Below are 127,500 nucleotides of genomic sequence, written 5' to 3' on the forward strand. Positions count from 1 at the left end.
TGTGTTTTCTATGCTCACGGTCGGTTTACCCTGTGATGTTTCTCTTGTATCCTTTGAAAGCTGCACAAAGCTCCATGGTCCCTATACATCTACTCTGGTCACTTTTCTGTGGCTTCACTTTTCAACAAACATTTGGCTTATGTTCCTTTGCAGTTCTGTGGGCTTCAGAGCTGAAATCTCTCAGCATCCTTTATTGATTGCTATTCTTTCCAGCGCAGCAGCAAATTAAATGTATCCCTTAGCACAGGGCCGGGGAACCTTTGGACATCCAGTTGTTGCAAAACTACAATTCCCATCAGGCCTGGACAGCCAAAGCTTGGCCTGATGGGAATTGAAGTTTTGCAACAGCTGGAGGGCAGAAGGTTCCCCATCTCTGCTTTAGGTAAAGCCTTCATTATCTTCTACAAGAGATAGGGGACATACATGTTAAAGGGGTACTCCAGTGGGGCGGGGGGGGGGAATAAATGAACTGGTGTCAGAAAGTGCCAGACATTTGTAATTTAGTTCTATTAAAAAATTTCCAGTCTTCCAGTACTTATCAGCTGCTGTTGGTCCTGCAGGAAGTGATGTATTCTTCCCAGTCTTACACAGTGCTCTCTGCTGCCACCTTTGTCCATGTCAGGAACTATCCAGAGCAGGAGAGGTTTTCTATGGGGATTTGCTACTGCTCTAGACAGTTCCTGACATGGACAGAGGTGGCAGCAGAAAGCACTGTGTCAGACTTGAAAAAATACACCACTTCCTGCAGGACATACAGCAGCTGATAAGTAATGAAAGACTGGAGATTTGTAATAGAAGTAAATTACAAATCTCTGGCACTGGCACTGGAGTACCCCTCTAACAATGGCATCTATGTTAAGATTCTATTTGGATGGGGCCCTGGTGCTGGAGGAGGCCCACAGACCTCTCTGTCATATATTAAGAGCCCAGTATTATACATGGCACATGGTAAGGTGGGGGGTTCTTATAAACGTAGCATCATGGTATATCTCCAGCTGCCATAATACACTATACCCCTAATATCACCAGCATAAAGCCCAGCGTGAAGCTACAACCACAATACATGTTTGTTTTGCGTAATTCTGGGTCCACGAAGAGCATATAATAGGTCACATTCAGTGCGAGGGTTTGGACGACTTCCCTTATTAATCATTATAGATGTCAATAGGAGAAACACTTCCCCATCTGTATACTGGTTATAATGGCTCTGTGTTCTGCACCGCTCCGCCGTTCCATCTTAATGAGCCGCGATGAATGAACTGACACTATTATACCAATACTGGAACATGAAGCAGAAGTTCATACAATCAACTAATGTTAATATTCATTGGAGATAATAATAGAGGACGCCTATGGGATAGCGCCTGTCCGTGTTACTTAAAGGGGTATTCCCATTTTCCATATTGATGGCTGATAGCTGGCGGTCACAGCTTTGGGGTCTCACCTACTGCACGAACAGAGTCCTATGAACCTCATTTTCCATACAAAGCCAGCCAATCTGCCCATCAGAGTAAATGGAAAGGTGGCGCTCAGTATATAAACAATTACCAGTCTCTATTCACTTCTATAAGGAAATGATCTTGTCTCAGTCAGTGTAATGAGACGCTACCACCATTAGGTGGCACTGAAGAGCAGGTTCTTTAGCTATGTTGCATACCTTTTTCCCATGGAGCATTGCATGGCTTGTAAGGCTCCATATACCAGTTTGGCGGTCTCCTCAAGGAGACACAGTATTCCCCTAGTCTTATTTTGAAAGCCTATCAATAACTGCCCAACCCTTCTTTTCCTACTGTAAATTAAAGGGGTACTCTGGTAAAAAAAAAAAAAAAAAAAAACAACAACATTTCTTTCAAATCAACTGGTGTCAGAAAGTTATATAAATTTGTAATTTACTTCTATTTAAAAATCTCCAGTCTTCCAGTACTTATCAGCTACTATATGTAGTGGTGTATTCTCTCCAGTCTGACACAGTTCTCTCTGCTGCCACCTCTGTCCATGTCAGGAACTGTCCAGAGCAGCAGCAAATCCCCATAGAAAACCTCTCCTGCTCTGGACAGTTCCTGACATGGACAGAGGTGGCAGCAGAGAGCACTGTGTCAGACTGGAAAGAATAAAAGAATACACCACTTCCTGCAGGGCATACAGCCAAATTTCACCGGGGTACCCATTTAACTACTTTGCATACTATATTTCCCATGGAGCATTGCATGACTTATCAGGTTCCATATGCTAGTTTGTCTCTTTCCTCGAGAACACAGGGACCCCATTGAGGGTGCAGGGTTGTACTCATACTCAATAAGCATTTATAGTGTATAGATGTAGAAGACAAAAATACCCCTTTAATTCTTGATAATTAGAAGTAAATATAATATATTGTACATAATATAATACTTGTATACAATATAATATATTGTACATAATATAATACACCTATATAATATAATATATTGTACATAATATAATACACCTATATAATATAATATATTGTACATAATATACTATATTGTACATAATATACTATATTGTACATAATACACCTACATAATATAATACATTGTATTTGGGTATGTTACATTTTATTCTACATCAGTGAGAAAACCTTCAGCAAATCCAGTTGCTCCTACATGTCAAGTAACGTAGCAGTGGATTAGGGGATCCCCAGAGGCGGGGGGAACCCCGGAGAATCTGGAAGGTAAACAGCTGTTGGAAACCCCCTGTACAGGTGATTTATGGGATAAGAAATACCCAGGCCCTCTTGTCTATAGTCAGACGTCATTCGATAATTATGGCCGCAAATACTGATTCAAATCATGATTCAAGAAGACGGCCGGAAAATGACGTTGTGTGAACACAGCCTTGATTGGATATTTTTTAATGACTTTTATATTTTAAATTGAGTGGTGGCCGCCTCTGGTGATGTAATCCTCCCCATAGTATCCATGGCATAGTATACATAGTACTCTATGGAGCTATATGGGAGATATGTTTTCACGGGGATTGGTGTGGAAAGCACCGAGAATGACACAAAGCACATGACTGTTCATGAATAAAGTGCATTTTCAGTTCTTTGTCCTTTATGGTAAAATAAAAGAACTGAGGAAGTGATTTTTATATTAAAAAAATTCAGTCCATAAAACCCATTTTATATAATGTATTCTACATCTGTTCAGGATCTTCAAATTACAAAGAGCATCTCTCCTCCGGGAGGACCTGTACTGTCCTGCATTACACAGATAACACACTCATAGGAATGTACATGGTGTAATACTTCATTTCTCCTGTGGGGGAGCTGTAGGGAAGCTAAACACTTGCAGCCAGGTTATCCCACCGATTACAGATGATCCCTGGGGATCCCAGCAAAAGGAGGGGACTTTGGGATAAGGATACTGAGTAAGGGGCCTTTTTCACGGAGCAATAATCGGCCAAATTCGGCCGATTATTGCTCGGTGGAATAAAGAAAACGATAAGCCGATAATGGTGCCATCTGCTGATCGTTTATTTAGGGCCAGCCCTAAAATCACTACGGATTCCGTGCGTATGACCCGTCATGGATTTTGTCGCTCATACCCGCTCACGCCAGTTCGACACAGGGCTGCGAGTTTAAAAGTTGTTTTTAAGGACGATACCTACATCACCTGCCGAACTGACCCCAGGACAGATCTTGGATTAAAAGCAGCTATCCGAAGGTACAAGTGGTTTGGGGGGGGGGGGGGGACAGATTGTGGGTACAGGTTCACTTTAAGGATGATTGGTGCCTTTCCGCATCATCACCACTTGGTGTCTCACTCTCCCTTATTTGTCTGTATGCACAGCTGAGGGTAAAGGGTTAATTGTTACTTTGTTCTGTTCACTGGTGCAGGTACCTCACACACAGCCCACCAACTACACTTCTCCTATCTCTAGTTTGTGTCCCACCAATAGGAGGATAGACTCGGTTTCCCGTATAAAGGTCAGTTAGTTCCTGGTGGGAGGCTCTTGTTTGTAGTCTTGTTCTGTGGATGGTGGAAAGAGCAAGCCACACAGAGAGTGACTGCTGAAGCCTTGTCAGGGACCATAACTACAGATTTCTTTTATGAGAGACTTATAAGATACACTGCTAAACTCAAAGGTGGGGTCACTGTCACCGGGGTTAAAGTCAAGGGACTGATACTTAATAGGACAAAGGGCCTAAGCCGGAGTATCCTATTGGTAACTGCTCAACTTCCTTGGGTAATCTTGAGGAGTTAGCTCTGCCCAGTTGTGCAAGCCTAGGACTCGTTCTACCAAACCTAACAGTCTCTGGGCTGGTATGGCAAAAGGCGGTCTTCTATCCACTTCTTTATCTTCTAACAGTGAGTACAAGGATTCTCTACACCATCCCGGCAGAGTTTTGTACTAATTAGGCAAGGTCCCCAAGACAGTCCCTAAACTTGTCCAAAGTCAAGCTACACTTCCTCTCCTGTTACCTTCTTATTTAAAGGGAAACTCTAGATAAGGAAAACTTGTTTTCTATTAAAATTACATTAAAAGTTATACTGTAGATCTTTCTATACAATGTATTACCATATCTGTGGTAGCTGATTGACATCCAGGAAGTAAAGAAAAAGGTCCTCTGTGCCAATCCACATTGTCTCATGTTCCCTCTGCTCTCTCACCTTAGGAGACAAATCTTCCATGCCTCTGTCTCACATTGTGTGTGTTTGCTGAGCACAGGCTGATGAAGCAGATAGGGAGCAGGGCGTGATATTACAGGAGGCTTGGCTGGATCCCCCAATCCCCTGTGTGATTTACCATCTCTGACCAGCCAGAAGCAGCTGCTGCACTGATTTCACTGATTGTGCAAAACTCTGCAGTGAAATGGGCTGTGTTCACACATGTTGGAGTTTCATTCCAGTACATGCAGCGTATTCACAAAAATGATGCAGTAACACAATTAAATGATGCTAAACGGCAGAGAGGATCAGAGCTGGCCCTGCCAATCCCACCTGGGGAAAAAACAAGGCATAAACAGTATATCCCATGTCCTCATTCTGGGGCTCAACTTCAAAGATAAAAGATGCTCAATCATAAGTGCGTGGAGATGAAAAGAAAAAAAATTAAATTCAGTTCTTTACTTTATTCCAATATCGGCATTACAGGTAGAGAATACAGGGTGCTGTGTGGTGTTAAAGGTACAGAATACAGCGTGCTGTGTGGTGTTACAGGTAGAGAATACAGTGTGCTGTGTGGTGTTACAGGTAGAGAATACAGCGTGCTGTGTGATGTTAGGTAGAGAATAGAGTGTGCTGTGTGGTGTTACAGGTACAGAATACAGCGTGCTGTGTGGTGTTACAGGTAGAGAATACAGTGTGCTGTGTGGTGTTACAGGTAGAGAATACAGTGTGCTGTGTGGTGTTACAGGTAGAGAATACAGCGTGCTGTGTGGTGTTACAGGTAGAGAATACAGTGTGCTGTGTGGTGTTACAGGTAGAGAATACAGTGTGCTGTGTGGTGTTACAGGTAGAGAATACAGTGTGCTGTGTGGTGTTACAGGTAGAGAATACAGGGTGCTGTGTGATGTTACAGGTAGAGAATACAGCGTGCTGTGTGGTGTTAGGTAGAGAATACAGTGTGCTGTGTGGTGTTACAGGTAGAGAATACAGGGTGCTGTGTGATGTTACAGGTAGAGAATACAGCGTGCTGTGTGGTGTTAGGTAGAGAATACAGTGTGCTGTGTGGTGTTACAGGTAAAGAATACAGCGTGCTGTGTGGTGTTACAGGTAGAGAATACAGTGTGCTGTGTGGTGTTACAGGTAGAGAATACAGTGTGCTGTGTGGTGTTACAGGTAGAGAATACAGCGAGCTGTGTGGTGTTACAGGTAGAGAATACAGGGTGCTGTGTGGTGTTACAGGCAGAGAATACAGCGTGCTGTGTGGTGTTACAGGTAGAGAATACAGTGTGCTGTGTGGTGTTACAGGTAGAGAATACAGTGTGCTGTGTGGTGTTACAGGTAGAGAATACAGTGTGCTGTGTGGTGTTACAGGTAGAGAATACAGCGTGCTGTGTGGTGTTACAGGTAGCGAATACAGTGTGCTGTGTGGTGTTACAGGTAGAGAATACAGTGTGCTGTGTGGTGTTACAGGTAGAGAATACAGCGTGCTGTGGGTGTTACAGGTAGAGAATACAGTGTGCTGTGTGGTGTTACAGGTACAGAATACAGCAAGCTGTGTGGTGTTACAGGTAGAGAATACAGTGTGCTGTGTGGTGTTACAGGTAAAGAATACAGCGTGCTGTGTGGTGTTACAGGTAGAGAATACAGCGTGCTGTGTGGTGTTACAGGTAGAGAATACAGCGCTGTGTGGTGTTACAGGTAGAGAATACAGCGCTGTGTGGTGTTACAGGTAGAGAATACAGTGTGCTGTGTGGTGTTACAGGTAGAGCTATCTTCCATATCCTTCTTATCAAAATTCCCAGTATGAACTGCCTATAAGTCCTTATACATCTTCATGACGCTCTGCTCAAGAAGGAGAAACATAGCGTAACCCTATGGATCACACAAAGCCCTGGTGACCAAGTGGGCCATAAAACCAATGTGCCACTTATGAAGACTCCAGTACTATAAGGTGCACTTGGTAGGAGGGAGGCCCTGTAGGGATCATTGTATATGACCCTCTAGGGATGTACCCCATATATAATCATAGGGTGTCCACCATCCTGCACAGATCGCCTTCTTCCAGAGCCGAGCACTTAGCCCCAGTTACATGGCGGCACCTTCTCCCGCACCCGTGACCTTTCATCTTCTTTATGCCCTCGGAAACCATTTTCCATGTCCCTAATTGGGAAATTTACTTCTCCACAGAAACTTGTTACAAGAAAACATCTTGGCTCGGAGGATTAACATTCTCAGCCAAGATTCCCTGTAAGGAATTGTTGAATCAGCCAAGAATAATGCAAAAGTACAAAAAAAAAAATCCTGCAACCCCTCTGCTGGTATTAGCCGTACAGACTGGTATGATGTATATTGGGTATAAAGCTGTTATTAGACAGACACAGCAACCACCTATTCAGCGGATACAGAATATACTCCGGCTGCTGCTACTTTATGCATCACGGAGCAATGAGGTGAACGTTCTGTCACCGATCCGTGTAAAGATGCAATTACCACCTCTCTATAATTAAAGGGAGAACGCTAAGTAAGGAATTAAAGTACATAAACATTAAAGGGGTTCTCCGCTTGGACAATCTCTTCTTCTGATTGTCCAGTGATCAGCTGTAATCCCTGTGGAGAATCCTGTTCAGTTTTCCTGCAGCTCTACCACAGGGGAAATGAAGAATTAGACCTCTGCTATTTTAGTTGCTGGGAGAGTATAGGAAGTTGCTACATGTTGTGTTAAAGGGAACCTGTCACCCCCCGTGCCGGGGTGAAGGCCGCCCGACCCCCCGCTAAAGCCCCTTATACTTACCCCATCTCGCCAAGTCCCTTTCCTGGAGTCGGTCTCGGGACGGAGTCCAACGCCCATAGAGAATGACGGGTGGCCTTCACCCTGGCACGGGGGGTTACAGGTTCCCTTTAATATTGAGTTCAACACTAGGCTGATGATTTACACATTACGGTACTAGATGGCATGTGAGGGGGAGAAGGGGTTATTGATGCACTGGGTGGAAAGGAAAGAAACAGCAGCAGCAGGATCACAGCAAGGAAAGGGTTACACTAAACACTTAGCACATTTTTGTAATCTTGCATGGTTTCGATAGATTAACCCTTCAGGGTGACAAGGTGATGTTAGAGCTGTCACTGAGCCCCCAGTCCCCTCCATGATGCACAGCACTTTCTTATCCTGTATATTTCATATAGAGGTACCAGAGACTTTTTTCCCCTAACTTTTGTGCCCAGTCAACACATATACTCCTCTCTGCTATGTCAGTGCTGAAGAACCTGGACTGCACTGTACTGAAACTGATAATTTACACAGTACAGTAGTATATGGCATGTGGGGCTGGAGAAGAGGTTACAGATGCACTGGGATCTGCAAGGTACAACGTGAACAGAAAGGAAAGAAACAGCAGCAGTTGAACTGAGATGTTACTGTTAAAGGGAGGTGGAGATTACAGTGCTGCATTGTGTACATACACCAGTAGATACATTGATCAGGGCCGGCCCAGTCCAGTATGCTACTACACTTTTTGTTTTTTTGTTTTTATTTTCTGTCTGCCTCCCACCGCTCCAGCCCAAAGGGCTGAAATATCCCAGTCTGACACAGTGCTCTCTGCTGCCACCTCTGTCCATGTCAGGAATTGTCCAGAGCAGCAGCAAATCCTCATAGAAAACTGGATAACCCCTTTAGGGACAGCTGGGTTATTATAATGGGAACGGTAAACTACTTCGTATGACCTGTGGTGGCGCTACAGATGGCGCAATTGATGATTTGCTGACTAAAAACTTATTGTTGGGTAATCTTTAGAACAAGAAGGAATTATTTTAAGCAGAATTTAAATGTTGGCGTACTGTAGATCGGGGTAGGGAACCTTGTCTCTCCAGCTGTTGCAAAACTACAACTCCCATCATGCCTGGACAGCCAAAGCTAAAGCTTTGGCTGTCCGGGCATGATGGGAGTTGTAGTTTTGCAACAGCTGAAGCGGGCCGAAGGTTCCCTACCCCTGATCTAGATAGCTGTTGGCTGAACACTTGCTTGGTCCTCATACATACTCGGCTCAACTAAGCAAGCATGTGTTCCCTATGGAGAGAAATAGGAATATGGGGGGAGATTTATCAAACATGGCGTACAGTAAAAGTGGCTCAGTTGCCCCTAGCAACCAATCAGATCCACCTTTCATTTTCCAAACAGTCTGTGAGGAATGAAAGGTGGAATATGATTGGTTGCTAGGGGCAACTGGGCCTGTTTCACTGTACGCCATGTTTGATAAATCTCACCTCATGGTTTATTACCTATTAGAGGTAAAGGATTGGGCTTGGTGAGATTTAACACGTTTCCCCTACACCCCCCATACAGATGAGATGGTCAGGTGGTCCGGCTGCCATTCACCTTTCCTCTGACAGCAGGATATACTAGTTCTGTGGGACAGGTGGGCGGTGGAGTGATTGACAGGGCGACCTGTAGGACGAGTTCTGAGATTCTGCTAGAATCCTCGACTGACTTCCTACAGCAATAATGGGAGCATTGTCAGGAGCGGCCGAGCTGTTTATACGCTGCATTCCTTCCTGCTGCTGCAGCACCTCATCCACTTTGTTTATCACTGATTCCCAGGTGTAAGGCGGCCTGGGGCCACAGTCACAGGGGTGTTACATGGCGCCCATCCAAAATCCTTCTCCACTTAGGGTCCTATTACACTTAACGATTTTTTAACGATTAACGACTAACGATAAACGATCGCAAACGAGATTTTCTTATCGTTAACCTGAAATCGTTCACCATATTACACAGAACGATAATCGTTAGTTACGATCGTTACTATGATCGTTTATTCAATGGACAATGTGCAATTACACTGAACGATTAGTGAAAAAACGCGGAACTTGAGCGAACGTGGAATTACAGCGAACGATTAGCGAACCATTAACGATAATTTTAGGTTCAGATCTAAATAAACGATTAACGACATACAAACGATTTTTTTGATCGTTGCCTGCAATTACACAGAACGATTATTGTTTAAATTCAAACGATTTAACGATTTTTTACACGATAATCGTCCCATGTAATAGGGCCCTTAGGCCATCGGTTTTACTAAAGGGGGGGGATTGTACACCGAAAATAGTCTTCCATAGGCTTTTTAGGAATAACAAACAGGGATATGATAAAGGGGTACTCTTTTTTTTCCTTAAATCAACTGGTTTCAGAAAGTTATATGGATTTGTAATTTACTTCTATTTTAAAATCTCCAGTCTTCCAGTACTTATCAGCTGCTGTATGTCCTGCAAGATGTGGAGAATTATTTCCAGTTTGGAGAGCAGGAGAGGTTTTCTATGGGGATTTGCTACTGCTCTGGACAGTTCCTGACGTGGACAGAGGAGGCAGCAGAGAGCACTGTGTCAGACTGGGAAGAATACACCATTTCCAGCAGGACATACAGCAGCTGATAAGTAATGGACGGCTGGAAAATAGAAGTAATTTACTAATCAATACAACTTTCTAAAACCAGCTAAAAATAGCTGGAGTGCCTCTTCAACTTTCACTTGTACTCTGTTCCTATTCAGCATGCACCACCACCCTGCAACTTTGTTAAAACACATTGTGCCATGAACTACTCATGACCACGGGTGCAGCAACATATATACAAATATATACAGGCATATACACCTGTATACGATCATGAAGAGACATTAGGGATCTATTTTCAAAAACAAGGAAGTGATACTGTGCAATTGAAGTGATAATAGAATAACAGAAGTGAGAATTCACATAGAACCATAATAGACCCATCCACCTGCGCAAAACAGGAGAGAAATAGAAGTGGTACTGGGCAACCATCAATCAAGTCCGCCTATTACTGTACACAGAGGGAAGTTGTACTGTGCTGGCAATAGACAGCATGTTAAGAGTTCACATTAGATGTGAAGCAAGAGCGGATATACTGGGCTCTAGGAAAATAATGGATCCAAGAATGAAGGCGGCACAGAAAGCAATGGAAGTAGCACTGTGTAGGCCAACATTTAAAGGGGTACTCTTTTTCTTTCAAATCAACTGGTGTCAGAAAGTTATATGGATTTGTAATTGACTTCTATTTAAAAATCTCCAGTCTTCCAGTACTTATCAGCTGCTGTATGTCGTGCAGGAAGTGGTGTATTCTTTCCAGTCTGACACAGTGCTCTCTGCTGCCACCTCTGTCCATGTCAGGAACTGTCCAGAGCAGGAGCAAATCCCCATAGAAAACCTCTCCTGCTGTGGACAGAGGTAGCAGCAGAGAGCACTGTGTCAGACTAGAGTACCCCTTTAAGGAACTATTTTCAAAAACAAGGAAGTGATACTGGGCAATTGAAGTGATACTGTGTACAGCGTATGTTTTGATTTGTAATCAACATTTCACAAAAATAGTTCTGCATAGAATCACATTGAGACTAAGAATCACTGCAAGAAAAGGGGTAGTGGTACAGGAAGTGATGTATTCTTTCCAGTCTGACACAGTGCTCTCTGCTGCCACCTCTGTCCATGTCAGGAACTGTCCAGAGCAGGAGAGGTTTTCTATGGGGATTGGCTGCTGCTCTGGACAGTTCCTGACATGGACAGAGGTGGCAGCAGAGAGCACTGTGTCAGACTGGAAATAATACACCACTTCCTGCAGGACATACAGCAGCGGATAAGTACTGGAAGACTGGAGATTTTTAAATAGAAGTTACAAATCAATATAACTTTCTGAAATCAGTTCATCTAAAAGAAAAAAAATCGCTGGGGTACACCTTTAATAAAGAAGAACTGCAGAAACTGATGCACCTTAATGTAACAGAAGTCTTACTGGGCAATAATCCATGCCAAGAAGAAGAGTGATACTGTGTAACACAATGTATACCTGTAAGTTAGAGGAGAGAATCGCCCATAACAGGTTGCATTGCAGGAGATAGATACAATGGAACTTCCATGTAAGCAGTGTGTAGAGACAATAGTGCAGAACACAGGGGCAGTACCTCGGGACCTCCAGCAGGTGGCGCCCGTGCGGGTCCCATTATCCAGACGGAAGGGGAAGAGCCAGGCAGTGCATAGCTTGACAGAGAAGGTTTTGTGTTGCAGCTGCAGGTCTCCTACCACAGATCCCAGCTCCATCTACTCTCATTCAGTCCCTGACTAATCCACTGGATCTACTGGATCTCTGCACTATGTTCTGCAATGGATCCTGCACTGGGGGGTGATCCTGAGCCTGTGAGCTGCTGCCTGCAGAGGGGGTTGTAGTGGGGGGTTTGCACAGCCCATCCCTTTCCTTGGCTTCTCTTCTGCTGTGAATACAAGGATTGCAAATAGGAGAATCTCATCCTACAAGGGGGGATCTGCTGCTGAGATAGAGGGGCACCCTGACTGCTGCTGCTGCTGATCCTGCTGGATTTCTCTTGCTCTCTGGATTGATCCCATATAGTGAAGATGGAGGCAGTGATAGAGAAGGAGTGCAGTGCCCTGGGAGGTCTCTTCCAGACCATTATCAGTGACATGAAGGTAAGAGGATGAACAGAGCTGGGGGGTTAACTCTGTACATGCCAGATCCTCAAGCCGGCTATAGACCTGCTAAATATCTGACCATTCCCACTGATCAGTGATCAGCACCCTATCCGATCTGCCATCAACACTTTATGATAAGTGATTGTCACCCTATGTGATCAGCACTATAGGATCAATGATTGTCACCCTATATGATCAGCTCTATAGGATCAGTGATTGTCACCCTATATGATCAGTGATTGTCACCCTATGTGATCACCACTATAGGATCAGTGATCAGCACCCTATCCGATCTGCCATCAACACTTTATGATAAGTGATTGGCACCCTATATGATCAGCACTATAGGATCAGTGATTGTCACCCTATATGATCAGCACTATAGGATGAGTGATTGTCACTCTATATGATCAGCACTATGGGATCAGTGATTGTCACCCTGTATGATCAGTGATTGTCACCCTATATGATCAGCACTATAGGATCAGTGATTGTCACCCTATGTGATCACCACTATATGATCAGTGATCAGCACCCTATCCGATCTGCCATTAACACTTTATGATCAGTGATTGCCACCCTATATAATCAGCACTATATGATCAGTACCTTATATGATCAGCACTATTTGATCAGCGATTCTATGTGATCGGTGATTGGCACCCTTTTCCAATCTGTGATCAACACTATTTGATAATTTCTCGGCTCCCTATCCAACCAATAATCTCACCATATCTGATCATATTCTATATGATCAGCGATCAGTCCTATATGATCAGTAATCGGCGTCTTATCAGTGACCAACATCCTATGTGACCGATGATTCACAACCTATATAATCAATAATCTAATATATATAGTCAGCACCATATCTGATCAATGATTGGTGCCCAGTCTATGATCAGTGCCCAATGATGTCGCCTTATGTGACCGATGATTGGTGTCATTTGTGATCGATCAGGGTCCTATGTGACCAATGGCCAATAATCAGCGCCCAGTGTGACCCATGATTGTCACCCTATCTGACCAGTGATCAGCGCCCTATCTGACCAGTGATCGGCGCCCTATCTGACCAGTGATCGGCGCCCTATCTTACCAGTGATCGGCGCCCTATCTGACCAGTGATCGGCGCCCATATAGCATAATTAATTCTTTACTTAGTTCCCTATGGAAAAAAAAATCCCAATTCTGTAAATCCCCATAGATCTGCTGATCGCCAGTTTGGGGGTAAATCTTTCCGTATGTGACCACTGATCTGGCACAGGAGTACAATCCCCTCCAGTCACCGGTATAACATGGGTCCTATGTGCTGGCTTGGCACTGGGCACAACTGTTTCTGTTATCTAGCTCCCTTGGCATATGGGCATGCTGGCATGAGTGTTGTTATTATAAGGTGTGTGTATTACGGTATTACGTGGGGGGGGGGGGCAGGCTGTGTTTATGGTGAGAGCCGTCCCATTGTGTCTGTGCTGCAAGCGACATGCTAACAGCTGATCAGATTCTTCCCTGGGGGGCGGTAAAGGAAACAGGTGTCAAGACTGGAGGTCTGTACAGGACCTGGGGGGTCCTTATCATCATTGGGGTCATCATTATTTCCTCCGCCATATAGTTACCTATATTATGCGGCGTCACGTAGACTTTGACTCCTGGTCACCATATGTATTGTATATCTGTGGGTTAACCCTATCAGTGCTGCACTGTAGCCCTGTATCTAGGCAAGAAGCTGACACCTGACCGTCAGTCGCTGTTTATTATGGAACCAGCAGCCGGTTTGTCAGCGTCCCCCCCCTTCCCCCCATGTGACTTCACGTATAGGGGCAGGACTGGATTCATGTTGCTATGGTGTGAGGAATTTGCAGCAGTGTTGTTGAAGAGCCCGCCACTGTATGACAATACTATTTTATACATTATATAGTAGATGTTATTTTTTTTATATACTTTTTTTATAGTTGTTTTGATCGGTGAATCCTATACGTGTGTGTATACAGCACGCAGGTGTTCTTTGTATGTCAGCGGGGTGCACCGTCGCCATAGGTCACGCTTGAGAACCTGTCATCAAACTATGCGCCGTGGATATGACAGTACTGGATATTCTACTCTCTGGTTGTAGTTCTTCATTGTCTCCCCGGTCTTGTTCACACTCGTCTTTTCTGGTCACTTTTCGCTGATCGGAATTGTGTATTATGTGGCGGTATTATTAACAGTAATAAAAAAAAAGTCAGATTCCAATATTCCAAAACTGGTCACAGCGGATGTCAGACCCATCACGGATCCCATAAAAACAGAGGTTGACACTAATTTGGGCAAAGTATAAGGCACCGTTCACACTTGTATTTTCAGTTTAGTTTTTCTGTTTCGTCATATGATGGCGTGCTGGATCCGTGGCGGCACCCCTCAGACCTCGTTGACTTATCGTTTGGTCAGCTGGGTCTGTTGGATTCTGCAATCGAGGCCGTGGTCATATTCAGGGATGTTTCATATCCTTTTAGGAGTTTGAAGCATTCTTTTTACATGAAAAATATACCAAGTTGTCCCCCAAACAGCGCCACCCCTGTCTTCAGGTTGTGTGGGGTATTATTACCAGCTTCCATTAATTTTAATGGAAGTGAGCTGCAATACCAAACACCGACTGAGGACATGAATGGCGCTGTTTCTGGTAGAATGCAGCTATGTTTTACTCAGGTAAACCCTGAACGGGGTCTGTCCTTTGCTGTACAAGTCCCTCATGGCGGCCATTTTAAACTGAAGCCACAATGATATGTTTTGGCACTGTAGGGGTAGATTCATGGCGCTTTCTAGTGTCCAATGGTGTCCAATCACTGCTGCCATTTTGACTGTGTAATAACACACCCCTTTGGCAAAGGGAACGCCCACTTGTCAGTTTCCTATCTATCTATCTCCTATCCATCCATCCATGCAGGCAGTAGAGGTGGTTGTAGTTCTCTATAGTAATTTCCCAGTACACTGTAAGGACCTGGATTAGGAGGGATTTTACTTCTCTCCGCTAAAAATTGGATTATGGGATAATAATCGTCCTGGATAATACGAGTCCTCGGTGACGTTCAGTATTTTTGCATTTTTAATGTTCTGAAGATTCTAAATTCGTAAAGTGTTCCACTTGTCTCCTCCTCGCGGATAATTGATTTATTGGTTATTGTCTCTGTTGTTACTTTTGCTTTATACGTCTCCCTGTATAACTGTCAGCATCTGATGTTCTTAAGGCAAAGGAAGGCATGGAAGGGACAGGGGAGGGACATGAGGGGACAAGAGAGGGACATGATGGAACTGAGAGACGGCACAGGAGAGGGACATGAGGGGACAAGAGAGGGACATGAGGGGACTGAGAGACGGGACATGAGGGGACAGAAGAGGGACATGAGGGGACTGAGAGATGGGACAAGAGAGGGACATGAGGGGACTGAGAGATGGGACAAGAGAGGGACATGAGGGGACTGAGAGACGGGACATGAGGGGACAGAAGAGGGACATGAAGGGACTGAGAGACGGGACTGGAGCGGGATATAAGGGAACATGAGGGGACTGAGTGACAGGGACAAGAGAGGGACATGAGGGGACCAAGAGACGGGACAGGAGAGGGACATGAGGGGACCAAGAGACGGGACAGGAGAGGGACATGAGGGGACCAAGAGACGGGACTGGAGCAGGATATGAGGGAACATAAGGGGACTAAGTGAAAGGGACATGAGGGGACTAAAAGATGGGGACAGAAGAAGGACATGAGGGGACCAAGAGACGGGACAGGAGAGGGACATGAGGGAACTGAGAGATGGGACAGGAGAGGGACATGAGGGGACAGAGAGATGGGGACAGGAGAGGGACATAAGGGGATTAGGAGACGGGGACATGAGGATATGAGGACTGGAGCAGGATATGAGGGGACTAAGAGGCATGGGCATAAGAGGATAGGAGAGCACTAAGAGATGGCGACATGAGGGGACTGAAAGACAGAGACAGAAGAGGGACATGAGGGGACTGAGAGATGGGACAGGAGAGAGACATTAGGGGACCGAGAGACGGGACAGGAGAGGGACATGAGGGGACCAAGCGACAGGACAGGAGAGGGACATGAGCGGACCGAGCGACGGGACAGGAGAGAGACATTAGGGGACCGAGAGACGGGACAGGAGAGGGACATGAGGGGACCAAGCGACAGGAGAGGGACATGAGCGGACCGAGCGACGGGACAGGAGAAGGACATGAGGGGACTGAGAGATGGGACAGGAGAAGGACATGAGGGGACTGAGAGATGGGACAGGAGAGGGACATGAGGGGACTGGAGCGGGATATGAGGGGACTGAGTGACAGGGACAAGAGAGGGACATAAGGGGACTGAGAGATGGGGACAGGAGAGGGACATGAGGGGACCAAGAGACGGGACAGGAGAGGGACATAAAGGGACTGAGAGATGGGGACAGGAGAGGGACGGGGATATTGGGGGACTGGAGCAGGAAATGAGGGGACTAAGAGGCATGGGCATAAGGGGATAGGAGAGCACTAAAAGATGGGGACATAAACACAGGGAGAGAAGAGGGACATGAGGGGACTGAGAGACAGGACATGAGGGGACTGAGAGATGGGACAGGAGAGGGACTTAAAGACAGGGACAGAAGAGGGACATAAAGGGACTGAGACGGGGACAGAAAGTGACATGGAGGGACATAGGGGACTGAGGAACAGGGGAACTCAGAAAAGGGGACAGGAGAGGGACATGCTGTAACCATACTGGCATGTAGGCTGAGGAGGGGACTGGGAGATCTACAGGAGTCTATAGCCTTAGGTATTACACTCACCTCTAGGTGTTGGTTGCATCTCTTTGGCCTCTTTTGCCCCAGAGAAGTGGAGGTACCACATTAGTCTGTAGAGGGCCCAGACTACATATGGTGGTATATAGACAGTCCGATGATGAATACATTTTTCAGTGTCTATCAGATCTTTGTGTGTGTCACCGGCCAGCAGAATCTTTAGGACAAAGACTTTTATGCTGAATTGCTTCTTACAGTAAATTTTGATTTTTTTTTTTCTACTCCAGCCATTAAGTTCCTTAAAGTGTCTATAAGGTCTGTCAGCTGTAGGAGGGGGTGGGAGGTGTTTCCATTAAGGCCGTGCGTTTTTCTTGCCACACCGGGATGACATTTTCACATTCTGCACTTTTGTGTAAGTTTTTTTAGTGAATTATTGATGGTATCCTCCGTCTTCCGCTGTCTCTGTGAGTCACGCTGAAGCAGGATCATTCAAGATGCATGAAGAAAAAAGGCCTCACGTAGATGGCGGAGCAGGTTATGTACTATGGGACAGTAGGTAGTCTGTGTGCTGCCATATTGTGCATATGTATAAAACCGCACTACTGTGATAGTCTCCCGTAAATGGGACGAATACTATTCCCCTATAGCATGTATACACAACTACTGCAGTATATGTAGTTCTGCATGGTAACAGTGCCGTTCTGAGTAGACCGAATACTGTTTTGCATGTCCATTACCCACAAGCCCTTGCGGTAGTAAATGTCCTCCTTCTGTTATATGGTCGTTAGGCTGCAAATGTAAATGCGCTAATAATCTCCATTAAATGAGCGCTGGTTGGTTTCTCCGCTTTGCACGCTCATTTACATATTTACCGCAGCGGTATGTAACATTATTTTTGGTTGATGGTGACTTAGCTCCGGCGGGGGTTAACAAAAATTTAAGTGATCTCAAATTATGTTCGTTATTATTACTCAAAAAGTGGAAAATACTGAAGATTTATCGCCATCTGCATATTATCCGGTTGTTTTTCAACTTTTTAGGGGGGGGGAAGAGAAGTGACAACCTGTTGGACTTTATGTTTTACTCAGATGATTGCTTTTAAAGCGGTTAGGTGGTTCCAGGGGAAGACAAGTTAGCTTAGGGAGATTTATAGGCCAGGCAATGCACTCTGGGAAAAATATGCTAATTATCTCTACTTTAAACAAGAAAAAAAAAAGTTCTATTGTGCCACCTATTGGAGGCAGCTTCCCTATAAGTCAGTTTTTCACCCCTGATGAGGCTCGGTGTACCCACCAAACCTATTAGCTCCCCGCGCCAGTGCATGTAATAGCGCCGGCAGCAAGCGGGAAATGAGGAGCAAGAGAAGTCCACGCTCATTTGCTCCTTTGCATCGCCCCATGTACTTGGGGCTTTAGGGAGATTTATAGGCCAGGCAGTGCCCTCTGGGAAAATTATGCAAATTTTCTATACTCCACAAGGAACAGAGCTGGTTCTCTAGTGCCACCTATTGAAGGCAGCTTCTCTAAATGTCAGTGTTCAACCCCTGAACAGTTTGGAGCTGACCCTAACCAGTTGGGCATTTATCCATTGGGTGCTGCAGAGGAACTGTAGTATTGTAGTATATGGCACCCATTCAGATGAATCGATGGACTTCTAAACTCATGTGTCAGGGGGTTACTCACCTAAGACGATCCCTTTTACCATAATCTGTCATAAATTATTGTTCAGAAGTGAAGCTTTTCTTTAAAGCGACTCTGTACCCACAATCTAACCCCCCCCCCCCCCCAAACCGCTTGTACCGTCAGATAGCTGCTTTTAATCCAAGATCTGTCCTGGGGTCTGTTTGGCAGGTGATGCAGTTATTGTCCTAAAAAACTACTTTTAAACTGGCAGCCCCGTGCCCTATGGGAGTGGCCTACATTGTGTATGCATTAGGCTGGCATAACCCCTCTGTCCCTCCTCCCCACCCTCCTCATCATTAGGAATGCTCCAGGCAGATTGCCTCCTATTCGTCAGCTGTGTCAGCACGGCACATGGGCTCGATCGTTAAGACACCTATGCAAATGTTCAGCATGGAGAAAATGTTCCAGTGGCATTCCTGGTGCAAAGTTAGGGCACAGATATCCTAAGCCACGCTCGTAGGGCACGGGGCTGTAAGTTTTTAAGAGTTGTTTTTAGGACATCCGAAGGTACAAGTGGTTTGGGGGGTCAGATTGTGGGTACAGAGTCTCTTTAAGAGATTGAGCATAGAGAATTTTCTGGAGTGTTTTTCCGCAGGATTTTGCCTTCCCTGATGCAACGTTTGCTTTGTGCGAGATGTTTACGTCTGCGATCTGCGGGCCCATCTGTATTTGCTTTTGGCCACATGTATACACAGCATTAGTGGAAGAAAAACAGGTGTCTGTCTGGAGTGTAATAACGTAAGCCGCTGTCAGTTGTGGTCTAACCTTATGGACATTCCCCGCTTACAAGGGCGCCATTACAAAATGTGAACCCTTCAGGGCGATGACCGGCTACGTCAACTTCTACAGCTTTCCATATTCCATTGTTAATGCTTGCGTATCAATAGTCACTCGTGTAGCTTTCTATTGCCTTGATGGTGGACAGTTTTCTATGCAAACTTTTTAGCAGGTTAAAAAAGTAGAATTTTTAGGGTTTGAAATACAAACGCGCTTTACGAGTTTTCTGTTTGTAATTTACATTTTTTTTATTATTATATTTTTATGTATTAAAATTAAAAAATTATTGCTAGCTTTTATTGCCACAGACTGACACTAAAAATGTCTATATATATATATATATATATGGTCTGGGAGAAAGACTCTTGTTTTGGTGATGGTAAGACTGGCAAATTCCGAGAGAACACGTGATGGATTATGGTCTTAAAATAATAAGTAAATAAAACATGTAAGCAGATCTGCCCTTTAAGGGCGGCACCGGGTTCTAACATAAACAGAGGCCATGTACTGCTGGTGAGGAGACTTTGAAGTCGACACCACTGCAGAATAGTGAGTCCTGCCTGAAAGCAGAGGACGCAATTAAAGGGCACCATTATTGTTTGTGGGTCACAGAGGTCACCCTTGTTATTTCAAGGTCCCCTGCTAAAGATCTGCTGAAATCCAAGCCCCTTGTGTTGGGAGACCTGGACCTTCACTTGTTTATTTATGTTGTTTTATATATATCATATAAAATTTAGCTTTTTCATGGTCAAGAACTGGTATGTGGTTTCATACGTGTATTAGTCGCTCTTCTAAATAGCCCCAGTGGTGGCGCAATATTAATAAGAACAAATATTTATATTCCGCCTACGTATACCACAGATCGGTGCAATTGGAGAAGAACTAAACATACAAAATAATGAATAACACATTGGGATATTATGAAAGAGAGGAACCTGCCCATAAAAGCTTACAATCTGAAGGCCGTTAATGAGGGAAAATAATAAGGTGGTTCGTATTTCGTTTAAAAGACCTGGGGGGAGATTTATCAAACATAGAGTAAGGTGAAACTGGCTCAGTTGCCCGTAGCAACCAATCAGATTCCACCTTTCATTTTTCCAATGAGTCTGTGAGGAATGAAAGGTGGAATCTGATTGGTTGCTAGGGGCAACTGGGCCAGTTTCACTTTACACCATGTTTGATAAATCTCCCCCCTGGACTCTAAAGGGTATTATAAACATGTTCTGATAGCGGCTTCTTTCCCACAAGAACAAAGGATTGGATATGTTGTACTCCAACGTGTTTCTCCATACCTTACACATCTTTTCATCAGGGGACTTTCAGATATACAGCAGGGTTTAGCAAATCTTCTAATGTGTGATCAGTAGTGTTGAAAGGAGAAACCAAACTCTTTGGGCTCGGCAACATTCTCTGAACATTTGATTCCCCCGGGTGCAGAAGTTGGATGCCTCCCTAAGGAGTCCTATGGCTATGGCTGTATCCATGTTTTCCAGGACTCCCTAGGGCGCCATGGCAGCGGGAAGTCAAATGCATTTGTGTTCGGACAATGTTGCCAAACATGAACAGGTCGGCCTCTCTCTGCTCAGCACTAGTGATCAGCTTTAGTGCCTCATATTTCAAAATTCCATTAAGGTTCCTCAGACTCCTCAACCTAGAGGACCATGGGTTGTTTCGCCGCATGACTGAGCAGATTATTCACAACTCCCCTATGGTGTTCACTTCCGCTGTAATATCTCCAATACTTGTATGGTTAAACCGAGTAAACATGGTGCGGCACATAATAGATTGTAGTATTGTGCAGGAGGGCACATGACATGTCTCCGACAGTAGGGATGTCCACCGCAGTTACATGTTTTAGCCAGTCCATGGCATTCTTTATGGCCCTCATGCTTGCAGGTGCTCTGGTTTACATGAAACACATAGGGGTTTCATAAGGAGCTGACCCCATTCTCTGCATGCTTCATTGGATGCTATCTTCTTGGACATGTATGGTCCTGCTCCACATGGACGGCCAAGCCTCCATCCATGCATTCTTCACCTGAATATGGTGGCCGTCTTACCAAGCCCACCATGAGGAGAGACCTATAATTATCAGGCATATTCTATGGATTATCCAGAGTGGGAATACCCCGTATAAGGGCCATATAGATTTGAACAATAATCGTTTTGTGTAATAGCAGGCAACAATTAAACGACCAACGAGCAATCGTTGATCATTTAATAGGAATTGGACCTATTTTAATCGTTTGATCGTTCGCAAATCATTCGGTGGAATAAGAAGTCATAGCTGAAACGTAAGCAATAGCGACGACTAAACGACCGCAAGAACGATCATAAATAACGATCATCGTTCTGTGTAATTGGGTGAATGATTTTGGGTCGTTTGCCGTAGTGGTCGTTTAAGATCGTTTATCGTTAATCGTTAGTAGTCAAAAAATCGCTTGGTGTAATAGTACTCTAACCCTAGTAACGCCCGCAGAGTCAGGATGGGTTCTAGGCGCATGTGGCCCCTTAGGTGATAAGATGCATAGTGGGCCCCTGTCTAGTCTATCCATAGCTTGGCAAGCCTAGTGTATTACTACCCATATTCTGACCCTCTAAGCCCTGTGTATCCTGACATCTGCAGTTATGTGTCTATTGTTGGCGCCGGCCCAGATGGCACCATTTTGCCCTTGCCGTCTATTTTATAATGATATTTTCATACATTGTCGCTTTAATGGGTTCTGACAGGTTATGAGGTTGTGCAGTTCAGCAATCAGCGGGATTATTGACCTTTTCAATGTTAATGCATGGTAATTTTTGGCATGTGACAGATGATGATGTGGCTTGGGGCTTTTAAGGCCGAGTGCAGGGCAAATAACCCGGTAAAATTAATGGATACTTTTAATTTGTCTCTTTGTGTTTAAAGATGGTGCCCATACTGAAGGGATAGTGGTGGCGTTGGTTGTATTTCAGCTTTTCTGAAAAAAAGGATTTCGTTTTTAATATAATTTTTTTTCCATTGCCATTTTTTCGATCTGATATGAGCCTCAAAGATTGTTGTAGCTTTCATCATAACATATTTGGTGGTAAAAAATATATTTTCAACAGCAGGGGCAGTACTCACTTCTCCCTGATCTTCCACTGCTGCTGTCGCCATACACAGGAAATGAGGTCATCTCTGAGGTCAATGATTGGCTAAGCTGTTTTTGCTTTCACTTCCTGTGTGTTGGGAATGACTAGGAAGTTGAGATAAGCAAAGGGTAGCAGTGGGGAGGTGAGTAATATTTATTTTATTTTATTTTTTTCTTCGTTTACACAGTCAGCCCCTTTTAAAAATACAATGATCCCGTCAGACAAACCCTTTAAAAGGGGTTTTCTTGGACATAACAGAACTTAGACCCTTTCCTACAAGGACTAGGTGGACCCACTGACTATGAATATGTGACAACCTAAATGGAGGTGGTGACCATGCTCTCTCTACTTAAGTCCCTAAACAGTTTGTATATAGTCCTTGGTGTTAGGAGAGACTTAAAAAACATTTGCCCATGATGCTTTGCACTATAGGGCAAACAGGAAAAAGAGAAGTGACAACCGATAGTCTTCTACAATAAGAATCAGCATGGTTATCACTATGTATTCACTTCTGCAGTACTGTACAGAGATTGTCCCTGTTTCCAGTAGTACACGAGGCAATTATCGACCAACCAGACTGACATCGCTATATGTAATAGGGTTAGCGATCAGCCAATGGATTAGCAAACGCTCATTTGGCAGGTGATTGGGTGGTTCTGACACACCACAAAATAAATGGCTGTCAGCCACACATCTCCCCTTGTAGTAGGGGATGCTGTGCAGCTGACAGCTAATTACCAGACAGGGCCACCCAGTTGATCGGGTCTTGTGACGGCTTTGTAAATAAATGACGATCACAGAGATCCGGTGACCCCAGACAGATTAGGGTCAATTTCCGAGGAAGTCATTGGACCGATCTGTATTTTTGGAGGAAGCCCACATACACACAGAACATACAAATTCCAGGACTCCAGTGCTGTAAGGTAACCATCAACTACAGAGGCACCTTACAGCTCTTTTCCTGGATCGTTCTGAATTATCTTATACTTCAGAGCTGCGATCAGGTCTAATACTTAATACCGCACAAACTATTTACTTATACTTTGCAGAGGTTCGGATGGGTTTAAGCAAATACCATCTATTAAAGGGCCAGCACGGCATTATATTCTCAGATTAGACGCCTGTTCTGTTTTCATTCCAAGTTTCTTCTTCTTTTGTCAGCTTAATAATAAACCCTAAAGATGGGCTGATTAAATACAGCCGGCAAACAAGAGCCACTCGTCTCAGGCTGCACGCAGAGCGTATGCCAACACAAATCTGATAGTGGGAGGGTAAGGCGGGGGTCACGTCAGGCCTTTTCTTACATCTGCTGGATTGTTTACTTAGCCCCCCTCCTCCATGTCTATTAATTGTGACGGATTTAATTATGACTCTAAAAGGGGAGGGAGGGAGGCTGATCCGCACGCTCATTCCAACCCAGGGACCTTCACTGACAAGTAGCGTCTTGAAAGACTTTGGAGTCTTTCAGGTGCGTTTTTAGTTATGCCAGATGGGAGCCAGGTGACTACCAAACCGCTTTCCATAGGAATCTATGAATTTGTGTTGTGTTGTTGAAGAACCATTTTCCTTTGCGGCCTCAAAAGTTTGACCTTGGAACACCTCTACGGCAATAGTCACCCAACAAGTATATAAAAAACCTGTACGACCACCGATACACCAGATAGGAATGCAAACACTACCGGCTGTCAACACGTTTCAGGCCCTTTCTCATAAGCAGCTCAAAATGCATTGAATAATTCTGCTTTATTTTATGGTACTGCCATCAATAATTTTGGATTTTGATTGGCTATAGTAGTTATGTTCTTGTATATCGAGGCAGTATTATAGTAGTTATATTCTTGTATATAGGAGCAGTATTATAGTGGTTATATTCTTGTATATAGGGGGCAGTATTATAGTAGTTATATTCTTGTATATAGGAGCAGTATTATAGTAGTTATATTCCTGTATAGAGGAGCAGTATTATAGTAGTTATGTTCTTGTATATAGGGGCAGTATTATAGTAGTTATATTCCTGTATATAGGAGCAGTATTATAGTAGTTATATTCTTGTATATAGGAGCAGTAATATAGTAGTTATATTCTTGTATATAGGAGCAGTATTATAGTAGTTATATTCCTGTATATAGGAGCAGTATTATAGTAGTTATATTCTTGTGTATAGGAGCAGTATTATAGTAGTTATATTCTTGTATATAGGAGCAGTATTATAGTAGTTATATTCTTGTATATAGGAGCAGTATTATAGTAGTTATATTCTTGTATATATGGGGCAGTATTATAGCAGTTATATTCTTGTATATAGGGCCAGTATTATAGTAGTTATATTCCTGTATATAGGGGGCAGTATTATAGTAGTTATATTCCTGTATATAGGAGCAGTAATATAGTAGTTATATTCTTGTATATAGGAGCAGTATTATAGTAGTTTTATTCTTGTATATAGGAGCAGTATTATAGTAGTTATGTTCTTGTAAATAGGAGCAGTAATATAGTAGTTATGTTCTTGTAAATAGGAGCAGTATTATAGTAGTTATATTCCTGTATATAGGAGGCAGTATTATAGTAGTTATATTCTTGTATATAGGGGGCAGTATTATAGTAGTTATATTCCTGTATATAGGAGCAGTATTATAGTAGTTATATTCCTGTATATAGGGAGCAGTATTATAGTAGGTATATTCTTGTACATAGGGGGTAGTATTATAGTAGTTCATGTACTTGAGGACAGTGGTATAGTAGTTATACTTTTTTAAAAAAAAAATTTTTACTGTCTAATCTGATGAATTATTGTCTGTGCCATTGACATCCACATCACTAATGTCTAGAATATTGTAATAAGTACTCCTATTTCCGTGATATCCATTAATAAAATCGTTGCCGCTCTCTGCATGAGAAAGAACAAAAAAAAAATTGTATGAACATTACTGACCTACAATCTCTTGTCGCTGACTCTAGTAAGGAGCGGTTCTATTCGTGTTCTCAAGTCAAGTTAAATATTTGTCAAGCTTCCCCACTTGCCCTGGATGTCTCTCAATTCCACGGCGGCATCGGCCTGTAGAACATTGAGCTGTAATCCGAATCTATTTGCACCAATTGTTCCGCTCTTGTTTTTTCATTTTTCATATTTTTGATTGTATAATAAATAACTGTAATATTGGAATATGTAGCAGTGTGGAATGGGTATAATAGGAGTCCCATCCGCCTATGTCTCTCTCCGAGCTCTCATTGTCCCATGACTGCCATGTTTACTATGCTAACTCAGCTGTGCAGAGAATTGTGTTCAGCAGGGCATGGCGCACATTGAGCAAATGTTTAAGGACAGGCAGTCATTGTAATTACTTGCCGGGACTGTCTGTAATATGGATGATCTGATTACATGCATTACAGAAATTTTGTGCAGTAGTAGAGAAGCATTGGTTTACCCCTTGGTCGGATGAGTTTTAGAAGTTTTAGAAATGATGTGAGTCATTTTGCTACCACACTACTAGCCACTTGGTTCTGGAGATGACATTATCCCGATGGATACGTCTACAGAGTTAACTCTACCAATATTTGGTAGAGTTGGAAGACAGTAAAGATGAACGCAAGATGAGCATTGCTTGAGTCCAGTCGTTCAGTATTTGGTTACCGGTGGCTGAAGAAGTTGGATGCAGCCTTAGGGAGTCCAGGAAAACATGGTTACAGCCTATGGCCTATGGTTGCGTCCATGTTTTCCAGGACTCTCTAGGGCTACATCCAACTTCTTCATTCAAATGCCAAATGGTCGGACTCAAGCAGGCTTGAGTTTCGCTCATCTCTGCAGATGTCCTTCAAACTAGATTGCATTGAGTTATCCTGATTACATATCACATAGGGTATTTTTTTTTTACTATTTATGGCTTAGCACCATCTTTTACGGTGGCTAAAAGATTATGTCCAAGGATTTGGAATTCTCAGATCCGATGATGCTTTTGGCCATGGTTATTGGTTCTTTTGACGTCTCGCTTAAACTTATATAAAAACGTGTCTTACGCGTCACATCCATCTAGAAATTAACTAAAAATATATTTTTGAAACTAGTTTAGATGTAGCTGTGATTCATGGCGTACAGGGCCTCCATGTGAATCCGTCACACCTAGGACACGCTGAGTTTGTTGCCACCAGCTAGGGTGTGTTTCTTTTTTCCTAGCGTGAAATGTCAGAGTCTTTTTCTTTGCTTTATTTAACATCGTAAATGACCCTCAGCGGTTGTTTTGCCGCCACCGGCTGCCTTCTTATAAACCAGAATTGTTTTCTAAATGTCTTCGTCTATAGGTTGCATAAATTGTTGTTTTAGTCTGTACCAAGAGTATTTTCATAAAAGAAGAAATGGGTAAAATATAATCCCAAACTTCCACAATTTTTGTCCATAGCTCAGCTGTTAGATCTTTCATAAACCTTGACGTCTATATAGGCACCATGACCATAGTCTAGTTTACAGATGAGCGTGACTTGAGCATTCTAGAGTCGGATTACTTGGCATTTGAATACTGGTGGCTGACAAAGTTAGATGCAGTCCTAGTGAGTCCTGGAAAACATGGATACAGCCTATGGCCTATGACTGTATCCATTTATTCCAGGACTCCCTAGGGCTGTATCTAACTTTGTCAGTCACGGGTAATCAAATGCTAATCACTTTCTTTGAAGGTGCCTGTTTTACAAACTTTACGATATGTGCTTAAAGGGGTTATCCAGCACTACAAAAACATGGCCACTTTCTTCCAGAGACAGCACCACTCTTGTCTCAAGTTTGGGTGCAGGTTTTGTAACTCTGTTTTGTTGAAGTGACTGGAGTTTAGTTGCACACCATACCTGACCTGAAGACAAGAGTGGTGCTGTCTCTGGAAGAAAGTGGCCATGTTTTTGTAGCACTGGATAACCCCTTTAAGGACTACTCTATTACATCCGGACAGAATGATGAGTTAAAAAAAAAAAGTGCGAAAATTGGCAACATCTTTGGTGACTTTTCTTGGGTTTATCGGCTTCCCATCTTACTTGCATGAAGTTTAGGAAGAACTTAGCTCTAGTCAAGTAGGAAGACCCTCTTAGACAAGGAGATAGTTGAATAAGAAAGTTTGCTGAATTGTATTATGGTTTTGAGTTTTGACTCTAAGACACTAGATCGGCGCTCGTTTACTGGACCTATTAAATGGCCCGATAATCTGCATGGACATTGTTAGCAATGTCCATGCAGCGCTTGCCTAAACACCTGATACCTTACCTCTCCTGGTCTTCTGTCCTGTGCTCCGCAGCTTCCCGGTCCTGTAATTAGATCAACGCCTGTTAGCTGACAGGCCGCTCAGGCGCTGCAGCAACCGGGACCTAGAAGCTGCGGAGCACAGGAGAGAAGGCTGGGAGCGGGGGAAGTTATCAGTCGTTTGGGCAATCGTCAGCCATCGTAGCAATTAGAAATGAGCGAACCTCCTGAGGTTCGGGTTCGTATGAACCTGAACTCTCGGCTTCTGATTCCTCTCCACGGAGGCTGCAGACAGCGGGAATCAGAAGCCGAGAGTTCAGGTTCATACGAACCCGAACCTCGGCAGGTTCGCTCATCTCTAGTAGCAATGCACGGCTGGCGCCTCGCAATTTTAGGTCCAAATCTAAACAAATGATCAGTCGATGATCGTTTCATCAGCTGATCGTTGTCTTTATTACACAGAACAATAAGTAGCCGAACTGGCCCGATTCGGCCGATTATCACTCTTTGTTATAGGGCCCTTACTGTTGATGTGCTGTGGAGATGGCATGTCAGTGTCGATACCTAACCTCATGTTGACCCAACAAAGAACAGGAGGTGGGTCACTGCCATGATGCCTTCCCATGTGTTCTCCACAGTTCATTGTGAAGAGACGAAGTTCATACCAGGGAGGCAAACTCTGCCCTGGCACAATGAGAGTTGTGTTTTTCCTACAGCTGGAGGGTCACAAGTCCCCTTCCCCAATTATCAGCTTTTGAATTGTAGAAAAGTTCCAGACTAGAAAAACTTTTTGAGTCCGCTGCTGGATTAACAAGATTTCATTGGATGACTACATTTTAGGTTGAATTGTTCTTTTAGTGTCTTTCAATGTCAAGTGGAAGTTCTGGCAACATAAATTCATCGTCTTCAGCAAAAATTCATTTTGGTGACTTGGAAGGTCTTTTTTTTCCTTTTCTTGTTAGAGAGAGTTCAGTTTATCTTTGTTAAAATGTCAGGGTGAAATGTATAATCCATGAGTGAACTGTCAGTCAGGGACGACCGGTTGCTGTCAGACAGAAAGCGGCCATTGTCCGGGGTTCACAGAACAATCTGTTATCGCGGAGAGAGGCTCGCTACAACCTTTGAATTAATCCTGGTAATTTTTTCCCTTGGTAATGAAAGAAGCTCAGGATTCACAAAGAGGCGACGTGAATTACTCCAATGATGAGGTGGATTATATTTCTCTTAATAGGCCGTAGAGTGGGAACGGTCTCGGAGGCCGATGACTGGTTCCCAGCTTTTCCTCTTTTTTTCCTTCCTATTTTAAGGGAAACAATAAATCTAGAATTACTAATATAAAACGATTACGCACAATGGTGTATGGAAAAGATTCCGAAGATGCAGCAATATAGTTTGATAGTCCGGTATACGATGGCTCAGCCTGATCCTGAGCCAACAGCCATTTTATAGCTGTCGGGCATCCCCCACAAAAATAAGTAGGAATAGTGGGTTTAGAATTGGATTCCAATAATTGAGGACCCAGTGGTCTTTTCCAACTTTTATGGTATCTTTACTTTTGTTAGTGCTGTGTATGTTATGTTTTGTTTGTTCTTAAAGAAGTTGTCACTCTGTCGTTCAATTTTTGGATTACCTATTATTACTGGTTGAGGTTTCCCAAGATTGTACCTGTTCCCTGCAAAAGCTGGGACTGTGCCAGGTCCTGAAAATGTAGAAGCCATCCTTGGTTAGTGGTTCTTTTGTGCTCATAGGGGCAGATCCTGACAGAAGGACCACCCACTGTTATGTCCATATGCTCTAATAGGGTATACAGACAGTGGTCGTCTAAATGAGACATCTCCCTTAAAGGCGAAGTCTGGCCCTGGCTAAAACTTGACAGGCATCAGGGGCGAACATAACAACCAATCCTTCTCCCCTTGGTGCTTACGTGGTCCCTACTTCTCCCCAGTGCTTGTGGTGCACTGTGTGACCAGGAATACCGCGGGAAGGCATTTTTTGTGTCATCACAACTCATCATGGCTGATGGGCAGCCCGCTCAGCCAATCAGTGACTGGAGTAGTGTCCCGCCCCAGTGACTGGCTGAGCGACCAGTCCATCAGCCAGGTCGTGACCTCTGGTCCGAAACCCAGTAGGGGTCCCAGATTGGTGATCAGATACTGGAGAGGCACAAGCACAGAGTTAGTATAGTTTTATGTTCCCCATGCCCCTGCACTTTGAAAAAAAAGTTTAAATGACCGGACTTGTCCGTTAAAGGGCTGTCTGGAGGCACCTAGGTTTCCTGGTGCATTAACTGGCAGGGGTAACATTATAGTTATCATAGGAAATTAGGAAAACATGGCTGCTTCCCACCAGAAATGGCACTACCTGTGCCCATGGACTATGTTAGTTTCTATCATCTGGCAACTAAATCTGCCCATAGCCGCTTGATAAGTGTCATACCGGCCTGCAGATATTGGTCAGATATTGTTCTTGATCAGATACATTATAGGATGTATAATAACTTTTATGTTTTGTTCCGTTTTCAGGGAAGTTACCCGGTGTGGGAAGATTTTATTAACAAAGCTGGAAAACTGCAGTCACAGCTCAGGTGAGTAATGCTGAAAAAGCAACAATAACTGTGTATTTATATGTCACATAGTTAGTATGGTTGAAAAATGACACATGCCCATCAAGTTTAACCAAGAGGGGATGTATGAAGGGAAGGGGATGGATGATGGCTAGATTCTATAGATATGCATTTAAGAAGTCCAGTGAAATTAAAAAAACAGCCGTCAGTCACCTGCACAGTGATCAGATGCCAGCACAGCCAATCAATGGCTGGGGTGAGACAGCTCCTTAGTCACTGACTGACTAAGCGGGCAATCACTCAGCCACGCCATGACGTTGCAGCTGGAAGAGCCAGACGGAAATCAACATGATGGGGAGCAGCACTACGGAGGTACAGGGACAGATGAGTTTACTTTGGATATTATTTTCCCGCACCCTCCGCCTTCCTCTTGTTTTTCAATTTCACAGGACTTCTCCTTTAAAGTGACTCTGTACCCACAATCTGACCCCCAAACCACTTGTACCTTCGGATAGCTGCTTTTAATCCAAGATCTGTCCTGGGGTCCGTTCGGCAGGTGATGCAGTTATTGTCATAAAAAACAACTTTTAAACTGGCAGCTCCGTGCCCTTTGGCCATGGCTTACATAGTGTATGCATTAGGCTGGCACAACCTCTCTGTCCCTCCTCCCCGCCCTCCTCATCATTAGGAATGCCCCAGGCAGATTGCCTCCTATTCATCAACTGTGTGAGCACGGCACATGGGCTGGATCGTTAATCACCTGTGTAGTTTTCACTGCAGAGGAATAGAAAAATGGTGAAGAGGGTGGGGAGGAGGGACGGAGAGGTTGTGCCAGCCTAATGCACACACAAACTAGGCCACGGCCAAAGGGCACGGGACTGCCAGTTTAAAAGTGTTTTTTTAGGACAATAACTGCATCACCTGCCAAACGGACCACAGGACAAATCTTGGATTAAAAGCAGCTATCCGAAGGTACAAGTGGTTTGGGGGGGAGGGGGGGTCAGATTGTGGGTACAGAGTCACTTAAATTGTATTTTGGTTTAGGCCTGTAGTGGAGCCTCTATTGTTTTTGCTGTGATCAGGTCCTGGGGTAGACTGTTCCACGGATTCACTGTTCTCATAGTGGAGACATCTTGCCACCTCTGGAATAGGGGGTGAACCTTTTTTCTCCAGGCGGAGGCAGTACCCCCTTGTGTTTAAGGGGGTTTTACCTGTAACCTCTTTTCCCCCAGATCCTTCTCTATCAGTAACTCTCCGAGTGTAACTCCCCTAGGACATATGATGTTGTAGGTTATTACTCCCCCTGGAACATATGGTGCTTCAGGTTATTACTTCCCCTGGGACATATGATGCATGTGGGTTATTACTCCCCCTAGGACATATGATGCTGCAGGTTATTACTCCCCCTAGGACATATGATGCTGCAGGTTATTACTCCCCCTAGGACATATGATGCATGTGGGTTATTACTCCCCCTAGGACATATGCTGCAGGTTATTACTCCCCCTAGGACATATGCTGCAGGTTATTACTCCACCTAGGACATATGATGCTGCAGGTTATTACTCCCCCTAGGACATATGATGCATGTGGGTTATTACTCCCCTAGGACAGGGGTACTCAACAACTTTTAGTGAAGGTCCACTTACCGGGGTCTATTGTCAGGTGAAGGCCCAAGCTGAACATCAGTAAGAAACGTGTTCTGTTACTTTTCACAAACGTTCAACTATTTACATACAGAATTGATGCTTATTACTGGGAAAACTGGCCCCCCTGTTGCTCCCCCAGTAGTATATAGCCTCCCTGTGAGCTCTCCCCCTGTAGTATATAGTCCCGTGCGCTCTCCCCCTGTAGTATATAGTCCCCCTGTAGTATATAGCCCCCCTGTGACCTCTCCCCCTGTAGTATATAGCCCCCTGTGCTCACCCCTGTAGTATATAGCCCCCCTGTGACCTCTCCTTCTGTAGTATATAGCCCCCCTGTGACCTCTCCCCCTGTAGTATATAGCCCCCTGTGAGCTCCCCCCAGTTATATATAGCCCCCGTGCACTCTCCCCCTGTAGTATATAGCCCCCTGTGAGCTCCCCCCAGTAGTATATAGCCCCCCTGTGACCTCTCCTCCTGTAGTATATAGCCCCCTCTGAGCTCCCCCCAGTAGTATATAGCCCCCCTGTGACCTCTTCCCCTGTAGTGTATAGCCCCCTGTGAGCTCCCCCCAGTAGTATATAGCCCCCTGTGAGCTCCCCCCAGTAGTATATAGCCCCCCTGTGAGCTCCCCCCAGTAGTATATAACCCCCCTGTGACCTCCCCCTGTAGTATATAGCCCCCTGTGACCTCTTCCCCTGTAGTATATAGCCCCCTGTGAGCTCCCCCCAGTAGTATATAGCCCCATGTGAGCTCCCCCCAGTAGTATATAGCCCCGAGACAAAAAAACAAACAAATCACAACTCACCTAGCACCTCGCTCCCCCGCCGCACCTGTCTTCTTTTCTCATGTCGGTCCGGCCCCCGGCTGATTCGCGCTCTCTGGGGATGTCCCGGGGATTCCCCAGCAGAGTGCACACCAGAGACCTCAGTGTACGCCGCTGGCCTGTACTTCTGGGAAGTTCAGGCCGGCGGCCTAGACTGAGCTCACAGGTGAGCGCTCTGCTGGGGAATCCCCGGGACATCCCCAGAGAGCGCGAATCAGCCGGGGGCCGGACCGACACTGCCTCCAGCCCCACAGGCGTACTGACATCTAAGGACAGTACACCTATGGGGCGGGAGGCAGTGCGGTGGGGAGAGGGACACATGGGAGCCAGGGCGGTTGGGAGGTCTGACCAGGGGTCCGGACAGCTGGCCTTTGCGGTCCGGGTTCGGACCGCGGTCCGCCAGTTGAGGAACCCTGCCCTAGGACATATGATGCTGCAGGTTATTAGTACCCAGGTGCATAACTTTACATTTATCCACAATGGTACTGAGTTGTAATACCGCACACAACCTGGGGACAGGGTGTTTAAATAACCCTCTTTAACATACTGTTACTTTGTTGTAGAGAGTAAAGACCCTAGAGATCGGACCCCCAAATGATCAGTAAGCTGTGGCTTATCCTATCTATTCTATACCACTATAGTGTAGTCCATACCACTATATTGTATAGTACATGACTACATGACGGTATAATGTGTGCACTATAGGTGGTGCTATTTAAACACTACTGTATATGGCATCACTATTTATGTACTATATAAGATTGGGATCAAGCCCCTCCTTCTTCATTTCACCCACACCCACTTGTCCATGTTATATTGGCTTTTCCAGGCTGACACCTCCAGTGTGAATGCGGTTATAGTGTACAGATACAGTTATAGTTTACATTGTAGTGCAGTGATTTAGCGCTATTACTTATAGCGACCCAATATCTGCGGGATGTGACTAACACCACTTATCCGTCACGCTTTATTTCCCTATTTAACCCCTTCCTTACCCCCTCCGTGTCCTGGCTACGAGATGTTGCCGGTCTGTGATGGCCGATAGGTGACCGGCATTAGATTGAGCTCTACTAGATGTGACAATTTGTCAATGAAAGTGCTAGTCTTGGCTTTCTGAATCTGGGTCGCTGTAGGGGGGGGGGGGAGGCAGCTGACGTCCTTTATGCGCAATCCTCTCTGCACAGCAACCCCAGCGCCTCTACAAAAGATAGTCAGATCTGTCTCCATAGTAACACAAGAGCCGGATACCTAGATGTCGCCTGGCAATACCGTGTCTTCTTACTACCATTGGCTAGTAGTATATAAAATAATAAAACCTCCATCTATGGCGGCAAGGCCCAGCGCTATTTTTTATTCATGCGATGCCTCGTAACAGGTTGGGGAGGCAACTGGGGACAAAGACAGCTCTGCTACATCTGTCTACATAGTGTATTGTAGGTGATCAATTTGCACATATATTTGGCTCCTGTTAAGCCATAAGGCGGCACTCTTAAACCCCATGTAGTATATTGTGTATATACCATAGATGAATACATTTGCCGTGACCTCTATTTCATTCCCGTCGGCTAAGCTCCATCTTGTAAATTCATTGGAGTTGTCTCCCGCTGTGTCTCCAACTGAGCGAAAGTGATCGTCATTTAATTAGACATATTGTTATATGGAAGCGTCATGAAAAGCCCGGGCCCGTTGTCGTCCATTAGGAGCTGCCGCTAATCTGATTGTCGTTTAGTCATTGCAGTAAAAAAAAAAAAATAATAATTTGCACACACACAAAAATTCAATTGGGTGACAACCTCCTCCTTTACTGCTCCTATCCATAGGGGTTGTCATGTATAGTAAGAGGTGCCTGTCCTTTATTGTAATTATAATGGTCATCATATCCCTACAGGACCACCGTAGTGGCGGCAGCAGCGTTCCTGGACGCCTTCCAGAAAGTAGCTGACATGGCAACCAACACTCGGGGTAAGTGGCCAATCCCATTCATTGGATGTTAAAGTGATACTGTTAAAGGGATACAGACATCACATGATAGGGCTGGTGATACAATTGATGATACAATTGAAATGCATAAAGTCGTAAATTTTTGGCATAGTTACATCTCATGATTCTTTATTTCTATTTGCCGTTTTTTATTTATTTATTTAAATCTTACTGGCTGTGGGTGGGGCTTAGTTGTCACATGACATTGGCCGACACCCATCTACAGCTGATGCACTTCCTGTTTTAGGGACAAATTGCTGCGTGAATGTAGAAACTGTACTGTAACCATAACTTTTAAAATGTACAAGTATTGAAGTATACTTGTAATCAAGTATTGATTTTTTTTTCGTGTTTCTACTGAATGTTACTTTAATTCTTGTAAATTTAAAAGAAATTTATAAATATTTATGTCCTGAAAAACCCGTTAACAGCTTTGTGGCATTCCCATAGTGCAGTTCAGCGGTCTGGATCTGCATCAGGCTTCCATGTATTTTGTGTGTGTGTGTGTTTGTGTGTGTGTGTGTGTGTATATATATATATATATATATATATAGCAGCAACCATAGCTGGTACAGTGTTAGACTGGAGAGAAAATGTACCACTTCCTGCAGGACATACAGCAGCTGATATGTACTGGAAGACTGGAGATTTTTAAATAGAAGTAGATTACAAACCTATATAACTGTCTGAAACCAGTTAATTTTTCACCGGAGTACCCCTTTAAGGCTACACATGATGTGCAGATAAAACAAGAAAAAAGACAGGTCCTGGTTAAGGCTTATGAAATGTAGACAAGCCCTTTAACTCTGACACATGGCTGCTGCTGTGTGACGTGGGTGGCGATATGTTGTGTTAATAATATAATATTTTTTAATTAGTACGCGGATAGCGATCGAGTTCCGTTCATTAGTGAAATAATAACCGGGGCTTAGCCTTGACCGCAGTATATTATCAGTTTTAGCAGCTGGATTATCCGTTCAATAACCACTTTTTTTTCCCTCTCTATCCAAAGAGCTTAACCTCCCTAAGCTTCACACTGAGTGGATGCAGCGAGCTGGCCGTGGCGGGCGGCTGTATGTTCTCCTCAGGCCTAACAGTCCGTTTTATAAGAGCGGTGACCTGCTGTCAGCACAGGGCCCATTGCATTTAATGTGCTTGTATCAGCAGCGTGCATAGGAGGAGAGTGTCAGGGTGTGAAAGGCAGAGGGTAACACTCTTTGTTCTCGCCTTTCGAGAGGGATCTGGGATTCACACATGGTTTATATGTTATCAGCATATACAGAGAGGCTTACAGTCTGTGCTGTTCAGGTCGGTATCACTTTCTAGATGGATATTCGCTAATTCTAGTTTGTGTCAGGGAAGCCTTTTTTTATGCTGCAAAGCTTCCCGGTCTTATGTAACTAAAGCTGGCGGTGCTAGATATACAGTAAAATACATCTGTAGGTCCCTGGGCAACAAACTAAGTAGGTTCCTGTATGACAAATTTTCACCAGAATAAAAAAAAAAAATTGCATGTAACAATGCATAAATAATACCACCAAACCATATGCAAATAATAGTACTATCATATAGTGCCCTGATAATACCACTATATATTACCCACACTGTAGTGCCTACAGCACTAAAATACTACTATACAGTATGCAAATAATATAGTATCCTAATAACACTATATAATATAGTAGTGCCTTCAGTGCTGAAATACTACTATACAGTATGCAAATATTCTAGTGTCCTAATAACACTATATAATATAGTAGTGCCTTCAGTGCTGAAATAATACTGCTGTACAGTTTGCAAATGATCTAGTGTCCTAATAACACTATATATTACAGTAGTGCCTTCTGTGCTGAAATATAACTACTATACAATATGCAAATAATAGTACTATCATATAATGCCCTGATAATTCCACTATATATTACTCACACTGTAGTGCCTACAGCGCTGAACTACCACCATACAGTATGCAAATATTCTAGTGTCCTAATAAGACTATATATTATATATTACCCACACTGTAGTGCCTTCAGTGTTGAAATAATACTACCATACAATATACAAATAATATAGTGTCCTAATAATATATCACAGTAGTGCCTTCAGTGCTAAAATAATACTGCTATACAGTATGCAAATAATATAGTGCCCTAATAACGCCACTATATATTACAGCAGTGCCTTCAGTGCAGAAATAATACTGCTATACAGTATGTAAATAATATAGTGTCCTAATAACACTATATAATACAGTAGTGCCTTCAGTGCTGAAATAATACTGCTATACAGTATGCAAATAATATAGTGTCCTAATAACACTATATAATACAGTAGTGCCTTCAGTGCTGAAATAATACTGCTATACGGTATGCAAATAAAATAGTGCCCTAATAATAATACTATATATTATCCATGCATCAGTGCCTTCAGTGCAGAAACAATACCGCCATACAGTACGCAAATAATATTTTGCTGTAATAACACCACTATATATTACAGTAGTTCCTTCAGTGCTAAAATAATACTGCCATACCGTATACAAGTAATAGTACTGCCATATAGTGCCCTAATAACGCCACTATATGTTGCCCTCATAGTACTGCCTTCAGTGCTGAAACACATACAGTATGCAAATAATTTAGCACCCTAATAATACCCAATATAATGTCCACACATTAGTGCCTTCAGAGCTAAAACAGATAGAACATAGATGGACCCCTGGTCAACAAACCAAGTAGGGCTGTATTTTATACCGCCGTACAGTATGCATATTATGTAGTACTCAAATAGCACCAACAATAACTGTATATTACAGTAGGGCCTTCAGCACTGCTATACAGTGTTCATATAATACCGCCTTACACTACTTAAATAATACTCCCATACAGTGCCCAAGTTTTAGTGCATATGCAAGCAAAACTACAATACCCATCATGCCTGGACAGCCTTTGGCTGTCCAGGCATGATGGGAATTGTAGTTTTGCAACAGCTGGCGGCCCATGGGTATGACATGGCTCCAGGGCCATGGCTCCCTGAATTGTGTCGGCAGTCTTTGTGGCGGGTTACTTGTCCTGCTTTTCTCTTCCTGCTTTGAAGGTCGGACTTTAGGCTTTTTTTATTTATTTATTTTTTTACATTCGTGTCAGACCTAAATTAGTGCTGCTTTGATGCTCTTCGCCAAGGGTTTCACTAGTGCGAGGGATGAAGCAGTTGCCGTGGCAACCGACTCTGGTTCACCGTCCAGTGCGGTAGCTGCCAGGCGATAGGACGCGGGGAGATCTCCTCTGCATCTTGCATGAAATTAACACTTTATGACAGAGCTGATGCTTAGCTGCGCTGTGTACGGGGCCCGCGGGGCCTGGATGTAGGGAAGCAGTCATCCTGCATCCTACAAGTTCCCATGATTTCTGCTACCTATAGGCGAACAGGCAGAAACTACGATACACATTCTGTGCATTGCGTGACCCTGACCTTAAAATGCTTCTGCCATTTCATGGGGTTTGGAATATTTTACTTTTTCCGTCTACATTTAAAGGGGAAAGCATCCATTTTGTTATACCTTGCTTGACCATAAAAATAAATTAAAAAATAAATATATATATGATATGGTCAGACAATAAGAGTTGTGGTACATTGATTTGGAAACTCCTCTGCCATATCAGGTATTGAGGTAATAAATCGATACGGTCAATGATCCAATGTGTATGGGGGGGCTGCATGATAGCCCCCCCAACTTCTGAGGGAGATGAGGGCTTGACTTAAGAAGATAACCCAAACCTTAGTAGTGATTTATTTCTATTGATTTGGTTTATTCATATTTAAAGGGATTGTCTACTTTAGAAAACCTACATTTAACATTAGACAATTCTGTTTTATTAGAGGAGCGTCTTTTGTTCAGGACCTTCATTTTTTTTTTTGCCGAATTCGAGAATGTCGGCTACAGAGAATGTCTCCAGCTGTGCAGGACCTGTCCTGTCCTATAATACACAGAAAACTTATTCGTTGGAATGGACACTGTGTAATGCCTTGTTTTCCCCTGTGGTGGCGCTGCAGAGAAACTGAACACTTACAGCCATGTTTCCTGTCAGGTCATAGGGGCGGTCCCACCAATTGGAAATCAGCTTATTTCCACCAGGCTATTTTACTAAATAAGAATCATCCAAAGTGGAGACTCCCTTTTAAAGGGATATCCAGGAATAGAAAAAATATAACTTGTATATAGTTTAGGTTTGGTATTGCAGCTTGGTTTGAATGAGAGATGAGCAGCATTTGATCAGTAGAAGTTGGATGCAGCCCTAAGGGGTCCTGGAAAACATGGAAAAAGTCATAGGCCATAGGCTGTGTCCATGGCATCCAACTTCTTCAGCCACCGCTAATAAATTACCTCACGCTCAGGTTTGGATTAACCTAAATGTGCTCGATATTCGCTCATTTCTAGCTCCAATGAAGAGAATGGAGTTGAATTGTAATACCACACACAGCCTGAGGACAGGTGTGGTGCTATTTTTTTCTAATCCTGGATAACCCCTTTAAAGCGATGTGTCTGGAGAATCCTACTTAAAAAAGTCAGTCCAAAAAATGTGTACTGTATATGTATTTGTAATGTACTTGTACTGGTGTTTTTACTTTCTTGCTAACCCCGGCCCTCCCCCGGCCCATTACCGACTTAAAGGGTTGACTGTGTACTTTTCACTGAATAGTCAGATGGGTGGAAACTTTAAACAGTCAAATGCTTCGGGTTTGGCAATGTTCTGCGAACCTGTACACTCCACATTTGATTCTCCATGGCGGCAGAAGTTGGATGCAGCGCTAGGGTGTCCTGGAAAACATGGATAGAGCCTATGGCTTATGGCTCTATCCATGTTTTCCAGGACTTCTCCAACTTCTGCAGCCACTGGTGGTCAATTGCCGAGTGAACGGGTTCGGAGAATGTTGACGGACCCCAACTGTTTGACTGGTCTATTCATACTACTTCTGGAAACATTATGTCCATCTTGTCGTTGATAGACCTAAGACCTAAGAACAATATGGCCGCTTTTAACAATTTTGGGCATTATGATCTTGCTATACATGGTTCCCAGCACACTCCATGTCTGCTCCGACACCGTCATTAAGGTATGTAGGTGGTTAATCTCCCTTGATAGCCTCCATGACTGAGCATAATTCTGCACATCCTCCCACCAGCACTGTCTACACACCGGCCCAGCAGTAGTCACCGAGCGGCAGATTCATCTTCGCTGCCACTTCCTGCAGCTACGGTAATGAACTTTCCTAAAAATAGCGCCTTCATTTGCCTTGTCCTATTTAGTTTACTTTTTTTTCCCCGAGCTGAAGGTTGTAAATGCTGACTGTCGGACGTACACAATGGTATGTGCTGCTCGGTTTGCATACTATACAGACATGGTTACGGTGTACGGTTACAGCCATCCTGTCCTTGTTTGGAGAGTTGAAAGAAAAGACATCAGGCGGTTTTATTTGTTGTTTTTGGTTTTTTTTTTAGAACCCCTAAATATATATACAGAAATATAAACAGGCGTTCTGTCTCTCCTGTAAATCCCTTGTTGAGGTCAAGGTCTAGGTCTCTTCTGTATAGTCAGTGCACCTGCATGGCTAGGGCATAGAAAGCTGGCCCTGCATGCATGGTCCTATTGCAGTCAGGGACCAAACCTTAACATAGTCTATATTGAAAAACTAGAGAGCCCCTTTAATAACTCCTCCTTCAAGACTCCTCCCATTAATATAATGCTTTGATACTGTGACACCAACGGCATTGGCCCAATACTATTTTAGTATTGGGCCATATGTTATTTAAAATATACCTGTCATGCTGGCCCCATGCCAGATCAGTAGCAAGTTTTTTTTAATAAACCGAAAGTTCGGATCTCTTTGAATATAAACAACCTGATGAGACCATAATGGCCACAAGATCATAGAGCTAATGTCATAGTATGTTGGTATCCAAGGAGACCCAAACCTCCAGTTTAGCAGAGGATCTTGTGACTGATCCAACAACGACAAGTTTGTGGAACATCTTGTAGCCATTGGCCATTGTCCGAGTCTGAGTACCCTGCCCAATCATGAGATTGAGAGCTACATGCTCTGTGTCAGTGAAAAAAGTCTGGCTTTCATTATGAGTCCGACTCATCATGTGACTTGGAGCGGGGAGCGGACCATGCTAAATGTTCAGACATGGACTGATAAAACTTTTGACATATCTATTTTTATAACAACAGTGACACTTTAATGTGTTGGAATATTGAATTTGTCTAATAGTTCAAATCAATTAGGATCTTCACTAACCACCACCCTTGGGCCCGTCTTGGCAAAGTCAACCCATATTATCAAGATGTATATAGGAAGTCTAAAGAAGTTATCAAACATTATCACAATGGGAACCTCAGGAATTGGCTATATCTAGAATCTCACAGCAAGTATTTCATTTCCCTACAGCACCTCCGCAGGACAAATTAAGCATTACACCATTTCTATTCAAATCAGTGGCTTGTCTGTGTAATGCAGGACAGATCAGGTCTTCTAAGAGATGGAGATCCGAAACAGATCAGTTGTTATAAACGACACAATTCCTTCAAGAACAGTGAAGTTTAGCCTTGTTCTTGTGCACCATTCTTGTAGGTCCACCACAAATTCACTTTCTCATGTTCTTCAGACTGAATTTCTGCATGGGTGGCGCACATTCCTGATTTTGGAGGACTCTTGTCCTGAGATGAAAGTCAGATTTTCCCCCATAACAGGAAGCAGCACTTCCATGAATAGACAGTCTCCATGCTGTGATCTCCAATAGAGCCACCTCCAGGTATATACCCACGACGTGATGGAGGGTGTCAAGTGAGCTGGGGTCGCTTCCTCGCTCTTCCTGTGCCAGCTTGTTTTTGATGAGCAGTTTTGAAAGCAGGAATGTCTAAATAGGGGCCCGGAGATTGTGCTCCGCTATTTCCAGACTTTTTGTGTCATTGCTTCCACAACTATGTGATGGTGAATGGATTTGTATAGAAAAAAAGGATTTATACCACCAGAAAGCATGCAATATTATATTACTATAATGCTTATGGGGCTTTTGTGCTTTTTGTGCTCTGCTTCATAAACTCAGAAGGCATGACAACTATAGGATGACTGATATGACATCTGTATGCTTCTCCGATTTTTGTGCATGTTTCCTCATGTTACACCGAAATACAGAGATCGGAAGCCCCAGTAGGGACAGAGACTGTTGCGGATAGGACTGCGTTCACACTAAAGAATAGTGCAAGAATAGTGTAGTCTGCGATGTATATATACAGGGGTATATATATATATATATATATATATATTAGTAAGATCTCCCACTTGAGACCCCTGTTTATGAGCCAAAACAAAGAGCTGCTCTGGAAGACCAAAATGTACAATAAAAAACAGAAAAACTTGCTGTACATTTTAGACCTTAGCTGATCCCTATGTACATGCACACTTGGCTTAGCTGAGCATGCCCATGTGCTGAGACCCTGTGGGGGACAAGTGGGATAGGAGAGCAGAGAAGCAGCTGTACAGTCTGAAGACTCTCTGGGCACATAAATCGCTGGATGCACAGGTCAGAAAGGTCACTGTTTATTACCCACATCCACCCCGTAGGCCCTGCCCATCTGTGACATCATCACTGTCTAGGCTCCGCCCCCCCAGTGGCCATTGGAATGGGCCAACCTAAAGAAGGTGGGGCCTAGACCTCTAGGCCAGCCCATTTCAATAGCCACCAGGGGTGGGGCCTACATAAAGATGTCATGAGGGGGGGTGAGGCCAACGGCGCTGATGTTGGCAGGGCAAAGTGGTGCAGTGACCGCGAAGCCCCGCCCAGGTGGCATAATAAAGTAAGGTATGAAAACTGCAGAATTTAGTATTTGTAGCTGTGTAGAGAAGTCCTCGTACAGAAAGGGGGTGACAGTATCACTTTAAGTTGTATTTTCTTCACTTAAACCTCTGCTTACTCTGTGCTTAGGAAACTAGGGGGCAGTCCTAATCCTAGACAGCTGTTCCTGTATTAGTATAAATACAGAAATAACCTGTCAATCACTAAATAGGACCGCCCACTGGACTTCTATGCCCAGAATAGGCAGAAGTGTAAGTGAAAATATTACAATTTATTCTGAATCTTTTCCTACACATCTATATATCATTCTCCTCAGCTCCTCCTAACCAGCAATTTAATGGAGACAATTTAATTTGTAAACTTTTATTTAGATTGCATGCTCGGTAAGTTTTTTTCTTTCCTCTTTCAGATCCTAAACATCTGTCTTCATTGAGGGTAAATAAGAGTTCTCAGGGTTGTCTGACAAGGGCGCACTTTTTCTCATGGTCTCTTTGACAGATGTAATGGTAAAAATTAAATAGGTAACAAGGAATGTTTTTAGCGCCAGACTCGGGACTCGTCCCTTGTTGAGTCACCAAGTAGACACAGGATTATATTTTCTTTTCGACTGTTTGCATGTAAGAGCCAACAAAAGACTAAACAAAAAAAAAGAGACAGCAGCTTTGTATACCCTGTGGACGGAAGTTTGGGATGTCTCTCACATTGGAAGGTTCATCTTTTGTGCTTTGGTTTCGGGACCACAGCTGGTGCTTTGTGCGGATGGATAAGTTGTCTTTGTCTCACTGTGTAGAATTGTCTTTGCTGAAAACGGCTTTTCTCCTTGTCAACATTGGTGTGTGTACTGTATATAGACAGCCTGTGGGCCCGTATCTCCTGTCCCTGTGGGAAGGTGTCTACCTCTTCACAAGCAATCACAGCAAATCCTGGCGCCACAGACATTGCAACTAGCTGTATAGATGTCCTAACTTAAAGGGACAGTTTAGTTTAGAAAACATATGTAACTGTACAGTTATAGGAAGAGTTAAAAGTGTAGAGGGGTGGGGGGGGGGGGTCCTCTGTTCAGGATTCAGACCTCTTGACCAGAATGGAGAACAGCGAGTGTCTATGTACAAGAATATAACTACTATAATACTGCCCCCTATATACAAGAATATAACTACTATAATACTGCCCCTATATAGAAGAATATAACCACTATAATACTGCTCCTATATACAAGAATATAACTACTATAATACTGCTCCTATATACAAGAATATAACCACTATAATCCTGCTCCTATATACAAGAATATAACTACTATAATACTGCTCCTATATACAAGAATATAACCACTATAATCCTGCTCCTATATACAAGAATATAACCACTATAATACTGCTCCTATATACAGGAATATAACTACTATAATACTGCTCCTATATACAAGAATATAACTACTATAATACTGCTCCCTATATACAAGAATATAACTACTATAATACTGCTCCTATATACAGGAATATAACTACTATAATACTGCCCCCTATATACAAGAATATAACTACTATAATACTGCTCCTATATACAGGAATATAACTACTATATTACTGCTCCTATATACAAGAATATAACTACTATAATACTGCTCCTATATACAAGAATATAACCACTATAATCCTGCTCCTATATACAAGAATATAAATGCTATATTACTGCCTTCTATATACAGGAATATAACTACTATTATGCACACACAGAGTTTCATGGGATCTGGTAAAATCTAATATATGGGGCAGCTCAGGTGACAACTAACAGCCCTGAAAGTTTTTCCACAGTTCAGGAAGAGCAAGATGAAGAACTGAAACGATAATGAAGTGTTTCATAGCATGGACACTTCTGATTCATGACTGATGTAGACACCATAAGGGTTAACACGAGCCAGATTAGATAAACACCCAGAGAACCAGTGGACTCTTTCCCTGGAAAGAACTGCCTTTTCTATGAAGTACATTACTGTGTCGTCCTTATCCCGGCACTACTGGAGTAAACATGAAAGATTAATACGCAGGTTTTATGTTGCATGAAAATGAACCCAGAAGAGTCAGGTCAACTTACCTCCGATTCACTGCCTCCCAGACATGGAGGGAAGAGAGTGAGGAGGTCACTAGAACATTGGGAAGAAGTTGCAACTAATGCACTTTGAAATACTTACCAAGCTAAGTTAGGCAAGTGAAGTGAAAACTGCTCTGAGCAAATTCTCAGCTCAAAGATTTTTCTCACTTGTCTAATAATCTTGTATTTCTTCACTGCTTCAACATATTTAATACTTCAACCCATGTACAAGAATATAACTACTATAATACTGCTCCTATATACAAGAATATAACTAGTATAATACTGCTCCTATATACAAGAATATAACTACTATAATACTGCTCCTTATATACAAGAATAACTACTATAATACTGCCCCTATATACAAGAATATAACTACTATAATACTGCCCCCTATATACAAGAATATAACTACTATAATACTGCCCCTATATACAAGAATATAACTAATATAATACTGCTCATATATACAAGAATGTATTTTCTATAATACTGCTCCCCCATATACAAGAATATAACTACTATAATACTGCCCCTATATACAAGAATATAACTACTATAATACTACTCCTATATACAAGAATATAACTACTATAATACTGCTCCTATATACAAGAATATAACTACTATAATACTGCTTCCTATATGCAAGAATATAACTACTATAATACTGCTCCTATATACAAGAATATAAGTACTATAATACTGCTCCCTATATACAAGAATATAACTACTATAATACTACTCCTATATACAAGAATATAACTACTATAATACTGCTCCTATATACAATAATATAACTACTATAATACTGCCCCCTATATGCACGAATATAACCACTATAATACTGCTCCTATATACAGGAATATAACTACTATAATACTACTCCAATATCCAGGAATATCACTACTATAATACTGCTCCTATATACAAGAATATAACTACTATAATACTGCCCCTATATACAAGAATATAACTACTATAATACTGCCCCCTATGGATAATAACGTATAAATATATGGTACATAATACATCGCTGTTGTTTCTCTTATGTGGGTATGTGGGTGTGTTTGTGGTATATGATTCGGGTTAAGTATTAGTTGGGTTAGGAATGTATGGCGGAGGGTGTTGGGCGTTGGGTACTTGTAGCGCGGCTGATAGTCATTCAGCAATTTTCATTCCTCTCATCAGGCAATTGCTTGTGAGAAATTGACCGTGAACTATTTATGAGCCTGGGATTAGGGCCGAGCGCTGCCGTATATGTGACAGAGCAGATGTCAGTAGAAGTATGGCAGTGCGTCAGACACAATGGAAGGAAATACAAGATCACTCCCAGGTTTCCTTATAAATACAAATAAAATCGACCTCTGGTTGCGCTCAGGAGACAGTTGTGGGTCAGGATTGCTCTACATGGACTCGGCATGGAAGATATCTGGAATCCTTTTAGTCTTTGATGATTCTTTCCCACCATAACAGCAGCCATGTTGTTCTCCTCTGTCATGCCTGGAGACTTGCTGTAGGTGGAGTGGCAGAGCTTAAGGCCAGTGGTCTACACCAATGTTTCCGATGCCTTAGCCAAGTATATTCTAATTAGACAAATGAATTCAAAGTATCCCAAAGTTTATGGTCATATATTATGCTGTAGGACCCCTTACATGACCCCAAGGCAAGTAGTCCGTAGGTGAGCCTATTGGTAGTGCCTCTTAGATGATCCAATTGCAAGTACCCCAAGGTGAGCCCAGTGCCTGTACCCTTTAGATGAGCCAACTAAAAGCAACCCCTTAGATGAGCCCAGTTCATGTACTATCTATGGTTTAGCCCAGTGTAAGTACCTAATAAAGCAGGAATGGGGAACCTTTGGCCTTCCAGTTATCGCAAAACAAAGCTTTGGCTGTCCAGGAATGATGGGAATTGTAGTTTTGCAGTAGCTGGAGGGCCGGCGGTAACCCATCCCTTCCATTGAGGGTCCCAGTTCATGTACACTTTAGATTATCCCATTTCAAATGCTTGCTAAATGAGCCCATTGCAAGTACCTCCAAGTGAGTCAAGGGCAAGTTCCCCCCTTAGATGAGCCCACTGCACGTTCCACATATAGGTAAGCCCATTGCAAGTATGTGTTAGATGATCCAATTGCAGTTACCCTCTAGGTGAGCCCAGAGAGCCTACAATACCTGCATCATGCTGTGAGTTGTAGTTCTTCACAAGCCGAAGAGCCCAATGTTGGTCCACTGGTCCATGGGCCAGACACATCGGCAGCACAAACCTTCTTCTGTTCTGATACTTTTCTACAACATAGCCATACTGTAAAAATGTCAGTGACAGTTTTAGTGACGACCATTATGGAAGTCATAATATTGGCCATATTGGTTGGCACTGTAGATGAGCAAATATCAAGCAAAATCGGTCTGTCCGATTCCAAGTATGCAGCATTTGATTACCAGTGGATGAAGTCATAGATAGTCCTGGAAAACAATGATGGAATCTATGGCCTATGGCTGTATCCATGTTCTCCAGGCCGCCTTAGCGGCATCCAACTTCTTCAGCCCCCAGTAATGACACACGCTTGGGTTCGGATGGACCCGACGGTGCTCGAGATTCGCTCATCTCTAGTTTTCACCCTTCCTTCCCTTTGACATATATAATTAAGAATTGGCTAAATGTAGCGCGACAATTTCAGGACTTTACTTTGTATTTTTTGCATTGAAGTGAAGTACTGTTATCCTGTTGTCAAGAATCCAGGACCGAAAGTGAGATGGCTTATTCATTATATGCTCCTGATGAACTGGAACACAATGGGCTCTGCTCCTCCGAGGGGGGTCCCAATCCTTTTCATTCATTAGTCAATGGAGTCGACAAATGTAGAATCCCATTCTTTTTTCCTTAATTGCTGAAAGGTCCATAGGGCCGGTAAGAACATTCTGAGATTTCCACTCTTTGTTCTTCGTGGTCACATCCTTTTCCTGCTTGTCCTCTTGAATGACAATGGTTTTATTTATGAACTCTGCTTGTACGCAGCCTTGTCTTCCTTTATAAACCTATATAACCCTATGCACGTGTAAACAAGTCATGAAGATACCATCAACTATGGTTACAAGTCCAGAGTTCTTCTTATCCGGCCTCCCCGTGACAGTACTTCCTCTTTTCCTTCTTGGAATTGTTATAGGAAAATTGTATGGACAAAATCGTCACTTGAAGCTTTTCCTAGGAAAGCAGTGTTAGACTTGAATGTCCACTCATCTGGATGTCCACCATGTAATACTACATTAGAGAAAGGGAGTGCATGGCCTGGACGTGCCAAAGATGTTGGTTCTGATCCATGAATGTTGGTTTGGATCCATGGATGTTGGTATGGATCCATGGATTTTGGTTTTTATCCAAGAATCTTGGTTTGGATCCAAGGATGTTGGTTTGAGTCCAAGTATGTCTGTTTTGATTAAAGTATTTTGGTTTGGGTCCAAGTATTTTGGTTTGGATCCAAGTATGTTGGTTTGGGTCCAAGGATGTTGGTTTGGGTCCAAGGATGTTGCTTTGGATTCATGGATGTTTGTTTGGATCCATGGATGTTGGTTTGGATCCATGGATGTTGGTTTGGATCCATGGATGTTGGTTTGGATTCATGGATGTTGGTTTGGATCCATGGATATTGGTTTGGATCCACACATTGACCATCAAGCACAGGAAAACATTTGTTATCATGGCCTCCTTGCTGCAGAGGAGTTGTAGGCATTAAGCTCTTGGCTTCAGCCCATTTTATCTTGGAATTTTATCTGGAATAAAATTGTTTTTTTTTTGTGGCCTTTTGTATACCGTTAATGTAGATATTTTTTGCATGGAAAGTAATTCCAGCTATGATCCTCGTGTCAGGTTTGGTTTATTTAAGCAGTTGAGTTCTCGTAGACACGTTGATACAGGATTATTTGCTTTTCTCGTGTAGGTGGTTTTAGGAGGATTGAGCTTTGCACACAATAATACGGCTGGTGACATTTCTGCTTTGGATCCTGTAATGTTGTCTCCTACTTTATCTATTATATTTTCCCCATATCTGAAGTGCATTTTAAATACCAGAAATTAACATTATTAGGTATATAGGGGATGGAGGACCTCCTGCTGTTGCTGAACTACAACTCTCATGTTGGGAATTGTAGTTTAAAAGGGATATTCCAGGAATAGAAAAACCTAGCAGCATCCTTCCAAAAACAGCGCCTCACCGGTCCACCAGGTTGTGTGTGGTATAACAACTGGGTTCTTTACACTTAACTAGAACTGAGCTGCAAAACCACACACAAACTAAGAACAAGAGTGGTCCTGTTTCTGGTAGAAAGCAGCTATATTTTTCTAACTCTTTTTGAGGAACCACAAGTTGATAAGCACTGCCCAGAACCAATGTATGGTAGCGCATTGTAAATTAACTCATTAACTTTCGCTTCTCACTTGGGGCTTCCACCTTGGACATGGTTTCTACTTGTTAAAAGATCTTAAGTGGCCTTTGACAGTAAAGGCCACCATATTAGTTAAAAGTTGGTAGAACCCATCCATTTCAACATGATCATGGTTGACGGATTGAGGCTTTGCGAATCTCCCCGAACAGATGATGTTGGGGTAAGGAAGGATGGGCATGTTGGATTTCGAGTGCCTAAATCTTCTGTTTTCAGTGAGATTCTGGCAGCGACTTTTACCTCTCCTCCATTGAGAACCCACAAATATTCGACCAAGCCAAATGTTCGCATTTATTGGCCAAATGTTGCGAGTTTATTCCAAATTGTCTTCATGTTGGGACCTTTAGCGCTCAACTGTAATCTTGAAGTTGAGAAGCCTGGAAATAAGTGTTTAGTTTTCCCCGCAGTGCCACCTCAGGGGGAATGAAGTGTAAAGGCCTTATTATATGATGTTTAGGCGTAAGCGAGTGCTGACCTGTCGCTATCATTCTAGTTTTTTTCAATATGTTGAAAGACAAGGATCAGCTGACATTGTACAAAATAATCAGCCTATCAGCCAAATATGGCCGATAATCACTTGGTGTAATAGGGCCTTAAAGGGGTTATTCAGCGCTACAAAAACATGGCCACTTTTCCCCCTACTGTTGTCTCCAGTTCAGGTGCGGTTTGCAATTAAGCTTCATTTACTTCAATGGAACTGAGTTTCAAAACCCCACCCAAACTGGAGACAACAGTAGGGGGAAAGTGGCAATGTTTTTGGATAACCCCTGTAAGGGCCTTATTACACCCATAGATATTTTAGGTCCTTTCAGGTTGGCGCTTGCTTTTTTTCCCCTCAGTCCTCACTTGCTGCACTGTGCTACTACAAATGCAAACAGGTAGCAGCAAGAGGGGCCACCCAAACGTTCCTTAGATAGTTTGGGTGGCCTATTGAAGTCAGTGGTGGTCTGCTGCCGCTACTCCTATTACACGGAGCAAGGTGCTGCTGACCATCGCTGATCTTTCAACATATTGGAAGACCATGATCAGCCAACATTGTGCATGTCAGCTGATCGTTGCCTTTTTAATCTGTAATTACACTAAGCGTTCAGTTTCAGAAGGACCCGAACATTGGGCAGGTTTGCTCATCACTAAAGATGACCCAATAACGGGGCTCCACCTAGTAAAATATGTTTAAATGTAAATCTGACCTCCTTTAAGGACTCATTCAGGTGTCTTATATGGCATGTTTACAATGTCCCACTTTCTAAGCCCTCTGCCTCCTCTCTCCATTGTGTGTGGGCATTGTTGTACCCTAATAGGGGTCTTATGTAACACCGTGTTTGTCGTCAGATTTTCAAGCAGGCCTGAGCTATTAACCACCGTCACATAAGGACTTGAAAGGTAATCCATTTACACTGGGCCGACCGCACTCCACCCACTCCGCTTTCCTTTAAGGACAATGCTGAAAACTATCTTTTGAAAGTCAGTTTGCCGAATGCCCCCCCCCCCCCCCCATCCACCTCCCTTAGCATTTGCATGGGGTGAAATAGCGAGGAACTTGTCTGTCCGAATTTTCTCCAGGAATTAGCCGCTCAGTGGGCAGCCCCCGCAGCTCCACATCTCAAGTGTTCTTAATGAATAACCTTATAGAAAGCTGGTTACATTCAGCCTATTTAGGGCTGGAAAGTGGAGATTAACTGTTTTAGGGATTGTGTAGCTTCTACTGTGGAGTGATTAACCTTTTGGATGTCTCGTGATAGAATTCGGGGGGTTTTAAGTACTTTGTACTTTACATAAATTTTTCTTAACATTTTTGGTAAAATTAATGGAATTTCTTTTTTTTTTTCTTTCTTCAGCTTTTTACATTTTTTTTAACCTTATGCATCATACATATTGGGGGCGGGGCTATAACTACCATGGTCATGAGACAGTGATCAGGGTTTTAGGTAGAATATCTTGGATAAGATTTCATGAATAGAAGATCAGAAGTGAATACAGTCCTGCACTTAGAAGAAGAGCATAGTGTGCATGTTGGGTAGAGTTTCCCTTTAAGCCACAATCTGGCTATGTAGACTATGAGCAATAATCTGATGTATTAAAATAAGAGAGAGGCTTTCTGGTATTGGTCAGGTTTGTTGCGGTGAGTGGTCTCTAGAGCGCTCTTCCCTCCGGCCTAACTTATTAAACTCCTCTGTTAATGTGACCTTTGTGTAATATATTTCTATACCGGTAATGGTCGACGACTATTAAATATTAGACACTATCTCAGAATCTAATATTACCACATCTTGCCCAAGAGGAACCATTTGTGCTGGATTTGAAATAGTCATAAAATATGAAGTTTAATGGGTCTGTGCTAAAATAGTATTGGTCTCCTGCGTGCAGCTCTGCAGCTTTGCAGTGTCAGAACGTTTTGGCCAAGGCTACAATATGGCTTCTATTTCCTTGATGGGGGCCGGACAGACTAGGCCACCATTTACTTCTCTTATAGAATATCTGTGGATTATTGGTTATCCTTGTTCAAAACAAGGACTAATGTGCGTCAATTAATGTGATCTAGGCCCGGCCAAGCATTTGGGAAAGCTCCCTATTAAAGGCATTGTGTAAGGTTAGGCAGATATGGTGTTTTCTTCCAGACACAGTGCCATACCTGTGCACAGGTTGTTTGTAGTACTACACCTCGGCCCCCAAACATTTCATTGGAGCTGAGCTGCAGTGGTAGACACAACACATAGACATACTCCTTTAAAGAGTGCTGGTGGCCTTTAACTATCGGTGGTAGTGGTCCCTGATATGATTATGAGGTCCTAGATTGTCAACTGGGTGCTCACCACTGCTCAATTGCCAACAGAAAATATCCTCAGGTTCATGCCCCATTTAGAGCAGTAGTAAAAGCCCGCTTGAGAATCCATAGACTGCAGCCTTAACAGAGGGATTGGCCACTGTTCTCAGTGGGGAGTGAATCTGTGTTTCCCTCTATTGAGAACTCCGCAGTGGTCACCACACAGTTGACAGTCTAGGCCAGGGATGGGGAACCTTCGGCTCTCCAGCTGTTGCAAAACTACAATTCCCATCATGCCTGGACAGCCAAAGCTTTACCTTTGGCTGTCCAGGCATGATGCGAATTGTAGTTTTGCAACAGCTGGTGGGACCAAGGGTTCCCCATCCCTGGTCTAGGCCTTCACCACATCAATAACCAAAATTGATTTCGAGAACCTACACTGTCAATTGGGTGGTCACTATTATATTACTGCCAATAGGAAAAGCCTCAGGTTCACGCCCTCCCTCCACACGGGGCTCATTTTTAACCCCACATATCTATTGACCCTTTCCCCATTTCTCTGGAATATTTTCTGATCCAGTAGAGGGCAACAAAGACCCAGAAGAAAGCTCCGCCTAGTTGAAAGAAAATTTGAAATCTGTGCTGAAGCCCCGAACATGACCGACATAAACTGAACATATACAAAAAAAAAAGTTATTGCAAAATAATTTGCTAAAAATTCTTGACCCCTTAGTTTAAGATTTGTTTACTGTACCATTGACGTCAGTATTGATAGTGCCCGAAATTACCCTTTTAAATGTTGGTCCACTCATCCCTCCTGAATGTAAACTATATGTTATGTATATGTTTCAGCAGATATTCTGTGTGGGATCTCTTATTGCTTCAGGTCTGTGTAAGGTGGTCGTGTGTCAAAAGACGAATTTTATGGTGCCTGTAATATAAAACCTCTCCACGTTATACGTGATCCTGTTTAAAGTGAATGCCGTTCCCCTGTTGACACTTGAGTAAACCCTCTCTGAACATAAACCCCTATATGGATTCTCGAGCGGCCTGCACAACGCGTGTCATCCATACATCGTGTGGAGTGTTTATTCCTGGATGGCAAGAAGATTATTCAGGCTGCCCTGAAATGGGCGCTGTGTTCGGGAAAAGAGTGTGTAATGGCTCAATGTTTATACCACCCTGATCACTTCGTCTCAACACCTTACCCGTAGATATACTATGGTGATCGGCTGTTTGTCTCATCGTATGGGCTGGGATATATACACTCATTGTGTGGACATAGCCACCCTCTGTGCTATCGCCATTTCTTAGAAGACTTTTTTTGACCAATGTGAAGCCTTGGTAGATCTTCCAACCATAACGTCAAATTGTGATCAGTATAGAATATCCATTCATGTTAATAATGGGCCAACAATCAGTTGACTAATGATAAAACGCTTGTTTGTTGGCTGATTGAATCTTATGTGCGGCGAGTACAATCAGTTGCCTATCACCCTATGGATACAGGAATTCTGTCTAGGATGGCAAAACCAAGCACCATTTTTGCCTTTGCACGTTCATGTGGTGTAAAACATTAGAAAATTTCAGTGGTAAATCACCCAAAGGACTATGAAAAACCAAGTAGAGACAAACAAGTCCCATTTCCCTCTTCTCCATGGTGGTGAGGTATCAAGCAGTACCAGATGTGAACCCACTTGTAACTTTATCTACAGAGTCTATAAACCTGTAATCAAAGAAGAGAAATGTTTGATGGGGATTCAGGGATCATGCTGCGGCGTACTGCGGCGTGAAAATTTTTCATCCTGAAAGAAATAAGAACAGCAGCTAATTTTAGACTTTTTGGGCAGAAGATGACAGGCATTCTGGCTGCCCATCCCTCAAATGACTATGTCCAAAATACACAACAGTTAGTAATCAGGAAACCTCAAAAAAACTACAAAACAAACAAAGTGCACTTAAATATTTTTTTTTAAGTTTTTGTACAAAGAAGTAAGTAATGCATTTCCATTGATGCAATATGAATACCAGTGCTCATCTCAAGGGAAAATCAAATGCCTATATGGAAAGAAAAAAGTGAACTACTGTGTATGGTCAAAAGTACTGTACTTGTACTCGTGACTATCACACCTCTATATTAGGTTGGTCGACATCTAGTGCTAAGATTTCAAAATGTGTTCATAAAAATGTGTGCCTAGTCTGCTAAAAAAAGGCTGAATGAGCCCAAATTTGTTAGGTCAGGTACTCACGTCAAATGAGAAGATCTGCTTGCAGTCAACGTTTCCCAATAACCCAAAGGTGTTGAGGTTCAGCCGCTCGAGTTGCCCTGCGCCAAGCTTTTCTACTTGAGCAATCATGGATAAAAAACATCTACTTGATTCATTGGGCAAGTTTAAATAAGGTACATTCCGGAGAGAACCTAGCTAACGTATATCCATGACCTGGGTTGGGACTTTTTCTTTATGGCAGGTGTTTTTTATGAGGTTTTATATAGTTGTTTTATGTTGTTTTGATAGTGGGAAACTCTACGTCTGTTAGAGCAACTCAAACCCCCTGTTGACCTTTTACGAAGGCAAGTCACCTCTGCTAAGACGGTATGTGCCCAGTCAAGAACAGGAAGATTTATTCACATTGCCAAATTAAATTTTTAAGGTGCGGATTTCAATTTTAACTTTTCGATCTGTACATCCCAGCTGATAAGACATTGCCCCTATTTTCTTAGAACCTCTGCGGCTAATCCACGTTCACGAGCTACAAATTATCCCAGCGTCCGCTTCTATTTTACTCGGTTTATGTACTTAAAATTCAAAGGTCATCGCCTGCTCAGGTTGGCGCCAGATAACAGTTCCATAGGAGGTGTTTTACTAAAATAGTCTTTTTGTTTTATCTAAGGGATAACTATCGCTGACACAGCCGGCTGGTAAACACCATCTTCCCCGGCCGTGATTATAACCATGCATTGGAACCAGTGATCTTACGAAGACAATGGGTTTTTATCAGTCCTAAAGAAGGATATTTGTGGTCGCGGTTAGTCTTAGGGCTGAAATTATTTCTTGGCAGATGCTTTTGAAATACAGTAGTTTTTTTTTAATGTTGTTTTGTTGCAGGAATAAAAGAATGCCTTTTAGTATCTTGGAAGTGGCAACTCGATAGCGACAGGTGTGAGATGGGGCTTGTGGGAACGTGAGACATGACACAGTGTCGCTTTGTGATGATATTCAGAGCTTGAATAACAAGCGGTGGGTTGACTGTAGGACTGAGAAATGGTGATCACTTGGCGGGAATGTTTGTTTATAGATATTGATGATAATTATTGCGTGGATCCCAAATCGACAAAATCATCTTTAAAGAACACACCGGCTAACAATGACTATTAACCTCAATGGGAAACTTTTTTGCAAAAAAAATTGCTAAATAAATTATCTTGTACAATACATTTTATAATGAATATTACTCCCATCATGCCTCAGGATAGAGGACAGAATTTTTATTAGTTTGTTTTGTGGGAGGAGCTTCAGACTGTGCTCTTTGCCGCCCTCTGCTGCCAAAATGAATTGGAGGAGGAGTCATTTTTATCTTCTATGATCGTAGTCATACATAGTCTTGGTATGAGATGGAAGCAAAATTGTTTGGTCTGGGAACCTTACAAGCTTATGTAGAATTCTCCACACATGTTTATGATCCTATTCTTAGGGTATGTGCCCACTGAGCAATTCTTGCGGAATTTCGAGTTGATCCTGCGTCAAAATACACACGGAATCTGCTCGAAATTCCGCCTGTAAAAAATTAGCAGTCTTGGCTCCCATTGTTTTCTGTTGTATTTTCGCGCATTAGTGCACACGGCGAAAATTTCCATCCAGATTGCACGCGGAATCCATGTTCCGTCCAAAGAATTGACATGTCAATTCTTTGGGTGGATTCTGCTAGAGGAATCCTATAGAAGTCAATGGGGCTTAAATTCTGCTTAAATTCTGCTGGAATTCTGGCAAGGATTTTTAAGCAGAAAACTTTCTGCTTTATTTCTTTGCCTATTCCTCAGTGTGCACATACCCTTAAGGAGAAACACCCCTTAGGGCCTATGACAGAGGCTTCTCTTCAGCCAGCCAGTACAAGGGGCAGGCCGGCTGCAGAACCCCAAAACAACTGTCTACAGGCAGGTCACTTCTACTTCTGGGGAAGTTTTTTGGCTTCCTTACAAAAACAGCCATGTTCTAAAGCCCTTATTACACGGGGCGACTGAGTGGAGCAAACGAGCAATATCAGCGCTCACTTGCTCCTCTTTCCCCGCTCGCTGCTGCCACTATTACACACGTAGGCAGTGAGCGGGTGAGTGAAGGGGCGAGGCTGCTTGGGTGATTGCTTGATCATTCGGGCAGCCCATAGCAGTTAGCAGCAGTTTGCTGCCGCCGCTCCTGTTCCACGGAACAACAGCAGCTTGACAGCAGCAACATGTTGAAAGACAAACGACAGCAACGATCGTTCATGTCGGCTGATCGTTGCCTTCTATTACACAAGATGATTATTGGCCATAATGGACGATAATCGTCTGGTGTAATAGGGCCTTAAGGTTTCTTAAAGATGCACAAACATTTGAAGGGAAAACTACCTCCAAAAGGTGGTGCCAAAAAGTAGATTTTTTAGAGTAGTTTCTTATCAGACTCCATTAATCCCGGATTACAGTAATTTTTTTTGAATGTCATCTTAAATGATGTGTTCTTATTGGATTGCCCTTAGATGCTTATTTCCCTTGGCTTGTTCCTTTGTTCATAGATATCCACCCCGTGAATATGCGAGCGGCTGTCTGCCAGCAATGGAACAGCTTGAAATATATATCTGTAGACTATATTGAGGGCATGATAATGGATTAGATCGGAGAGGCATTTAAAGCCCTCAGACAATTAAGTGTTTAACGGAGCTTGGTGAATAACAAATGTTCTAGTTTCGTGTCATTACAGAAGTTTGTTACAGTCTCGGGTTCTGACGGGTCATATCGGATTCCTCTGATATATGGGTCCTGTTTTGGCTCTGTATTGTACTGTATTCAGCAGCTGCATTCAGCTTCGGCGGAGAAAAAGAAACGTTCTGAAATCTGTTTACTTAGCGATTATTTGAAATTCAACTGGCAGTTATTTTAAGCCACACCCACTTGAGTATATGACCCCACCCACTTCAGTCTAGGACCCCACCCTCTAGGAAACACAGAGGAACTTAACATAAACCACACCCTATTGTGTGACCTAGTTTATGTGTTATCATGTAAAAATCAAGCCTGAACAAGCTCTATTTAGTTTTCTATGTTTTTTTCTATGTTTTGTGTATGATCACCTCCTCATTGGGAACTCCCAGATCTGCCCACAATGGAACACTAGTTCTACCCCCTCCGTCCATTGAAAGTATTGTAGGTATTAAATGCTTTAAACTTTCTTCACTGTTTAAATTATTGTTTTCTAGTTTTAGATTAAAAAGTATTATTGGGGATCTTTTTCAAAGGATCCCAAACAATATGAAGAGATACTTTTCTCGGGAAATAGGTTTTGGTGAGAAAATTCCTGACACAAATCAAGGTATCTTAAATTTGGGCAAATCATTAGAGTTCAGGTAGTAATATCAGGTGATTAGATAAACCCTTTGACCTCTGTGACCTAGTTTTTGGTAAGGAAGATTAGGGTATGTTCCCACAGACATTGGTTCATTGGTCATTGGTTCTAAGACCCATGTGATCTAAATTTTATGTATGTATTCTAAGGTTCACGGCATATAGAGCTTCTGAACTTGGATCTTCTGGATTTTGCTTCCAGTTGGATTATTGTCTTATTAACGAATGGATGCCGTAGGTCACGACAGTCAACTAAATAGCAGATTTTTCATCACAAACCTATGGGAGAGAAGGAGTGATTTTAAAAAGTCTGAATTTTTTTTTTTTTTGTTCTCGCCGTGGTCAAAGCACTCCATAAATAATATTTTATTTGAAGTGTCTCTCGATCTTGATTTTTTTTTAAAAGTGCAAAATGAGACCACCCGTCCCAAGAATTGAACATGTTCTATATACCCCATAAATAATTTATTTAGCTGAATCCTAATTATGACTTTACTCTAAATAACATTTTTATTTAAATTTTTTTTTTTCTGTAAATGGAATTCATGGCGCCCATCTGTGCTGCCCGAATACGAAGAAGTGAAATGCCGGATTCTTATAAGCAGCACAGGGAGGAGATGCTGAGGGCAGCGTTCTTTGAAAGGCTGATGAATGTAATCTTCTCCGGGCTGTCTTGAGAAGGGAAAAAAAAGACTGTGAATTCTTGGCTCAGCGTGTGAATATAAAATAACATGATGCTTTTATAGAACCCGGGCCCGGAAGAAGGGAAAACTGAATTGTGTCCTATATATTACAGTGTTATGTTGGCACAAATAAGCTTGGGTTGCTTGCCATGGACTGAAACAGGACATGTTAATTTTTATGTTGTGTCAACTCAAAGGGCTTTACCACCTTAAAGTGGAACAAGTTACCAGTGTTTATATGTCCTTGAGGTGTCCTCAAGATTGTTAAAAATCTATCCAGATATTTTTGATTCCTTGTTATGGAGACAGAGACAAAAAGTTTTGCAACAGATGGAGGGCCGAAACTTCCACTTTGGATGACACCACGTTAAATAAGGAAAACATGGCCACTTTCTTCTGGAGACAACATGACTTTTGTCTCCAGTTCAGCTCCATTCACTTCAATGGAACTGAATTACAAAACCTAGACCCAAACTGAAGACAAGAGCGGTGCTGTCACTGGAAGTAAGCGGCCATGTTTCTCTAATGCTGAAGAACCCCTTTAAGTTTATGTATATGGAAGGGAAAATCTGTGCCGTGATTACTTGCTAAATGGGAAAACGGTAGGTAGAGCATTAATAAGGAAATATAGCATATCAACTAGTGTCAGGCAGCTGCTGCCAAGGCAGACAAGATCATCGGAAGCATCAAAGTGGCGTAGGTACACATGGAGAAAGTAGGGATGGTCCGAACCGAGTTCGGTTCGGGTTCGTACGAACCCGAACCCTCGGTAATGATTCCCGCTGTCTGCCCGCTCTGTGGAGAGGGCGGATACAGCGGGAGGACCGTCTGGAAAACTGGGATACAGCCATAGTCATAGGCTGTATCCCAGTTTTCCAGGCGTTCCTCCCGCTGTATCCACCCGCTGCACGGAGCGGGCAGACAGCGGGAATCTGATGCCGAGCGTTCGGGTTCATATGAACCTCGGCAGGTTCGGACCATCCCTAGGAGAAAGCATAGTATATATGTACAGATCACTAGCTAGACTTGACATGAAATATTATATACTTATGGGCACCTCAAGAAAGATGTAGCTGACCCTGTAAAGAAGGTCTCTACATGAACATGGAAGGGAGAGTATGGAACTCCCTACCAGAGGAAGTGGTCACGGCGAGCTCACTACACAAGGGGCCACCGCCTGGATATACCGTGTTTCTCCAGAAATAAGGTCCTATTCCACGGGGGGATTATCGTTTGCATAATCGTTAACGATAAAAATTCAAACGATCGCTATTGCGAAAGACGTGAAATCTTCACCCATTTACATGGAACAATAATCCTTACTTATGATCGTTCTTGCGGTCGCCTTGTTGTCGCTATTGCGTTTGTCACTACTGCGAACGACATCTTATTCAATGCGAACGATTTGCGAACGAGCAACGATAAAAATAGGTCCAGGTCTTATTAACTGATCAACAATGTTTATTTATAAGAAAAAAAACTTTTCACCAGAGTACCCCTTTAATCCAAATATGTACACTCTTTTTGTCAACTCTGGTTATCCTTGAGTTGTCCTTGTATCTCTCTCTGCAAAGACTTGCTGTGGGGGGGAAGGGGGTTGTATATTTTAATGTTACACTTAATAAAATTGTAGAGCCCCTTTAAGGATCCTTGCCGGGTGATGACTCACTTTAGTTATTGTATCAGTAAATGTCTTCTCGTCCACACACAGCTTCTTATCTGCTGTGGATGAATATTTTGTTATGACAAGCCGTCATACCATTTATTAGTATGGTAAATAATACTCATTAGAGAATCTGGGAAAACAGAGGCACTGATGTCCTGCCAGGACTGCGGAGATAGGAGAGACTGGCGCTCGTACCCGGCAACAGTTCAAATCAGGTTAAAAAGACTGCAGCCTTGGAATAGTCCCGGGCACTGCTTTGCATAACATCTGCCAGTCCTTTATACAGGTATGACGAAGCATAGGAGCGTGCCAGGGACTGTCACATGGGCTGCTAATAAAGTGCCGGCATTACATCATGGCCCATTTATTAGAATGCGCCAACACGCCGCTTGTTCTTTAGAGCGTTACTGTGAACAGGTGCATATGATGCTGGTATAGTCCATGCACTGCCCTCCTGGGCCTTCATGCAGAAGCTGAGCCCGGCAGTCACCAGCTGCCATATGGGATGGAGTGGAATATAGTAGTCAAGCTCTGTCATTAGCATTGGCTTTATAATTATGCAATTTAGTATTATTTATATATTGTTATGTTGGTAGATTTTTTAAATGTATTATATTTAGATATTTTTTTCATTTGTCAGTTAAATGGTTCCTGTTGTTTGGGACAACGACCCTATATGTGACAGCCAAAGTGATTCCTAACATATTTATAAATCAAGTAATTTACCAAAAATGACTCCTTACCCCAGAAAAACAGCTCTCAAGTCTTGGCCACTAGGTGTCTCACTTTGCTGCAATCTGTGGTGCAATCCTGTTGTTAGGGGAGATCTGTCTCCCCTAACAACTAGATCAGGACATAACAAGTGTGTGTGTGTGGGGGGGGGGGGGGGGGGGGGGGGAGCAGTCTTGGAGAATGAAAGAGATGGAGAAAGCCTAGGCCGTGTACCTGTAGGCTGAGCTAGTCTGTCTGCTAAAGATGATCCACACTGTTCCTAAAATGTAAATCAAGGCTTCCAGCTCATCTCTAACAGCCCATACAGTTGTAAATACAACCTACTGCTGTATATTCACAGTTCAGCAATGTAATCCACTCTCTTAGGAGCAGCTGTTCCGGGCTTAGTGTAACCCCTTCATTGCTATGCTGCAGAGGTTTCTTTTCTCACATAGCACCTTGCAAAGGCAGTGCATCAGTAACCCATTCTCCCCCTGGGCTGTTCTTTAGTTCTGTGTCAATCATCTCCCAGCACAATGCCAGCCTGTTCAGTCTAGTGCAACCTCACCAGCACAGTATGTACTGTGATTGGCCAGAGAAGTAAGGGAAGGGAAGTAACTGTATGAGTACTACTGGCAAACAGCGCAGCTCTGGTCCTGCCCTATGCAATGTTGAGAATGACAAACAGCTGTGGATCATGGAGGGAAACAAAAGTAGAGAGAGCTGAAAACATGACTAAACATGACTTTTTTTTCACACATTAAGCTGCTGTTGATGGATCTGTTGGTCTTGTCACGTACCTCAGTAATGACCTGCTGTGAACTGGTTGCGGGTCTGACGTAATAATGACCAGGGCAGGTATTCAGTCTCTCCCGGGTATTGATACAAGCCATAAAGAGAACATGGCATGCCCTATGGCGCGGAATAAACTGTTACCGCAGAGGCAAGTGCAAGAGAAGCCGTGTGTGGAAACCTGCTCTTATTGTCCTGAATGAAGTCCTGAACCTTGCCCTGAGATTACTGGAAGTGCTGAGCCGTGTGCGATCTGTTACTTGTCTCTGGAGGGAAGACATCTGTTTACACAGCGGATGACAGGTTTATGCTGTACAGGGAGGACGGGATTGTTTGAAGAGTCATTTTAGACTTGAGCTTTCTGTAATACAAGTTGGCAGAGACCTGTTCTTGCCTGTGCAGTGTAGACTGCGGCGGAACCATTGTTAGCCACCATGCAGTACCATGGTTCAAGGATCTTTAACGGGTCAGACACTGATTTAAAGGGGTTATCCAGTGCGACAAAAACATGGCCACTTTTTCCCCTCTCTTGTCTCCAGATTGGGTGGGGTTTGAAACTCAGTTCCATTGAAGTAAATGGAGCTTAATTGCAAACCGCACCTGAAATGGAGACAAGAGAGGGGGGAAAAGTGGCCATGTTTTTGTAGCGCTGGACCCATTACACAAAGCGATTGTCTTCTGTATTTGGCCGATACCGACCGCTATGGCCAATAATTGTTTAGTGTAATAGAAGACAACAATGAACCCCAATGATGAGCCTGTTAACGCTCTGCTGCCGTCGCTCTGTGTAATAGGAGCAGCGGCAGCAGACCACCAACGTCTGCTATGGGCTGCACGGGTGATCTGTTGATCGCCCGGGCAGCCTCCCTGGTTTATACCTGCTCGCTGCCGACACATGTAATAGCACCTGCAGCGGGCGGGGGAACGAGAAGCAGGCAGGCGCTGACCTGACAGGTCGGCACTCGCTTGCTCTCTACATCACCCCGTGTAATAGGGGCTTTAAAGGGAAACTGCCTCCAATAGGTGAAACAGAATAGACCGCTTTTTACCTCCTGGAGGAGAGCTTATTTGCGTACCTATTTTCCCAAGGAGCCTTGCTGGCATATAATATGCTACCCCAAGTGGTCCTCTCCACAAGAGGAATCAGTACCCAGACCAAATACCCTGCTAAAAGTAAAACAATAAATTAATAGAATCCCTTTATCCCCCCTTTATTGTATAAAATCTTAGCTGCTTCATATTTATATCTCTTTCTTGGAAAGATAGGTGATATGCCTGCAAATTACAAAACTGCTTGTAAAATGGCTCCTTGAGTTATCATCTTTAATTAAAGGGGTTGTCCAGCTCTTAAAAAATAAATAATAATAATCATAAATAAGAAATAAAAGTCATACTCACCTACCCTGATCCACCACAGCCTCCACTGCAGTGCTCTCAGTCCCCACTGCATCCTTGTCCCTTGACACATTGACCTCACTAGTACTGCCAGTTACTGACCACAACAGTTACCTATCTGTGGGGTCAGTGTATGACAAGGAACAGCAAAAAGGGGTGTGTGGCGAGACTTAGAAGGTGAAAGAGCTGCTGTAGAGGGATTGGGGCAGAAGAGTATGATCTTGTGATTTAAATCTGCCTGTAAACAGCACATGTATTGCGGCATGTCTAATGCCGTATGACAATAAGATGTGACAACCCCTCTGTTTGCCATCATTTGGTTTTCTACCAAAATTTTGGTGTCCTGTTTCTTTAATTGTTGATTCTCCTGTCTGTTACGTAGTCAGAGGTAAATCTTCTACCTTGATTCATTATTGACATTGTGAAGTGCCTTGCTATTGTCTCTGCCGCCACCACCCGTATCTGTCCCCCGGAGATAGCGCCATCCGGATGGTTAATTAATGAAGTACAATCTGCAGTAGGAACATTCGCCGATGAACTGCGACCGCCGGTGACTGGGAGGCAGCGTACAATGGCTTTGCCCTTCTTTTGTGTTGTCGCAGCCCCTCAGATTCCTTCTTAATGATCTCCTCTCCTCAGGCCTGGTCCAGATAAGGCAGCGACGTCTCAATGTCAGTCTATAGAACAAATTAAGAGATGTAGATTTAGGATACAGGGGGTTCCACTTCGGGCGCTGACTTTTGAAGGGTCACCAGTCCTGGTGCTGGAGACCCAGTAATCGGCTGCAATCTGTGGGTTAACCTGACTATAAGTTTTCTTCTCTTCTACAGCGCCACCTCAGGGGGAGAGAAGCATTGCATGGTGTTTATTTACAGTAATATAATTCATGTGGACAAATTTGTTGGGTCCTCCAGAAACATAGATGTTCTCGTAATGATTTGCTCAGTTTGATTGATATCGGTCCTACTAATACTATAAGAAATGTCCGCGTACATAAGGCTGAAATTTGGCAGTCATTGACCGTAACCATTGGCTGGCACATGATCCTGACGCTCATAGGGGGTTTTATAGCCCTTCTTGCCCATTAGATATGTGTTGTCTGTATGTTCAATCAGCCGACAGCAATTCTTGCTGATCCCCCCCCCATACATATGTACACTCAGCTTGGGTGAGCATCCATGCATTTTAATAGTGAGAGTAATAGAGGGTCATACATGACTGAAACTGTGAGGGATTATCATGTTAGGGATCAGGCATGTTGACATCAATCTCCCTGAGTCGGGAGACCTCTATATACAATACCTTTTCAGCCAGTCCTTCTGACATTGATCTAACGGGTGTAAAATATTGATGGCCTGGTCTTAGTATTGGTCATTGACATATAAGCAGTTGGGGCCCCCCAGGAACTGCGATTCTTCAGCACATACCCTCTTGTGCAGGTCAAGACCAGATACCGACATCTAATGTGATGGAGTGTCATGTCCATTGTGATGGTGACTCGTAGGTCTCCATCTCTTCTCTCGGGGTTGAAATCCAGCGGTAATGGCAGGAGAAATTTCTTTCGGGAAGCTCCCGGCTCTATAAATCGCCTCTAGGGGACCATGAACCCTGTGGTTCAATATATCAGCAATGGTCTGGCCTAGCAATGAGGTTGCCATAGCAACAGTGACCATAAAATGGTGGGATCCTCAATTTACTGCTTTATGACAACATTAACAGCGTTTCCTGATGGATTATCCTCAGGATCCATAAATTGTTGTCAGAGATGCTTTCGGATGCTAATTATATATACAGTATATATTCTGCTTCATGAATAAAATGCCAGAACGACAGTGAAGACCGACACAGGCCGAACATCAGGGAAATAAAACTGAATGAGGCCACGGACAGTTCAGTCTCCTCTATGGAGATCCTTATATTGACCAATTGTAATGTCAATAATGTGCCATTTTTTCCAAAAAATAGACTGGAAGGGCTATAATTGTCCGGTGGACACAGAGGCCTCTGTACATGGTGGAGTGCATTATATGGACACTGCTGATTATCTTCAATGGAGACCATTGTCCCGCAGAATGAGGGTGTTTATTGAGCAGAACGTCCCCCTGACACCTCGCCCCTTGGTTGAAACGTCTCATTCAGCGGCGTACAGTCAGCTCCCTGGCCTATACGGCCACCAGACACAGCACCCCATTCAGGGAACGCACAGCGCCAGGGACAAGGGACTGTAACATGGAAGGTGCCAATTGTATGCTGAGCCCCCATGTAACCTGTCATCTGAGGGGGGACAGTCATATATCTGTCCATGTTTCTATCTTCTATCTGTCTCTCTCTCTATCTGTCTCTCTATCTATCTATCTATCTATATACAACGAATAGTCCGCAGCACTCCAAGTGCTCCAAGTGCTTGGAGTGCTGCGGACTATTCGTTGTATATGGACATTCATACCCCTGGTTGGGGAATCTGCTGGCACCAAACTACGTTTTACAAGGTAGTGCTGCTTTTATATTCTTTTTCCTATATCTATCTATCTATCTATCTATCTCCTATCTATCTATCTATCTCCTATCTATCTATCTATCTATCTATCTATCTATCTATATCCATCCATCTCTCCTTACAGTGATGGACGGCTATATGGCATTTACACTAAGTAATTCTATAACCACTTACAACCTCATCATCCGCCTGTAATGTAAACAGCGCCATCAGTTCCTGAGCTGAACCCCGGCCATGTTTATCCCCGTACAGTAGGAGACATTTTCGGAGACAAAGGAGGCAGCCATGCTAAATTTAGCTCTTTTAAAAAAGCCCCGTCTCTGACAAGGAAGGACAACTGTTACAGTGATACATGAAGTGTCTGCCGCTTCCACCTCCTCGGCCCTGCGCTCACAGCTGCTTTAGATCAGTCTCAGTGGACTATACCCGTCTCAATCTGTAACTATCAAAATGGAAACACAAAAACAATATATACTGTATGTCTTAATCTGCGCCCAGCCGCAAGTGCACAAACCCTCTGCAGCGCCTCCGCAGGAGAGCTGCGGAATTACATGGTGGCCATTGTAATGCATAGATATCCCCTCCTTATAGGTGCTGTCCACTCTCGCTCACAGATGAGGGTCTTAATGGGATCCCCTCCCCTTGTTTTTAACCCTAAACACCCCTGCGATAGTGTCTTTGGAAACACAGAATAAATACAATTTTAATAAATAAATAAATAAAAAAAGCTTTTCTTTCTGTTTTTGCTGATTGCAAAGGGAACATCTGGCCTCCATTGCTTCCATTCAGTAGCTGAATCCAGATGTGTCTGCTTCCAGATCTGTGGAGTTACTGCGCATTAAGCGACAAATCCGGGTCACATGGGGGCACTCCGCTGGATTTTATCAATGAAGACGTCTCATCTGCCAGGAGATAAATAAGCTTTAGCCTGACTGATGTATATTCTGTTGACGTATTACTTTGTCTTTTGGTTTAGCTTTAGTACATTACCTTTTGAAGCTTGAATATATATGTATAGACTGGGTGTGTGTGGGGGGGGGGGGACATTTTTGCTTTCTTCATATTTTTGTGCATATTTTCATACATGTAGTCTCCCCTCTTAAAGGGTCTCTCTTACAACCCATTTTTTGTAGAGCAGGCTATAAAAGGAATTATTTTAGGCGTTCGCTCTCGTGATTTGCACTTTTGCATCTTTCTTCTACTTGGAGAGCTAAGAACAGATATCTCCTTCTTTTTGACAATAACAGGAGTCACAAATATCTGAACCCTATTAAAGTGGTTGACCCATGAAGCAAAGTTGGTAAAATAAAATTTGTAAGCAAAGAACAAATCTGCCGTCTTTTTTTTTTTTTTTTATAAAATATTTTATATCCCTGTACTGTTCTTCTCCCCCCATGGATCTGATCACTTCCTGGTTTCCTCTCTGAACTGTAACCCTGCTGTTCCCATGCAACAGTGCAGACACTTTTCCACAATCTCCCTTGCTTGCAGGCTCAGTGGAGACCACCTGCCAATACTTCCCAGAGGTTTTTATAGCATATTTGTTATTTAGCATCCGCGCTGTCAACCATACAGGAGACTGCCTCTCCATGCTCCCCTCTACAGTTGACTGTCCCTGTATGCTGGCACCCATACAGGAGACTGTCCTTGCATGCTACCCACCATACAAGAGACTGTCTCTTCATGCTTCCCACCATACAGGAGACTGCCTCTCCATGATGACCACCATACAGGAGACTGTCTCTCCATGCTTCTCACCATACAGGAGACTGCCCCTGCATGCTGCCCACCATACAGGGGTCTTCTTCTCCATGCTACCCACCAAACAGAAGACTGCCTCTGCATGCTGCCCACTATACAGGAGACTGTCTCTCCATGCTGCCCACCATACAGGAGACTGCCTCTCCATGCTGCCCACTATACAGGAGACTGCCTCTCCATGCTGCCCACCATACAGGAGACTGCCTCTCCATGCTGCCCTCCATACAGGAGACTGCCTCTCCATGCTGCCCACCATACAGGAGACTGCCAGTCCATCCTACAACTGTCCTGGTTTTGGTTTGGTTTTAGAACCAGGTAGCAAACAAGGTGAGATTAAATCTGAATTTGACATTTCAAAAAAATCATTGCCAGGATGATCATTTCTACCCCCTCAGTGCCAGTGATGGGGAGATTGGGGTAAAATATCTTGTAGCAAATAAAGAGCAACAAATGTGATGTGTGTTCCGGCTCTCATCTGATCTCCCGGTGATGGATGATGAGGAATTATCTCCTGATCGGGAGCTGATGAGAGTTCCCAGCTCCGATTCTGGTAATTATTTTGTTTTCCGCGTCCGTCGTTTCACAGATCAATAATCGCCTTATTGGTAATGGGATTCCTTGCGGTGATTCAGGTTTAGAAATAATTGTGGTATTTAATAGCAGGCGGGATGTAGGGGAGGATCAGTATGTGGCAGAATCGTTATTATTGATGGATGGATCCAATATTCTAAGTCGGATTGATAAGCGTTTCCCCCGCTCCCGTAACGGGTGGTCGGAGGCCGTCAGGGTGTGCATTGGTCAGATAAGGCCCTCGCATAAGAATTGGTGATTCCCTCTTATTTTTTAGCAGCCATCCTAGCCAAGTGATTTCATTTAGAAGCAGATTTTTTAAAGGGACATTCCACAATCTCATTACTTAACAGGCATTTTTATATGGAGGAGAGCTCCTTTAAATTAGAAGTGAATGGGTGGTTGCATTTGAAGCCACATTAAAAGTCTTCATTTTACGGTTTAAAGTACTTCCTCTGATTTCTTGCATAAAAAGAAATCATGTGATATTAAAGGGGTTAGACATAAGAAAAATATTCTTAAAAAATAGCGCTACTCCTGTGTACAGGTTGTATCTGGTATTGCAGCTCCATTCTTCAATGGACCACAGTCCTTTGACCATAGTGGAACTGTTTTGTGTATTTTTTTTTAGAAAGCGGCCATGTTTTTATTACCCTGTACAATGTCCTTAAAGGTAACCTCTCACCAGAGAAGAGAGGGAAGAGCCCGCCCGACCCCCTGGTGGAGCCCCAGATACTTACCTTATCCTGCAAGTCCCGCTCCAGAAGCCGGTCCCGCCGTGGAGCAGTGATTTCCTATGGACGTCGGACTCCTCTCTTCTCATTTACATATCGCGCGAGCAGACCGTCGGCCAGCAATTTTTCCGTGGCGGGACCAGTTTCTAGAGCGGGATTTGCAGGATGAGGTAAGTATCCGGGTCTCCACCGGGGGGTCGGGCAGGCTCGCTCTTCTCTTCTCCGGTGACAGGTTCCCTTTAAAGAGGTTATCCCTATCCCCAGTAGAGAAAATAGCTATCTCATTCGAAGGAGTCCATGTCATTATAAGAACAGAGGTCAGCTGTCCTCCCGATAACTTTTTATCTTAGGATAATCCAAAGAATATCCTGACTAAGATATTGCTAATATACTTAAAGGGGTATTCCACTCAAACATAACTTTTGATATGTTGCTGCCCATGGTGAGACTAACAATTTCTTCCATACCTGTTATTATCTATTCAATCTCCTTCCCTCAGTTCTCAGCTGCTGTTTTCTGCTTAAGACACAAAAATCTGTGTGTGAGCTTTTCTCTCTGTCTCCCCTCTTACCCCCTTCCCTTCTGAGACTGCTGATGTAAACAAGCCCCTGGTTGCAACATTGCAGCTTCTTTGTAATACTCGGATAGTTAATCACAGTGAATTCATTAGCAACTTGACCTAAGAATAATCCTCTCATTACAAAGAAGCTACAGTGTTGCAGATACAGCCAACCAGGGACTTGTTTACATCAGCCGTCTCAGAAGGGAGGGGGAGGAGACAGAGAGAAAAGCTCTCACATAGATTTTTGTGTCTTCAGCAGAAAGCAGCAGCTGTACTGAGGGAAGGAGGCTGAATAGATAATATGAAGTATAGAAGGAACTGTTAGTCTCACCATGAGCAGAAACATATCAAAAGTTATATTTAAGTGGAATATCCCTTTAATGTCTCATGGTGACTTAGAGCACAACTGGAGCATGCTTGAGTCCGATTGTTTGCCATTTCAATACCAGTAGCTGAAGAAGTCTAGGAAAACATGGATACACCCTATGGCCTATGTCTGTATCCATGTTTCCCGGACTCCCTCAGGCTGCATCCAACTTCTTCAGCCACCGGTAATCAAACGCCAAATGATTGAACTCGGTTGTGCTTATCTCTAATGGTGACTTAGCAGTAGGAACCATTGACAGAGATCCAGTATCCTGAAAAATTCATGAATGTTTTTGAGGTCTGAGAATAAACTGGAGGCCCATAGAAACAGCATGCAGGTGATTTATACTGGTCCAGTCGGATTTCCCACCTTAAACCCCTACATCAGGGATAGGGAACCTTTGGCCCCTCCAGCTGTTGCAAAACTACAATTCCCATCATGCCTGGACAGCCAAAGCTTTAGCTTTGGCTGTCCAGGCATGATGGGAATTGTAGTTTTGCACCAGCTGGAAGGCCGAAGGTTCCCCATCTCTGACCTACATCGATATGGCCATAATTCTGCACAGATTGAGGTCAATAGAAGAACATATCCATGTGCGAAATAGGATCTGGTTATATGATCATCGAAACCGTAACAATAGAGCAATGATAGCATTCACAACTGGTAGTGGCTGTCACTCTGGAGGGGACTATGAGCTGACTTGTAGCATAGCAGCTCTCTGAGGAATGAAGGGGGTGCAGATTCCGAGGGCTCGCTACAGGATGCCATTGTTAGGAGTCCGGCTCAGTGGGTTTGCCCTGGGCTTTTGAGGATTAACCAGTTAAGGACCGACTTTCTGAGAATGGTTTGATTTATCAGCACAATTGGGTATTCCTAGTATGCGGTGACCTGATGATTAAATCATATGGGTGGCTTGGGTGTCCCTTAAAGGGATGTTCCATCTAAGGGCCCTATTACACGGGACGATTATCGCGCGAAAAATCGTTCGAATTTACACGATAATCGTGCTGTGTAATTGCAGGCAACAATCAAAAAATCGTTCATATGTCGTTGATTGTTTATTTAGATCTGAACCTAAAATTATCGTTAATCGTTCGCTGTAATTGCATATTGTTCATTGTTTTTCTGGGATCAGAAGTAATAAACGATCATAGTAACGATCGCAATAACGATCATAGTAACGATCTCAACTAACGATTATCGTTCTGTGTAATATGGGGAACGATTTCAGGTTAACGTTAGTCGTTAATCGTTAAAAATCGCTCAGTGTAATAGCACCCTAACTGTATCTTCAAGTTGACATCTCAGAAAATACCTACAATAGAGCTCTGCGGCCTTGTACTCGAGATTCCAAATATCAGTGGGTACTGATGCTGTGCGGAACACCCAAAACTTTTTGGGCGTGTGTGGTCTTACCACATGGATCTCCACTACTTTCAGTCTAGCATACTTCCAGCACAGGTTCTTTTAAACCAGCTTGTGACTCACCAGCTGCTGCAAAACTACAATTCCCATCATGCCTGGACAGCCAAAGCTAAAGCTTTGGCTGTCCAGGCATGATGGAAATTGTAGTTTTGCAACAGCTGGAGGGCCGCAGGTTGGCCACCCATGCTCTATACCCTTATTGAGAATATACACCTATATACAGTAATATGACCGCATCTCACCTCCAGGGACCTTTACCCAATATCATCGTATTATGTTTTTCCATTAGGTCTACAGACCAGGCAGCGCAAAATTGCATCACGGTATTGTTTCTTTATAAATAACTATAAACTAGCATGAAAGGATGATTAATGGAGTGATCATACATTATATTATACACACCACATAGCTACCCTAAGGGTTATCTCATACGTGAGGGTTTCTGAGAAAGCCAAAACTGATTTTAGTGCAAGAAGCGAAAAATAACATACACAGAAATATGCTCATGATGGTATACTGATATAAGGTACTGTTTGTATTATAGTAGTTATATTCTTGTATATAGGAGCAGTATTATAGTAGTTATATTCCTGTATATAGGGAGCAGTATTATAGTAGTTATATTCTTGTATATAGGGAGCAGTATTATAATAGTTATATTCCTGTATATAGAGAGCAGTATTATAGTAGTTATATTCTTGTATATAGGAGCAGTATTATAGTAGTTATATTCTTGTATATAGGAGCAGTATTATAGTAGTTATATTCTTGTATATAGGAGGCAGTATTATAGTAGTTATATTCTTGTATATAGGAGCAGTATTATAGTAGTTATATTCTTGTATATAGGAGCAGTATTATAGTAGTTATATTCTTGTATATAGGAGCAGTATTATAGTAGTTATATCCTTGTATATAGGGGGCAGTATTATAGTAGTTATATTCCTGTATATAGGAGCAGTATTATAGTAGTTATATTCTTGTATATAGGAGCAGTATTATAGTAGTTATATTCCTGTATATAGGAGCAGTATTATAGTAGTTATATTCTTGTATATAGGAGCAGTATTATAGCAGTTATATCCCTGTATATAGGAGCAGTATTATAGTAGTTATATTCCTGTATATAGGAGCAGTATTATAGTAGTTATAGTCTTGTATATAGGGGCAGTATTATAGTAGTTATATTCCTGTATATAGGAGCAGTATTATAGTAGTTATAGTCTTGTATATAGGGGCAGTATTATGGTAGTAACATTGGGCATAGTAATATAAAAATATTTATACCGTATGATAATAGCAGCAGAAGAGGATTGGGATAATCTTTTCTATCTTGATAAATTATATATTTTTTAATATCATCTAGTAATGAATAATATCTGTGGATTCACAATGTATATTCCCATTATAGTCTTACTTATAGGGATAGGTGACTGTGGGTCGGGGTATAGGAGGTCGGCATGAAGCCTGGCAAATGTAGAATTTACACCAAAAAATGTCAGTTTCTATAATCCAGCCAGCATCCATGCAGCAATCTGTCATACCCTCCTGTATTTTTCCTTTCCAAGTCTTTATCCTCCTTAATGCTTTGCAAGTCGAAAATCTGCAATCACAGCCAACTGCTAGCAAATCCCCGAAGCACGGCTTCCATTAAAGCGCGGACGGATTCCCCTGCCTCATTTCATCTATTAATATCACAGCCACTGGATCCACTACACTGCTATCTGGCAGCCAGAACTGTGACTGAGAAGGCGGATGCCAGATCACTGTCCTTACAATCCCTTTACCTTAATATTTTTGATTTGTGATCCTGCAGAACGCAGTATCCGTAGTGCGAGCCGTACACGACAACTTGATGTATGGGGAGGTAGATAAACAGGCCTAATTTACTGTCCTGGATCCTGTAGGATAGTCTCTGGCTTCTGCCTCTATAGAAGTAAACGCTAACTCTAAACCTTGGAGAGACGTGAATTGTTCATGTTAATGGACCGATTGAAAATACATACAGATGTAGCAGAGCTGAATTTATCATCTGATACGTGTTGATATCACACCGATATATGGTGTGGGTAGGGAACTGGTTCTTATTGAGAAGATCCAGGTGACATATTTAGTCTTACAGGCAATGTAACATGGGAAAAAATATGCAAATTAGCTCTTCTACAGAATGAAAAACTGTCTTTTTAGTGCCACCTATAGGTAGCTATGTGCCAAATAGTACAATGGATGTGTACCATCACAGACTATGGGCCATATTACATGACCCAATCACTATATTAAACTTGGTGCTCGTTTACCGAGCCTATTACTCGGCTCAATTATCATGCATCAAGGGCTATATGTATATATTATATCATTAGCATTGTCTGTCTAGCTCTTGCTTGTGAAGTTCATACTTTACCTTACATTCCGCTGTCTGTAGCTTCCGGTTCAACTTCAGAGCCGGTTTCAGAAGTGAGAGGCTGCTCAGCTAATCGCTGGCTGCGGTATTCCCGTCCTGGCCAGTAAGTACACTTACCCCTCCTCATACCTTGTAGCACCAATCCTGGGTCCCATTCACAGCAGCCAGGGTCCTCCAGCTCTACTAGCTGAAACTTTACATCCCCGGTTGAGGAGTTGCCTGCTCAGCCAATCAGTGACTGAGGCGGGACACCACCTTAGTTACTGACTGGCTGAGCAGGCAATTGCTCATTTGGGTGGCAACGTTAATGCTGGGAAAGCCAGGTATGTGACCGGCAGAAGATGATAGCCGGCTGCTGTGAACGGGACACAACGGAGGTACGGAGACGGGTGAGTTCACTTGTTTATTTTTTTCTCTCACCCCCCTGCCTGCCTGACGATTTTAGTGTTTGCGGGACTTCCTCTTTTTAAGGCCCTATTCCACTGAATGATTATCGGCTTTATTCGGCCAATATCGGCCGATAATCGACCTGTGTAATAGAAGGCAACGATCAGCTGACATCGTTCATGATAGCAGGATAGCAGCGAATAGGGCCTTTAGTGTTTTTAGTTTATAAAATTATTTAATTCCTGACACTAAATTGAATTATTTAAAAAAAAATTGAATTTTGTGGCACAAGATACATTTTTTGTGATTTTTTTTAAATTTATTTTATTTTCAATTTTGTTCGTGGCTTTATAAAAAATTTTTGTTTATAAAACATTAAGATGTTTGTTTGTTTGCATGCGTCTTTGTTTGTATGTTTGTGTGTGTGTGTTTGTTTGAATGTAAGTGTGTATGTGCTATATAACTTCATTAGGAGACAGGGCAGGGGTCTGTTATAGAATTTCCACAGAGCTGCGAGTAGCTGATGGTAGAAGCGGCATTCATCACAATGTGATTCTACGCTGATGTTTTCCCATGTACATATGTGCAGTATGTGGCGGTATCATTAATCAGCGCTAGCAGAGAATAGACCTCTGCTGCTATGAATAGAATCCACTCCATGATTCACTGCTTAGCAGATGATAGTAACCGGAGATCTGAACGCTTATGATATATTGCTTCTTCTGCTTTCTAGAGCTAAATATGCTAGACGGATTCTTAAAGGTGATTCTTAAAGGTGCCCCAAATGCTACAACCGTAAAACACAGTCCTGATCTGTGAGTAATATGTCTAATATATCTCAATCAATCGGTTTCAACCAATAGAAAATTCCAGTTGCGTCTGCGGTGTTTACCACGTACCAGAAAAATATTACAATCGGGGGCTACAACTTTTACTAATAAGAAGAACCTCCCCAATTCAAGAATTTTATTTTTTTTGCTATTATGCTTTTTTGGTTGTAGCTTAGATATATTACACTTCCAGTAGGAGCAGAGCGGCGGCGGCGGCTTTGGCAGATAACCTTGAGCAGATGTCTCCGGCTGTCAGGTTTGTCCTACCCAGACACGTTCGCACTAAATAACTAGAGAGCGCATATTGGATATTTGCATATTTAATAAAAACCTAAAGCGTGCCGACCTTCCGTAAACATGCGGCATTAATTCAGGCGACTTTGTTTTCATTGGTTTCCGGGCTATAGTTTTATATTTTCTAGGACGTTACATGGGCAGACGCCTCGTCCCCAGCACCAACACAAGATGTCGCTCCCCCCCTCCCCTCCTGTATTGCGGATCCTTCGCCCTAGAAATTCTAAAAATAAGGCCATCACTTCAGTACAATGGCTCTTAAAGGGGCCCGGTTATCGCTTTCTACAAATGACCTTCATGATTTATTTTCTTTTTATATTTTTTTCCCTATATGATGCACGGTGACTATGATTTAGTCTTCCAAGCTTTATAGAAATGCATAGACTGTGATCTCTTTGTGGTTCACCTTTAAGGGATCTATGGCAACCTTTGAGGGACATACCATAATACACTAGATACTGTATCTCTAGTAACAACAACTGGAGATCAGACATACAACCTGGTAACATGCCAGTAGCCCACACCTCCGCTTTGCAGGGCTGCTCATCTCCCATGATACATTAAAGGACTGATATACTAAAGACCCCACACAGGTGCCATGGCGGCCCCCTCATCCTTGCATAGATGTGGTCTCTTTGATCTATTGAATGTTTTATTAAGGTTACATACGGATAGGCCTCTTTTCATCGTTTGATGTCGGCTGCAGCCGGTCTATGTCTCTTTTTGGTTGGATCAAGAACACAAGGACCACAACGATTTACAGGCCTGAAGACCATAAGGGGTTAACAAGAAGAAAGAGACTGCAAGCGTCAGCAGTCAGTGGGATGGAGCAGTCTTTGTATTGAGGCTCCTGTTTGTTTTTGCAGCATGGCTCCAATTGTCAGGTCAGTATGGAGTCAGGGAAATGGTTGTTTCTAGGAGCTCGGCTTGGGAGGTGGATATTAGTAAGAATTTAAAGGTGAAGGAACCGGAAATGGGAGGGGGGGGGTCTATTGAGGATTGGGCTAGAGTACCAGGGATGGGTAGCATAGTGAAGATCAACATGAGCTCCAGCATTATGGTGCCAGGGTTGGTTGGCATAGTGGAGATCCAGTGATTTTTTTTTTCCCCATTCAAGTCAACTGGTGTCAGAAAGTTTTATATAGATTTATAATTTATTTCTAGTTAAAAATCTCCAGTCTTCCAGTACTTATCAGCTGCAGGAAGTGGTGTATTCTTTCCAGTCTGACACAGTGCTCTCTGTTGCCACCTCTGTCCATGTCAGGAACTGTCCAGAGCAGGAGAGGCTTTCTATGGGGATTTGCTGCTGCTCTGGACAGTTCCTGACATTGACAGAGGTGGCAGCAGAGAGCACTGTGTCAAACTGGAAAGAATACACCACTTCCTGCAGCTGATAAGTCCAGGAAGACTGGAGATTTTTAACTAGAAGTAAGTTACAAATCTATATAACTTTCTGACACCAGTTGATTTGAAAGAAAAAAAAATAGCTGGAGTACCCCTTCAAAGTGGTTTCCCAGGATGGTCAGTCTGTAGATTGTAGGTTGTGGTCTTACTGAGTGAACCTGCAATAGCCAATTGAAGGGGATGAAGTTTACAAATGGAACCATTATCTCTGCACCGCCCGTCTTGATACCAACGGTCCTAAGACCTATCAGACAAACCAGACATGCAGAAGAGGTTGGGTTATGCTAATTTCCCTTTAAAGGGCTGATTTCGGTGCTATATTGCGGGTGATCTTTGGTAGGGTGGGCTTTAATGTACCGTGATTTGAGATATTAATGTTATTTGTGTGACCCCCCATATGAAGGTTTTTCAGTATGAATCTTGGATGAAGGCTTGATTGCGAGATCTCCATTTCTTAAAGGGGTTCTCCAAGATTAGGAAAATATTGCGGCTTGTTCCTAGTATAGCATTGCAGATAAGCTCTTTTGAAAAGAATGAGGCTGAGCTGCAGTACCACACATATCCATTGGACAGAGGTGGCGCTGTTTTGGGGAGTTGGCAGCCATGTTTTTTCCAGTTTTCTGTGCCTCCTCCATACACAATGCCTATATTACAGGATTTTATTTTTTTTAAGTATGGAGCCGATATCCTCTGCTAATATTCATGAACAGAATTGTCTCTTACACATGGGATGCGTATAGCATGATAATACTCATGCTAATGTCTGTAAATCAATGACATTGTCAGAGGCTTTCATGCTCCACCGGGTGTAATTGGACGTGTGGCCCCCTTACCGGTGCTGGCGTCCTCTCGCCTCTAATGTTTTGCACTCACTGTACCTAATAACCATTACCAGCAGAAATGGAATCTATTCCCATCGTGTTCCCGGCGTTCTAAGAAATCCAATTACGTCAGCAGTTGCCAGGTAACCCAAACGGCTTCTCTTCTCAACAACCCGTACCTGTCTAATAGCGGAACACAGTAAATTATGTACTGAGCTGCACATATAGCGGTGTGCCCGGTGGACTCACAATAATACATTTCTATAGAAAACCACTTGAGTTGTGCCAAAGGACTAAGTCAGCTCTGCTACATCTCTACTGTGTGCGTGTCCACTGATCTCTACCTAAAATAGATGTAATTAAATTTCCCTGAGATACTTGGAATGGAGCAAATAGAGGGGGGGAAACCCCATGAGTAGGCCCCGTCTGTTATGTGGTGAGGGTCCCGGGAATGCGGGCCGGCTGGGCACCTGTCTGTGTGGGTTGGAGGAGCAGCTGTGTGGGAATCTGAGGTCCTCGATATTCTACATTACATTGGTATTTTTAGATCCCGGCGATCATTTACTATTCTGCAAGATGGAGTGTTTCCTCCAAAGCGTTACCGAGCAGCTGCGGCCTGGGCGAAAACATGGAAATATTACCAGCTCAAAGCCGACACGATATCACCGGGCCATGTATATCCTTGTGGGATTCTTAAAGGGAACAAGGCCGATGAAATCACGCCTCTCCGTACAGGAAGAGCTGGGACAGCCTCATCTATCTTCACTTTTTTCTCCTCGCATCGGTTTCATAGGTGCTATTACATGGGCACAATCACGTCTACTAGTTTTACTTTGTTAGGACACCCCTTAGATAGCGTTTTTTAACCCAGCGGTAGATTCCCTTTAAATGGGATTATGAAAGATATTGGTATGAAAGTACTATTTTTGTGCTGATTTATGATTTCTTGAGAAGTCTAGTGAAAATGGAAAAACTCCAGTGCAGTGTGGAACATGATAAAGAAAGTATACTTACCTGTCCCTGTGCCCCCGCAGCGCCGTATTACCATTCCTGGAACCCTGCTGGCATCATTGCTTAAGTACACCAAACTTTGGTGCTCAAGAGGACATAAATGCAGCGAATGAGGAATAGTAAAATCCCTTCCAGTGTATTTTGAAGCTTGGAAAAAAATTCTAATCTTGTAAATTTAAAGGGGAACTATCAGCATGTTCCTATTGTGCAGGAGACGCAGAGGAGGAAGGTATGACTCTTACCTTCATCCTCGGCACCGTTCCGATGCAGTTATTAGTTTGCTCCATGGTCCGTTAAGACCCTTAGGAGCATTATCCGCCTGCATATCACCAATCCCGCCCCCCTCTAATTATAATCATTGGCCAGCTGGATCGGTGCTATGGGGGCGGGCAGTGCTCCTAACGGTCTTACCGGACCATGGAGCGTCTGCGTCTCCTGTGCGATTGGGATAAAGCAGCAGCGTAGATTCATCTACCCTGCTGATAGTTCCCCTTTAAATTTTATTTTTGCCTTATGAAAACCTTTTTTTTTTGTTTTTTTTTTGTAATTTTGCCTTTCTTTTTTTTGCAATTTTCAAATGTTTTGAAGAATTCACCTGCAACAAAAAAAATGAAGAAAACTACATGTCCCATCATGCCTTTTGGCTGTCCAAGCATGATGGGACTACAGCTGGAGGGCCGCAGCTTCTCCATCCCTGCCCTAGATGAATCCAATCCTAGCCTTGACTCTGCGCCCTGCGGCATCACTTGCCCAGTGTGCACTATATGGCGGGGACTCTTACAGCACATCGTGTATTGATCCTTTTAGCTTTTTCATTTTCCAGCCTCGGTTGCCTCTTTTGTTAGCCATAAACAACAGCTTAAAGGGAGTCTTTCCGCTCGGTGGCACCGTGACTACTGTCTTGCCTCCCGGCACTGATGTCACAGGCTTTGATCCCACCAGGGCACCATCTGCGTAGACCTTGCGTGCATTTACTATAGCCCAGGGTTTCCTTCAAGCAATACATTTTGCTCCCAATGTCCAACAACACCCTAGTAGCCTAATTGCCTTCTGCGGCGCTGACCGTAGCGTGCGCGCAGCCCGTGTGCACTGACATAGATTCCCATCTGGCTGAGGGATCGGGCACGCTCGAGGGGCTTTTACATCGAGTGATTGTTAGGTGGTGAAAGAAATTTGTCTGTTTCTTGATATTATTAGGAAAATAATGAATGCGGTGTGTGGGTTTTACTTACACTCACGTTGGGGTCTGTTATGGGAACCATTGCTTTACAGCTGTTGCAAAACTACAACTCCCATCATGCCCTGACAGCCATAGGCTGGCCAGCCATAGTTTGTATTTAAAAGACTGTCACTTTCTACTGATACTACCCATTGTGATCGCAATGATCGTCTCTGATCAGCAGGAAAAGTGTTCAGTTTCCCTACAGTGCCACCACAGGGGAGAAGAAGTATTACACCGTGTCCAATGAAATTGTGTCTAGCCTGTGTCAAGCTTGTGCTTATATACATATGTCAATCAGAGAAAGCTGAGCTGCAGTGTAAAGCACGGGGGATGGATTACCTAGGCAGGTATTCAGTCAATCCAGACTAACAAAGGTTTCTATAAAAGTCATAGCTATCTTCTTCCTCAAATAGCGCAACACCTGGGTCGTGTCTGGTATTTCAGCTCCACTTTCAAGGCCGCATTTACCATCTGTATATTGTATATGGCAACTACCTTCAATGACACCATACCCGTATGGGGTTGTGTAATTAAAATCAATGGATCTGTGCTGCAGTACCAAGTAAATCCTGTGGGCTAGTGTGATGGTGTTTAAAGGGGTTGTTTACCCCCCAATTTTTTTCTTTCAAATAAACTAGTGCCAGAAAGTGTCAGAGATTTGTAATTTACTTCTATTAAAATATCTCCAGTCTTCCAGTACGTATCAGCTGCTGTATGTCCTGCAGGAAGTGATGCATTCTTTCCAGTCTGACACAGTGCTTTCTGCTGCCACCTCTGTCCATGTCAGTAGCAAGCTCCCATAGAAAACTTCTCCTGCTCTCCAGACTGGAGAGAATACGCCACTTCCTGCAGGACATACAGCAACTGATAAGTACTGAAAGACTTGAGAATTTTTAATAGAAGTAAATGACGAATCTCTGGCACTTTCTGGCACCAGTTGATTTAAAAGAAAAACATTTTTGGTGAACAACCCCTTTAGAAAAAAATAACAAAAAAAAAACTTGGCTCCATTAAAGAAAATAAGGTTGAGCCGCAATACCTCTTAAAACCTGTAGACAGGTGTGGCGCTGTTTTTGAAAGAAATTAGCCATATATATATATTTTTTTTTCTTCTAAGCTACCATTGCGTGCGTTCCTCGGATTAGCTCCTTCCGTTGTGGCGTGCCACCTCCTAAATAGAGATCCCTCAATAAAAGGTGAGTCTTACAAGGAACGTTTCGCGTCTCCTCGGAACTTTATGAGTCGTCCAACCTGTTTTATTTTTTATTTTTTTTGTGTGTGGAATTATTCCGGGCTAATCCTCTGTATTTTTTACGCTTTTTTTTTTTTTGTTGGTGCTGCGACTCAAACAATAGAGATGGGGGGTGTGAGAGGAAAGGCGGGAATGGATACGGTAAAGGGCTAACCGGCGGCGGCAGCTTACGGTACGGCAGAATTGAGGCCACTATATTGCACTGTGCATTCCTGGAGGACATGGGACGGCTTAATGGATGATACCGCTGACCTGCATGTGGATGGGAGGAAGGGACGGCTGAGTGAGCACGCTTTATAGACGGTCGATTCCCTTATGTGAAGTAATTGTTGTTGAACGCTTTCAGGCGAATGAAATCTCAAGAGCCGGTTGTCAGAGATTGTCTTGTAGGGCGGCCGGCTCCTCTCTGTCTTCTCCCATTTTAGAACCTTCAAAGAAAAGATAGACCCTCTAAGGGCCCTATTCCACCGGACGATTGTCGTTCGTATAATCGTTAACGATTAACGATCTCAAACGACCGCTATTGCGAAAGACCTGAAAACGTTCACTCATTTCCATGAAACGATAATCATTACTTATGATCGTATTTGCAATCGTTTTTCCTTCGCATCTACTGCGAACGACCGAACGATGTCTTATTCAATGCGAACAATTTGCGAACGTTTTGCGAACGAGCAACGCTAAAAATAGGTCCAGGTCTTATCAAGCGGTCAACGATTTCTCGTTCGGTCGTTAATCGTTAACTGCATTTCAACCGAACGATTATCGTTTAGATTCGAACGATTTGAACGGAATAGGGCCCTAAGGCAGGAGTGTCAAACTCGCGACCCTCCAGCTGGTGCAAAACTACAATTCCCATCATGCCTGGACAGCCGAAGGCTGTCCAGGCATGATGGGAGTTGTAGTTTTGCACCAGCTGGTGGGTCACAATTTGACACTTATGTTCGCACAATGTATAAACAATGGGGGAGATTTATCCAACATGGTGTAAAGTGAAACTGGCTCAGTTGCCCCTAGCAACCAATCAGATTCCACCTTTCATTTTCCAAAGAGTCTGTTAGGAATGAAAGGAATCTGATTGGTTGCTAGGGGCAACTGAGCCAGTTTCACTTTCCACCATGTTTGATAAATCTCCTCCAATGGCCGTTATTTGGCACTCAAAACGACGGCTGTTGTTTTCAGAATCAAACGACAGACGTGTTTTTTTAAAAATAACAATTCTCTAGACAACGGGCGGAAATAATTGACAAGCTCATTATTTTGACGGCTGTAGATAATGGTGCGTTTACATAGACAGATTTATCTGACAGATTTTTAAAGCCGAAGCCAGGAATGGATTTGAAAAGCGGAGAAATCTCCAGACTTTTCTTTATGACCTGTTCCCTGTTTAAAGTCTGTTCCTGGCTTTGGCTTCAAAGATCTGTCAGATAAATCTGTCTGTGTAAACGCACCAAAACAGTGGCCCGTTGTTCAATACATCACGAGAAGCAATGGCTGTTGTTTGCATTGACCTAAATGCACATCATTGCAGTATGGAAAGAACGGATGATGTTTAAATTGAAAATGACGGCCGTTCTTTTCATAAAAAGCAAGCTGTGTAAAAATAGCCTTATGGGGTTGTTTGCCAAAATTTTTTGTGCTTTCAAATCATTTGTTGCCAGAAAGTGTCACAGATGTGTCATTTACTTCTAATTAAAAAAATCTCAAGTCTTCCAGTACTTATCAGCTGCTGTATGTCCTGCAGGAAGTGGTGGATTTTTTACAGCCTGACACAGTGCTCTCTGTTGCCACCTCTGTCCATGTCGGGAATTGTCCAGAGCAGTAGCAAATCCCCATAGAAAACCTCTCCTGTTTTCCAGACTGGAAAAACACCACTTCCTGCAGGACATACCGCAGCTGATAAGTACTGGAAGGCTTGAGATTTTTAATAGAAGTAAATTACAACTCTATATAACTTTCTTCCACCAGTTGATTTGAAAGAAAACATTTTTTGGTGAACAACCCCTTTAAGGAGGCGGCCTGATATGTGCAGGTGGCCTATATGGCTACTGTATGGCCGGGCGTTACACAGGCCCAGGCTCCATAGTATACATATGTACTTGGACGCCCTCTGCCCCCTGGCCTGCAGAGATCGTGTCCCGGACCTCAGGACATCCCTCTTGTTCTTATTATGATCTTATAAAATTAATCTGATGACGTGTCAGTAAGGAAAAGCTTAAAGTCCATGGCGGATAACCGTGTAGAGGAGAGGACAGGCCTGTACCCTGAGCCACGTGTATCACACATCGCGGCTGGATAAGTACATTGCACTTTGGATATATATCCCCCTTCTTGTCATGGTCTTTAATCACGAGTCCGATATCGGTCCTGATCCCGACTTCTTACACTCTAGCTGTGTCCTGGTATATGAATAGAATGCTAGTACTGCAGTAAGGACTGACACAGTGCAGTACAACAGAGAAGGCTGTAGGGATAGCTAGTATATGCGGCCGGTAAGGTGGTATATAGTGTCTCTATCATTATACATAGGTGCTTGGTGTGCCGCCATATGGTGCCTCTATGAAGCACTGCAGCAATGGTTTTATAGGAGAACAGCTATGGATGTGCGTGAAACCTAAATGGACTCTCATCGCTCTAGCTACCAGCTTTTTAGGTTATCTATAACTTGGTAGCAGTCTCTAAGTGTATCAAAACTACAACTCCCAGCATGCCCTGACTTGTTTTGCAGCAGTTTTCCTCAATGTGCTTGGAGGTTAATCTCATCCAAAATCAATAAATGGGTGACTTCTGGACAACTTTAACCTGACTTGATTTGTGTCAAAGTTGCAGGAGGGTTGAGTATTATCCGAATCCTTATCCTTCAGATATCTACAGTGTACAAAAGAGAGCCAAACTACAACTCCCACTGTGAAGACTGTCAGGGCATGCTGGGAATTGTAGTTTTTTTAACTTCACTGTGGTCGATGAAAAAAAAAACACCAGATGTTAAAGGGGAATTCCAACTTCTTCTTTAGATTAACCGGTTTCAGAAAGTTATAAAGATTTGTAATTTACATCTATTTGAATAATTTCCAGTACTTATCAGCTGCTGTATGTCCTACAGGAAGTGGTGTATTCTCTCCAGTCTGACACAGTGCTCTCTGATGCCACCTCTGTCTATGTCAGGAACTGTCCAGAGCAGGAAAGGTTTTCTATGGGGATTTGCTGCTGCTCTGGACAGTTCCTGACATGGACAGAGGTGGCAGCAGAGAGCACTGTGTCAGACTGGAAAGAATACACACCTTCTTGTAGGACATACAGCAGATGATAAGTATTGGATGTCTGTTTTAATAGGAGTAAATTAAAAATCACTAACCTTCTGACAGTTAATTTGAAAGATTTTTTTTTGCTCCTTAAATCACATGATATAACAACAAACAGGCAGAAAGCATTGACTTGGCTTGATTTGTGGCAAAGTTGCAGGAGGGTTGTGTACTGTCCAGATCCTTATCATACACATAACCGCAAAAGTGTACAAAACAGAGAAACCGAAAACACCATTAACCCTGCGTATTCCGGTTCTCGAGAGCGCGAGCGGAGATTACCTCTAATGGACCCTGTGGCAATTTGTTTAGACTTTAAAGGTTTTGTGGTGAAACGTTCTTTGTCTTCGCACGTCCGGGGAATACGATGATAGAGATGAGACTTCATTCAATTAATTTCCCCCTAGTAATTTTAGTTCTTAGAAACGGAGACGCTCTTTGTGGTAAGACGCCAATTACCTTGTGTTTCACTCGGATGAGCGCGTGGATAGAATTAAGGGCCGGAGTTACAGCGGATCCGGGGACCTGATTGTGTCTGTCGAGATTTTTGTTCCAAAGGCCAGAAGAAAAAAAAAGGTAAAATAAAACTGTGTGTAATATTAGCATAAGTGTCACCAGTGGGACATTGAGGGCCAAGTCATTCGAAATTTCCACTCCTATCCTTATAGCGGGCCTGATACAGAGCTCCAAATTCCCTGCTCAGATATAGAGTTAAAGGGGTACTCTGGGAAAAAAAATGTTTTCAAATCAACTGGTGTCAGAAAGTTATAAAGATTTGTAAATTACTTCTATTTAAAAGTGTCCAAAGTTCCAGTACTTGTTTAAAAATCTTCAGCCTTCCAGTACTTATCAGCTGCTGTATGTCCTGCAGGAAGTGGTGTATTCTTTCCAGTCTGACACAGTGCTCTCTGCTGCCACCTCTGTCCATGTCAAGAACTGTCCAGAGCAGGAGAGGTTTTTTATGGGGATTTGCTACTACTCTGGACAGTTCCTGACATGGACAGAGGTGGCAGCAGAGAGCACTGTGTCAGACTGGAGAGATTACAGCACTTCCTGCAGGACATACAGCAGCTGATAAGTGCTGAAAGGCTGAAGATTTTTAAATAGACGTAATTTACAGATCTGTGTACATTTCTGACACCAGTTCATTTTAAATCAAATTTTCTCTAGAGTGCCCCTTTAAATATATACTGTACCTCTGTCTCTGTTTAAAAGGTGGTAGTTGTCTGCTATTTTGTCTTCTCCCTTGAGTCGATGTCATTCCTGAACATGAACTTGGCCAGTCCCGACCTTGGATACTTAAGTCTACACTTAGTAAATCTGAAACCATGCTTTAGAAGTTGCCCTTGGAGACTTCTCCAGGAACATGACCTGAGGATACCCTGCAAAAGGTCCATACCCCCACAGGGGTTGCCTCCGCCTCTGTCAAACCTAAGTCAAATCTTAAAGGGGTTGTCCAGCGGAAATATTTTTCTTTCAATTCAACTGATATCAGAAAGTTGTATATATTTGTAAGTTACTTCTCTTAAAAAATTTCCATTCTTCCCATACTTATCAGCTTCTGTATGTCCTGCAGGAAATGTTTTATTTTTAATCTGCCACAGTGCTCTCTGCTGACATCTCTGGCTGAGGCAGGAACTCTGTCTCGGTTTTCTTTGAATCCCTATAGAAAACCTCTCCTGCTCTGGACAGTTCCTGCCTCGGCCAGAGATGTCAGCAGAGAGCACTGTGTCCATCTTAAAGGGGTTATCTAGGATTAGAAAATCTTAGCTAACTTATTCCAAAAACAGCTCCTCTCTTCTTTTCAGGCTGAGGGTGGTATTACATCTTGGCTCTATTTTCTTCAGTTGTAACTGAGCTGCAATACCACACATAAAATGAGAACAGGTGTGGCGCTGTTTGTAGAAGAAAGCAGCTATCATTTTCTAATCCTGGATAACCCCTTTAACCATATAGGAACTCATAGGGGTGACAGAGGAGACCACAACCTGGACACATCTATTTGTTCTTCACATCTTTTAGTCCGAAGATCTTTTGTAGTGTTTCTCTCTCATCTTTGTTCTGCCAAGTGGCGGTCTACGTCATATCTCTCGCCTGCCCATGTTTTCTCCTTGAGAAGAAGACCCTGTGAGTTTGTGCAGCACATAATTTGCTTACATTAATTCCTGGCCTCGGGATTTCTGGATTTGACATTTGCTTCCATAGCAAAGTATTTTCTGTGTCCTTTACAACCTTACAGTCATGTGATGACGGTGCATTCACAATCTGATCTTTAATAACCTTGTTGAGTGTACAAGCAAAGTCTAGGAGGCCAGACCTTGTCTAGTCTTGTTCTTTGGCTCAGGAGGTCCTGATTGTGCCAACAAATGCTGGTCCCTAATAGCAGCAGATCAACACTCTCTAAGATTGCGCTAACATAATCCACATGAACATGAATATATATAATACTATAATACTGCCCCCTATATACAAAAATATAATTACTATAATACTGCCCCTATATACAAGAATATAACTACTATAATACTGCCCCCTATATACAAAAATATAATTACTATAATACTGCCCCTATATACAAGAATATAACTACTATAATACTGCCCCTATATACAAGAATATAACTACTATAATACTGCTCCTATATACAAGAATATAACTACTATAATACTGCTCCTATATACAAGAATATAACTACTATAATACTGCCCCCTATATACAAGAATATAACTACTATAATACTGCTCCTATATACAGGAATATAACTAGTATAATACTGCTCCTATATACAGGAATATAACTACTATAATACTGCTCCTATATACAAGAATATAACTACTATAATACTGCTCCTATATACAAGTATGTAACTACTATAATACTGCTCCTATATACAAGAATATAACTACTATAATACTGCTCCTATATACAAGAATATAACTACTATAATACTGCTCCTATATACAGGAATATAACTACTATAATACTGCTCCTATATACAAGAATATAACTACTATAATACTGCTCCTATATACAAGAATATAACTGCTATAATACTGCTCCTATATACAAGAATATAACTACTATAATACTGCTCGCTATATACAGGAATATAACTACTATAATACTGCTCCTATATACAGGAATATAACTACTATAATACTACCCCCTATATACAAGAATATAACTACTATAATACTGCTCCTATATACAAGAATATAACTACTATAATACTGCTCCTATATACAAGAATATAACTACTATAATACTGCTCGCTATATACAGGAATATAACTACTATAATACTGCTCCTATATACAGGAATATAACTACTATAATACTACCCCCTATATACAAGAATATAACTACTATAATACTGCTCCTATATACAAGAATATAACTACTATAATACTGCTCCTATATACAAGAATATAACTACTATAATACTGCTCGCTATATACAGGAATATAACTACTATAATACTGCTCCTATATACAGGAATATAACTACTATAATACTACCCCCTATATACAAGAATATAACTACTATAATACTGCTCCTATATACAAGAATATAACTACTATAATACTGCTCCTATATACAGGAATATAACTACTATAATATATAGTCCAGTAGCAGTGGGAGCTAGCACCAACGTGCATATATGACTGTCAAGACCGTCTGGGCTAGGACAATCGGAGTAGAGGATACCAAGGCATAGGAATAGGCAGCTAGGTGGTGCATATAGCTGAAAAAGGTATATCAAAATCACATCCAGAAGCAAAAAGAGCTAGCACTCACCGTCTGCTGCAAATATAGTCCTTTTTATTCGGGGTAATTCAGCATAGACGTAGGGGAGGGAGGTGAAAGCAGGAGCGTTAAGGCGACAGACTGTTTCACTCGCAGCACGCGAGTTTCGTCAGGCCCACGGACTGTCCTATATACAAGAATATAACTACTATAATACTGCCCCTATATACAGGAATATAACTACTATAATACTGTCCCCTATATACAAGAATATAACTACTATAATACTGCTCCTATATACAGGAATATAACTACTATATTACTGCTCCTATATACAGGAATATAACTACTATAATACTGTCCCCTATATACAAGAATATAACTACTATAATACTGCTCCTATATACAAGAATATAACTACTATATTACTGCTCCTATATACAGGAATATAACTACTATAATACTGCTCCCTATATACAAGAATATAACTACTATAATACTGCTCCTATATACAGGAATATACTACTATAATACTGCTCCTATATACAGGAATATAACTACTATAATACTGCCTCCTATATACAAGAATATAACTACTATAATACTGCCCCCTATATACAGGAATATAACTACTATAATACTGCTCCTATATACAGGAATATAACTACTATAATACTGCCGTTACCAGGTGTTACATTAGTCCCGCCATGTCCTGGGGTCTTCCATCGTCCCCTCTTATGACCCCTATAACCGCCCTGTAGTGCTGACAGCCGCCCCAGTAAGTGTTTATATGAAGATTACGATGAGTTATTGGGCCGGTGTGGAATTTCTTTCTTTTTCCTTAGAAATGTTTATTTGAACTTACAATGTAAACAGCTGGAAGGGCTGAGAAATCCGTCGGCCATAGAGAGATTACATAGAGGTGCGCGGCTGATCCCACTATTACTATACCGCAATATATCTTACTTTTCATTCCTATATTCTGCGAGTAGGAGACGTAAAACGTTGAGTAACTTTGTAAACACTTTTCTTATCTTGTTCTTCTTCTTCTGCCCGGAGAGCAATGCATTATGGGAGCTTGGGTGACCCTTCTCCACTGATTTCATGGAGACATAGACAGAGAATAGCAGAAGTCACCCCCATAGTCAGACATTGTGCCTATAGAGCAGCAGCTGAGGGAGCCGCTCCTATACCAGTGATGGCCGCCACCTTCCCCCCTGGACCATAAATTCCTGGTGTCCCCGCAGTCTAGGCCCCAGCTGTGTACACAGGAGCTGATGGTCGCAGACAGCCGGGGTCACTATCTACACCCTCTAGTGTTTGCTGTTACCTGCACTAAAAAGAGGAGCAAACTGCAACATGCTGGTAAACACCGGATCCAGGGCCCCGACCAGAGAGCGTACACACTGGAGGTGGCCGAGCATCATGACCAGGGGTCACTGATAGCAGCCTGATAACATTAGGAAACTACATTACTGATCCTGAGTTACATCCTGTATTATACTCCAGAGCTGCACTCACTATTCTGCTGGTGAGGTCACTGTGTACATACATTACATTACTGATCCTGAGTTACATCCTGTATTATCCTCCAGAGCTGCACTCACTATTCTGCTGGTGGGGTCACTGTGTACATACATTACATTACTGATCCTGTACTGATCCTGAGTTACATCCTGTATTATACTCCAGAGCTGCACTCACTATTCTGCTGGTGGGGTCTCTGTGTAGATACGTACATTACTGATCCTGAGTTACATCCTGTATTATACTCCAGAGCTGCACTCACTATTCTGCTGGTGGGGTCTCTGTGTAGATACATTACATTACTGATCCTGAGTTACATCCTGTATTATACTCCAGAGCTGCACTCACTATTCTGCTGGTGGGGTCTCTGTGTAGATACGTACATTACTGATCCTGAGTTACATCCTGTATTATACTCCAGAGCTGCACTCACTATTCTGCTGGTGGGGTCACTGTGTACATACATTACATTACTGATCCTGTACTGATCCTGAGTTACACCCTGTATTATCCCCCAGAGCTGCACTCACTATTCTGCTGGTGGGGTCACTGTGTACATACATTACATTACTTATCCTGTACTGATCCTGTATTATCCTTCAGAGCTGCACTCACTATTCTGCTGGTGGGGTCACTGTGTACATACATTACATTACTTATCCTGAGTTACATCCTGTATTATACTCCAGAGCTGCACTCACTATTCTGCTGGTGGGGTCACTGTGTACATACATTACATTGCTGATCCTGAGTTACATCCTGTATTATACTCCAGAGCTGCACTCACTATTCTGCTGGTGGGGTCACAGTGTACATACATTACATTACTTATCCTGAGTTACATCCTGTATTATACTCCAGAGCTGCACTCACTATTCTGCTGGTGGGGTCACTGTGTACATACATTACATTACTTATCCTGTACTGATCCTGTATTATCCTTCAGAGCTGCACTCACTATTCTGCTGGTGGGGTCACTATCCTCTGGGATATATGCGGTGATGAGTCGGTGATCGGGTGTGATCAGTATCTGGGCCGCCGTTCCTTCGCCATCTGCTTCCGTAGACTGATATTATTCCGCCGCTTCTGCCAAGGATGAGACTTGTGGAAAATACTTTGTAGGACTTGAGTGTGTGAAATGATGGAGGTGATAATTACCCGTCACTACAACCCCGACTGCTCCGCCTGACTCTGCTGTGCCGCGTGCTGCGCAGATGCTCACTGCTACCATTTAAAGGGGTACTCCACCTCGAGTTATCCTACACAAACAGGCATGATAAGATATATGCTGCAGTGTAAAGCATGGACAGTGAGTGGCGGTGTAGTGGGGGAGCTGAGCCAGACGCTGCTGTAGGCACAGTCTACATGACATGACATTCTCTGGGTCGGCCATTGATTTACCTGTTGTCATGGCGACATCACGGTTCAGTGTAAACGCTGAATTTGCATTAAGCAATTGATCGGTGTAAAGTGCTGCAGAGAACGAGAGGTGGGGGAGGGGGTAACATATAGAGACAGGTGATAAACCGTATGGCAGCACTATCCTACAGTCCTGGTAGTGTATGAGGGGGACAAACTATGGCTGTATTTATGTATATTGTATGACAGTATTATGGGTGTATTATATGGCTGTACTATGTTTGCGATGTATGGCGGTATTATGTTTGCGATGTATGGCAGTAGTATGCATGGACTATATGACAGTACTATGTTTGAATTGTATGTGGACTATATTGCAGTATTTTGTGTGAACCAATGGCAGTATTATGTGTTTGACTGTATTGCAGTATTTTGTATGGACTGTATGGCAGCATTACTTGTGCACTGCATGTTTTGTATTGTATGGCATTATTATGTATGGACTGTATTGCAGTATTATATGTGGGTTGTATGGCAGCATTATGATTGGACAGTATGGCAGTATTACATGTGTACTGTATGGCAGCATTATGATTGGACAGTGTGGCTGTATTATGTATAGGCTGTATGGCAGTATTATGTATGGTCTGCATTGCTGTATTATGTGTGGACTGTATGGCAGTATTATGTATGGTCTGCATTGCTGTATTATGTGTGGACTGTATGGCAGTATTATGTATGGTCTGCATTGCTGTATTATGTGTGGACTGTATGGCAGTATTATGTATGGTCTGCACCGCTGTATTATGTGTGCACTGTATGGCAGTATTATGTATGGTCTGCACCGCTGTATTATGTGTGGACTGTATGGTAGTATTATGTGTGGTCTGTATTGCAGTATTATGTGTGGACTGTATGGCAGTATTATGTGTCGTCTGTATGGTACTATTATGTGTGGACTGTATGGCAGTATTATATGTGGACTATATGGCTGTGTTATGTATGGTCTGTATTACAGTATTATGTGTGGACTGTATGGCAGTATTATACGTGGACTGTATGACTGTGTTATGTATGGTCTGTATTACAGTATTATGTATGGACCGTATGGCAGTATTATGTGTGGTCTGCACCGCTGTATTATATGTGGACTGTATGGCAGTATTATGTATGGTTTGCATTGCTGTATTATGTGTGGACTGTATGGCAGTATTATGTATGGTCTGCACTGCTGTATTATGTGTGGACTGTATGGCAGTATTATGTATGGTCTGCACCGCTGTATTATGTGTGGACTGTATGGTAGTATTATGTGTGGTCTGTATTGCAGTATTATGTGTCGTCTTTATGGTAGTATTATGTGTGGACTGTATGGCAGTATTATATGTGGACTGTATGGCTGTGTTATGTATGGTCTGTATTACAGTATTATGTGTGGACCGTATGGCTGTGTTATGTATGGTCTCCATTGCTGTATTATGTGTGGACTATATGGCAGTATTATGTGTACAACAGATTTCACTCGAAAATCAGCACTGATTTAGTCCGTAAAAACACTGTGTGACCTGTATATGGCAGTTTTATTTTGGCATGGTATTACATGGGCAAGAAGGGCCCCACTAGGTTCCTGAGGGCCCAATTGTTCAAAGCAAAAAAACAACCATGTTATAAAGGCCGAGCAGGTCCCTATAACAAGTGCCGATCTTTGTCTGTGAGGGCATGATGGGAATTGTAGTTTTATATGGCGGTATTATATGGGCTGAAATAACGGTACAAGTAAATCTGACAGGTGCCAAGCAGGCTGCATTGGTCAGATTCTGATATAGCAGGGTGACAGCCGCAGTGGCAGCCATATTGCCTCTCGCCAGCTTTCATATGAATAGAGCTATGGCTGAGTAGGATTTCCTCACGGTGTGTGGAGTGCCCAGTCCTCTGGGATCAGACCACCTACGGTGCCCGTCTCTGTGCCAGTGTTGATGTGGAGTAGGCCTGGTGGGTTTATTACAGGCTAACCCATTAATAACCTCTGGTCTGGCAGCGGCAGCAGCTGGAGGGTGACGGCTCCTGTCATAATACCGCCCTCCATCGCCCCCGGCTCGGGCCCGGAGTTTATAAAACATTCCGTCCTTGTTAGTGTAATTTCCTAATCTCTGTACGTTCTCCTGTCATGGCCGCAGATTGACCCGGGCGCTGGCTTGGCACAGGGCGCACAGTCTTCTCGGCCGTAATGAGTACGTTGCCGCAGCGGCTTCTGTAATTGTACCGTGCCTGCCATTTCCTGAACATTTATAGACGCGTTCCGTTCACCTGTCATTTAGCGAAACCGAAGGATTCGTGAGGATCCACCGTCTTGTGGCCTGTGTCCTCCATTGTACTGCCCTGTAATTGTCCACATATGGAGAAGCAGCCTCCTTCACACCCTTAAAGGGGCACTCCGGCAACAACAACAAAAATATTCCAAATCAACTGGTGTCAGAAAGTTATATAGATTTGTAATTTACTTCTATTTAAAAATCTCCAGTCTTCCAGTAGTTATCAGCTGCTGTATGTCCTGCAGGAAGTGGTGTATTCTTTCCAGTCTGACACACTGCTCTCTGCTGCCACCTCTGTCCATGTCAGGAACTGTCCAGAGCAGCAGCAAATCCCCATAGAAAACCTTTCCTGCTCTGGACAGTTCCTGACATGGACAGAGGTGGCAGCAGAGAGCACTGTGTCAGACTGGAAAGAATACACCACTTCCTGCAGAGCACATAGCAGCTGATAAGTATTGGAAGAATTGAGTTTTTTAAATAGAAGTAAATTACAAATCTTTATAACTTTCTGACACAGTTGATTTGAAAGAAAAAAATGTAAATTGGCCTGGAGTTCCCCTTTAATTAATTGTGTGTTGGATTGGTGAACCTGAGAAGCTTTGGATGTGTATGAGGTATCATCTCGGACATTTCATCTGTGTTCCTAATAGAAAAACAAGGAGAAGCAGGGTGGATGTAGGGTTCTTTAGCTTAAGGCATAGAGGAATATGAAAAAATTCTGAACGCAGCTTTGGATGTGACCAGAGTATCATCTCCTATACTGTATCACAGCAGACAATGCTCTGCAGCTCTACTGAAACAGCAAGGGTATAAGTAAGGTTCTTAGGTTTAGAGCTTACAGAAGGAATTCTGAATGCAGCTTTGGATGGGACTAGAGAAAAGCACACTCCTGCATGCACCTTTATAGCGGAGTTTATTCTGTATTCGCGTCGAACGTTAGAGGGTAGAAATGAGAGGTGGATTTCTGTAGTTTAAGGCAAATAGAACTACAGCAGGAGTTTGCACGCAGCTTTGGATGTGGTTGGAGTATCCTCTTCTACACTGCATCATGCTGCCACCACTGACACAGGAGTATAGAAAAAGATCTGAATGCAGCTTTGGATGTGGTTGGAGTATCCTCTTCTACACTGCATCATGCTGCCACCACTGACACAGGAGTATAGAAAAAGATCTGAATGCAGCTTTGGATGTGACTAGAGGACTATATCCCATTCTCCACTATAACTGATTCTATTCTGTATTGAAGCCAACATGTTAGATAACAGGTATGGGATGTTGGGTTTTGTAGTTTGGAGCAAATAGAAATAAAGGAGGAGATGAAATGCAGCTTTGGGTGTGAGTAGAGCATCATCCCCTATACTGCATGACAGCAGATAATGCTTTGTTACTAAATAAGCAAGAAAGAATGGGGAGTTATATGGTGTGTTTGTTTTTTTTTGTTTTTAGCGTGGATAAAAAGTCTAAATGCAGCTTTGAATGTGACTAGAGTAAAATCCTGCTTGCTCCGGTATAGCAGAGTTAATTTGGTAATGGTGCTTACACGTTGGAGGACAGCAGCGGGACGTTGGCTTCTGTCATATGGAGGAAATAGATATACAGAATGAGGCAAAATGCAGCTTTGGGTGTGACTAGAGACCAATTTGCCAGGCTCCTCTGTAGAGTCTATTTTGCATTCATTAGAGGACAGTAACCAGATGTGACGTGATGTTGTGCAGTCCGGGGTCCATAAAAACACAGCAGGAGCTGAAGTGCAGCTCTGGATGTGACTGGAGTATAAATGACTGAGTTTAGGATTAGTATACAAAGAGCATAGCCGATGTGGAGGTCATAGCGGTGGGGATCTAGGGGGGCGACCATGATTGATTGAACCATCATACACATCCTACACATCCATCATACGCCTCCATCTCACTATCAGACCCCATTCACACTACTGCGAGCCCTAATTTCTGCCGCTTTACAATACATTTCATAAGGGGTTATACACAATGGATGTGTTTTGACTTGAAATAACTCCTTCAAAGCAATCCCCTGTAAGACTGACACCAAAAGAGGAGCGAATGCTGGAAAGAAGGCCCAGCAAGGCTGCCATGGTACAACAGTGCCACTGTGTGGTGGATTGTAGTATTGCATCTGAAATCCTCGTTTAAAAAAAAAAAAAAAATCCTTTCTTTAGTAGAAATTCTAGGAATGTCAAATTACCTCCATTGTTTAGGTTTCATCCCTAGTAAGGTGTCACGTTTAAAGGGACAGGTCTGTGCTGTAGTGGTGGTATTGCTGGCAGCCACATCTGCTTTGGGTCTAAAGACATCAATTCTTTTGTGTTTTTTCACAGGATTTTTTGTTAGAGTATTGTGCTATAATAACGTGATTATATATGTATGTGTTTGTGCATGTGTGTGTGTATATATATATATATATATATATATATATATATATATATTGGATTGCGTCACTTTAAGAAATGTAGGTGATTTTTTTTATATGCCGTATATATTTTTATTATTCATTTGCTAAAACTAAGGATCCATTTTTTTTTTATCTTTCAGGGGCGACCCGAGAAGTTGGTTCAGCGTTGACCAGGATGTGTATGAGACATCGCAGCATAGAGTCCAAGCTCAGACAGTTTTCCAGGTTGGTGTTTGCTTCTTTTAAAGTGTTTAAAGCGAATATACCACTAGGTGCATCACTTTGTGTTCTATATATGAACAGACCGGTGCAGATCAGGAATGCCAACTAGTTTTAGGAAGTTTTATAGATTTGTAATTTACTTTTCCAGTCTTCCAGTACTTATCAGCTGCTGTATGTCCTGCAGGAAGTGGTGTATTCTTTCCAGTCTGACACAGTGCTCTCTACTGCCACTTATGTCCATGGCAGGAACTGTCCAGAGCAGCAGCAAATCCCTATAGAAAACCTCTCTTGCTCTGGACAGTTCCTGAGATGGACAGAGATGGCAGCAGAGAGCTCTGTGTCAGACTGGAAAGAATACACCACTTCATGCAGGACATACAGCAGCTGATAAGTATGGGTAGACTTGAGATTGTGTAAACAGAAGTACAGTACAGATCTATATTACTTTCTGACACCAGTTGATTTGAAAGATAAATATTTTTGCTGGAGTACCCCTTTAACTGTTATTCACTTCATTGATCTATACAGTGAAATCTAAGGTAGTCTCTAATGTATTTGCATTTAAAAAAAAAATTCTCCATTTCCAAACTGATCGCAGGTCATTAGATGCTTTAAAAATTAATTTTACTAAAATGTAATTTATTTTGACATTATCAGTGACATCACATTCAGGGGGCGGAGTCTGCTAGTGCAAGTACAGGAGCATGAGAGGTTCAGACACCCTTGGTTTCTTCCGCACACACTCAGTCTATCGCCGCATGTGAAGTCTCTGCATTGTTCTCTCCTCCTGCTGTAAGCACGCCTTCTGGCTGATGAGCCCTCCCCCTGCTGTGTCATCAGCTGTCAATCACCAGGCAGGAGGCGCGCTTGCAGCGAGTGAGGACTCTTTGATTTAGAGCTGCTGCAATCAGCTGTAAACTGGTGGCAAACCTATTAGTAAGTTCAACTTCCCTGCAGCGCCACCACTGGGGAATTGAAGCATTACACTGTGTCCATTTATATCAATTGGTCTTCTTCGTAATGCAGGACAAGGCCGGTCCTCCAGAGTACAAGTGTCAATCTTGTGGCCCTCCAGCTGTTGCAACGCTACTCCATGCAAAATTCCCATCATGCTAAAGCTTTGGCTCCAAGGCATGATGGGAGTTGTAGTTTTCCAACAGTGTGTGTGTGGGGGGGGGACCCAGGGACAGGTGAAAATGTTTGGGGCTACAATATCCCTTTTAAGAGGTTATTCAGAGACACAGGATTAGAGATAACTAGTTGATTGGTGGGACTCCCCCTGTTCATCAGAATGGAGGTCAGCTGCCCTGATGCTTGGCGGGGTAGTGGGCATGCTCGGTCATCACTCCAAGCACTGTAGTCCATACTCCTATGCTACTATTCCATTGGCTCAGGACATGACGGGGTCCCAGTAGTCACACCTTCACCGATCACCTATCATGTAAAGGAGTATGCCAGCAAAAAATTCTTTTAAATCAATCAAGTGCCAGAGGTTTTTAATGTACTTCTAATAAAAAATCTGGTCTTCAGTAATTATCAGCTGCTGTATGTCCTGCAGGAAGTGGTGTATTCTTTCCAGCCTGACACAGTGCTCTCTGCTGCCATCTCTGTCCATGTCAGGAACTGTCCAGAGCAGGAGAGGTTTTCTATGGGAATTTGCTCCTGTTCTGGACAGTTCCTGACATGGACAGAGGTGGCAGCAGAGAGCACTATGTCAGACTGGAAAGAATACACCACTTCATGCAGGACATACAGCAGCTGATAAGTACTAGAGGATTGGAGATTTTTTAATAGAAGTAATTTACAGATCTATATAACTTTCTGACAACAGTTGATTTGAAAGAACAAATTTTCTGCTGGAGTTCCCCTTTAAAGCTTTACATGATGGCAGTGACCAATGATCTTGCATGGCCTGACCTCAGAACAGAGGTAACATCTCATCATTGGGCCTCAATATACAACGTATCATCACACCCGACCAGAGACAACAGGATCGGCCACTAACCAGAAGCTGCAGAAATAGCAGATAGTTCAGCCGGTGTGATGTGTGATACTGTCTGGTGACGTGTGCCAGGCCGCACATGCTGGATGCTGGAACACGCAGCGCCTCTTTGGCTCCGGCTGCTGTGATTACCGATCCTTGGACCGCTTACATTTCCCGCCCTCGCTGTCTAAACATAAATTATGGAAATTACCTTGTATTTAACAAACAAACACCTACACATCAGCTGTGCGCTCATCGCTGTCTCCGCACGATAGGCATCGCTGTGGCTGTATGTGCACGTGTCCTCCTGTAATAACACTAGAACAATGGCGCACTTGTTGTAGGAGGAAGAGATCACGTGACTAGAACCTTAGAGGTGCTCACGTGGATTCTCACCTTCATGGGCTTCCTGATTTCCTTCCTTTAGTTCAGAGATTGGGGAACCTGCGGCCCTTCAACTGTGGCAAAACTACAATTCCCATCATGCCTGGGCAGCCAAAGCTTTAGCTTTGCCTGTTGAGGCATGATGGGAATTGTAGTTTTGCAACAGCTGGAGGGCCGCAGGTTCCCCATCTCTGCTTTAATTGCAGTTTTTCCCAATGTTAGGGGGTTTCTGGCCCTTCAAATCAACTGGTGCCTAAGATTTGTAATTTGCTTCTATTAAATAATCTCCTGTCTTCCAGTACGTATCAGCCGCTGTATGTCCTACAGGAAGTGGTGTATTCTCTCCAGTGTGACACAGTGCTCTCTGCTGCCGCCTCTGTCCATGTCAGGAACTGTCCAGAGCAGCAGCAAATCCCCATAGAAAACCTCTCCTGCTCTGGACAGTTCCTGACATGGACAGAGGTGGCAGCAGAGAGCACTGTGTCAGACTGGAGAGAAAACACCTCTTCCTGCAGGACATACAGCAGCTGATAAGTACTGGAAGGCTGGAGATTTTTTAATAGAAGTAAATTACAAATCTCTGGCACAGTTCTCTGTGTATAGGATTGTTGTATATGTCACCATTATGACTCTACATTTGTATTACAGCGCTCTCACTGACTGTCTGTTATTTGTATTACAGCGCTCTCATTGACTGTCTCATCAACCCTCTGCAAGAGCAGGTGGAGGAATGGAAGAAGGTGGCCAACCAGCTGGACAAGGACCATGCAAAAGGTGAGTGCCGCAGCCGCCTTGTCCTATCCCAGTGTTCCCTGTCCACATGAGCAGATAGGGCAGATCCCTACCATAGGACCTGCTAGATCAGTGGCCAGCCGGGGACCCCCAGGATACAATGTGGAGGTCTCTGGGATCTCACACTGTATAATCACACCCTGTCCTGCACAGTAATCTCCCGCAGATCACACAAGTCTCCTCAACTATTATCCTGTGATTATCTTCCAGAATATAAGAAGGCTCGCCAAGAAATCAAGAAGAAGTCGTCCGACACCCTGAAGCTGCAGAAGAAGGCCAAGAAGGGTAACGGGGATTTCTTATAATCTTACAGCAATATGGAAACAATAAGATGAGAACAAGGAAGACGCCATCATTCTTTCCTTATATGTGATGATTATCTATCCTATCTATCTATCTATCTATCTCCTATCTATCTATCTATCTATCTATCTCCTATCTATCTATCTACTATCTATCTCCTATCTATCTATCTATCTATCTATCTATCTATCTCCTATCTATCTATCTATCTATCTATCTCCTATCTATCTATCTATCTATCTATCTATCTATCTATCTCCTATCTATCTATCTATCTATCTATCTATCTATCTATCTATCTATCTCTCTCCTATCTATCTATCCATCTATCTATCTCCTATCTATCTATCTATCTATCTATCTCCTATCTATCTATCTCCTATCTATCTATCTCCTATCTATCTATCTATGTCTGTCTGTCTATCTATCTATCTATCTATCTATCTATCTATCTATCTATCTATCTATCTATCTATCTCCTATCTATCTATCTATCTATCTCCTATCTATCTATCTATCTATCTATCTATTTCCTATCTATCTATCTATTATCTATCTATCTATCTATTTCCTATCTATCTATCTATCTATCTATCTATCTATCTATCTATCTATCTATCTATCTTCTATCTGTATATCTATCTCCTATCTATCTATCTATCTATCTCCTATCTATCTATCTATCTCCTATCTATCTATCTATCTATCTATCTATCTATCTATCTATCTCCTATCTATCTATCTATCTATCTATCTATCTATCTATCCCCTATCTATCTATCTATCTATCTATCTATCTATCATCTATCTATCTATCTATCTATCTATCTATCTATCTATCTATCTATCTATCTCTCTTTGTAGTGTTAAAGGGAATCTATCAGCTATATTCCACATTCCAAACTGTTGTTAGACCAGGGAATCACATGATACCTGTCATATATCTGTCTGTGCTTCCAGAATATAGAGAGCTGCTTTTATTCTGTAGTAAGAAGAGTCCTAGAGGCTCCTGAGCTCCCGTAGAGCAGTAAGCTGTAACACCTCCCATATCTGACCTTGTTTAGGAGTCCAGGTGTCAATCAAGCATTGGGGGTGAGGAGAAGGTTACAGCTTTCAGCAGATCACGAGAATAAAAGCATTTCTCTACATCCTGGAAGCACAGACAGATATATGAAAGGTATCAGGTGTCTCCTTTACCTAACAGCTATGTAACAGTGTCAGCCATTTGGAATGTGAATTACAGCTGACAGATTCCCTTTAAATCGTATCATACACTGTGGTACTTTAGGTTACCTAGCAACACCTTGACTTCCCCTGTGAGTGACCACCCCCAGTACTTGTTGCTGTGTGTAGGGAGATGGTCACAGATGGTCTGGTCTGGCCCCAGTGTCTGGGCTCCACCACCTAACCCAGGGGAGACCCTTACACCCCTATAGTGAGTGACAGTGCCCCCTGTTGTCTGTGCAGGTAGAGGAGATATACAGCCTCAGCTGGACAGCGCTCTACAAGACGTCAATGACAAGTACCTGCTCCTGGAAGAAACCGAGAAACAAGCCGTCAGGAAGGCTCTGATAGAGGAACGCAGCCGCTTCTGCTCCTTCATCTCCATGCTCCGGCCTGTCATAGTACGTCCATCCCTTCTTACTCCTTTACTACATTGCTAAAAAAAAATTCTAGTTTTATTTACATATCTTATAGTTTACAGGTTGAACTATATTATACTTTGTACTACATCATTCTTAGGATATGTGCTTGCTGTCAGTGAATGAGGAGAACTCTCTAATTTACATTCAGATTCAGCAAACCTGTGTATAGCTATTACTGGATATAATTGTATCCAGACTAGACAATGCTCTGTGAGCTCTACAGCCTGGACTACAGACTGATACATTGTACATAGCTAGTCCTGCTCTCAGCTGTATCCAGTGTAGGCAATGCTCTGTGAGCTCTACAGCCTGGACTACAGACTGATACATTGTACATAGCTAGTCCTGCTCTCAGCTGTATCCAGTATAGACAATGCTCTGTGAGCTCTACAGCCTGGACTCCAGACTGATACATTGTACATAGCTAGTCCTGCCTATAGACAATGCTCTGTGAGCTCTACAGCCAGGACCCCAGACTGTAATGATGGATTGTTGGATCCTCTCGCTTCCGTCCATCTCTTCGCCTTGTGACGCGTTTTTCATCTTGTGAACAGGAGGAAGAGATTTCCATGTTGGGGGAGATCACTCATTTGCAGACAATATCTGAAGACCTGAAGACCCTGACCATGGATCCACATAAACTACCGTCTGCCAGTGAACAGGTGACTGATCACATGTCTTCTATTGCTCCCTGGTATCAGCCGTTCCAGGACGGAGAGAAGCTGAGTGCTCTATCCTCCATGATCCCGGCTCTGTTGTTATAGCACATGGACATGTCACTATGGATGGGACAGACAATGAGATTTCCTTATGTCTCTATAGGTGATTCATGATCTGAAAGGCTCAGACTATAACTGGTCCTACCAGACTCCGCCCTCGTCTCCCAGCACCACCATGTCTCGCAAGTCCAGTGTCTGCAGGTAAGTGACGGCTGTCTCTTCTGTAGGGCTCTTAGTAATACAGCCTAGCTGAGTGTAATCTGACCGCCTGGTTGCTAGGGATAAGGCAACAACCTGACTTAAAGGGTTTTGTCCATGGAACCAGAGTTGAAGTGACACCACACATGTCCGACCACCACTCTCTTCAAACATGTGGGACATGAGACGCTTACCAGTTAGGGCCCTATTCCACCGGACGATTATCGTTCGCATAATCGTTAACGATAAACGATCCAAACGACCGCTATTACAAAAGACCTGAAATCGTTCACCCATTTACATGGAACGATAATCGTTACTTATGATCGCTCTTGCGGTCGTCTTGCTGTTGATATTGCGTTCTTCACTACTGCAAACGACATCTTATTCAGTGCAAATGATTTGCGAACGAGCGACGATAAAAATAGGTCCAGTTCTTATTAAACGATCAACGATTTCTCGTCCGGTCGTTAGTCGTTAACTGCTATTCAACCGAACGATTATCGCTTAGATTCAAACGATTTAACGATAATCTGATTGATAATCGTCCCCTGGAATAGGGCCCCTGTCCTGCAGATAGACATGAGTGTGCCTCGTGGGCAAACCCCTTTAAAGTGTCACTGTCGTTGAATTTGTTTTTGCAGAAATCAATAGTCTAGGCGATTTTAAGAAATTGGGTTTATTAGCCGAAAAATGCATTTTTATCATGAAAAAGTAGTTTGAAGCTCTCCCGCCTGTTTTCATGGTTCTCTATGAAGAGGGGAGGGGTGGAGGGAGATGAGGCACCAAAACAGGACAACAAAGAGTTAATTCACAGCTGCATCACCAGGATATCTCCTCTGAAGTCAGCACTGACCTCTCTGACCTCTGAATATTGGCTTTCATACGGCTCCCGCTGTGTAATCCTTTGTTCTCTGTTGGCGATTAATCTCCCTCCTTCCCCCTCCCCTCTCCATAGATTACACAGGCCCGACTGATGTAAAAGAGTTGAGATTTCCTGATACTGAGCAGTGAATGAGAGAGAGGAGGGGGGGGGACCTGGGGAAAGTCTTTGTGAACGCAGATAATGGCAGATTTGCCTAATAAACCCAATTACAAGGTTTCTCAAAATCGCCTGGACTATTGATTTCTGCAAAAAAAAAAAAACAACTAACAAACAACAGTGACACTTTAACCTCTTAAGGACATAGGACGTATGCGTACGTCATATGTCCTCACTTGCACTTCACGCTTTGAAGTGCCGCAATCCCGGGTGCCGCGAGTAGCCCGGGACCGCTGCTATTAGCGGGCACGGTCTGATCGCCGTGCCCGCTAATTAGCTAATCGGAGGCAGCTGTCAAAGTTGACAGCTGCCTCCGATTACCGGAGGCAACGTTTCCCTGGGGTCTAGTGGGGGAGATCGCTCCTCCGGGACCTTGTCCCGGAGGAGCGATCTCCGTTACTGATGCCGGCCGGGGACGCGTCCAAGATGGCGCCGTCCTCGGCTCGGCACTCGTTCGTTTTCGGCTGCAGCAGCCGAAAGCAAACGAGTGCCGATCTCATGGATCTCTGCAGCATATCTATGCTGCAGAGATCTCAATAAGAGATCCAAGTGTATATACTAGAAGTCCCCCAGGGGGGCTTCTAGTATATGTGTAAAAAAAAAAAAAAAAAGTGTTGTTAATAGTAAAAAGCCCCCTCCCCTAATAAAAGTCTGAATCACCCCCCTTTTCCCAGGTTTTAAATAAAAGTAAACAAATAAATAAATAAATAAACATGTTTGCTATCGCCGCGTGCGTAATCGCCCGAACTATTAATTAATCACATTCCTGATCTCGTACGGTAAACGGCGTCAGCGCAAAAAAATCCCAAAGTGCAAAATTGCGCATTTTTGGTCGCATCAAATCCAGAAAAAATGTAATATAAAGCGATCAAAAAGTCGTATATGCGCAATCAAGGTACCGATAGAAAGATCACATCATGGTGCAAAAAATGACACCTCGCACAGCCCCATAGACCAAAGGATAAAAGCGCTATAAGCCTGGGAATGGAGCGATTTTAAGGCACGTATATTGGTTAACAACGGTTTGAATTTTTTACAGGCCATCAGATACAATATAAGTTATACATGTTATATATCGTTTTAATCGTAACGACTTGAGGAACGTGCATAACAAGTCAGTTTTACCACAGGGCGAATGGCGTAAAAACACATTTCCCCCAAATAAAAGAAATGCGTTTTTTTTTTTTCAATTTCACCACACTTTGAATTTTTTTCTGGTTTCGCAGTGTACTTTATGCAAAAATTCAGCCTGTCATTGCAAAGTACAATTAGTGACGCAAAAAATAAGGGGTCATGTGGGTTTCTAGGTGGAAAAATGCAAGTGCTATGGCCTTTTAAACACAAGGAGGAAAAACCGAAAACGTAAAAACGAAAATGGGCCATGTCCTTAAAGGGTTAAGGACTTAAAGGGGTTGCTTGGGGTTAGAGGAGTATGGGTCATTTCTTTTTAAAACAGTGCCACACTTGTTTGTGCATGGTATTACAGCTCAGCCCCCCCCCCCCCCTTCACTTCAGTGCATAGCAAACAGGGTGTCCTAAATCTCTCAACGTGCCAGGATTACCTCTAAAATGAGGACACAGAAAGCATGTCAGGACTTAAAGGGATTGCCCAGGATTAAATGTAGGAGAAATGTGAAGCCGCCCTAAAGGGGAACTCTGTTGATTTTATTTTATTTTAAAAATCAACTGGTGTCAGAAGGTTGTATAGATTTATCATGTACTCCTATTTAAAATCCTCAAGTCTTCCAGTACGTATCAGTTGCTGTATGTCCTGCGGGAAGTGGTGGATTCTTTCCAGTCTAACACAGTGCTCTCTGCTGCCACCTCTGTCCATGTCAGGAACTGTCCAGAGCAGGAGAGGTTTTCTATGGGGATTTGCTACTAATCGGGACAGTTCCTGACATGGACAGAGGTGGCAGCAGAGAGCACCGTGTCAGACTGGAAAGAAAACACCACTTCCTGCAGGACATACAGAAGCTGATACGTATTTGAAGACTGGAGATTTTTAAATAGAAGTAAATTACCAATCTATATAAGTTTCTAACACCAGTTTAAAGGAAAAGAAATCCCCTTTAATTTTCCTCTTGGAATAATCACATATATTTCGTCTGACCACCACCTCAGGGTTGGACAACCCCTTTAACTCGGCTCGATAGTCAGTGAGGTCTCTGCATTGTCCTATATTCTTACGATCCATTACATATGGCTGTGAGTTATATACATTACACCTTGTTGGGGTTTATGATGATGAATGTTATTGTGCACATTAACCTTTTAATTCCTGGCTCAACCAGGAGCTGCATCCACCCAGTACATTAGGAGTGGACCTGCCCTTGTGTTACACAGACCTCCGTCTATATTGTAATGCTGTTCACCCTCAGAGAAACTGTTTTATTTTTGCAATAAAACAGTTTTATGTGCATGCTGTCCTTACCCGGAATTCTTAAAGGGGTTTTCTGACAAATATATTTTTTAGATTTCTTTTATAAAGTTATAGCTTTGTACTGTAACTTTAAGAAGATGTAAAGCATTTTTCTCATTTATATTTTTACATCAAGTGGCAACAGGAAGGGGCAATGCAGATCCTCTGCTGCCACCAGTGGCTGTTTTGAGAATGGCAGGGCTGAACGGCCCAGTCACATATCTGTATGCAGTGTTAATGATACTGAGCTTCCTCTGATGTCTATATGACGCATTTTAGCATTAGAATAGACATTACACTGAGGAAAGCTGTCTGTGTCACTAGTGCTGCAGTCTTTCCTGATGTCTATATAATACATGTTACCATTAGAATACACATTACACTGGGGGAAGCTGTCTGTGTCACTAGTGCTGCAGTCTCCCCTGATGTCTATATAATACATGTTACCATTAGAATAGGCATTACACCTGGGGGAAGCTGTCTGTGTCACTAGTGCTGCAGTCTCCCCTGATGTCTATATAATACATGTTACCATTCGAACAGGCATTACACCTGGGGGAAGCTGTCTGTGTCATTTGCGCTGCAGCCCTGGCAAAGTATAGCAGAGTGAGCAATGATTGACAGTTATCACTTGTTCTGATACACTGTGCCATGGCTGCATCTATACTGAAACAGACAGCTTCCCCCAGTATAATGTCTATTCTAATGTTGACATGTGTTATATAGACATTACGGGAGGCTGCAGCACTAGTGACACAGACAGCTTCCCCCAGTGTAATGTCTTTTCTAATGGTAACATGTATTATATAAACATCAGGGAAGGCTGCAGCACTAGTGACACAGACAGCTTCCCCCAGTGTAACGTCTATTCTAATGGTAACATGTATTATATAGACATCAGGAAAGGCTGCAGCACTAGTGACACAGGCAGCTTCCCCCAGTGTAATGTCTATTCTAATGGTAACATTTATTATATAGATCTCATGGGAGGCTGCAGCACTAGTGACACAGACAGCTTCCCCCAGTGTAATGCCTATTCTAATGGTAACATGTATTATATAGACATCAGGAGAGGCTCAGTATCTGCATGCAGCTGCAGTAGTGATATGTAACTGTGCCAGGACTGGGGCTTGAGCAGCTCTGCAGTTCCTAAAACAGCTCTGTCTCTTACTGCTGCCACCCAGTGTAAAAAAAAATATTTGCCAGTATACCCCTTTAATAGTTTTGATATCTCCCCCGTTGTCTATCCGGCACATTGCGATGCTGCCTCCCCCATGTGAATCACACGAGCATGCTCAATGCAGCAACCTATGTGTGTATACATGACTGTGCACAATCCTGCAGTGTATACCTATGGCTGGGTATGTAAAGGATATTATATATCCAGTAATGCAAAGTCCTGCAACATGTGACTCTCCAGCTGTTGCAAAACTACAACTCCCATGATGCCCTGACAGCCAAAGGCCAAGGGCTGTCAGCCAGGACATCATGGGAGTTGTAGCTTTGCTCCAGATTGAAGAAGACTGCAGTTCTGCATGCAAACCCTCCATGTGCAGCATCTGAAGCATTGCACACCCTATAGATGCTGCCTCCCCCCGTATTGTGTGTGTTTTGGTGCTCATGCTGCCCAGAGATTGGTGGAGTTTTAATTTGGTGCTTGCTTTTCCCCTTCCCCTCTTCTTTCCCCTGCATTTTCTTTTCGAACCCCCCTCAATCACCCCTCCCAACCTTTTACCGCCCCTCTCGTCTTTTCCTTGCCCCCCTTTCCTTTGTCTCACACAGCAGTCTGAACAGCGTTAACAGTAGTGACTCCAGATCCAGTGGTTCCCACTCACACTCACCCACTTCGCACTATCGCTATCGCAGCTCCAATCTGCCCCAGCAGGCCCCCATGAGGCTGTCCAGCGTCTCCTCCCACGACTCCGGCTTCATCTCCCAGGATGCTTTTCAGTCAAAGTCTCCATCCCCTATGCCGCCAGAAGCTGTGAACCAGGTAAGAGTCATCTCTTATATCTACACAGTCCTGCCCTTAGCTTGGAGGTGAAGACAGTAGTGCAAAAACTGCAAAATAGGCTCTGTCCTTAAAGGGGTTGTCCTTAAAGTTATCTCCTATCAACAGGGTAGCTCAATCCCCACTCTATTCACTCTCTATGGGACTTGTGAATGTAGCTGAGTCAGCAATGTTCCAAAGCTAGAGAATGAATGCGCAATAGCTGAGCATGAGCACTGCCACTCCATGTACCTGGCGCACTATTGACCTTAGGTAAAAACTGTGAATAAAAACATTTTCCTACACTATGGAAGCACAGCTGGATATATGGGAGGTACCCTGTGTCTCCTAGACCTAACAGCATCAGCAGTTTGGAATATGAATAACAACTGACAGATTCACTCTGTCAGCAGGTTGCTGCTGTCCTATCTCAGAGTTGCATAAACTAGTGACAGAGAAGCTGAACAGAATGATGTATCACTTACATTGTTCTGTGCAGCTGATCCAGAGATATCCTCCTGAATAATGGACAATAAGTAGTCCTCTCCATTATGTGCATGAGCTCAGTAGTCCTGGATATTCATGAGAAGCAGCAAACTCTGCCCACCAGCTGCTGATTGGCAGTTATCTATTCATGCTGTGTATAGGCAGTTAACTGTCAATCAGCAACGGGAGGAGGGGTGTGGCAAGAATCCTATTCTCCTGCATATTAGCAGAACGGCTGAACAGAATATGTCCCTTAAAGACTGAGCCTATTTTGTTCTTTATGCATTTTGGCATTCAAAGGCCAATTACTTTTACTTTTTTTTACCCTTTATCCCCTTTAAATGGGTACTGTCAAAAATCCTGGTACTGAAAAAAAAAGAACATTTGGCTTGCCCTAGTTTGGTTGTGGTTTGGGTGTTCCGACCTTCAATTGTTCACTTGAATTGTTGACAGTTTCCATAGTTTAGTAGATGTTTCAGTCACTCGTATTCGTTTTCATCCACTCTTGCTTTACAAAAGTTGCTCCCCTGGTACCATAAAGACTTCCCCTACAGAAATTGTTTCCAACTTTCCATCCTATTATTCGGTTGTGCCTTCTGCTGTCACAATCGTCCACCTTACATTGCCTATTCCTCTCCTCTTGTAGCAGAATTCATCCAGTTCTGCTTCATCTGAAGCCTCTGAGACCTGCCAGTCTGTGAGTGAGTGCAGCTCCCCTACATCTGTGAGCTCTGGATCCACCATGGGAGCCTGGGCCTCCACTGATAAGGTGAATGGGCTGTGGGGCTGCCAGCGAATGCTGTGTGATCCATATATACAGTGCAGTGTGTATATATATATATATATATATATATATATATATATATATATATATATAATCATATATTTCAGGGTTTAAAGGGGATCTCCAGCATTTTTTTTTAGATCAACTGAAAATGATACAGATTTGTAATTTACCAGCGAATGCTGTGTGATCCATATATACAGTACAGTGTGTATACATATATATATATATATATATATATATATATATATATATATATATATATATCTCATATATTTCAGGGTTTAAAGGGGATCTCCAGCATTTTTTTAGATCGACTGAAAATTATACAGATTTGTAATTTACTTTTGTTTAAAAATCTCCAGTCTTCCAGTACTTATCAGCTGGTGTATGTCCTGCAGGAAGTTGTGAATTCTTTCCAGTCTGACACAGTGCTCTCTGCTGCCACCTCTGTCCATGCCAGGAACTGTCCAGAGTAGTAGCAAATCCCCATAGAAAACCTCTCCTGCTCTGGACAGTTCCTGACATGGACAGAGGTGGCAGCAGAGAGCACTGTGTCAGACTGGAAAGAATACACCACTTCCTGCAGGACATACAGTAGCTGATAAGTACTGGAAGACTGAAGATTTTTAAATTTCCAGTGCAGTAGATTTACATGCACCTGGGTAACATACTGCAATATCTCAATCAATGGTGCCAAATGACAAACTTAGCAATACACACACAATACATATAAAGAAGTATAAAAAAAAATGTTAATTCAGAGGAAAATTTCTGGAATTGTTGGTGTTGCAGCAGTTGTCGGCTGAAAGGGTTTCAGATTTTATATACATAAAGTTCATTCATCTCTTGTCTTTCAGTTCTTCATCATTTTTATTAATTTTATGAATGGAAATGCTCTTGGTTACATTCCCAGGTTGCAATTCTAGCTAGTCCTGCTCTAAGCCGAGAAGACAAGTGGACTGAGTCTAGGCAATGCTCTGTGAGCAGCAGCTGCACAAATCTCTTTGGTAGTTTGAAAAGCGTTATCAACCCAGGGTTTGGTTGTTCAGGTCACAGAGGCCACAGAGCATTGTCTAGACTGGATACAATTGTCTCCACGGAAAATAAGCTAGAATGTTCTCAATCAGTAAAACTGTGGATAAATTGAAATAAGTAGAGGACTATATATCACTGGAAGACATGTTTAAAGGGAACTGGTCACCATGAAAATGCTATCTAAGCTATCACCATCATGTTATAGAGCAGAAGGAGCTGAGCAGATTGATATATATCTTTATGAGAAAATATTTAGTATAACTTATAATTTATTGATTGAAATCTCTGATGTTTCCTGCTAAAGAGTCCAGTCCATTGAGTGACTCCACCCACTGGACTCCTTAAAACATAATGATCAGGGATTTGAATCAACAAAGATATATATCAATCTGCTCAGTTCTTCCTGTTCTATAATATGATGTTGATAGATTATATAGCATTGTGTTGGTGACAGTTTCCCTTAAAGTGTTGTTGTATTGTATACTGTATATTGTCCGTCATGTTTGCCATATAGGTTAATATGTTAAAAGTTGTAAAATGCTTAAAATATCTTAAATTATGTGTATGAACATTGTATTACTGTTAATATATAATGTACATTGCATACATACATACATACCTGTATTATACTTCAGAGCTGCACTCGCTATTCTGGTGCACAGTGTATCGTGTAGCAATATAGGTATCAATCAAATGTGACCACTTCATCTTGTGGTATTTTTTTAATCATATGATCCATTTCTATGTTCCCTTTCATTTATTATTTATACTTTTATATTTTTATTGGACCTGACCACAGGGGCAGCCATTTTGGAAATGAGCCAGTATGAATAAAATTATTATCAGTCAGTTACTTAAAGGGGTTGGCCAAGGTTAGAAAAGAATAGCTTCTTTCTTCCAAAAACAGCACCACTCCTGTCTTTTAGGTTGTTTGAGGTATTCCCCCTTATCCCTATTCACTTCAGTTTAGGGAATTTGCAGCACCACATATAATCTGTGGCCATGTGTGGCGCTGTTTTTGGAAGAAAACAGGCATGTTTTTGTAATTCTGGAAAATCCATTTAAAGCCTTTGATTACCTTTACATTGTCTAAAATTAAAAATTTTGAAAATGATCAAATGGCCATTTTGTGTATAGTCTGTGTGTCCCCATAGTAACAGACTACAAATCCTATGTAGTCTGTCCCACCCATCCATCCCCTTGCCAACTAATTTTATACTTGTACTAAGTAGATGGAGAAGATGGAAATATGACGTCAGGATTAGACCACAGAGGATTTGTCGTCTGTTACCATGGAGACATGTATCTGCATAGGGGTGGTATGCACAAAATGGCTGCTTGGTTTGTATTTGAGATAGGGCAGCCATGTTTTTTGTAGTTCTGAACTACACCACATGAGACCGGTGACATTGGGGCAGATTTATTAACCTTGTCTAAAAGATTTTTTTAAAATCTTAATTGCCTATGGCAACCAAGTACAGCAAAAGTACTTTGAGAAATGAATATTGCCATAATTGGTTGCTATGGGCAACAACAACAGTTTCCCAAATCATCCCCATTGTCTTATGGTGCAAAATGGCTTCCCCTATGGAGTATTGTTTTTTTTTTTTTCCGGGCTGCCAAACCAAGACGTGTGGCTATCAATATGGACCATTCTCACTTTCCCCGGAGTTGTCACCCAGCTTGTTTCAAACTAGCTACGGCCTAGTTCCAAGGCTCACCTTTAAAGCCAGTGACAATCCCTATGGGGGCTGTGATGACTGACTGCTTAGTGGTCACCCAGCTCTTGGCTTCAGATCGGGGAACATCCTTTTTCTGTCAGTTCCATAGAAGTGAATGGTTACTGCCTCTCCTGTTACATGGGGCACAGGGGACCTTCCATCCTTGAGATCGGGGTCAATTCCAGCGATTGAACCTCCAGCGATCACACATTTATCTCCTATGCTGTAGATAGGTGATAAATGTTTTTCATAGTAAACCTCTTTAAGTCCTGCATTGCTTTTGTTGACCCCTTCCCCCTCATTTGACCACCATATTGATTTATTTTTCCCTCTTTTGTTCTCTTCCCTCTGTGTTGTTTGTCCTCAGTTGTCTAATGGCTATTACCACTTTAGTTTGTCCAATGACCTGTCCTCTGCCGGTCATTTCACCCATTACCCACTCCCAGCCTCCCGTCCTTGGACCCGGTCCAGCTCAGATTGTCATCACTATTACACCATTGGGCCGGGCATGTTACCATCGTCTAAGATCCCCAGCTGGAAGGTTCGTCTATAAGTCATACAGCCTGACTCTCCTAAACAACTAAACTAATAGCTTTCAGACTTTTTGAAAACTTTTGTCTATTCTGTAAACCTCTGTTCTGCACAACCCCCGGTCTAGAGTCTTGGATAAAGTTATCCAATCTAATGGCAACTACTTATGCATGGGTCCTCAAAATATCTGGTATTCCACCATCACCCGTAGACTATCAGTAGTTTTGATGATTGGACACCATCAATATCCCAATGATCTGAATTTTTGATGGTTGTTATTGCTTATACTTTTTTTGGCCTTTGCACATCCACCTTAATGATGGACTTCTACTATTAAGACTGAGTTCACATTTGATCACAGGATCAGCTAAAAATACCAGCAGGCCACACCATTTTGTCCAGTAAAGTTATACACACAATGATGAAGTCCATTGGGTGCCACTGGTGTCCATTGTGCAACTGACCCATCAGCAAAAAATTTTTTCATTGTTCTTTTCCAATGATTGTGAAGAACAGAGGAAGGAACAGCACTGATGTGAACCCAGCCTTATATCTATATGTCCAGGTTCCTATCCTTTATATACCCTTTCTTGCTGACCATTGGCACCCCTATAGGACACGGTCACCTAGCCTATTTGGTGGTCGTGCTCTGTCTGCCCCATTGAGCAGTTATACTGTAATACAGAAGGGGGTTGTGCACTGAGGTATTATGGGTCATCTGGGTGAACCCTTCTTTCTTGTAACTCTTCCTGTATCTGACCTCTCTCTTTTAATACCTACAATGTTTTCTTCTCACTTAGATGAATTACTCTTCTTAGAAATGGTTAAAACCTTAAGCTTGTGAGCTCTTCTCTTTTTGTATATCATTGGTGCAGGTGAGATATTTGTAACCCTTGCCCATCGGGTGTCTAACATAGGAACAGTAATTCCAACTCTGAACATCTTTTTTATTGATGATTCCTAGGGGGCGCTCAGGAGCTTACTGCATACTGATTTGTTAAAACGGGGATGGGAAACCTGTGACCCTCCAGCTGTTGCAAAACTACAATTCCCATCATGCCTGGACAGCCAAAGCAAAACTTTGGCTGTCCAGGCATGATGGGAATTGTAGTTTTGCAACAGCTGGAAGGCCGTAGGTTTCCCATCCCTGTGTTAGAGGGAATCTGGCACATTAAACATGCAGAATAATCTGCAGGCAGCATGTTATAGAGCAGGAGGAGCTGAGCAGATAAATATATAGTTATGTGGAAAAATATTCTGGAAAACTTGTATTATATGCATTAATGTGGATTTAGGAGTCCAGTGGGAGGAGCTAAACAGTATTTTTCATGCATGCTCGTTCAAAGGGGATTCTGAGTTTTTAGACAATGTGTTGCTATTGCTTGAAACTATAAAAAATATACTTGCTTTCCTCACACCCACTGCCGCCATCTTTCTCTCTGCTGCCAGCGCACAGCTCTTTAAGAAGCGATGTGATGGGTCTGCTCTGGAAGAATGGCGGGAACAAGGATGGCTAGAATATGTTTTTTATGGTTTCCCGTAGTACCAGTGCATTTTTCTTTTTTTTTTTTTTGACACCCCAAATTTCCCTTCAAGAAAGGCTGTCAATAACTGAGTAGGACTGCCCACTTGACTCCTAATCCCAGGACTTTTCTACTTCTCTACTGACTCTTTCCCTACAAAACTATATATCAGTCTGCTCGGCTGCTTCTGCTCTATGTAGGGGCAGTTATGTAAGGGTTAAACCATCCTTTCTTGAGTGAACAAAGTGTGTTGAATATGTATACATACAGCATGTAACCTTTCATCCAGGACTGGGCTAAGCCAGGTCCATACGACCAGCCTATGGTGAACACTCTTCAGAGACGTAAGCGTGAAGCTGATCCTTGTGGAGGAGGCTACACCTCAGCTCTAGGACCAACCACTGATGCCCGATTGCACAGGAACGGCAGTGTACCGGCAACGTCCAGGGTAAAGAGTGATGCCATGGGTCGTCTCTGCTTCTAACCACACGTCTCTTAAGTTCTTCTTCTGCTTCTAACCCATGGTTGACTTGTTGAGTGTTTGCTTTATTGCCTACTGTAGTGATCTCTTCTGCATGGGTTCTCCTGGCAAAATTGGGGTGTAGTCTCCACATAGGAGTAGATCCAGACAATCTTATGATGGATGACACGTTTGTTGACTGGGATGAAATGACTTCTATCGGTGGTGGGTCATGGTCAGGCTTGGTGCACGGTGTTCATTTTCTTCCTCTCTTTTATTTTCCAGCAAGGGGAAGAAGCGGAAAACTGTGATGAGTTGGCCCTGGCGTTGAGCAGAGGATTGCAGCTGGATACGCAGAGGAGTAGCAGAGATTCCTTACAATGTTCCAGTGGGTACAGCACACAGACAACAACCCCATGCTGCTCAGAAGATACCATCCCTTCTCAAGGTACATGGTGCACCTAGGACTCCACTATAACCATGGACATTCATAACCCATAACCCATAACCCAGTTTTTAGGACAATTCCTACTTATTTCGATAGTGATGTTATTAAGGATTAAGATTTTACCGGGACAGTATTTCGATATTTCTGTAGTGATGTCTGTGAGAAGCGAGGTCGTGGCAGGGAATTTCCTAGATAAGTTATGGAACCTGCTATAAAATTTTTCCTTGAAACCAAGTTTTCAACCATTTTTTCTTCTTATCTTCAGTTTCAGATTATGATTACTTCTCAGTAAGTGGAGACCAAGAACCTGATCAACAAGATTTCGATAAATCTTCCACCATCCCTCGAAACAGTGATATCAGCCAGTCTTACAGGAGGATGTTCCAGGCTAAACGTCCAGCCTCCACCGCTGGGATACCGGCCGCTTTCGGACCTGTAATTGTCACTCCTGGTGTGGCCACCATTCGTAGGACACCATCCACCAAGCCTTCGGTGAGACGTGGCACCATTGGAGGAGGTCCCATACCAATAAAGACACCGGTTATACCTGTGAAGACCCCCACAGTGCCTGATATGCCTGGTGGGTTTCCCACCAGCACAAGCGAAGAAGGCTCTGAGCAAAGTCCTGATTCTCCTTCCCTCATGGAAGCTGCGGTGCTTTCAGGCGAAATACCAACTTCACTGTGGAGCGGCCAGGCCTCCATAAACCCTCCAGTCCCGGGACCTCAAGGCATGATCATGGAAGAACAGAGGCAAGGGAGGTCAGAAATGGATGAAGATGATGATGACCAGGATGGATCCATCCCCGATGCCCCAATTCAAGCCAATCCAGGGGCAACAGATTCCACTCTATCGGAGGCACCTCAAGGAGAAGATATGCTGATCGCTATCCGCCGTGGAGTTAAACTTAAGAGAACCACCACGAATGATCGCTCTGCCCCTCGGCTCTCCTAGAAGAAATGGCATTGCTAAGGCCGGGACTAGCGAACTTCACCCTGGCAACTCTCTTTAGCTCATTCCAGTCCATGATCGGCGGATTGTTTAGGAGTGTACACAGGGTTGACTCTTAAAAGAAAATATATATATAAATATATATTCTCACGATAAAGCAGAGTAGAAGAGCAAGATTACTATCTGTCCGTTTCCTCACACTGTAAATAGTGATTTGACTTCTGCACATAGTTAATTCCCCTTTTATGTTTCCTGGTTAATTTTTTTTTTTTGTGGCTCCTTCCAATTTTTTGTTCCCGTTTTTTCCATAAAGTGCCAAAATCTCCCTTTCATTTTCTATGTATAAAATCTTTGTAAATTTTTCAACCTGCTTGAGATGGGACAAGAAGTGTGCATCGTAACAGACAAAGGACTGTTTTTGTGAACCCTGTACCCTCTCAAAGACGAAAAAAAACTTAAACAAAAAAAAAAAAACTTTGTATAAATCAAGCATGAGTATTCCTTTGTGGCATGATGGGAGACGTAGTTCAACAACCGTTGCACAGCCAGAGGATGATAAGGTGTAGAACACCTCCGAATAATAGCAGCTTAGATTTTCCTATACACAACTACAAGCTTAGGTTTTTTTCTTTTTAATTATTATTGTTATTTTTGAATATTTTTTTCCCGTTTTTTTAACTGTTATAAATTATTAACAATTAAGAGCAATATAAAAAAATAGCATGTAACCAGGGGGAATAAAGGGTTAAGAACGCCATGATAACATATGCTGTTACACAAACGTCACCTGTAATCTAGTCATTGCTTGTAGCTCCATGGTAGACCACCTAAGCCATACCCAAACCCAGTGTTCCTGTTCTACCAAGTGCTTTGGACCCCATCTTCAATGTAATATATTAGAACCATTGTGTCACTTTGAGTACCCTATGTATTCCCTTACTATGCTAGGACTTGATAAGACGGGAATTTATAGGACAGCTTACATTTAAAGGGGTAAAACATGGCTGCTTCTTTTAGCGATGAACTGTGTGTGTATATTAAAGGAATATAGCTGAACTGCAATACTGAACATGACCTGTAGGTGTGACACTGTTTTAGAAAGAAAGCAGCCATGTTTATTTAAAAAAAAATATTTAACCCCTTTAATATTCTCATATATTGTTGGCAGCCATTTTTTGGGGGCTGAAGCAATAGCTGTCGATGAGAGATCACACGTCTAGGGATCTAGCACAAGAAATGGCTGCTGTAAATGTCCCGCTTGTTTTTCCTATGTCATAAAGCACTCAACTTTTTTTTTTCCCATTCAAATAAATATGTGCGCTCACATTATCTCACCAATACTAACATAATAAGGGGTTAAGTTTAATGTTAATTATAATAATTCATAAAAAAAAAGGCTAAGGCAATTATAAAGATATGAAACAATTACATTAGCTGGGAGTTCACAGATGTAAAATAGAATTGGAAAAAAAAAAAAAATGTAAAAAAAAAAAAATTACGTATTCACATTTGAAAGACCCAGCTGGCTGGGTCAAGTTTTCAATAGTTTGATCACGTCTGAACGACACTTTACACCCACTCATCGCTGTTAAGTATTGTGGAGGCAAATGGTTGTACAAAACAATATATATATTTTTTTCTTTTTGTAAATTTTTCAAATTTTTGACACAAATTTGGCACAGGACTTCCATTAAGGAAGAATTTGTTTTTGTTTGTTTTGAGGATATTCTCCGTAAAATGGCTCTTTTTGGTTATATGTTATGTATTTTTAGACTGTTTCATGGTGGGAAATAGCACTGTAGCACATTTTCTTTAAGGATCAAAAAAATAAAAAAAAATTAAAAAACAGTAATATATGTATATAGACTAAAATGGATCACGCTAGGTTTTGCGGTCACCTCCAATTTAAGAGGTCAAAAGAAATCTGCAGAAGTTTTAAAATACGTAAGAGATGCTAGAGAGACCTGTGATTTTTTTTCTTTTAGGTTATCCTGACTGCTGGTTCAATATCAGATCCTATAAAAGAGGGGCTTTTTTTTCATTTGAAATTGAACACTGATCCTGTGAACCAAAAATCTTTTTAAAAAAAATTTCATTTCAAGATGTTAAAAGGCGACTGGAGCTAAAAAAAAATTTAAAAAAATCCTGTTCTCAAGCTTAGCTCTTATCGGTTGTTATGGTCAGTTTATCCTGTAAGTTTTTAAGTTGCGGAGCCCAAAGTGGTCCAGTGTAGGTACTTGTGATTTTCGGGACTGGATCGATACCTAGAGGCCATAATTTCAGGAGAAATTATATATATATATATATATATATATATATATAGACCTATATAGGAAACATAACACTTGCATGGTCGTGCCACTGACTGTGTTAAGGGATAAAAAAAAATTCCAAAAATTTTAGAATAATATTTTTTTATTGTATTATTTAGCATTTTCTTTTATCTGTAGTTTTTTGTCAGGAAATTTTTAAAGAAACCTGTAAACCAATCCCACGATACCTGCAATCACATTCATCACACCCATCAAATTCCCGATTCCATTGCATCAATATTTAAAAAAAATCCACCCCAACACAAAATCCTCTATTTTATACAGTATATAAATGGCATTAATATTTCTTTCTAGAGCAATATCACTTGTAGAAATGTATTTCAGGATCAGCAGACAGGATAAAGTATTTGTCCCCATACGAGGGGTGATACATGGCGGGTTATTAGAGCCTGAGGGCCCCCCCGGGCACATTGGATCATTGATGCCAAAATGCAATATCGTCAAAGGTGCTAGTCTCAGAAAACCAATTCTGCAAATTCCTTGTTGGCTATCGTTCAAGATGTAAAGTAACTTGTGAAGTTGTCGTGTTTCATGTATGAAGACGTACGCTGCTGTTATTCCTTTCCACATGTTATGTTGCAGTACGGCGTTATTAAAGGGCATGGTGAAATTAAGAAAAAAAGACTAATGATTTTTTTTTTTTTTTAGTAAGTTTTTCTTTACAAATCCAGAAAAGTTTAAACCAACCGTAAAGCCACCCTCTGAATTCATAGCATGTATGATGAGGGAATGTCATCAGAAAATTACCACTTTTCTGTTAAACATGTTTTTAAATACATATTGGGGGAGATTTATCAAGCTGGTGTAAAGTGAAACTGGCTCAGTCGCCCCTAGCAACCAATCAGATTCCACCTTTCATTTTCCAAAGAGTCTGTGGATAATGAAAGGTGGAATCTGATTGGTTGCTAGGGGAAACTGGGCCTACACCATGTTTGATAAATCTCCCCCATTATTTTAGTTATATTATGTTTTCCTGATTTTTCAATTAGTTTTTTTAATTTTCTAATTTTACTCTATAATCCTGAAATCTTGCAGTTTCCATTCTGGCCACTAAACATTAAAAGCTGATACTTCCTGCTCTGTAGAGATCACTTTCAAGCAATGTCCTCCTTATCACAGACAGGAATAGAGGGGACTCCAGTATATAGATGACACACCATTCCATAAAGGCAATGTTTAGAGCTAAGCCCACCATCCTTAAAGTGACCTCTGCACAGGTCACAGTGCATGCCTAATTTAAATAAATAGGCTTCAAATTGCTGTGTCTATCTCCATAGGGCTTGCTGTAAAGTATACCTCTAAATGCTGTTAAAAACAACTCAGGTAAGATGGCTGCCTCCATAATAAAGTACAAAAAAATTATATAAATAGATTTTCAATCTGAAAAAGACATGTCAGTTTCTGGTTTTAATCAGTAAAAAAAAAATCTGGGTGAAACATTCCCTGTAAAACTTGTAAATAAATGTCCCTCTAAGAATTCCCTTGAAATGCTAACTTTCGATAACATACAGTTATACAGGGGTTATGCAGGATTAGAAAAACATGGCTTCTTTCTTCCAAAGTCCACACCACCCCTGTTCTCAGGTTGTGTGTGGTATTACCACTAGAGATGATCGAACAGCGCTGATGTTCAGGTTCGTTCGAACTCGAACCATCGGCATTTGACTCCCACTGCCTTCCCGTTCCGTGGGGAAGGTGGAGACCACCTGGTAACCTAGGCTGTATCCCTGTTTTCCAGGCGGTACTCGGGCTGTCTCCACCTTCCCCACGGAACGGGAAGGCAGCGGGAGTCAAATGCCGATGGTTCGAGTTGAACGAACCTGAACATCAGCGCTGTTTGATTATCTCTAATTACCACAAGGCTCCATTCACATGAATAGAACTGTGCAGCAATACCGCACCCAAACTCAGGACAGGTGTGGCACTGTTTCTAGAAGAAAGCAGCTATGTTTTTCTCCCCTTTAATAAGGTACGGGGACTACTATAAACCAGAATAGAGAGTTGGTCCCTTTCTGGTGGACTAGCCGGACCTACAGCCATCATCTAATCACCAAAACAGAGATGTTTCTGACCCCTTTAGTGACTGTGAATAGTATACAGTGACTGTTGGTACAGCTAACAAAATGGCTGCCCATAACACATGAATCTGACACTATAACCATCATCATTACGGCACCCTTTAAGAACATGGCAACCTAGTGGAAATCATAGCAGACATGTTGTATATTCAGCAATTCAATACCAGCATATATTCCTAGCGATCAGTGAGTCCTTTGGATGCCTACTTACAAGTACTGAGATAGCTGACAAAATGGCCGCCCCCACTGTGTGCACCTGATGGGTCCACCTCCTTCTTTTCTTTATATAAGGACACAGTTATCCATGTCTGAAATGAATTAAGTGGCTAGTATGAAGTACGTGGTTGTCATTCCCCCCTGACCAGTTAACGTTTAGTATGAGAACACCGCCGCGTTCACCGTAGGATTACGCCCCCCCTCTTTTTATCGTTCTGTTTTGTGTTCTTTTTGGCATATTGTATCGCAGTGTCACGGCAGAAGACGCGAGTCGTTACGACAAGGAGTACGTGATCCTTCTGCCCTTGTGTTTAGTTGCTAGTTTGTACTGAGAGTTGACCTCTCCCTGTGCAGGTTGTTTTACATTGTTTAAATGACTTTTTGCTGTAACTGTGCCTCCCCGTACATTGTAACGATTGCTTCAGCCTACATAAAAAAAAAAAGAATAAAGAAAACCTGGATAAAGGCATCTGCGTGTGTCTAGTATGAAGTCATTGCTCCGTTGTCACAGCACCGCGGCAGTCGGGAGACACTGTCTGTCTGGTCATTGAGAGAAAACAAGAACACCAAATTTATAGATACTGTGTGTTGCCACCAGAGGGCGTAAGAGTGCAGAATCTACAGGCTGAGCTGTAACGTCTTTGAGTGACTGTACTGACAGTATCCTCCATGTCCAGCTGTATCTCATCATGTGTCCAGGCTGGAGGCGCCAAGAAGGTACTAGAGTTTTCCCCAAAAAAATTATCCTTCAGCTCTAATATTGTTCTGCTGCCACCTCTGTCCAGAACAGGAGAGGTTTTCTATGGGGATTTGCTACTGCTCTGGACAGTTCCTGATATGAACAGAGGTGGCAGCAGAGGGCACTGTGTCAGATTGGAAAGAGTACACCACTTCCTGCAGGACATACAGCAGCTGACAAGTACTGGAAGATTGGAGATTTTTTAATAGAAGTAAATTAGAAATCTCTGGCTTTCTTTTATGTAGTACAGAAGCCACCGGCACTGCCCTAAGGTAAAACTGGGATTGCTTAGCAACTTCGGGCACCCAAATAAATCTTGATCGCTGGTTGGTGCTCACTCTTCCAAAATACAAGTGCATTATGACAGTCTAAGTGTAGCAGAGTGGAGAGGGCATTCACCAAATGATGTGATCTTTTATTGAAACGTGTGTTTAAAATTCATAGGACATACTGGGCAACTCAGCAGATGCCAACACCTAATGGAACGGATTTATAGCTGTTTCACGCGCATGCATGCTTCTTCCAGAAGAAGCGGCCATGCGTGTGAAACAGCTGTAACTCCGTTTCATTAGGTGTTGGCGTCTGGCTTTATCTAATACTAGTTGATTTGAAAGAAAAATTTCTCTGCTGGAGCACCCCTTTTAAAAGTGATGATGATGCATTCTGAGAATTCGGTTTGTATAAACGGCAATCCATTTAAAAAGGACGAGAGCTGCGGCCCAATTCAAGTGGCAATTTGGCGTTCACAGGAAAACTTTGAAATAAAGCTGCAGGGTCATTGTAGCTGGAGCCTGAACAATCTTTAGATCAGCTCGGTGGCCCATAGAAGAGAACGCTGGTTTACTGCTGGAGGGACAGGAGTTTAGAACATGCTGAATGACAATATTCCCTAAACTGTTTACAAAGAGACTATCAGGAAAACCTGAAAGTTTTCATTTTCCCTACAACATCAACAGAGGATAAATGATGCCCATTCCAGCCAATGAGTAGTTTGCGGAGATGAGCAAAACTGATGCATGCTCATCCAGTCGGGCAGCATTTGATTACTGGTGGCTGCACAAGACAGAAAACATGGATACAGCCATAGACCATTGCCTGTATCCAGAACTCCCAAGGGCTGCAGCCACCGGTGATCGAATGCTGAAAGCTTAGATGTGAGCATGCTCCAGTTACTCTCATCGCTACTATTATGTAAAAGATGAGTGTTGGTAATTAGAGAGGAAGGAATTTAGTCGTTATTCCAGCAATCCGCTCATCAGCCGGCTTCCTTTTAATACACTTAACCCCCGGGTGCTAGGAAAAGCTGGATCCAGTCCTTAAAAGCCAAGAGAAATTTCCCAGGACTGGACCCAGCTTTCCCCAGCACCTGGGGAGGAGCGGCACTGAGCATCAGTCAGTTTATAAGGCAGACGGCCGATGAGCCGATTGCAGAGGTCAGGTCAGGTCCGCCACGGCAGAAAAGGCTTCTTGTAACACCAGCGAACCAAAGAGATGAGGAGCTCAAGATTATAATTGAGTTCTCTAACAGTGTATGATGACCATCAGGCTGCAATAGCTAGAGATGAGCGAACCTCGAGCATGGTCGAGTTCATCCGAATCGGAGCGTTCAGCATTTTATTAGCGGCGGCTGCTGAAGTTGGATAAAGCTCTAAGGTTGTCTGGAAAACATGGATACAGCCAATGACTATATCCATGATTTCCACATAGCCTTAGGGCTTTATCCAACTTCAGCAGCCACCGCTAATCAAATGCCGAACGCTCCGATTCGTATGAACTCGACCATGCTCGAGGTTCGCTCATCTCTATGCAATACATAAGAATAAGTCTACCCCATCTAGTTTCAGGTGGCTGTGATGCAGCTGTATATTCTGTTGTATCTGCTAATCCCAAGATGAAGCATCATATGGATCTATGTGACAAATCACAGGATCTTGGGCTGGTAGAAGCATCAGGTCTTCTGGGTGTCACCTTGAACGCTGGAGTCACATGATCTATTTATACCAACTTCAAATCAACTTCAAAGCGACTTCAAATCAAAATCGGAAATCTTTTCAGCTCCCTATTGAATCCATGTGATGAAAAGTTATCATTGGAAGAAACCCAATAATGTGGCCTAAAAGGACGATATATGGTGACCCGTGGTGAAATGACGATACATGAAGATTCCACTCAAACATAACATTTCATATGTTGCTGCCCATGGTGAGACTAACAATTCCTTTCATACTTGTTATTATCTATTTAGTCTCCTTCCCCCAGTTTTCAGCTGCTGCTTTCTGCTGGAGACACAAAATTCTGTGTGAGCTTTTCTTTCTGTCTCCTCCCTCCCTTCTGAGACGGCTGATGTAAACAAGTCCCTGGCAGGCTTTATCTGTAACTTCTTTGTAATGCTGGGAGGGTTACTCTGAGGTCAAGTTGCTAATGAACTCACTGATTATCCCTCCTTGCATTACAAAGAAGCTACAATGTTACAGATAAAGCCTGCCAGGGACTTGTTTACATCAGCCGTCTCAGAAGGGAGGAGGGGGAGAAAGAAAGGCAGGCTTACACAGCAATGTCCTAAGCAGAAAGCAGCAGCGAAGAACTAGGGGAAGGGGACTGAATAGCTAATAAGTATGGAAGGAATTGTTAGTTTCACCATGGGCAGTAACAAATGAAAAGTTATGTTTGAGTGTAATACCCCTTTAACCCTTGATTTTGCAGTCAGCAGAACAGCCTGTGGCGGGATGAGGAGTTGTACACACAATAGACATGACTCCCGTCAGAGATGTGTAGAGATTTAATATATACTGAGCATGTCACATACACACTGAATAGAGTGATCCATTGTGCACTGTTCTTATGTGGGTCTTTCACGTGGTCTTGTCACATAATCCCACCATAGTGGGGGCAGGTCACCCTCTCTGCGGGCTGGGGGCAAGGATTCAGTCTTTGGACCGTCAGGTGGGGTCTCCTCCATAAGCTGCTGAACCTGAAGACAAATGAGAACAAGATTTTTTGGACGATTCTTAAGTTCAATCTCGATTTTTCTCTTTTTGCTAAATAAACAGAACATTATTCTCCCTGTAGCCTTTAATGACGTTTGAGACAACTATGTGCCATGTGTACTCTGTGCCCCAATACAGTACAGGAGATCTTCTTTGTGCCTCCATCTAGGTAGGGTGTAGTAGTGGAGGTCTAGTGGATGAGGGGTGTAGTAGTGGAGGTCTAGTGGATGAGGGGTGTAGTAGTGGAGGTCTAGTGGATGAGGGGTGTAGTAGTGGAGGTCTAGTGGATGAGGGGTGTAGTAGTGGAGGTCTAGTGGATGAGGGGTGTAGTAGTGGAGGTCTAGTGGATGAGGGGTGTAGTAGTGGAGGTCTAGTGGATGAGGGGTGTAGTAGTGGAGGTCTAGTGGATGAGGGGTGTAGTAGTGGAGGTCTAGTGGATGAGGGGTGTAGTAGTGGAGGTCTAGTGGATGAGGGGTGTAGTAGTGGAGGTCTAGTGGATGAGGGGTGTAGTAGGGAGGTCTAGTGGATGAGGGGTGTAGTAGTGGAGGTCTAGTGGATGAGGGGTGTAGTAGTGGAGGTCTAGTGGATGAGGGGTGTAGTAGGGAGGTATAGTGGATGAGGGGTGTAGTAGTGGAGGTCTAGTGGATAAGGGGTGTAGTAGTGGAGGTCTAGTGGATGAGTGCTGTAGTAGTGGAGGTCTAGTGGATAAGGGGTGTAGTAATGGAGGTATAGTGGATGAGGGGTGTAGTAGTGGAGATATAGTGGATAAGGGGTGTAGTGGTACAGGTAAAGATGAGAGGTGTGGTGGTACAGGTATAGATGAGGGGTGTATTAGTAGTAGTACAGATTAGGGGTGTAGTAGTACTACAGGTAAACATGAGGGGTGTAGTAGTACAGGAACAGATGAGGGGTGTAGTACTACTACTACAGGTAAAGATGAGGGGTGCAGTAGTAGTAGTACAGGTAATAGATGAGGGGTGCAGTAGTAGTAGTACAGGTAATAGATGAGGGGTGTAGTAGTAGTACAGTAATAGATGAAGGGTGTAGTAGTAGTACAGTAATAGATGAGGGGTGTAGTAGTAGTAGTAGTACAGGTACAGATGAGTGTCAGGGACATAGCTAGGAGCATGGGGCCCCATGAAACCTTGATGACTGGGGGGGAGCATGGGGCACACGGGGGGGATCAGAGCATGGGGCACACGGGGGGGGGGAGCAGACCATTGGGCACACGGGGGGGAGCAGAGCAAGGGGCACACGGGGGGGAGCAGACCATTGGGCACACGGGGGGGAGCAGACCATTGGGCACACGGGGGGGAGCAGACCATTGGGCACACGGGGGGGAGCAGAGCATGGGGCACACGGGGGGGGGAGCAGAGCATGAGGCACACGGGGGGGGAGCAGAGCATGGGGCACACGGGGGGGGAGCAGAGCATGGGGCACACGGGGGGGATCAGAGCATGGGGCACACGGGGGGGATCAGAGCATGGGGCACACGGGGGGGGAGCAGAGCATGGGGCACACGGGGGGGGAGCAGAGCATGGGGCACACGGGGGGGGAGCAGAGCATGGGGCACACGGGGGGGGGAGCAGAGCATGGGGCACACGGGGGGGGGGGAGCAGAGCATGGGGCACACGGGGGGGGGAGCAGAGCATGGGGCACACGGGGGGGGGAGCAGAGCATGGGGCACACGGGGGGGGAGCAGAGCATGGGGCACACGGGGGGGGAGCAGAGCATGGGGCACACGGGGGGGGAGCAGAGCATGGGGCACACGGGGGGGAGCAGACCATTGGGCACACGGGGGGGAGCAGACCATTGGGCACACGGGGGGGAGCAGACCATTGGGCACACGGGGGGGAGCAGACCATTGGGCACACGGGGGGGAGCAGACCATTGGGCACACGGGGGGGAGCAGACCATTGGGCACACGGGGGGGAGCAGACCATTGGGCACACGGGGGGGAGCAGACCATTGGGCACACGGGGGGGAGCAGACCATTGGGCACACGGGGGGGAGCAGACCATTGGGCACACGGGGGGGAGCAGACCATTGGGCACACGGGGGGGAGCAGACCATTGGGCACACGGGGGGGGGAGCAGAGCATGGGGCACACGGGGGGGGGAGCAGAGCATGGGGCACACGGGGGGGGAGCAGAGCATGGGGCACACGGGGGGGGGGGGGGGGGGAGCAGAGCATGGGGCACACGGGGGGGGGGGGTGAGCAGAGCATGGGGCACACGGGGGGGGTGAGCAGAGCATGGGGCACACGGGGGGGGGGGTGTGAGCAGAGCATGGGGCACACGGGGGGGGGGGGGGTGAGCAGAGCACGGGGCTGACCCGGTGTACCCCCTCTGCCAGAGCGCACACCTCAGGCACTTGCGCTCTCCTCCCGCCGGCACATACTCCCCGCTGCTGACCTGCCCCCATAGCGGGACGAATATCTCCTCCCGGGCGCACATGGAAGTCCACGGAGGAGGCTGCGGGGACTGAAGGATCGGGTGATATTGACGCTGCGGTTACTGGAGCTGTACAGCAGGATCTGGGGGCGCAGTGCAGACCCCCGATCCCGCTGTACAGCTCCAGTAACCGCAGCAACACTATCAACTGATGCTTCAGTCCCCACAGCCGCCTCCGTGGACTTCCATGTGCGGCCGGGAGGGAGCGGCGGGGACATAGGACGCTGCTGGGCGCTCCCGCTCCTCAGGCTCTGTTTCAGTATCTGGAGGGTGCGAGCAACGCGAATCCCTCCCAGCCACACGACGGCATCTAATGATTTTTTTGAAAATCGATAAATTGATTCTCAAATTCTGGGCGAATTAAACAAATTAATTTGATTAATTGCCCAGCCAGAGTATAGAGTCATATACGTAGGGGCTCCTGCATGTCGCAGTGCACGCACCTCACGGTCCCAGCTCGCTTCACGAAGCTTCTTCCATTGCTCTCTCTTAACAAAGTAGTCGGGATACATGGCCTTCTCAGAGGGATGCCAGTAATCCAGACACCACTCCGGCACCTGAAGACGACAATCAGAAGACACAGGTTACTATATTAGAGCTGGTGGGGTCACTGTGTACATACATTACATTACTGATCCTAAGTTACATCCTGTATTATTCTCCAGAGCTGCAGTCACTATTCTGCTGATGGGGTCACTGTGTACATACATTACATTACTTATCCTGTACTGATCCTGAGTTACATCCAGGGCTGTGGAGTCGGAGTCGGAAAAAAAATGTACCGACTCCAGCTTTAAAAAATTTAGAATTAAATTTTGATATGAATTTTACAAGTTTTGCTCATGAATATATATTATGAGCAACATTCTAATAGGATACTGGCCCTATTACATAAGGGTGGTCAGGGAATATATCAGTAATAGGACACTGGCCCTATTACATAAGGGTGGTCGGGGAATATATCAGTAATAGGACACTGGCCCTATTAGATAAGGGGGGGTCAGGGAATATATCAGTAATAGGACACTGGCCCTATTACATAAGGGTGGTCAGGGAATATATCAGTAATAGGACACTGGCCCTATTACATAAGGGGGGTCAGGGAATATATCAGTAATAGGACACTGGCCCTATTACATAAGGGGGGTCAGGGAATATATCAGTAATAGGACACTGGCCCTATTACATAAGGGTGGTCGGGGAATATATCAGTAATAGGACACTGGCCCTATTACATAAGGGGGGTCAGGGAATATATCAGTAATAGGACACTGGCCCTATTACATAAGGGGGGTCAGGGAAAAGTTTGGGGTCACTATTTAGCAGTTTGTTTCTGAGCTGGAAGAGTCCATTGTGTGGGGGGAGATCTGTGTTGTTCTCTTCCTGAATGCTGGATGACTGTATATCAGCAGCAGTGTAATATGAAGATATCCTGTGTAATATAGAGGAGGAGGAGGAGGAGGAGGAGGAGGAGGAGGAGGAGAAGACATAAGTAGTGTAGCTGTAACCTCTGTCCTCAGTGTGGTGTTTTCTCTCTGGGAGAAGATTGTGTGTTTTTCTTCAGTGTTCTATGGCTGCAGCTGTGTGTGTGTGTGTGTGTGTGTGTGTGTGTGTATGTGTGCTATGGCTGCAGCAGGCTGTGTGCGTGTATGTGTGCTATGGCTGCAGTAGGCTGTGTGTGTGTGTGTGTGTGTGTATGTGTGCTATGGCTGCAGTAGGCTGTGTGTGTGTGTGTGTGTATGTATGTGTGCTATGGCTGCAGCAGGCTGTGTGTATGTGTGCTATGGCTGCAGCAGGCTGTGTGCGTGTATGTGTGCTATGGCTGCAGTAGGCTGTGTGTGTGTGTGTGTGTGTGTGTGTGTGTGTGTGTGTGTGTGTATGTGTGCTATGGCTGCAGTAGGCTGTGTGTGTGTGTGTGTGTGTGTGTGTGTGTGTATGTATGTGTGCTATGGCTGCAGCAGGCTGTGTGTATGTGTGCTATGGCTGCAGCAGGCTGTGTGTATGTGTGCTATGGCTGCAGAAGGCTGTGTGTATGTGTGCTATGGCTGCAGCAGGCTGTGTGTGTGCTATGACTACAGCAGGCTGTGTATGTGTGCTATGGCTGCAGCAAGCTGTGTGTGTGTGTGTTATGACTACAGCAGGCTGTGTATGTGTGCTATGGCTGCAGCAAG

At 43.2% G+C, this 127,500-nt stretch overlaps 2 protein-coding genes across 4 annotated transcripts in view; one reads left to right on the forward strand and one right to left on the reverse strand.

The window, feature by feature from the left end:
• The first annotated feature begins 11,659 nt into the window (after nucleotides 1–11,659).
• MTSS1 (MTSS I-BAR domain containing 1) lies at nucleotides 11,660–119,620 on the forward strand. Of its 3 annotated transcripts, none has more exons than XM_069957117.1 (15): nucleotides 11,660–12,120; nucleotides 30,200–30,261; nucleotides 34,598–34,671; nucleotides 95,021–95,105; nucleotides 98,153–98,244; nucleotides 98,473–98,547; nucleotides 100,033–100,190; nucleotides 100,766–100,873; nucleotides 101,034–101,131; nucleotides 106,375–106,585; nucleotides 107,715–107,837; nucleotides 110,979–111,152; nucleotides 112,955–113,113; nucleotides 113,411–113,573; nucleotides 113,839–119,620. In XM_069957117.1, the coding sequence occupies exons 1-15, from the start codon at nucleotides 12,049–12,051 to the stop codon at nucleotides 114,525–114,527; spliced, it is 2,343 nt and encodes a 780-aa protein (XP_069813218.1). In that variant the 5' UTR covers nucleotides 11,660–12,048; the 3' UTR covers nucleotides 114,528–119,620. The 3 variants fall into 3 exon arrangements, with proteins under 3 accessions (XP_069813218.1, XP_069813219.1, XP_069813220.1); XM_069957118.1 differs by having other exon boundaries at nucleotides 106,378–106,585; XM_069957119.1 differs by lacking the exon at nucleotides 112,955–113,113.
• A 3,031-nt stretch (nucleotides 119,621–122,651) lies between these two features.
• NDUFB9 (NADH:ubiquinone oxidoreductase subunit B9) overlaps nucleotides 122,652–127,500 on the reverse strand; it is a 10,294-nt gene continuing 5,445 nt past the window's right edge. Inside the window, exons 3-4 of the mRNA XM_069959828.1 lie at nucleotides 125,773–125,886; nucleotides 122,652–122,861 (exon numbers count right to left, since the gene is read on the reverse strand). Coding sequence (XP_069815929.1) covers nucleotides 122,730–122,861; nucleotides 125,773–125,886 — 246 coding nt within the window. The 3' untranslated portion in view covers nucleotides 122,652–122,729. The remainder of the gene's footprint in view (nucleotides 122,862–125,772; nucleotides 125,887–127,500) is intronic.

Source organism: Dendropsophus ebraccatus, chromosome 2 (genome assembly GCF_027789765.1).
Source record: "Dendropsophus ebraccatus isolate aDenEbr1 chromosome 2, aDenEbr1.pat, whole genome shotgun sequence".
Taxonomy (NCBI): domain Eukaryota; kingdom Metazoa; phylum Chordata; class Amphibia; order Anura; family Hylidae; genus Dendropsophus; species Dendropsophus ebraccatus.

What these genes read in the sequence shown, in the direction of transcription:
- MTSS1 (XM_069957117.1), top strand. Translation starts at nt 12,049, where the DNA reads ATGGAGGCAGTGATAGAGAAGGAGTGCAGTGCCCTGGGAGGTCTCTTC. An exon ending in AAACTGCAGTCACAGCTCAG is followed by an intron (nt 30,262 to 34,597) that starts GTGAGTAATGCT and finishes ATATCCCTACAG; the next exon opens with GACCACCGTAGTGGCGGCAG. An exon ending in CATGGCAACCAACACTCGGG is followed by an intron (nt 34,672 to 95,020) that starts GTAAGTGGCCAA and finishes TTTATCTTTCAG; the next exon opens with GGGCGACCCGAGAAGTTGGT.